Below are 144,179 nucleotides of genomic sequence, written 5' to 3'. Positions count from 1 at the left end.
AAGCAAGGTTCATTAAGAAATCGTTGAGATTGGTGTGGAAGAACTTGACTGGCCTGCACAAAGCCCTGACCTCAACCCCATTAAACCTTTTTGGGAGGAATTGGAACGCAGACTGCGAACCAGGCCTAATCGCCCAACATCAGTACCCGACCTCACTAACGCTCTTGTGGCTGAATGGAACCAAGTCCCTGCATCAGTGTTCCAACATCTAGTGGAAAGCCTTCCCAGAAGAGTGGAGGCTGTTATAGCAGCAAATAATGCCCATGATTTTGGAATGAGATTTTCGACTAGCATTTGTCTACATACATTTGTAGTGTGTGACTACAGAGGAAGTTCAACCAGACACTCAGGGAGGGATGCAGTGATCATTTGTAAGCCCTGTAAAGAGCATCTGTTTCCACCAGCTCTCTGAAACAGAGATCTAACATACTGTCCTCTATTTTTATCATGCTGATTGCTCATGGTGATTTTCAGGCGGAGCTCTATGAGGGCATGGGTAATACAATAACACCATGTTTTAACTACAGTCAGTAAAGCATTTCAAATTGGATGAGGGTGTCTGCTTGGAATCAGGAATACATTGGGAAGAAACATCTGCATAAATTGCATGAATATGAATTTTAATGACAATGAAGTCACACAAAAGAAAGGGAAGGAAAAACTAAATCCATTGAAGAGTTAATATGGTAATGAAAACAGTGATAGGTGGAGAATCTGGTGGGGGAACAGCAGGCACTCTGAGACAGCGCTGGAAGTCATCAAAAAACACGTTTTATAAACTCTATGTAAACTCCTTAAGTCCCTTCATCCCCCAGCCCAGCCTGCACCACATTGCTGGAGTTGGAGGTTAAGGAAGTAAAATGCTACTTCTCTGAAAATTGTACAAACAAACATGCATAACGCAACCTTACGGGTTTACTCCACCACCATTGGAAATCCTGTATATTCAAACAGAACTGGCCCATACTGTTTATACAGTGGCAGGTTCACAATTTTATTGGTCACGTACACATATTTAGCAGATGTTATTGCGGGTGTGGCGAAATGCTTGTCTGTGCCATTATAGCATCTGTGACTGTGTTGGTAACACCATTGAGGCTATCTCCATTTTAAAGTAGTCAATTTTCTTCTTATTCATTGGCTGATTGCTCCCAACTCATAGGACCCCCACCTAGTTGACTATTGTAAAATGATGGAAGCCCTCAATGGCAATGTCCATGCTAAAACAAGTTATATCCATGATGAGTCCTCTATCTCTCTCTATGACAATAGGCACAACTCCGATATCAAGTCGTTTTTTTTTCAGTTGCCGAAATGCCACATGCATCCACTTATAGCAGTGCATTGGTAACAACCTAACCATTACGAAACGTATATTAGATCGAATTAGCCTCATGTAGCAAATTAGCAATTACATTTTATGTTGACCAAATTCAACACTCTCATTGACCTCCATACAAACATTCCTCACTTCGTGGGCTTATTAAAGTGAACAGCTTTTGGCCTGTAAAACCTCTCGCTTCACCTCTTGCTCTCTGGCTGAGAGTTGGGACTTTCTTCCCCAGCAGGGAGGAACTTGTTGGTGTTTTTAATGAATTTTGAGCCTTTTCATTGTACTGTGCTTTGGTGATAGCCCGCAGTGCTCCTAATGAATTCATGAACAAATTGAGTGGTGGGGCTGGATGGTAACAGGTCAGGAAAGTCAAGTAGTGAAGAAAGCATTATAGATTAGATCCCTCTCACTCACTTCTCAGAACGGGAGAGAAAGCAAAAAAGAGAGAGAAAGAAATTGACAAAATAAAAAAATTATTGGCAGGGAGAAAGAAAGTGAAACTATGTCCAGCAGGTGTCACTACTTGACTACTACTGTAACCGTTTGCCCCCTAAACCATGCTCAGTTGTAGTCCTGCCCTGCTAAGGACCCGTTGCTGTCTATTGGGCTGCCCTGTGAAGTGCCAGATGTTAATTAATCGTTCTTTATTTATAATAAAGATGGTGCTGCTGCTGCTTCACTAACTCAGTCTGGCTGTATAACCAAGGTACTGTACAATTATATCACCTCTCCTTTCTGCAGGTGTTCCTCTCTGTTGGACCCTGACCCCTGCTTCTACCCCCGTCTCTACGTCCCTGGTGTTCAAAACAGCTGACTCTCACAGCCCCCAATAGACACACCCCTCTGGGGCACTGCTAGGAGGCGGGTCACTCAACATTTATTTTCTTGGTATCACTGACACATTAATCATCCATTCATGATATATTGTATATACGGGACACTGGCATGGCACTGAACATCTATTCATCCAGAAAATCATTTTTGCTTGTTCATTTTCTCTTTATTCCCTAAACTGTCGTTTTGTGTTGCCTGATAGCTTGGAAGAGATAGATTTGAATTTGTCCTCGTAGTACAGGTTTCGGTTCCTGCCAGGCAGCCAAGGACAACTAGTAGTGGCATTAATGGATTCAACGTGGCATTTCTGTGGCCTGGGGGGCTCTTGTCTTACTAGTGATAACCCACTCATAAGACTCCTGAACTGCTGCTGCTACTCTCTGTTTATTATCTATGCATAGTCACTTTATCTCTATCTACATGTACATATTTCCTCAATTACCTCAACTAACCTGTACCTCCGCACATTGACTCTGTACCGGTACCCCCTGTATACAGCCTCGTTATTGTTATTATATTATTACTCTTTTCTTTTTTTTTTACTTTAGAATATTCAGTAAATATTTTCTTAACTCTTATTGTTCTTAAAACTGCATTGTTGGTTAAGGGCTTATAAGTAAACATTTCACAGTTAGGTTGTATTCAGTGCATGTGACAAATAAAATGTGATTTGACACAAACATACACACACACTGCAATGGGGAATGCCTGAATAACATATTGTACATTATAACTATTGCAGTGTCATGTTTACCAACAGTCAAAGTACATATTGTAAAAATGTAGAGCTCAGTACCAGTTCGGCTTCCTTTGGACTTTGCTATACAGTATGAGCCTATTGAGACAATGTTGCAGCTCCAGCTTTTCTACATGGGAGAGTTGATTGCTTTATGGAGAAATGAGGCCCATATATCCAGCCAAAGAGAGCAGATAGAAACAAAATAATTCCATGTCCATTCCGTTGATGCCAATGTAGTCATACCTAAGGGGGAAGGAGGGAGCCCCAGAGGCATGTGGGGTGCTGGGAGGTGACAAAAGGACAGACTGTCCGCCCACTGGGGGCTCATTGGAACCCTGGACACGCTTGTTACCAGTGGAGCCTTGGATGGGCCAGCAGGGGGACGAGGAGGGAGAGGAGCGTTGATGTCCCCTCGCTGGCCCCCTTTCAGGAGTCTGAGCAAAACACACACATGCAAATACAAACACACAAAAATGCATATGTATACACAATCACACTAGCAAACAGAGACACACACACTCACACAAACAAACACAGCTCACAAGAGGGAGGAGGTGTTAGACAACAGCTGTCTCCTTTGAGAGAGGCTACAATAGGAGAACCCTGCAGGAGGGGGGCAGCACCTGCCTCTCACTCCCTCTTTCCCTCCTTCACCACTGACATATTCCCTGTCAACAGGACAAGGTGGGGGTGTAAAGTGTGGATGGAGGTGCGCCCAGCTCCTTCCGAGTATAATATGACCCTCTGATCTGCATGTGTATAATGTTTGACTAACTCATTCTAATTTCAGAGCCTGTCCCTTTAAAGACGGATGGATGTAAACAATGTCTCCTTTAATTTTAAGGAGGATTAGAAGATGGTGGATATTAGGTCATTAACCCCCAGAAGGGCTACTTCAACAAAGAATACCACAATGGTCCTCTCAAACGTATAACAACTACAACCACAATCACCCTCGAACACATAACAACCACAACCACTCTGTACTCTGTGCACAGAGCAGGTACAGAAATATCGTAGCCACATTGCCAAACGCTCCCTGTTCTCCTGCTGTAGTGTAGTCAGTGTATATGAGGATATATGCCCTCACAACAAGGTGAGCAGTTAGCACATCTGCCTCACACATCACCGTCTATGCTGTAGTCCATGCGTATTCCCCGTGGCAGTGTGTGTGCACTTTGTGTGTGTGTGTGTGTGTGTGTTGTGGCTACGCGAGTCTACACAGGTGAGACATCCGCCTGTCATGAAGATTACAATACCAATAGCCATCAGCAGTTCTGTGTGCATGGAAGATGACAGTAGAAAATAAATAGTCACATGGAGAAAATAAACAGTGCAAGAGAGAGGCTGCAGGTACAGTACATATAGGGTACAACACATCACTAGTACTAAGACTAGAATATTAGGTCAAGCAGAACAGAACAGAAATAATCATCATAATCCCACCAAAATGAAAAAGCCAGAGCTAAACCGTAAAAGCAGCCGCTTGCTCACAGAATAATCCCTACAAAACCTGAAAGGAAATGTGCATAAAGCATTCCTTGCTTTATGGGGTGGCAGTTTTGTGTGCCTGTCAGTGGGGTGAGGAGGTTATGGCTAGCTAAGTGTGTGTTTGTGGGATGTGTGTATGTGAGGGGGGGGGGGGGGGGGTGTATTGGGGGCCTCATCCCAGATTGCTCTTTCAAAGTCAGGATCCTCCTCCAGATATCTGCAGCCTGGTCCCCTCTCCCGTCATCTGGTGGGCCCCCTGCACAAAGTGTGTGTGGGTGCATGCGTGCGTGTGTGTGCAGTGTGTTAACAGATGCAAGAGGGATAGGGGGGCTTTGGGTCCTGAATTTATAGCTCAGTGTGAGAGGAACAGGGTGCTCTTACACCCCTTTCCCACACACACCCACACAGAAGTCTATCAGACCCTGCTGTTTCCATGTTCCCCTTCACTGAGTATGTGCAGAAGGCTGATAGAGCAGGGCTATGCAGTGATGGCAGTGGCAGGCAAGCTGGTCCAGACTAGAGCCACACCCTGTGGAGAGGTAGCTATAGTCCCTGTGACTTACGCCTGCCTGCCTGTCTGGCTCCCATAGAGAAGCCCCACTCACACAGGCCTCACACTGGTCCCAAACACACTAACAATTTTCTCAGGAGCAGTCAACCTCCCAGCATTTATACCCCTGTAAATCTCTATATTCTACCATCGAGGTCAACTATAGAGTGAAACTGTAGTTCTTTAGATCAATTTTGAAGCTGCCTTCAGAGTTTCTAATCTGTCCCAGAATAAAGGGAGTGATGTGATTGTGTCGTCTGCTCAGCCGTTACTGTGTGTCAGCATGAATTTCTCCATTGTCATACTCAGTTCTTCGGATAAGGAGATGGAAGAGAAGAAAGCAAGTACTACCAATTCATTCCACCCTCTGCGTAGATCTGGATAGGAGACTAAACGAACATTGGCCAAATAATTGTTGGATTTTTTTTAACATAAATTATTCAGTGCCCCCCATCTCTGCAGGTATGGTGCCAGCACTGGGCTGATTAATATGTTTTAGACAATAAGATGTGAGGAATGTATCAGAGAAGGACTCAGCAGAATCCCTGTTCAGAGTTCGTCACTAGTTACCACAGGCACAAAGTCAATTATGGATAAACCCTGCCTATTTCTACAATTTATCCTTTTAGAATCTGATTTTAAACATAAACTTAAGCCTAACCTTAACCACACTTCTAACCGTATGCCTAACCTTAAATTAAAATCCCCAAAAAACTCCCCAAAATTTTTTACGTTTACAATATAGCCAATTTTGAATTTGTGGATGTGGTAACTAGTGACTAGTGTTCAGAGCTACTGCTGCCTGCAACTATGTTTCACACTCTACTCAAAATTTCAAGGGCTCCTGCATTTCAATGCTCAGCACGTAATTCCCCTGCTACAGCAGCTAATGTACTCACAGTCAAAAAAAGGCTATGTCGTTACATTTACTCACAGTCACTCACTCACACAAACATGCTGGCATAAAACTTGCACTCAAAACCACACACGTAAAAGCCACAGTGTGTGTGTGAGTGTGTGTGTGCAGGAATGCTACGGGAAGTGTGTGTGGACACAATGGTTAGGCGTGTCCCTGGGGCCTAGCTGTGCAAGGTGCCTTTTGTTAGTCTTTGATAATGCCTGCAGAAGGGGGAGGGGGGCACAGTCGAGAGGCAGGGGGCATTTTCTGGGGGGGAACAGACTGAATCGGTTTAATTGCTTTATTTGGCTGGCGAGGAAGGGACTGATTGACTTATGGAGGTATGAAAGGGAGCGGCCTGCTGCCATGGGAGTGTGAGGATGTGTGTCTGTTGGGGGGCGACAGGACTCTACAGGAGCATCTGTTGAGGCACGAGTCAGATTGAGGGTGGGTGGAGGCACGAGCTCCAATCCCTCTCTCTTTATCTCCCTCGTTCTCTCAATCATACCTTCTGCTCCAATAGAGAGGCTCCAAAGCCCTGACCCTATGTGTCACCACAACACTGAACCCCGTGGAGGGAACAAAGGAGGAGAGATTATTCAGTCCAACTGACCAGGCCTGCTCAACCCCTGACCAAACACAACCCAGTCAGACCTACAGGTAACTGCCAAAATAAAATAAACATTTGGGTAAATGACGGATACAAAGTATATTGAAAGCAGGCGCTTCCATACAGGTGTGGTTCCTGAGTTAATTAAGCAATTATTATCCTATCATGCTTAGGGTCATGTATAAAAATGCCCAGTTGCCCATTATTTTGGTTACCATGGCTAGAAGAAGAGATCTCAGTCTTTGAAAGAGGGGTCTCAAAGGAGCACGGGTGGTGTGTGTGTGTGTGTGTGTGTGTGTGTGTGTGTGTGTGTGTGTGTGTGTGTGTGTGTGTGTGTGTGTGTGTGTGTGTGTGTGTGTGTGTGTGTGTGTGTGTGTGTGTGTGTGTGTGTGTGTGACTCAGTCACCAGATCTCATCCCAACTGAACACTTATGGGAGATTCTGGAGTAGTGCCTAAGATAGCGTTTTCCACCACTATTAACAAAACAACAAATTATCACATTTCTTGTGGAAGAATCTTGTCATATCCCTCCAATAGAGTTCCAGACACTTGTAGAATCTATGACATGGTGTATTGAAGCTGTTCTGACAGCTCGTAGTGCTAAGAGACTTTATGTTGGTGTTTCCTTTATTTTGGGAGTTACCTGTACATAGAGTCCGGATGACATATACTAACACCCCCTCCTAGAGCCCCACTGACACTGTTTTGCCCTACAATGACATTGTAATGGAGGCTGGTTGGTGTAGATTAGGCTAACTGATAACATGAAATTACGTCAGGTTGGTTTTGTACTCATGATCTCTCCCTCCGACTCACCCTCTAGAGCACATCTGTGTGTAGGTGGAAGAGAGCCTGTACGCATCACATGGTGTGTGCAGTGTAACTTCTGTTTACCAAAACACTGGAGACAGACGCACTGGGCTCTCTCTGTGTTGTGGGCGGTGCGTGAGTTTCAAGTTTAGAGAAGCAAATTTTCCCCATAAACATACCCCTTTATAATAAAGCATTCCATGCATCATCGCATTTGCAGATTTATGTAAGAGCCTATATTCAGTATGTGATGAGTAGATTGGATAGTCATAATTTAGGCTAATAATATAACTCAATCACTGTTCGAAAAAAAGAGCGTTCAATGCATGGCTGATCATGTATAGCGTAGAGTAGGCAAAAGCTATAGGGTTGCTGGTATGAATCCCTGAGCTGGCTAGGTGAAAAATCTGTCAATGTGCCCTTGAGCAAGGCACTTAACCCGTAATTGCCCCTGGAAATTGCTCTGGATAATAGCGTGGGCTAAAATGCAAAGTCTATATCAGATAAACTCTTCTTTCTTTGCACAGATTTTATGGGGTATTTTATAAACACATTTCATGCAATTCTACTTCACTTTATATGACTGGAGACATTAGCCGAAACAGTAACACTTCCTTTGAAGGGGTCCTGTAATTACATGTGTAATGACAAAAACAACAACAAAAAAATCTGGCTTTTACAAAGGGTAACAGAAACACACCTCTCTTGAAAGAGAATCAATAATTAATAATAGAAAACACCCGAGTGTCATAATAGTCTCTAAGGCAGGCTTTGCCGCCATCTGGTGACAGGTGGAACCATGGCCGGTCTCTTCCTCCCTCTGGTGACAGGTGGAACCAACCTTGTTAACATTACAACATGAAATCCATGTCTTAAAAATTGCTATATTTCGGAAATGGCAAAGAAAAGGTGTAATCTGCTTGACACATTAAAGTTAACTAATTTCCACTCCGTTCATATGCAAATCCATTTGATTCATACACTGGCTTTTCGGGCTGCCATGTTTTTATTTCCACCTGCCCTTCCCTTGTCTACACTGGAAGAAGACAAATTCAGTAGTCCTCTATTAAGATTATTTACTTCTATCTCGCATAGCTCATTAGTACACCCTTGTGGTTGAATATACACTACCGTTCAAATGTTTGGGATCACTTCGAAATATCCTTGTCTTTGAAAGAAAGGCACATTTTTTTTAAATAACATAAAATTGATCAGAAATACAGTGTAGACCTTGTTAATGTTGTAAATGACTATTGTAGCTGGAAACAGCAGATTTTTTTATGGAATATCTACATGTGTTCCAATCGCACGTTGTGTTAGCTAATCCTAGTTTATCATTTTAAAAGGCTAAACGCTTTTGAAATTATGTTAGCACATCTGAAAACTGTTGTTCTGATTAAATAAGTAATACAACTGGCCTTCTTTAGTCTAGTTGTGTATCTGGAGCATCAGCATTTGTGGGTTTGATTACAGGCTCAAAATGGCCAGAAACTAGGTACTTTCTTCTCAAACTCGTCAGTCTATTCTTGTCCTGAGAAATTAAGGCTATTCCATGCGAGAAATTGCCAAGAAACTGAAGATCTCGGACAATGCTGTGTACTACTCCTTTCACAGAACAATGTAAACTGGCCCTAACCAGAGTAGAAAGAGGAGTGGGACGTTCGGGTAAAACCAAATGCATGCTTTTCAACCGTTCGCTGCCTGCACCCGCACGCCCGACTAGCATCACCACCCTGGATGGTTCCGACCTAGAATATGTGGACATCTATAAGTACCTAGGTGTCTGGCTAGACTGTAAACTCTCCTTCCAGACTCATATCAAACATCTCCAATCCAAAATCAAATCTAGAATCGGCTTTCTATTTCGCAACAAAGCCTCCTTCACTCAAACTTACCCTAGTAAAACTGACTATCCTACCGATCCTCAACTTCGGCGATGTCATCTACAAAATGGCTTCCAATACTCTAATCAGCAAACTGGATGCAGTTTATCACAGTGCCATCCGCTTTGTTACTAAAGCACCTTATACCACCCACCACTGCGACCTGTATGCTCTAGTCGGCTGGCCCTCGCTACATATTCATTGCCAGACCCACTGGCTCCAGGTCATCTACAAGTACATGCTAGGTAAAGCTCTGCCTTATCTCAGTTCACTGGTCACGATGGCAACACCCACCTGTAGCACGCGCTCCAGCAGGTGTATCTCACTGATCATCCCTAAAGCCAACACCTCATTTGGCTGCCTTTCCTTCCAGTTCTCTGCTGCCTGTGACTGGAACGAATTGCAAAAATCGTTGAAGTTGGAGACTTTTATCTCCCTCACCAACTTCAAACATCTGCTATCTGAGCAGCTAACCGATCGCTGCAGCTGTACATAGTCCATCGGTAAATAGCCCACCCAATTTACCTACCTCATCCCATACTGTTTTTATTTATTTACTTTTTCTGCTCTTTTGCACACCAGTATTTCTACCTGCACATGACCATCTGATCCTTTATCACTCCAGTGTTAATCTGCTAAATTGTAATTATTCTCCTACCTCCTCATGCCTTTTGCACACAATGTATATAGACTCTTTTTTTCTTTTTCTACTGTGTTATTGACTTGTTTATTGTTTACTCCATGTGTAACTCTGTGTTGCTGTCTGTTCACACTGCTATGCTTTATCTTGGCAGTTGTAAATGAGAACTTGTTCTCAACTAGCCTACCTGGTTAAATAAAGGTGAAATAAAAAATACAAATAAAACAACAGTGAAGAGGCGACTCCAGGATGCTGGCCTTCTAAGCAGAGTTGCAAAGAAAAAGCCATATCTCAGACTGGCCAATAAAAAGAAAAGATTAAGATGGGCAAAAGAACACTGGACAGAGGAAGATTGGAAAAAAGTGTTATGGACAGACGAATCTAAGTTTGAGGTGTTTGGATCACAAAGAAGAACATTAAGAACAAATCAAATTGTACTGGTACATACACATGGTTAGCAGATGTTAATGCGAGTGTAGCGAAATGCTTGTGCTTCTAGCTCCGACAGTGCAGTAATATATAACAAGTATTCTAACAATTCCCCAACAACTACCTAATACACACAAATCTAAAGGGGTGAATGAGAATATGTACATAAGTATATGGATGAGTGATGGCCGAGCGGCATAGGCAAGGTGCAATAGATGGTATAAAATACAGTATATACATGTGATGTGAGTAATATAAGATATGTAAACATTATTAAAGTGGCATTGTTTAAAGTGACTAGTGATCCATTTGTTAAAGCGTCCAGTGATTGGGTCTCAATGTAGGAGCAGCCCCTCTGAGTTAGTGATTGATGTTTAGCAGCCAGATGACCTTGAGATAGAGCTGTTTTTCAATCTCTCGGTCCCAGCTTTGACGCACCTGTACTGACCCCGCCTTTTGGATGATAGCGATGTGAACAGGCAGTGGCTCGGGTGGTTGTTGTCCTTGATGATCTTTTTGGCCTTCCTGTGACATCGGGTGCTGTAGGTGTCATGGAAGGCAGGTAGTTTGCCCATGGTGATGCGTTGTGCAGACCACACTACCCTCTGGAGAGCCTTGCGATTGAGGGCGGTGCAATTTCCGTACCAGGCTGTGATACAATACGACAGGATGCTCTCGATTTTCTATCTGTAAAAGTTTGTCAGGGTTTTGGGTGACAAGCCAAATTTCTTCAGCCTCCTGCCCTCGTCATTGTTGGTGATCAAGCCCACTACTATTGTGTCGTCTGCAAACTTGATGATTGAGTTGGAGACATGCATGGCCACGCAGTCGTGGGTAAACAAGGAGTACAGGAGAGGGCTGAGAACACACCCTTGTGAGACACCAAGGTTGAGGGTCAGTGAAGTGGTGATGTTGTTTTCTACTTTCACCACTTGGGGCGGCCCGTCAGAAAGTCCAGGACCCAGTTGCACAGGGCGGGGTTGAGACCCAAGGCCTCCAGCTTGATGATGAGCTTGGAGGTTACTATGGTGTTGAATGCTGAGCTGTAGTCAATGAACAGCATTCTTACATATGTATTATTTTTGTCCAGATGGGATACAGCTGTATGCAGTGTGATGTTAATTGCATCATCTGTGGACCTGTTGGGGCGGTATGCAAACTGAAGTGGGTCTAGGATGGCCGGTAAGGTGGCGGTGATATGATCCTTGACTAGCCTCTCAAAGCACTTCATGATGACAGAAGTGAGTGCTACGGGGCGATAGTCATTTAGTTCAGTTATCTTTGCTTTCTTGGGTACAGGAACAATGGTAGCCATCTTGAAGCATGTGAGGACAACAGACTGGGATAGGGGGCGATTGAATATGTCCGTAAACACAGCAGCCAGCCGCTCTGCACATGCTCTGAGGACGTGGCTAGGGATACCGTCTGTGCCAGCAGCCTTGCGAGGGTTAACAAGTTTAAATGTTTAACTCATGTCAGCCACGGAAAAGGAGAGTGTGGCGCTGTCTTTGTTAGCGAGCCGCGATGGTGGCACTGTATTATCCTCAAAGCAGGCAAAGAAGGTGTTTAGTTTGTCTGGAAGCGTGACATCGGTTTCCATGACGTGGCTGTTTTTGTTTTTGTAGACGGTGATCTCCTGTAGACCCTGCCACATACGTCTCGTGTCTGAGCCATTGAATTGCGACTCCACCTTATCACTGTACCGGCATTCCGATTGTTTGATTGCCTTGTGGAGGGAATAACTACACTGTCGATATTCAGCCATATTTCCAGACCTCTTTTCATGGTTAAATGTGGTGGATCGCACTTTCAGTTTTGCGCGAATGCCGCCATCCATCCGCGGTTTCTGGTTAGGGTAGGTTTTAATAGTCACAGTGGGTACAACATCTCCAATGCACTTCTTTATAACGCACTCACCAAGTCAGTGTATAGGTCAATGTTGTTCTCTGAGGCTGACCTGAACATATTCCAGTCCGCGTGATCATAACAATCTTGAGTTATGATTGGTGGTTGAAGATATCCCTCTAGTGGTGTGGGGGCTGTGCTTTGGCAAAGTGGGTGGGGTTATATCCTTCCTGTTTGGCACTGTCCGGGGGTGTCCTCGGATGGGTCCAGTGTCTCCTGACCACTCCTGTCTCAGCCTCCAGTATTTATGCTGCAGTAGTTAATGTGTCGGGGGGCTAGGGTCAGTTTGTTATATCTGGAGTACTTCTCCTGTCCTATTCGGTGTCCTGTGTGAATCTAAGTGTGCGTTCTCTAATTCTCTCCTTCTCTCTTTCTTTCTCTCTCTCGGAGGACCTGAGCCCTAGGACCATGCCCCAGGATTACCTGACATGATGACTCCTTGCTGTCCCCAGTCCACCTGACCGTGCTGCTGCTCCAGTTTCAACTGTTCTGCCTTCTTATTATTCAAACATGCTGGTCATTTATGAACATTTGAACATCTTGGCCATGTTCTGTTATAATCTCCACCCGGCACAGCCAGAAGAGGACTGGCCACCCCACATATGCTCTCTCAAATTCTATTTTTTCTCTCTCTCGGAGGACCTGAGCCCTAGGACCATGCCCCAGGATTACCTGACATGATGACTCCTTGCTGTCCCCAGTCCATCTGACCGTGCTGCTGCTCCAGTTTCAACTGTTCTGCCTTATTATTATACGACCATGCTGGTCATTTATGAACATTTGAACATCTTGGCCATGTTCTGTTATAATCTCCACCCGGCACAGCCAGAAGAGGACTGGCCACCCCACATAGCCTGGTTCCTCTCTAGGTTTCTTCCTAGGTTTTGGCCTTTCTAGGGAGTTTTTCCTAGCCACCGTGCTTCTACACCTGCATTGCTTGCTGTTTGGGGTTTTAGGCTGGGTTTCTGTACAGCACTTTGAGATATCAGCTGATGTACGAAGGGCTATATAAATACATTTGATTTGATTTGATTTGCTTTGAGTGGCTTCCGATTGGTCAGACCAGCGTTGAATGGTTCTCGTCACTGGTACATCCTGTTTGAGTTTCTGCCTATAAGATGGAATGAGCAAGATGGCGGCGTGGTTGGATTTGCCAAAGGGAGGGCGGGGGAGGGCTTTATATGCATCGCAGAAGTTAGAGTAGCAGTGGTCGAGAATATTAGCCCTGCGTGTTGTGCAATCAATATGCTGATAGAATTTAGGTAGCCTTGTTCTCAAATTTGCTTTGTTAAAATCCCCAGCTACAATAAATGCAGCCTCTGGATATATAGTTTCCAGTTTACATAGAGTCCAGTGAAATGTACACAGCTGTGACTATAACTGCTGAGAATTCTCTTGGTAGGTAAAATGGCCGGCATTTGATTGTAAGGAATTCTACGTCTGGTGAGTAGAAGGACTTCAGTTCCTGTATGTCAAATCAAATTGTATTGGTCACATACACATGGTTAGCAGATGTTAATGCTAGCGTAGCAAAATGTTTGTGCTTCTAGTTCCGACTATGCAGTAAAATCTAACAAATAATCTAACAAATTCACAACAACTACCTTATACACACACAAATACACACAAATGGAAAGGGATGAATAAGAATATGTACATATAAATATATGGATGAGCGATGGCATGCGACATAGGCAAGATGCAGTAGATGGTGTAGAATACAGTATATACATATGAGATGAGTAATGTAGGATATGTAAACATTATTAAAGAGGCGTTATTTAAAGTGACCAGTGATTCCTTTATTAAGTCTGTTTATTTAAGTGGCCAGAGATTTTAGTCTGTATGTTGGACTCTCTATGTTAGTGATGGCTGTTTAACAGTCTGATGGCCTTGAGATAGAAGGTGTTTTTCAGTCTCACGGTCCCAGCTTTGACCTCACCTTCTGGATGATAGCGGGGTAAACAGGCAGTGACTCGGGTGGTTGTTGTCCTTGATGTTTTTGGCCTACGTTGTGCAGACCGCACTACCCTCTGGAGAGCCTTGCAGTTGAGGGCAGTGAAATTACCGTACCAGGCGGTGATACATCCGACAGGATGCTCTCGATTGTGCATCTGTAAAAGTTTGAGTGTTTTAGATGACAAGCCACATTTCTTCAGCCTCCTGAGGTTGAAGAGGCGTTGTTGCGCCTTCTTCACCACACTGTCTGTGTGGATGGACTATTTCAGTTAGTCCGTGATGTGTACGCTGAGTAACTTAAAACTTTCCACTTTCTCCGCTACTGTCCCGTCGATGTGGATGGGGGAGTGCTCCCTCTGCTGTTTCCTGAAGTCTATCATCATCTCCTTTGTCTTGTTGACGTTCAGTGAGAGGTGATTTTCCTGACACCACACTCCGAGGGCCCTCACCTCCTCCCTGTAGGCCATCTCGTCATTGTTGGTAATCAGGCCACTGTAGTGTCGTCTGCAAACTTGATGATTGAGTTGGAAGCGTGCATGGCCACGCAGTCTTTGGTGAATAGGGAGTACAGGAGGGGGCTGAGAACGCACCCTTGTGGGGCCCCAGTGTTGAGGATCAGCGGGGTGGAGATGTTGTTTCCTACCTTCACTACCTGGGGGCGGCCCGTCAGAAAGTCCAGGACCCAGTTGCGCAGGGCAGGGTCGAGACCCAGGGTCTCGTGCTTAATGACGAGTTTGGAGGGCACTATGGTGTTAAACGCTGCGCTGTAGTCAATGAACAGCACCCCCACATAGGTATTCCTCCCGTCCAGATGGGATAGGGCAGTGTGCAGTGCGACTGCATCGTCAGTGGACCTATTGAGGCGGTAAGCAAGCTGGAGTGGGTCTAAGGCATCAGGAAGGGTGGAGGTGATATGGTCCTTGACCAGTCTCTCAAAGCACCTCATGATGACAGAAGTGAATGCAATGGGGCGATAGTCATTTAGTTCAGTTACCTTAGCATTCTTGTGAACAGGAACAATGGTGGGGACAACAGGACTCACTGATCTTGAAGCATGTGGATACAACAGACTGGCCCCTCCTGTCTCAGCCTCCAGTATTTATGCTGCAGTAGTTTGTGTCGGGGGGGCTAGGGTCAGTTTGTTATATCTGGAGTACTTCTCCTGTCCTATTCGGTGTCCTGTGTGAATCTAAGTGTGCGTTCTCTAATTCTCTCCCTCTCTCTTTCTTTCTCTGTCTCGGAGGACCTGAGCCCTAGGACCGTGCCCCAGGACTACCTGACATGATGACTCCTTGCTGTCCCCAGTCCACCTGGCCGTGCTGCTGCTCCAGTTTCAACTGACCACCGCTCTTCCTCTTCCCAGAGAGGTGTTTATCTCTGTCGGCATGATGCACGGAGAAACCCGGTGGCTGAACCGATTCTGACAACATATCCCGAGACAGCCATGTTTCCGTGAAACAGAGAATGTTACAATCTCTGATGTCTGTCTGGAAGGCAACCCCTGCTCGAATTTCATCTACCTTGTTGTCAAGAGACTGGACATTGGCGAGTTGTATACTCGGGAGCGGTGAGTGATGTGCACGTCTATGGAGCTTGACCAGGAGGCCTCTCCAACTACCGCTTCTGCGGCACCGTTGTTTTGGGTCAGCTACTGGGATTAGATCCATTGTCCTGGGTGGTGGTCCGAACAGAGGATCCACTTCGGGAAAGTCATATTCCTGGTCATAATGTTGGTAAGTTGACGTTGCTCTTATATCCAATAGTTCTTCCTGACTGTATGTAATTAGACTTAAGATTTCCTGGAGTAACAATGTAAGAAATAACACTGAAAAAATACAAAATACTGCATAGTTTCCTAAGAACTCGAAGCGAGGCGACCATTTCTGTCGGCGCCATTTTGAGCTAGAAAAAATGACCGCATCTGTCAAGTATGGTGGAGGCAATGTGATGGTCTGGAGGTTATTTGGTGGTGGTAAAGTGGGAGATTTGTACAGGGTAAAAGGGATCTTCAAGAAGGAAGGCTATCACTCCATTTCGCAATGCCATGCCATTCCCTGTGGACAGCGCTTAACTGGAGCCAATTTCCTCCTACAAAAGGACAATGACCCGGTATTCTGTTTATAATGGAGTGGCCAGCACAGTCACTGGATCTCAACCCTATTGAGCTGTAGTGGGAGCAGCTTGACTGTATGGTATGTTAGAAGTGCCCATCAAGCCAATCCAACTTGTGGGAGGTGCTTCAGGAAGAATGGGTGAAATCTCTTCAGATTACCTCAACAAATTGACTAAAACTAAAATGCCAAAGGTCTGCAAGGCTGTAATTGCTGCAAATGGAGGATTTTGTGACGAAAGCAAAGTTTGAAGGACACAATTATTATTTCAATAAAAAAATCATTATGTATAACCTTGTCAACGTCTTGACTATATTTCCTATTTATTTTGCAACTCATTTCATGTATGTTTTCATGGAAAACAAGGACATTTCTAACTGACGCCAAACTTTTGAACGGTAGTGTACATAAGTACAGTAGCTAGAAAAACAGTTTCAATGATTTATTCCTATTCAACAATATGTACTATATTTAACAAAAGACAAGTACATGGTAAAGAAAGTGTTCTCTTTACAGTCTTTTCGGTCCTCTGAAGCAGCAGGTAGTCAGCAGGTTGTCACCGTCAAAAATACAGTTCTTGGAGAGCAATTCTGAGGTAATAATTTTGTGCGGACTGAGTGAGCGTTTATACTGTGAAATAGAACTAGAGCAGAACAAGTTCACAAATAAAAAACATCTTTATGATACCTTGTGTAGGGATTTCAAAGACACAAAAATGGGGACAGATGCGGTAAAGTGGTTAATGGAATGCAGACCGTGGAGGATAGGTATTTGGTATTTGGTATTTTATTAGGATCCCCATTAGCTGTGCAAATGGGGGCAGCTGCTCTTCCTGGGTCCACACAAAACATGAAACATAATACAGAATGATATAATACAGAACATCAATAGACAAGAACAGCTTTAGGACAGAACTACATAATTTCACGTAGCCTACATATCAATGCATACACACAATCTATCTAGGTCAAATAAGGAAGAGGCGTTGTGCTGCGAGGTGTTGCTTTATCTGTTTTTTTGAAACCAGGTTTGGTGTTTATTTGAGCAATATGAGATGGAAGGACGTTCCATGCAATAAGGGCTCTATATAATACTGTACATTTTCTTGAATTTGTTCTGGATTTGGGGACTGCGAAAAGACCCCTGGTGGCATGTCTGGTGGGATAAGTGTGTGTGTCAGAGCTGTGTGTAAATTGTCTATGCAAACAATTTGGGATTTTCAACACATTAATGTTTCTTATGAAAAGAAGTGATGCAGTCAGTCTCTCCTCAACTCTTAGCCAATAGAGACGGGCATGCATAGTATTTATATCAGCCCTCTGACTACAATGAGGAGCAAAACATGCTGCTCTGTTCTGGGCCAGCTGCAGCTTAACTAGGACTTTCCTTGCAGCACTGGACCGCACGACTGGACAATAATCAAGATTAGACTAAACTAGAGCCTGCAAAACTTGCTTTTTGGAGTGTGGTGTCAAAAAGCAGAGCATCTCTTTATTACGGCCAGACCTCTCCCCATCTTTACAACCAATGTGTTTTGACCATGACAGTATCTAAGGTAACGCCAGGTAAGTTAGTCTCCTCAACTTGTTCAACAGCCACACCATTCATTACTGTCGCGATCGTTGGAAGCATACTCGGACCAACGTGCAGCGTGATCTGGGTTCCACATCTTTTATTAGAAATAAGTGAACCACACAACAAAACAATAAAGACAAAACATGACGAAAATGGAGTGCTAACATGCAACTACACATAAACAATATCCCACAAAACACAGGTGGAAAAATGCTAATTAAATATGATCCCCAATTAGAGACAACGATAGTCAGCTGCTTCTAATTGGGAATCATACCAAACACCCACATAGAAAACAAAACTAGAACCCCACATAGAAAATATAAACTAGACTAACCCCCCAGTCACGCCCTGACCTACTCCACCATAGAAAATAAGGACTCTCTATGGTCAGGACATGACAGTACCACCCCCAAAAGTGTGGACTCTGGCCGCAAAACCTGAAATCAAAAAGGAGGGTTAGGGGGGGTGTCTAGTGTCGGTGGCGGCTCTGGTGCAGGACGAAGAACCCTCTCATCCCGCGGATCTGCCAGCATCGGACGTGGCTCTGGTGCGGGACGAAGAACCTGCTCATCCGCCAGCATCGGGGGCGTCTCTGGTGCGGGATGAAGAACCCGCTCAGCTCGCGGATCCACTTGGTGGTGGCTCTGGTGCGGTCCGAAGAACTCTCTCATCCTGAAGATCCAGCCATGGACCCAGGCTGAACACTGTGTCTGGACTGGACCTTGATGCCGAGGTAGGCTCCTGCCATGGAGCGGGACTGGACACCGGCCCTGGCCTGGACATCGGTGCAAAGGAAGACTCCTGCCATGGAGCGGGACTGGATGCCGTGTCTGGACTGGGCATCGGCGCAAAGGAAGGCTCCTGCCTTGGAGCTGGACTGGACGTCATGCTCGGACTGGGCATTGGCGCAGAGGAAGGCTCCTGCCCTGGAGCTGGAGGTTCTGGACCGTGGACCGTCACAGGAGGTTCCGGACAGTGGACCGTCGCATGAGATTCCGGATCGTGGACCGTCTCAGGAGGTTCTGGACCGTGGACTGTCTCAGGAGGTTCTGGACCGTGGACTGTCTCAGGAGGTTCCGGACTGTGAAACGTCGCAGGAAGCTCTGGACTGGGAACCGTCGCCGGAAGCTCTGGACTGGGAACCGTCGCCGGAAGCTCTGGACTGGGAACCGTCGCCGGAAGCTCTGGACTGGGAACCGTCGCCGGAAGCACTGGACTGGGAACCGTCGCTGGAAGCTCTGGACTGGGAACCGTCGCCGGAAGCTCTGGACTGGGGAGACGCACTGGAGGCCTGATGCGTGGGGCTGGCACAGGTGGCGCCGGACTGGTGACACACACCTCAGGGCGAGTGCGGGGAGCAGGCACAGGACGCACCTGACTGGGAAGACACACTGGAGACCTAGTGCGTGGAGCCGGTACAGATGGCGCCAGACTGGTGACACACACCTCAGGGCGAGTGCAGGGAGCAGGCACAGGATGTACCGGACAGGGGAGGCGCACTGGAGGCCTGGTGCGTGGAGCTGGCACAGGACGTACTGGGCTGTGGAGGCGTACTGGAGACCTGGTGCATATAGCCGGCATCAATGGTACCGGTTCGATGACACACCTCACACACCTCGCACGGTGAGTACGAGGAGTTGGCACAGGAGGTACTGGGCTGTGAAGGCGTACTGGAGACTTGGTGCGTAGAGCTGGCACAGATGGTGCCAGACTGAGAAGGCGCTTTTCAACGTGCCTGCGCTGCAGCATACTCCTTTCCACAACCTCTCTCCGGTATCTCTCATTACCTTCTTCTATCGACTCCCACACAGGCTCTGGCTCACTCCCCGGTTCCGCCGACCACCCCATGTGCCCCCCTTCAAAAATAAATTTGGGCTGTTTTTTGGGCTTTCTATGTGGCCGCGAACCCCGGCGTTGCCGCTGCCCTCCATCATAACCTTCCGTGTGCCGCTCCTGCCAAGGAAGGCGATCCTCCTGACCTGCCAGGATTTCCTCCCAAGTCTAGGATCCCTTCCCATCCAGGATCTCCTCCCAAGTCCAGGATACACTCTCCTCCTGGGCACGCTGCTTGGTCCTGTTGAGGTGGATATTCTGTCACGATAATTGGAAGCATACTCAGACCAACGTGCAGCGTGATCTGGGTTCACATAAACAATATCCCATAAAACATAGGTGTAAAAATGCTACTTAGATATGATCCCCAATTAGAGACAACGATAGCCAGCTTCCTCTAATTGGGAATCATACCAAACACCAACATAGAAAACAAAACTAGAACCCCACATAGAAAATATAAACTAGACTAACCCCCCAGTCACTCCCTGACCTACTCCACCATAGAAAATAAGGACTCTCTATGGTCAGGACATGACAATTACCAGTTTCAGCTGACGTCTAGAACTTAAGGAATGATTTGTACCAAATACAATGCTCTTAGTTTTAGAGATGTTCTGGACCAGTTTTTTACTGGCTACCCTTTCCAAAACAATCTGCAACTCTTCGTTAAGGGTTTCAGTGACGCTGGATTGGCACACATTCAACAATTATTATTATTATTATTTTATTTTTTACTCAACACAGTGTGAAATATACTTTAAAACAATAGCCTCAATGTAGGGAAATTTAGCTGGGGGACAATAGGGAGATTTGGGATGGAGATGCATTTGGGAAAATGGTGCAGCCTTTTTACTTCATGCTATCTTGGCTAAGCTCCCATGTCAAGCACCAGGAAATGGACTCCAACATCTCAGAAGAGGTATGGTCTTGTCTTTTCATTTAGGCAGTTGCTTGTAATCAGCTGGATGGCTATAGCAATTAGCCTTGAATCACTACAAGTGGTGTGGTGCAGACCAATTTATTGGATGCATATGACAGCTCCCCAAAGCACAAGAAGTATGATTGCTCTGACTTCTGAGGAGGCCGAATCACAGTAAATGCAGTACGGCCCATTGCAGATGTCGGATTAACCACGCAGAGGCTTTTACTCAATGCAGATGTCAGTGGGTGAAGGGCATGGAGGAGCAGGCAGGGTTTGGGGGTTATGGAGTTTTCGGGGTTAATGGGGTAGAGGGAGGCCCAGCAGCTAACAGCAGCTCCACTTAACCAGAGCACTGTGTATTTTATGAGGCATGGCCTTATCATTATCAGGCAGGTTTCCATTGCATATACTTGATGTTGGGGGCTCCACTCCAGAGGGAAGCTTTCATGGTTAAGTAGCAGTCCCTCCCTCCAGCTCAGTTTGCATGTTGAGGCAGGCCTCGCCCCTGGAGGAGAAATTAAAGGCACTGGTTTTTACTGTTTTTATAAGGTGAGTGATTGGTTTTCATCTAGAGAGGATTACATGCTCTCACCAAACTGGCCTCATAAGTATTTCAGTAGCTGTAAGAATAGTACTGCTAATACAGTATTTATTCAGTTGACATTGAGCTTCAACCACATCATACATCCCAATAACAGAGTTATGGTGAATGGTTTTATCCCATTAGTCATTTCACTAGATGTCTCTAGTTAGTCTGTCTCTCGTTGGAGATTTCAGGCGTAGTTGAAACTCTTCAGTGCATTACTTTGACTAACAAAACTATTATTTCTGAACATTCCTGGGTATAGGACCATCCACAAAATGTATGTCAGACTACCTTCTCTCCTTAAAGCAATTATATCACAGTTTGATTATGATGTGAGAATAAAATGGGACAGGGGAATCTACAGCACACACCCTTTCACTGCTCACACAGCTCATTTTGGTTCCAGAACTGTCTGAACAGAGCAAGGGCACAGGATGTTACATGCATCCCTCGCCTGTTAACCGTGAATCTCATCGGGGCCTATAGAGACGTAGTGGAGATTTACCGTCTCAGACAGTGGAGTGGGTGGAGGAGAAGGCAGCCGTGTGCCAGGTCTCTGTGTGCTGTCACGAGCCATCCATGTCAGGACATGCCCTCTCGCCTCCCTCACACACCCTCCACACACACAAAACTCCTCTCCAAGCACAGTGCCAGGCGAGTCACACACCTCAAACACAGCCCAAAAACAGGACAGGACAGGAGACTTCTCAGTCACGCTCAAATAGTCTTAGTCCAGGACAGACTACATTCACCACAATATAACATCTCTACTGCTTTGCCTAGGCCCTAGAGGAACAAAGTGTTATTGAATTTAAATTGAATCTGTCTCTTTTCCCTCTTCACTGATGAAGCACTGTTTATCAAATCAGGATGTCCTCATCCTCAACTTGTAAATCAAATCAGGATATACACTCCTCAGGAAAACTGAAACAGCGAAGATGGAACAGCATCTAGTCTAATGGTGAACACTTGTGTGTGATGTAGAATGTGGAGTAATGTAGAAACTATGGTAGAGTATGTTCATGAACGATGGATCACTACTTCGGAGAGAGAGTACTCATAGGGCAGAGCCATGTCATTCGAGATCCAAGACGATATTCAACGTTTGTCCAGGTCGAAAAGGCGTTGGGAGATGACTTCAAAAACACCACACTATAAATACAAAGGTATGTGGACAATCCTTCAAATTAGTGGATTCGGCTATTTCAGCCACACCCGTTGCTGACAGGTGTATAAAATTGAGCACACAGCCATGCAATCTCCATAGACAAACATTGACAGTAGAATGGCCTTACTAAACAGCTCAGTGACTTTCAACGTGTCACCTTCATGGGATGCCACCTTTCCAACAAGCCAGTTAATCAAATGTCTGCCCCGGTCAACTGTAAGTGATGTTACAGCTCAGCCTCGAAGTGGTAGGCTACACAAGCTCACAGAGTAGGACTGCCGAGTGCTGAAGCGCATAGCACGTAAAAATCATCTGTCCTCGGTTGTAACACTCACCACAGAGTTCCATACTGCCTCTGGAAGCAAAAGCAACGTCAGCACAATAACTGTTTGTCGGGAGCTTCATGGAATGGGTTTCCATGGCCAAGCAGCCACACACAAGCCTAAGATCACCATGCGCAATGCCAAGCATCGGCTGGAGTGGTGTAAAGCTTGCCGCCATCTGGAGTGATTAATTACATCTGGCAGTCCATCTGGTAGTCCAACGGACTAATCTGGGTTTGACAGATGCCAGGATAGTGCTACCTGCCCCAATGCGTAGTGCCAACTGTAAAGTTTGGTGGAGGAAGAATAATGGTCTGCGGCGGATTTTCATGGTTCGAGCTAGGCCCTTCAGTTCCATTGAAGCGAAAACGACATTCTAGACGATTCTGTGCTTCCAACAGTTTGGGGTCCCTTTCCTGTTTTAGCATGACAATGCCCCCGTGCACAAAGTGAGATCTGTACAGAAATGGTTTGTCAAGATCAGTGTGGAAAAAATTAACTGGCCTGAACTTCAACCCCATCGAACACCTTTGGGATGAATTGGAACGCCGACTGTGAGCCAGGCCAACATAAAAAAAAGTAGGATCAGAAAACCAGTCAATATCTGGTGTGACCACCATTTGCCTCATACAGTTCGACACATGCAGCTCCCACTCCTCTTAATTGGTTGTGTGAAGTTGATGGATATTGGCGGGAACTGGAACACGCTGTTGTACACGTTGATCCACTGCATCCCAAACATGCTCAATTGGTCTGGTGTGTATGCAGGCCATGGAAGAACTGGGACATTTTCAGCTTCAAGGAATTGTGTACAGATCCTTGCGACATGGGGCAGTGCATTATCATGCTGAAACATGAGGTGATGGTGGCGGATGAATAGAACAACAATGGGCAGTAGGATCTTGTCACGGTATCTCTGTGTACTCAAATTGCCATCGATAAAATGCAATTGTGTTCATTGTCCGTAGCTTATGCCTGCCCATACCATAACCCCACCGCCATCATGTGGCACTCTGTTCACAACGTTGAACAGTTGCTGACAGGTGTATAAAATTGAGCACACAGCCATGCAATCTCCATAGACAAACATTGCCAGTAGAATGGCCTTACTAAACAGCTCAGTGACTTTCAACGTGTCACCTTCATGGGATGCCACCTTTCCAACAAGCCAGTTAATCAAATGTCTGCCCCGGTCAACTGTAAGTGATGTTACAGCTCAGCCTCGAAGTGGTAGGCTACACAAGCTCACAGAGTAGGACTGCCGAGTGCTGAAGCGCATAGCACGTAAAAATCATCTGTCCTCGGTTGTAACACTCACCACAGAGTTCCATACTGCCTCTGGAAGCAAAAGCAACGTCAGCACAATAACTGTTTGTCGGGAGCTTCATGGAATGGGTTTCCATGGCCAAGCAGCCACACACAAGCCTAAGATCACCATGCGCAATGCCAAGCATCGGCTGGAGTGGTGTAAAGCTTGCCGCCATCTGGAGTGATTAATTACATCTGGCAGTCCATCTGGTAGTCCAACGGACTAATCTGGGTTTGACAGATGCCAGGATAGTGCTACCTGCCCCAATGCGTAGTGCCAACTGTAAAGTTTGGTGGAGGAAGAATAATGGTCTGCGGCGGATTTTCATGGTTCGAGCTAGGCCCTTCAGTTCCATTGAAGCGAAAACGACATTCTAGACGATTCTGTGCTTCCAACAGTTTGGGGTCCCTTTCCTGTTTTAGCATGACAATGCCCCCGTGCACAAAGTGAGATCTGTACAGAAATGGTTTGTCAAGATCAGTGTGGAAAAAATTAACTGGCCTGAACTTCAACCCCATCGAACACCTTTGGGATGAATTGGAACGCCGACTGTGAGCCAGGCCACCATAAAAAAAAGTAGGATCAGAAAACCAGTCAATATCTGGTGTGACCACCATTTGCCTCATACAGTTCGACACATGCAGCTCCCACTCCTCTTAATTGGTTGTGTGAAGTTGATGGATATTGGCAGGAACTGGAACACGCTGTTGTACACGTTGATCCACTGCATCCCAAACATGCTCAATTGGTCTGGTGTGTATGCAGGCCATGGAAGAACTGGGACATTTTCAGCTTCAAGGAATTGTGTACAGATCCTTGCGACATGGGGCAGTGCATTATCATGCTGAAACATGAGGTGATGGTGGCGGATGAATAGAACAACAATGGGCAGTAGGATCTTGTCACGGTATCTCTGTGTACTCAAATTGCCATCGATAAAATGCAATTGTGTTCATTGTCCGTAGCTTATGCCTGCCCATACCATAACCCCACCGCCATCATGTGGCACTCTGTTCACAACGTTGACATCAGAAAACCGCTCACCCACACAACGCCATACACATGGTCTACAGTTGAGGCCGGTTGGATGTACTGCCATATTCTCTAAAACAAAGTTGGAGTCGGCTTATGGTAGAGAAATGAACATTAAATGCTCTGACAATAGCTCATGGACATTCCTGCAGGCAGCATGCCAATTGCACGCTCCCTCAAAACTTCAGACATATGTGGCATTGTATTGTGTGACAAAACGGCACATTTTAGAATGGCCTTTTATTGTCTCCAGCACAAGGTACACCTGTGTAATGAGCATACCGTTTAATCAGCTTCTTGATATGCCACACCTGTCAGGTGGATTGATTATCTTGGCAAAGGAGAAACACTAACAATCAGGGATGTAAACACATTTGGGCAAACATTTGGGAGAAATAAGCTTTTGTGCATATTGAACATTTCTGAGATTTTTTATTTCACCCCATGAAACATGGGACCAACACTTCACATGTTGCATTTATATTTTTGTTCAGGATATAAGAATAACATTGCTAATGCCTTCAACAATCACTTAATTGCAGCAGGCAATCTTTTTGAGAAAATGTTGACCACAAATGAAGGAAGAAAATATATATATGAAGGGATTATGCATGAGAATGCTGATGGTCAGGGTTTCTCACTAAGCCTCTTCACAGAGGAGAAAGTTATAGATGCCTTGCTCGCGATAGACACTAAGAAAGCAACAGGGGCTGACAAACTTGACCCAGGGTTGCTGGCTAGAGCTGTACCACTTATCACTCTGACTACTATTTTTCTTTACCTCACGTTGACCTCTGAGGTCATACCTAAGATTTGGATAACTGCCTATGTGCTGCCTCTGCACAAAGGTGGGGATACTGGTGACCTTGATAATTATCGACCAATCTCTGAGATGTCCTGTCTTGCAAAAAAAGAGTAATTGGTAAATGTACAGCTGCGCTCTTTCTTGTCTGACAGCTGCAAACTGAACACATTTCAGTCCAGTTTTAGACCAGAGCACAGTACTATCACAGCCACCACACTCGTTGTAAATGATATTGTAAGAGCCTTGGATAAGAAGTTGAACTGTGTTGCTTTGTTTGTTAACCTGTCGAAGGCTTTCGATGCAGTTGATCATTCTCTTCTACTGAAGAGACCTCATTGGGGTTGGCCTCAGATACATGTTTGTGGTTTCAGAATTATCTCAGTGATAGATCTCAGGCTATTATTGCAGATGGGGTACAATCTGATTTTGTCACTGTTCACAAAGGAGTCCCACAAGGTTCGATTTTAGATCCTTTATTATTCACTATATACATAAATTATATCTGTAACTCAGTGAAAAAATGCAACCTTCATTTTAATGCTGATGACAAGGTACTATATGCAACAGCCCCATCACTCGCTCAAGCATTTACGTTCCTGCAGTTTGACTTTCAATTGCTTCAAGATGCACTTGTAGATCTAAGGCTGGTGCTTAATTCAAGTAAAACTAAGTATATGGTATTTTCACAATCCAAAAGTATACCATTTGAAAATCTGAACATTGCTACCCATGATGGCTCTCTTTTGGAACGTGTTCCCACCAATAAATACCTTGGAATTTGGTTAGATGATAATCTCTCCTTTAAAACTCATAAACTCAACAAACAAAAAAATAAACATCCTCTCACTGTCAACTGAGTTTATTTTCAGAAAACCTAACGTGTAAATATTTACACATGTCAACAACTGGGACATAAACTGAACAAGTTCCACAGACATGTGACTAACGCAAATGGAATAATGTGTCCCTGAAAAAAGGGGGGGGGGGGTCAAAATCAAAAGTAACAGTCAGTATCTGGGATGTAAACACATTTGGGCAAACAAATGCATTAAGCTGCATTAAGTACTGCAGTGCATCTCCTCCTCATGGACTGCACCAGATTTGCCAGTTCTTGCTGTGAGGTGTTACCCCACTCTTCCACCAATGCACCTGCAAGTTCCCGGACATTTCTGGGGGAATTGCCCTAGCCCTTACCCTCCGATCCAACAGGTCCCAGACGTGCTCAATGGGATTGAGATCCGGGCTCTTCGCTGGCCATGGCAGAATACTGACATTTCTGTTTTGCAGGAAATCACGCACAGAATGAGCAGTATGGCTGGTGGCATTGTCATGCTGGAGGGTCATGTCAGGATGAGCCTGCAGGAAGGGTACCACATGAGAGAGGAGGATGTCTTCCCTGTAACGCACAGGTTTGAGATTGCCTGCAATGACAACAAGCTCAGTCCGATGATGCTGTGATATATAGCCCCAGACCATGATGGACCCTCCACCTCCAAATCGATACCGCTCCAGAGTACAGGCCTCGGTCTAACGCTCATTCCTTCGACGATAAACACAAATCCGACCATCACCCCTGGTGAGACAAAACCGCGACTCATCAGCGAAGAGCACTTTTTGCCAGTCCTGTCTGGTCAAGCAACGGTGGGTTTGTGCCCATAGGCAACGTTGTTGCCAGTGATGTCTGGTGAGGATCTGCCTTACAACAGGCCTACAAGCCCTCAGTCCAGCCTCTCTCAGCCTATTGTGGACAGTCTTGTTACTGATGGAGGAATTGTGCATTCCTGGTGTAACTCGGGCAGTTGTTGTTGACATCCTGTACCTGTCCCACAGGTGTGATGTTCGGATGTACAGATCCTGTGCAGGTGTTGTTACACGTGGTCTGCCACTGCGAGGACGATCAGCTGTCCGTGCTATCTCCCTGTAGCGCTGTCTTAGGCACCTCACAGTACAGACATTGCAATTTATTGCCCTGGCCACATCTGCAGTCCTCCTTGCAGCATGCCTAAGGCACATTCACGCAGATGAGCAGGGACCCTGGGCATCTTTTTTTGGAGTCAGTAGAAAGGCCTCTTTAGTGTCCTAAGTTTTCATAACTGTGACCTTAATTGCCTACCGTCTGTAAGCTGTTAGTGTCTTAATGACCGTTCCACAGGTGCATGTTCATTAATTGTTTATGGTTCATTGAACAAGCATGGAAAACAGTGAAAAAGGGACGTTTCTTTTTTGCTGAGTTTATAACTAAGCTGGTAAAGAAGCTGAAATTGAAAACTTTAGAAATAAATCTAGTCTATCACAGCACAGAAAGGACATTGTTTTGGCCACTTTTATGTCAGTGCTTGATTATGGTGATGTTTTATATATGCATGGATCAGCATTAGTACTGAAGAAATTGGAAGCAGTGTATCATGCAGCGTTGCGCATTGTTACTGGTGCAAACTTTTGCACACATCATTGACTTAAATGTATCCAAGATGGCGTAGCAGTCAGACATCTTTGTCCTTCATCTTGTTGTGTCCCATGTATATATCTTTTTATATATTTTTCTTCGCATGTCTTTTTTATATTTTTTTAAACCTCAACTTCAAAATACTCTCCTGCAGCCCGCGTCACCCAATGTGGTGTGGATCTGTTTTTTTATTTACCTCAGAACCGGAATCCCCCATCAGAAGCTAGTCAGCTCACTAGCTACTAGCTAGTAGCTAACCTTTAAGCTCTCACCAGTTTGTACAACGCAATTCAAACCAGAGCATACCGGACCTATTTTCTCTCCATATCCCCGGCTTCCTACCGCAAGCTCTGAACCTTTTCAAATGGATCATCGCAGCTAGCTAGCTGCAATCCGAGTGACTACTCCTGGCTAACGTCTGTCCCGAAGAAAGCACCAATTAGCCTGGAGCTAGCCCATGCTAGGCCCATCTCCCAGCTAGCTGAAGAGGCCCATCAGCCACTCCTGGGCTACAATACCCGGACCCCTTCTACTGCCGGTACGGGGCACGGAACCCCGCCGATCCTTCACGACTGGACTACCGACGTAATGTGCTCGAGGGGGTAATCAACAGGCCCCTACGTCGCAACATCCCCTGAATGCCCATCTGCTAGCCTGCTAGCCGCGGCCCACTAGCTGTCTAGAGAATATCGGACTTTTAGCCAATTTCTCGGGCCACTATACCTATTTTGACAATTGGCCTGGGCCCCTTTTACTCAACGAAGCCCTGCTTATCCATCCCGACTGGAATACTGACGTAATCTGCCCAAGGGTTTTTTCCAACAGAACCCTCTGTCGCAACTTCCCCTGAATGCCCATCTGCTTGCCTGCTAGCCGCTACTAGGTGACTTAAACTGGGACATGCTTAACACCCCGGCCATCCTACAATCTAAGCTTGATGCCCTCAATCTCACACAAATTATCAGTGAACCCACCAGGTACAACCCCAAAACCACCCTCATAGATATCATCTTAACCAACTTGCCCTCCAAATAATGTTTTCAACCAAGATCTCAGCTATCACTGCCTCATTGCCTGCATCCGTAATGGGTCTGCGGTCAAACGACCACCCCTCATCACTGTCAAACGCTCCCTAAAACACTTCAGCGAGTAGGCCTTTCTAATCGACCTGGCCCGGGTATCCTGGAAGGATATTGCCCTCATCCCGTCAGTAGAGGATGCCTTAAAAGTGCCTTCCTCACCATCTTAAATAAGCATGCCCCGTTCCAAAAATTTAGATCCAGGTTCTCTCCAGACCTGACTGCCCTTGACCAGCACAAAAACATCCTGTGGCATTCTGCATTAGCATCGAATATCACCCGTGATATGCAGCTTTTCAGGGAAGTTAGGAAACAATATATACATGCAGTTATGAAAGCTAAGGCCAGCTTTATCAAGCTGAAATATGCATCCTGTAGCACAAACTCAAAAAAGTTCTGGGACACTGTAAAGGCCATGAAGAATAAGTGCACCTCCTCCCAGCTGCCCACTGCACTGAGGCTAGGAAACATTGTCACCACCGATAAATCCACCATAATTGAGAATTTCAATAAACATTTTTCTACGGCTGGCCATGCTTTCCACCTGGCTACCCCTACCCCGGTCAACAGCCCTGCACCCCCACAGCAACTTGCCCAATCCTCACCCATTTCTCCTTCACCCAAATCCAGATAGCTGATGTTCTGAAAGAGCTGCAAAATTTGAACCCCTACAAATCAGCCTGGCTAGACAATCTCAACCTTTTCTTTCTAAAATGATCTGCCAAAATTGTTGCAACCCCTATTACTAGCCTGTTCAACCTCTCTTTCGTATCGTCTGAGATTCACAAAGTTTGGAAAGCTGCCGCTGTCATCCCCCTCTTCAAAGGGGGAGACACTCTAGACCCAAACTCCTACAGACCTATATCTATCCTACCCTGCCTTTCTAAGGTCTTCGAAAGCCAAGTTAACAAACAGATTACCGACCATTTCGAATCCCACCGTACCTTCTCCGCTATGCAATCTGGTTTCAGAGCTGGTCATGGGTGCACCGCAGCTACGCTCAAGGTCCTAAACAATATCATAACCGCCATCGATAAGAGACAATATTGTGCAGCCGTATTCATCGACCCGGCCAAGGCTTTCAACTCTGTCAATCACCACATTCTTATCGGCAGACTCAACAGCCTTGGTTTCTCAAATGATTGCCTTGCCTGGTAAACCAACTACTTCTCTGATAGAGTTCAGTGTGTCAAATCAGAGGGCCTGTTGTCCGGACCTCTGGCAGTCTCTATCGGGGTGCCACAGGGTTAAATTCTCGGGCCGTCACTCTTGCTGCTTGTGATTCTCTGATCCACTTCTACACAGACACCATTCTGTATACCTCTGGCCCTTCTTTGGACACTGTGCTAACTAACCTCCAGATGAGCTTCAATGCCATACAACTCTCCTTCTGTGGCCTCCAACTGCTCTTAAATGCAAGTAAAACTAAATGCATGCTCTTCGACCGATCACTGCCCGCACCTGCCTGTAAACTCTCCTTCCAGACTCAAATTAAGCATCTCCAATCCAAAATTAAATCTAGAATCGGCTTACTATTTCGCAACAAAGCATCCTACACTCATGCTGCCAAACATACCCTCGTAAAACTGACCATCCTACCAATGCTCGACTTCGGCACATAATTTATGTAACGAATCTCGTCCTCGTCTGATGAGGAATATGACAGATCGGACCAAAATGCAGCGTGGTACGTGTCCATGTTAACTTTATTAATCTGAACACAAAATAACAAAGGTGAAACAACAAAAAAACAAAACAGTGCTATCAGGTGACAAAACACAAAACAGGAAACAACTACCCACAAACACAGGTGGGAACAGGCTACCTCTGATTGGGAACCATACCAGGCCAAACACAGAAATACAAAACATAGAACAAAAACATAGAATGCCCACCCCAACTCACGCCCTGACCAAACCAAAAATAGAGACATAAAAAAAGGAACTAAGGTCAGAACGTGACAATTTACAAAATAGCCTCCAACACTCTACTCAACAAATTGGATGCAATCTATCACAGTGCCATCCGTTTTGTCACCAAAGCCCCATATACTACCCACCACTGCGACCTGTACGTTCTCGTTGGCTGGCCCTCGCTTCATACTCGTTGCCACTGGCTCCAGGTCATCTACAAGTCTCTGCTAGGTAAAGCCCCGCCTTATCTCAGCTCACTGGTCACCATAGCAGCACCCACCCGTAGCACGCACTCCAGCAGGTATATCTCACTGGTCACCCCCAAAGCCAATTCTTCCTTGGGCCGCCTTTCCTTCCAGTTCAATATTGTAATTACTTTTGCCACCATGGCCTATTTATTGCCTTACCTCCCTTATCCTACCACATTTGCACACACTGTATATAGACTTTTCTACTGTATTATTGACTGTATGTTTACTTATTCCGTGTGTAACTCTTGTTCTCAACTTTACTTATTCCATGTGTAACTCTTGTTCTCAACTAGCCTACCTGGTTAAATGAAGGTGAAATAAATTAAATAAATACAATTTAGGGGCCTTCCGGGTGGCGCAGTGGTAGGGATATACTTGTCTCATCGCACACTAGCGATTTTGTTTTGTTTGGTTTTAAATTCGTATTAATTGCTGTGTTGTTTTTATTGTTGTATCACAGGGCACAACTGTAAAAGAGACTCTGTCTCAGCTTGTTTCCCCTGTTTAAATAAAGGTTAACAAATAAATAAACACTACCGTTCAAAAGTTTGGGGTCACTTAGAAATTTTATTTTTTATTTTTTATTTTACCTTTATTTTACTAGGCAAGTCAGTTAAGAACAAATTCTTATTTTCAATGATGGCCTAGGAACAGTGGGTTAACGGTCTGTTCAGGGGCAGAACGACAGATTTGTACCTTGTCAGCTCGGGGATTCGAACTTAACCTTTCGGTTACTAGTCCAACGCTCTAACCACTAGGCTACCCTGCCGTCATTTTATGTTTTATAGAAAAGCACTTTTTTTGTCCATTAAAATAATATCAAATTGATCAGAAATACAGTGTAAACATTGTTAATCTTGTAAATGACTATTGTAGCTGGAAAAGGCTGATTCTTATTTAAATAGCTTTTTTTTTTCAAATACAAGGACATTTCTAAGTGGCCCCAAACTTTTGAACGGTAGTTTATATACAGACAACTTCCTAATAATGACTTGCTTTAACCCATAAACGTATTAATGAATGCCTAAACTTAACCGTTGAAATTTGACGTTTATCCCCCATATTAAAAGGAGGTGTGTGCAGAGCTGTTGGGAATGTGTTTGAGAAGACTTAAAAATGGTTGGGGAGTAGATTCATATCGGTACGGTTTGGGGGATACTAACTTGTCTAGTAATGCAACATAAAAATGTTTATATATTTTAAGAAACATTTAGATAAATGAGGTTCAGGCTGATATGTCAAATCATGGGGGTAAAGAAAAGTTATGTATGGGTTTTAGGGACTTTAATAGAGTTTATTATTAGCTTTCTTGGTTTAGCCACAGAGTTTCTAATCACAGATGTGCAACATCGCGAGACTTCCAGGAACGCTTGCGAAGCAGACCAAGCAGACCAGGCCGGGGTTTGGGGTTGGAGAAGTCAATGAGAGAAGAGAAAAATTATTTTGTAGTTGTTAATTTTCTCGAAATCTAAAGGCACAGCCTAGATTCAAGCAAATGTCTAAAGTAGTTAAAGATATTATTACTCCAACCTTGTGAAAGTGACAAACTGACACATTTTGATTTTCGTCAAAAACTGATTCATATTGAAGGAGTACATTTGACTTGACAACCTACACATGTGCAGTTCGGCGTGAGACGGCCGTTAAACCCGATGACTTGTTTCTGCGGATGAGGTTAGCTAGCCAACATCGCCATTGATATCGCCTACAAGTGTGATCAGGGATTTCTATTGGAGAAGCAGTTTCTGTCTATCTTCATACTGTACTGCCTTTGGTTTAACGTTGTCTGTGTGTGTGACGAGATTGAAGCCCAGGCGATTCTGATGCACAATTTCCCACAAAGCACCTGTTTTTCCTCAGAAAATTCAATTTTCCGCTTCCTCAGTAGACCATGATGTTCTCAAATGTGCCCGCTGTTCCGTTTGTGACAAAGCTGTGCCATTTTCACAGTTCCCATGGCAAGACTGAGGCCCAGGGTGTATTGCAGGCTCAGCGAAACAGACAGAGAGATAAAGAGGAAGAGAAACAAATTATGAGGGAGGATTCAATTAGACAGAGGTGGCTTTCCTCCAGAGGCAGGAGTGAATCATGCTGCCAGACCACTGGCCTCTGTGGGCCAGCTCAGAGTCTCAGACACCAAGGATCTATTTGTTTGGGGTATTATATGGTTATAAACTGGTTGACCTTATTTCATCAAATCACACTTGGTCAAGTCAACTCTGATACAAAAGTGAACTTGTCCAGCAGGACCCTGACTTCAAATTGCCCATCATGCATGTTGCCCAGCTTTTTGCCTGTTCCCTGCACTGCACTATACATTTCACATTATACACATTGAGATAACAGCACGGTAGCTTAGCCTACGTAGAACTTGCAACATTTATTAGGCACGTGATATTGCGCAGAAATGGAATCTTCTAAGTGTTTATGCAAAAATAAATCAAAAACAGACGGGAAAACACGTGCATTATCATAATTATGATTATGATTATTCTAAGTGTAAATAGTGTGACTGAGACAGATAACTCTCTAATCTCAACCACTCAATTACCCTCTTACCCCTTAACGGGGCTTTTATACACTCTAACAACCACTTCTATTATCCCTTTTAGTATTAGCACAGAGAGAGAGAAATAGAGAGATAATTAGAGAGAGAACGCACAGGAGGTTTGTTTTAATGTTGGCCATTAAACCAAATGAGTCCTGTGAAAAGGGATCAGAAAACAAACAGGATGCTCTAGAGTGGTCCCAACATCAACACAGGGAATTACTATTATCATTATTATCATCATTATGTTTATCAGACCTCTCGCTCTCACTTATTGCCTCAGTATGAGACTGCACATTTCTCTGTCAAGTTGCCATTTGGAAATTCATTTAAAAAGCCACATTTTAGATTGAGGGCAACTCGCTGCAACTCCCCAATGGGCTCGGGAGAGGTGAAGGTGGAGTCATGCGTCCTCCGAAACATGACCCCCCTAACCACTTCCTCCTTAACACCCACCAGCTTAACCTGGAAGCCAGACGCACCAATGTGTCAGATGAAACTTCGTTCAACAGGGGGAAAAGGGTTGCTAGAGGGCAATGAACCAAGTAAAGTCCCCCCCAGCCAAACCCTCCCCTAACCAGGACGACGCTGGGCCAATGGACTCCTGGCCACGGCCAGTTGTGGCACAGCCCAGGAATGAACCCGGGTCTGTAGTAACGCCTTAGACCGCTGCGGCAATCGGAAGGCCCACAGCTTTGACCTTTCTGAAGCTGAAAATATTTTAATAAATGTAATTAACTAATTAAGGACAATTAACGACCTCAAGACCCCCTCAATTCCCTCTGTGTGTAAGATGGATCTACTTTCATGTGTTGCTCTGATGTTACAAATAAGGTTCTTTACCCGCTGCCCCTAACAGACTACCTGCATTGTCCCTTTATAAATACATACATTGAGCTGATTGTATTTAGATTATGTATGAGCAGGCTGAAATACATTGTGCTGTCAGTTTGTTCAGTCTTAATTACTTAATTAACCTTTCTCAACAGACCAATTAGTACAATTCTGGGACCCACCTTAGCCACCCCCTCCCCTCCTCTTCACCCTCCTCCTTTTCCAGAGAGGTCTGTACAGTTGAGTTGCTGGTAATCACTCACAGTCTGTTTCTACATAACTAATAGGCTCATTACTGGTGGAGAACAGGCATATGGTACCAGAGCAGCCAGTCATGGTTTCCAATGTTTGCTCTTTGTCAGGGACTGAGGGCGGAAGGGGGCTGTCTGGTAACCCCTTTCATTTCTAGCATCTCTCAATTCCAATAAGAGATTGTAATTGCTGTCCTACTCCTACAAGTGTAAGACACCCCCCACAAATATGTATGTGCGTGTGTTGGTGCCCATACATGCATGTGTGTATGTATGCATGTTTGTTTTAACACAAGCTGCCTCTCCTCAGCCTCAGAGGGGGCTAGGCTGAGCAGCATGGTGGTCTAAACACTTCCGCATGCATCACATCACTGACTGCACAAACAGGTTACATAACATTCACTCTAGGGAACAGCCCTCTCCTCCCCCTCCACACCTCTCGCGTCATCCTGATTCAGTGCACGGAAGCAGGCAGGGTGATGACCAGGCTCTGCCACAGGGGTTAAAGCTCTCATCCCACTCCCCACTAGGGGAGAAACCTCTGCTTAGAGGCTAACCCCAGCTCAGCTATCACTGTCAGTACTGATCACAGCTATGGTGGGGTGAGAGGGGGAGAGGGAGAGAGGATACTGCCCTAAAAAAGGGGAGAAAGAGAGGGGAAGAGAGAGAAGCTCAGTCATATTTATGTCAGTGTTTTCTGTTGCAGTGCACAGAGGGATAGATATGGAGAGCCAGAGGGGGAATGGAGAGCTCAATGAGGCCAAGCTGAGGCCAAGCTGAGGCCAAGCGTCGCCAATATTTTTTCCATATGTATCTGTTTTACATTTGTACATCCCCTTTGCAGCAATGCTGTCCATGGAGGACCGCAGTCTTTTCCAAATGCATGTAGTCTCTAGTCTACAGAGAAGGTGGCCAGGTTTGTTTCCCAGCACAGTGTCCCACATAAACCCAGCAAATAAACCTCAATTACTGAATAATTTATTCAGCCTTTAAAAGCAGACTGTTATCAATGGGAACCGTAGATAAAGAGGATGGGCTGGATAGAGGCAGATCAGAGTAGAGCAGATGGGAGGATTTCAACATAGCTGTGTGTGATGCAAACTCACAAGTCACTAATGATCTGGGACATGAAATGTTACCTGCAGCGATGTTGTTGTCTGTGTTGTTGTTGTAGTAGACGTTGTTCTCACTCTCTGTGTGTGTGTGTGTTTCTGCACACGTGTGTTTACGCATCTGTGTTTGTGTCTGTATGTATCTGTGTCTGTGGGAGACATTAGTAAGTTTTGACAGAGTGTGGGCTAGAGGTTGACATGGGAACAGAACTCCTGTCAGAGTGATTTTTATTGGGCTAGGACAGGAAAGTTGTCGGGGTTATAGAACTGTTGCGGGATTGGGACAGTACACAACAACAATTAACAGGACAGGACAATAATTAATTCATTTTTACTCACGTGTCAACCTCTTGTGTGGGCTGTGGACATGGACCAGGACAATACAGAATGCTGTTACAGTTACCACTCTTCCATCTAATCCCACAACACAACACCTCTCCCCATCCTAACCCAAACATAGACAACAACATGACCAAGCCCTCACCTCTGGATGCAGAATGCTAATTTAGAGGAGAAGAGGAGTTGCCCGGAGCAGATAAGAGAAGGGTTACATGGGGAGGAAGCATCCTTCTTCTCCAGGCTGAGATAGCCACTCTGGGATGGGATGTTGGGGTGGGGGGTTCCAGTATGGTTCTGTAGATAACAACAGTCTGGTCATTACTGAAGGTGTCAGGTGAAGAGTGGGCGAGGAGGAACATGGTGTGTCAGACACATTTCCCTGTGTGGATCTGCTCATTAATCTTCACACGACCTTCATGGATGGGAGAATGAGAGAGAGAGAAAAAGAAAGAGGTGTAATATCAGGATGTGCTGATGAGTGTTTTTGTGGACAGGTTTGAAGGATGAGGGTGTTGTATGGAGATTACATTTCCTCCCTGTTGACAGTGATGGGAGACAGCTGTTTCATAGCGCCAGCAGCATACCACACTGCATCCCACTGCTGCCTTGCTTCTGATGCTGAACAGGGTCGGTCCTGGTCAGTCCCTGGATGGGAAACCAGATTCTGCTGGAAGTGCTGCTAGAGGGCCAGAAGAGGGCATTCTTCCCTCTGGTCTAAGGAGATCCCAATGCCCCAGGGCAGTGAATGGGACATTGCCCTGTGTAGGGTGCTGTCTTGCGGATGGACGTTAAACGGTTGGCCTGACTCTCTGTGATCATTAAAAAACCCATGGCACTTCTTGTAAGAGTAGGGGTGTTAACCCCGGTGTCATGGCTAAATACACCACCTGGCCCCATTCCATCATGGCCACCTAATCATCCCCCTAATTTTTGTGTTATGGCACAAAATCTGTTGTTCTGCCCCTGAACAAGGCAGTTAACCCACTATTCCCTGGTAGGCCGTCATTGTAAATAAGAATTTGTTCTTAATTAACTGACTTGCCTAGTTAAATAAAGGTTCGATAAAAAAAATGAAAATAAAAAACAACCTGGTGGGTGCTACACATTGGTGGTGGATGAGGTGAGTTTCCCCTTACTATGTAAAGTGCTTTGAGTACGTCAGTAGGTAGAAAAGCGCTACATATACTGAACAAAAATATAAAACACAACAAGTTACAGTTCATATAAGGAAATCAGTCAATTGAAATAAATGAATTAGGCCCTAATCTATGGATTTCACATGACTGGGAATACAGATATGCATCCGTTAGTCACAGATACCTTTACCAGTACGTATCTGGTGTGACCACCATTATCCTCATGGAGAGCAAAACATCTCCTTTGCATAGAGTTGATCAGGCTGTTGATTGTGACCTGTGGAATGTTGTCCCACTCCTCTTCAATGGCTGTGCGAAGTTTCTGGATATTGGCAGGAACTGGAATACGCCGTCACACACATTGATCCTGAGCATCCCAAATGGTCTGGTGAGTATGCAGGCCATGGAAGAACTGGGACCATTTCAGCTTGGGGCCATGTATTATCATGCTGAAACATGAGGTGATGGCAGTGAATGAATGGCACGACAATGGGCCTCAGGATCTCGTCACAGTATCTTTTTGCATTCAAATTGCCATCGATAAAATGCAATTGTGTTCGTTGTCCCTTTTATTAAAAAAAAAAAAAAATCATAGCTTTTGCCTGCCGATACCATAAATCTACTGCCACCATGGGGCATTCTGTTCACAACGTTGACATCAGATAATTGCTCGCCCACACAACGCCATACGCCATCGAAGGTGAGCATTTGCCCACTGAAGTCAGTTACGACCTTGAACTGCAGTCAGGGCAAGACCCTGGTGAGGACGACAAGCATACATATGGGCTTCCCCGAGACGATTTCTGACAGTTTGTGCAGAAATGTTTCTGCTGTGCAAACCCACAGTTTCATCAGCTGTCCGGGTGGCTGGTCTCAGACGAAAAGAAGCCGGAGGCGGAGGTTCTGGGCTGGCATGGTTACACGTGGTCCGCGGTTTTGAGGCCGGTAAGACGTACTGCAAAATTCCCTAAAACGACGTTGGAGGCGGCTTATGGTAGAGAATTGATTGTTAATTTCTCTACCATAAGCCTCGAATTTGGTAACAGCTCTGGTGGACATTCCTACAATTACACGTTCCCTCAACTTGAGACATCTGTGGCAATGTGTTGTGTGACAAAACTGCACATTTTAGAGTGCCCTTTTATTGTCCCCAGCACAAGGTGCACCTGTGTACTGATCATGCTTTTTAATCAGATTCTTGATATGCCACACCTTTCAGGTGTATGGATTATCTTGGGAAAGGAGAAATTCTCACTAACAGGGATGTAACATTTCTGGGATCTATTATTTCAGCTCATGAAACATGGGACCAACACTTTTACATGTTCCATTTATATTTTTGTTCATTTAGTATGATATGTTACGAATTACAATTCGTAAGACATTACGACCAGGCTGGGTATTTTGGTTTGGGGGTTAGGGATTAGTATGGGGGCTGTTGGAAGGGGGGTCGAATATTTATGATATCGGCATGTGCAATCAAAGGAAGGGTGAAATTCCCACTAAACTTCTGACCTGGGATGTGGGATGTTCCACTGTCAAAATTAGATTTCAACCTTCCATATCCTAAACCCACACTAGTCCAGACACTCACTTTGGGATTTAGTCATCCGATTAGAGTTAATTGTCTGAAGCAACATCATAATGCTCTTACATGCATATTTGCAATGCTCAACACCTACTCATTTATACCAGACATACCAGACATGTCTGATCATCCGACATTTGGCCCACCAGTTCTGTGGTGTGTGTCCTAAAACACAGGATTGTGTATGAGTGGGCTATAGACAGTGTCTCTGTGTTTTATCTAACCTATATTTAGCCAGGTAGATCATCGAGAACACAGTTTACAATGACAATAATGTGTAATATACAGTAGGCCTACACTCATCCAGCCTAATCACCTGTACTCTCCACAACCATTGAATTATTTATCCAGCCTGGTGAAGTAACACACATTAATAATTAATTCCGGCTCTCTTGCATGATATCACCGCCCTGTAGCACATCTAGTGTAGAACCTGACAGAGGTATTCTGCACACAGAATAAGAATGAAAACATTTTCAGAGTTCTCAATTTCCCCAGTGCCAATGTCTTAATTAGTTGGGGCAAATATTGTTTGTTTCTGAAAGGGGAGACTGTAATTGAGAGAGCATATGCTGTATCACAACCGGCCATGATTGGGTGTCCCATAGGGCGGCGCACAATTGGCTCAGCGTCGTCTGGGTTTGGCCGGTGTAGGCCATCATTGTAAATAATAATTTGTTCTTAATTGACATGCCTAGTTAAATAAAGGTTCAATAAACAAAAATATTTTTTTAAAGGATTACAAATAAAAAACAATTGTTAGCTAGTAGGCAGTAGTGTCACTTCTCTGATCTACAGGATCATACTGCACTGATCCAAGGCAAGTACAGGGAGGATGCCCGGCTCCCACTCCAGCTCTCATCGGCCGGAAGCACTGCGCTGAAAGACTTCAACACACACATTCCGTAACATGGGTTATTTTATCAATTTTCAATCTGTTATTCAGCAGCAAAATCACATCTCAGAATAATGCTGCAACCCCCATGAGAGCAGAGAACGTCAGATCACATTAACATTAGAATAGCTGCTATGACAGCTATGGGACAGAAACAGGTTGTGTTGTTATAGAGGAATCAATCAAACACAATGACTGTGTCCCAGGTGGCTGTGAAATATGATGACCTACATCCCCCCTGTTTTCACCATGGTTCTCCTGGAGACTTCCTCACTTCCTGTAACTGGGATGAGGGGGAAACGAGCAGGATGATGGAGAAGACATCAACGCAGTGTTGGCACAACATCAGATAGTCCCAATGTGCCGTCCCCTGGGAGAGCGAGACAATGCAGATATATGTGCAGCAGTTTACCTAGTGTCTCCAGAGACAACACTCCCTCTCACAGAGACACTGGACCCACAGGAAGTCGCTCAATGTGTTTTTCAGCATGGTTGTTGTTGTTTGTGTGAGTCATGACATCCACAGGAAGTTTTGTATGCAACTTCCTGTAGTCAACCAGCATGAGGGCACCTCCAATTTAGTAGAAAGGTTACAATGCGGAAAGAGGGAGAAATTAACATCCGCCATCCTTAATTGTTCATGCATTCTGAGTGTGAACTTTTGGATCGTTGTGCACTGTCTGCAGACATGCTGCAGCTGCATTGTTCACACAGAGACTCAGAACCTCTGGGCACTACTGCACACAGGGAATGGGGCGTACTGAGTCCGCCTCGGGTGTGAGAGTGAGCGGGCCGAGACAAATGAACATGTCAGAAACATCATCCTGAAACTGTTTGCAGCATAACGCAGACTTTGCTACATTGAAACATGAGCCAGGATTGGTAGTTTGTCACCCATAACAGACAGGAAAAAGACAAGATGGATATTGAATCCCATCAAGGTATTCATGAAAACAGCACACAGGGGAGAGCCTGCTTGGCGATTGGCAAAATTCAGCAGGAACCTTTACGGAATATATTCTTTGTCTTATGTGAATCGGGGGGTTGATGTGTTTTGTTTTGCCATAATGGGGGATATTCAAAAGCTTTCTCTACACACGTTTACATTAAAATAAGCCTGGTATGAATATTTCATATCAACGACGGGGGGTTGGAGAACTTTAGAGTTAAGCAGTCTGGTTTGGGTGGTTAAATTTGCTTTTTGCCAGCGATCTTTCCAAACAGACAATGTTCTCACTCTCCTGCTGTGGGATAGATTTTGGAATTTTATTAAGATCCCCACTAGCTGTTGATTTGATTTGATTTATCATGACACTAGGCGAGACCCAAATGCAGACACAGGTTGCAGATGGTTGGAGTTTAAGATGTTTGGAGTTTAAGATGTTTAATAAATCCAAAGGGAATAGGCAAGAGAATGGTTGTGGACAGGCAAAAGGTCATAACCAGATCAGAGTCCAGGAGGTACAGAGTGGCAGGCAGGCTCGAGGTCAGGGCAGGCAGAATGGTCAGGCAGGCGGGTACAGAGTCCAGAACAGGCAAGGGTCAAAACTGGGAGGACTAGAAAAAGGAGAAAAGGCAAAGCAGGAAAAATGGGAAAAACCGCTGGTAGGCTTGGACATACAAGACAAACTGGCACAGAGAGACAGGAAACACAGGGATAAATACACTGGGGAAAACAAGCGACACCGGGAGGGTGTGGAGACAATAACGAGGACAGGTGAAAGAGATCAGGGTGTGACACTTCTGCTCTTCCTGGGGTCTACAAAAACATGACATAATACAGAACATTAATAGACAAGAACAGCTCAATGACAGAACAACATACATTTAAAAAAGGCACACGTAGCCTACATATCAATACATACACACAAACTATCTAGGTCAAATACGGGAGAAGCATTGTGCTATAAGGTGTTGCTTTATCTGTTTTTTGAACCCAGCTTTGCTGTTCATTTCAGCATATCAGATGGAAAGGAGCTCCATGCAATGATGGCTCTATTTAATACTGTACGCTTTCTTAAATGTGTTCTGGATTTGGGGACTGTGAAAATACCCCTAGTGAAATGTCTGGTGGGATAAGTATGTGTGTCAGAGCTGTGTGTAAGTTGACTATGTAAACAATTTGGAATTTTCAACACAATGTTTCTTATAAAAAGAACAAGTGATACAGTCTGTCTCTCCTCAAGTAGTATTTTTTACCAGCCCTCTAATGACAATGAAAAGCAAGATGTGCCACTCTGTTCTGGGCCAGCTGCAGCTTAACCAGGTCTTTATTTACAACACTTGACCACATGACTGGACAATAATTAAGATAAGACAAAACTAGAGCCTCCAGGACTTGCATTTTAGAGCGTGGTGTCAAAAAAGTAGAGCACCTCTTTATTACGGACAGACCTCTCCTCATCTTTACAACCATTGAATCTATATGTTTTGACCATAACAGTTAACAATCTAAGGTAACACCAAGTCATTTTTATCTCCTCAACTTGTTCAACAGCCACACCATTCATTACCAGATTCAGCTGAGATCTAGAACTTAGGGAATGATTTGTACCAAAAACAATGCTCTTACTTTTAGAGATGTTCAAGACCAGTGTATTATTGGCCACCCATTCCAAAACAGACCGCAACTCTTTGTTAAGGGTTTCAGTGACTTCATTAGCTATAGTTGCTGATGCGTGTATTGTTGAATCATCAGCATACATGGACACACATGCTTTATTTAATGCCAAGGGTAGGTCAATGATTAAAATAGAAAAGATTAGAGGGCCTAGAGAGCTGCCCTGCAGTACACCACACTTTGCGTTTGACATTAGAGAAGCTTCTATTAAAGCAAACCCTCCGAGTTCTATTAGATAGATAGCTCTGAATCCACGTTATGGCATAGGTTGAAAAGCCCTAACACATACAGTAAGTTCTTAACAACAGGTCATGGTCAATAATATCAAAGGTTGCACTGGGATAAGTTTTTTCCTCTTCTGGTGCATATCTTCAGGATAGTCTTCATTAAAGAAGATATACGTTCCCCTCAAGTTCTTGGCTCGTTCCAGAACAGCTACCTTGTCCTTGAACCTCAGGAACTTGACCACTATTGGCCTGGGCCTGTCACCTGGGCCGGTGGTGCGTTTTCCAGTTCTGTGGGTGCACTCAACCTCAATCTTCCTGTGGTCCATCTTCAGTTTCTCTGAGAATATTTCCCTCACTTTGTCTCTGCAATTCCGTCCACAACCATCTTGTTCTGCCTTGTCTGCCTTCCGTATCTCAGAGGGAAGTTGGCCGAGCTACAGCGGTGTTTGTCAGACCATGAGACATCCTGAAAATCAGTCTTCTCACAAAAACTTCTGTAGCGTCCGAACAGTTTGGCCTACAAACTAATATGACCACTCTATGGAAAGTTTTGCTCGCCCCAACAGCTTAGACTTTTAGAGGTTATGTAACCTCGGTCTTATGTAACCATAGCAAACATATACAAATTTGAGTGGGCGGATTTATGTTAACTATGTTACGTCTAGTCTATGAGACCAGGCTTCTGTGGTGTTTTGTATTTGTATATATTATGGATCCCCATTAGCTGCTGCCAAAACAGCACCTACTCTTCCTGGGGTCCAGCAAAATTAAGGCAGTTTCAACAATTTAAAAAACATTACAATACATTCACAGATTTCACAACACACTGTGTGTCCTCAGGCCCCTACTCCACCACTACCACATATATACAGTACTAAATCCATGTGTATGTATAGTGCTTTGTTATCGTGCGTGTGTGTGTGTGTGAATGTGTCTGTGCCAGTGTTTGTGTTGCTTCACAGACCCCGATGTTCCATAAGGTGTTTTTTAATCTGTTTTTTAAAATCTAATTGTACTACTTGCGCCAGTTACTTGATATGGAATAGAGTTCCATGTAGTCATGGCTCTATGTAGTACTGTGTGCCTCCCATAGTCTGTTCCGGACTTGGGGACTGTGAAGAGGCCTTTTGTGGCATGTCTTGTGGGGTATGCATGGGTGTCCGAGCTGTGTGCCAGTAGTTTAGACAGACAGCTCGGTGCATTCAACATTTCAATACCTCTCACAAATAAAAGTAGTAATGAAGTCAATCTCTCTTCCACTTTCAGCCAGGAGAGATTGACATGCATATTTTAATATTAGCACTCTGTGTACATCCAAGGGCCACCCAAGCATCTTAAATTGAAGATGTGGCAAATAGGAGTGGCAATATCGTCTGCTATTATCCGCAGTTATTTTCCATCCAGGTTTCCCTGTTCTGAGCCAATTGCAATTTTCTTAAGTCCTTGTTTTGTGGCACCTGACCACACGACTGAACAGTAGTCAAGGTGCAACAAAACTAGGGCCTGTAGGACCTGCCTTGTTGATAGTGTTGTTAAGAAGGCAGAGCATCACTTTATTATATACAGACTTCTCCCCATCTTAGCTACTACTGCATCAATATATCTTGACCATGACAGTTTACAATCTAGGGTTACTCCAAGCAATTTAGTCATCTCAACTTGCTCAATTACCACATTATTTATTACAAGATCTAGTTCAGGTTTAGGGTTTAGTGTTTTGTGTTTTGTTCCAAATACAATGCTTTTAGTTTTAGAAATATTTAGGGCTAACTTATTCCTTGCCACCCACTCTGAAACTAACTGCAGCTCTTTGTTGAGTGTTGCAGTCATTTCAGTCACTGTAGTAGCTGACATGTATAGTGTTGAGTCATCCGCATACATAGACTCTCTGGCTTTACTCAAAGTCAGTGGCATGTCTTTAGTAAAAATTGAAAAAAGCAAGGGGCAAGGGGCCTAAACAGCTACCCTGGGGAATTCCTGATCCTAACTGGATTATATTTGAGAGGCTTCCATTAAAGAACACCCTCTGTGTTCTGTTGTCCACATTATAGCAGGGGGTGTAAAGCCATAACACATACGCGTTTCCAGCAGCAAACTATGATCGATAATGTCAAAAGTTGCACTGAAGTCTAACAAGACAGCCACACAATCATTTTATCATCAATTTCTCTCAGCCAATCATCAGTCATTAGTGTAAATGCTGTGCTTGTTGAGTGTCCTTCCCTATAAGGATGCTGAAATTCTGTTGTCAATTTGTTTACTGTGAAATAGCATTGTATCTGGTCAAACACAAATTTTTCCAGAAGTTTACTAAGGGTTGGTAACAGGCTCATTGGTCGGCTCTTTGAGCCAGTAAAGGGGGCTTTACTATTCTTGGGTAGCGGAATGACTTTAGCTTCCCTCCAAGCCTGAGGGCACACGCTCTCTAGTAGGCTTAAATTGAAGATGTGGCAAAAGGAGTGGCAATATCGTCTGCTATTATCCTCAGTAATTTTCCATGCAGATTGTCAGACCCCGGTGGCTTGTCATTGTTGATCGACAACAATAATGTTTTCACCTCTTCCACAATGACTTTACGGAATTCAAAAGTAAAATTCTTGTCTTTCATAATTCGGTCCGATATACTTGGATGTGTAGTGTCAGCGTTTGTTGCTGGCATGTCTTCCCTAAGTTTGCTTATCTTACCAATGAAAAAGTAATTAAAGTAGTTTGCAATACCAGTGGGTTTTGTGATGACTGAGCCATCTGATTCAATGAATGAAGGAGCCGAGTGGCTTTTTTTTTCCAAAATGTAATTTAAGGTGCCCCAAAGCTTTTTACTATCATTCTTTATGTAATTTATCTTTGTTTCATAGAGTAGTTTATTTTTATTTAGTTTAGTCACATGATTTCTTAATTTGCAGTATGTTTGCCAATCAGTTGGGCTGCCAGACTTAAATGCCATACCTTTTGCCTCATCCCCCTCAACCATACAATTTTTCAATTCCTTATCAATCCAAGGGGATTTAACAGTTCTTACAGTCATTTTCTTAATGGGTGCGTGCTTATTAGTAACTGGAATAAGTAGTTTCATAAATACATCAAATGCAGCGTCATTACACACCACAGACCAGGAAATGGTCATTGATCCAAGATGGCGTAGCAGTCAAACGTCTTTGTCCTTCGTCTTGTCGTGTCAATGTATATATCTTTTTAAATATTTTTCTTCGCATATCTTTATTTATATTGTTCTAAACCTCAACTTCAAAATACTCTCCTGCAACCCGCCTCACCCAATGTGGTGTGGATCTGTTTTTTCTAAAGTATTTTTATTTACCTCGGAACCGGAATCCCCCAACAGAAGCTGGCCAGCTCACTAGCTACTAGCTAGTAGTCAGCTAACATCTGCTAGCAGTCATCAGCTAACCTTTAGCTCAGAAAGCTCTCGCCAGTTTGTACAACGCGACTCAAACCGGACCTATTTTCTCTCCATATCCCCGGATTCCTACCGCAAGCTCCGAACCTTTTCACCAGATCATCGCAGCTAGCTAGCTGCAACTCGAGTAACTACTCCTGGCAAACGTCTGTCCCGAAGCAAGCACCCATTAGCCAGAAGCTAGCCCATGCTAGGACCATTGTCCCGGCTAGCTGAAGAGGCCCATCAGCCACTACTGGGCTACAACACCCGGACCCCTTCTACTGCCGGTACAGGGAACGGAACCCCGCCGATCCTTCACGACTGGACTACCGACGTAACCTGCTCGAGGGGGTACCCAACGGGCCTTTGCGCCGTGGCCGGCTAGCTGCTAGCCGCGGCCCGCTAGCTGTCTAGAGCATATTGGACTGTTAGCTGAATAGATCCATTGGCCAATTTCTTGGGCCACTATACCTATTTTGCCAATTGGACTTGGACCCCTCTGCTACTCGGAACCCTACAAATCCATCAGGACTGGTCTATCGACGTCACCGCACAAGGAGGCTAAAACAGACTTTCCTCCATCGCGACGCCCCTCTAAGTCCCTTCTGCTAGCTTGCTTGCCCCGGCCTGCTAGCTGTCTGAATCGCCGTGTCTCCAGCCAGCCCAACCACTCACTGATCCCTCGGCTACGCATGCCTCTCCCTAATATCAATATGCCTTGTCCATTACTGTCCTGGTTAGTGATTATTGTCTTATTTCACTGTAGAGCCTCTAGCCCTGCTCAATATGCCTTAAACAACCATTTAGTTCCTCCTCCCACATATGCGGTGACATCACCTGGTTTAAGCATCTCTAGAGACAATATCTCTCTCATCATTACTCAATGCCTACTCACATCCTACCATACCCTTGTCTGTACATTTTGCCTTGAACCTATTCTATCGAGCCCAGAAACCTGCTCCTTTTACTCTCTGTTCCGAACGTACTAGACGACCAGTTCTGACAGTCTTTAGCCGTACCCTTATCCTAATCCTCCTCTGGTGATGTAGAGGTTAATCCAGGCCCTGCAGTGCCTAGCACCACTCCTACTCCCTGGGTGCTCTCATTTGTTGACTTCTGTAACTGTAAAAGCCTTGGTTTCATGCATGTTAACATTAGAAGCCTCCTCCCTAAGTTTGTTTTATTCACTGCTTTAGCGCACTCTGCCAAACCGGATGTCCCATCCGTGTCTGAATCCTGAAATTTCCATCTCTATCTACAACATCTTCCAACAAGATAGAACTGCCAAAGGGCGGCGGTGTTGCAATCTACTGCAGAGATAGCCTGCAGAGTTCTGTCTTACTATCCAGGTCTGTACCCAAACAATTCGAGCATCTACTTTTAAAAATCCACCTTTCCAGAAACAAGTCTCTCACCGTTGCCGCTTGCAAAAGACAATCCTCTGCCCCCAGCTGTGCCCTGGACACCATTTGTGAATTGATTTCCCCCCCCATCTATCTTCAGAGCTCGTGCTGCTAGGTGACCTAAACTGGGACATGCTTAACACCCCGGCCATCCTACAATCTAAGCTTGATGCCCTCAATCTCACACAAATTATCAATGAACCCACCAGGTACAACCCCAAATCCATAAACACGGGCACCCTCATAGATATCATCCGAACCAACTTGCCCTCCAAATACACCTCTGCTGTTTTCAACCAAGATGTCAGCGACCACTGCCTCATTGCCTGCATCCGTAATGGGTCTGCGGTCAAACGACCACCCCTCATCACTGTCAAACACTCCCTAAAACATTTCAGCGAACAGGCCTTTCTAATCGACCTGGCCCGGGTATCCTGGAAGGATATTGACCTCATCCTGCCAGTAGAGGATGCCTGGTTATTCTTTAAAAGTGCCTTCCTCACCATCTTAAATAAGCATGCCCCGTTCGAAAAATGTAGAACCAGGAACAGACATAGCCCTTGGTTCTCTCCAGACCTGACTGCCCTTGACCAGCACAAAAACATCCTGTGGCATTCTGCATTAGCATTGAAAAGCCCCCGTGATATTCAACCTTTCAGGGAAGTTAGGAACCAATATACACAGGCAGTTAGGAAAGCTAAGGCTAGCTTTTTCAAGCAGAAATGTGCATCCTGTAGCACAAACTCAAAAAAGTTCTGGGACACTGTAAAGTCCATGGAGAAAAATAGCACCTCCTCCCAGCTGCCCACTGCACTGAGGATAGGAAACACTGTCACCACCGATAAATCCACAATAATTGAGAATTTCAATAAACATTTTTCTACGGCTGGCCATGCTTTCCACCTGGCTACCGATCAACAGCCCAAATACAGATAGCAGATGTTCTGAAAGAGCTGCAAAATCGGGACCCCTACAAATCAGCCAGGCTAGACAATCTCTACCCTCTCTTTCTAAAATGATCTGCCGAAATTGTTGCAACCCCTATTACCAGCCTGTTCAACCTCTCTTTCGTATCGTCTGAGATTCCCAAAGGTTGGAAAGGTGCCAGGGTCATCCCCCTCTTCAAAGGGGGAGACACCCTAGACCCAAACTGCTACAGACCTATATCTATCCTACCCTGCCTTTCTACGGTCTTCGAAAGCCAAGTTAACAAACAGATGACCATTTCGAATCCCACCGTACCTTCTCCGCTATGCAATTTGGTTTCAGTGCTGGTCATGGGTGCACCTCAGCCACGCTCAAGGTCCCAAACGATACCATAACTGCCATCGATAAGAGACATTACTGTGCAGCCGTATTCATCGACCTGGCCAAGGTTTTCGACTCTGTCAATCACCACATTCTTATCGGTAGACTCAACAGCCTTGGTATCTCAAATGATTGCCTCGCCTGGTTCACCAACTACTTTTCTGATAGAGTTCAGTGTGTCAAATCAGAGGGCCTGCTGTCCGGACCTCTGACAGTCTCTACCGGGGTGCCAGAGGGTTCAATTCTCGTGCCGTCTCTCTTCTCTGTATACATCAATGATGTCGCTCTTGCTTCTGGTGATTCTCTGATCCACCTCTACGCATACGACACCATTCTGTATACTTCTGGCCCTTCTTTGGACACTGTGTTAACTAACCTCCAGACGAGCTTCAATGCCATACAACTCTCCTTCCATGGCCTCCAACTGCTCTTAAATGCAAGTAAAACTAAATGCATGCTATTCAACCGATCACTGCCCGCATCTGCCCGCCCGTCCAGCATCACTACTCTGGAAGGTTCTGACTTAGAATATGTGGACAACTACAAATACCTAGGTGTCTGGTTAGACTTTAAACTCTCCTTCCAGACTCAGATTAAGCATCTCCAATCCAAAATCAAACCTAGAATCAGCTTCCTATTCTTCCTATTTTTCTTTCTTTACATCATCAAAATATGAATCCCTACAAAACGTATTGTATGACCTCTTATACACTATATTAGGCCCAGCCTTTAGAACTTTGGTTTTCCTAGATACGGATATTATATTATGGTTACTACATGGTAGATTGTCATCTAGTTGAAAGAGCTGTCCTAAATGTCGACATTAAGTAAAATCCTCACATAAATCGCCTACAGAGTCTTAAAACGTGTATGCGTACGCACAGCAGTGTTCTAGAATATCAGACAGTTGGCTTTCATACTCAAGCAATTTCTCCTCTGTCAACACAGTCAAATGAAAAGAGGTCGAGTACCAGGAGACGCATTGGTTGAGAATTTTGGCAAAGTACACATTCAGGCTGTGCTTCCCCCTCAGATAGTGGTCTCAGAGCAGCGTAGCTTAGTCACAATGGGACACCGGACTATTGTGTCACTGCATCTGTGGACTGAATTACGCTTAACACACTGAATTCACTTTTTGTCACTTATTATATTTCACTCTCTGTTCTATAAGAGATCAGAGGTCATGGGCATTAGAGGTGGGTGGATTTAACATTTGCGTCTTGTGTTCATGGGAAAGTTTGTGAGCCTATGCATGCAGCCCCAGGCTGGTATGGCATGCCAACACTGATCGTGGTACTGGAGGGTGAGAGGAGGAAAGGGTGACTGTGACACAGATGCTTTTGAGAGTGCCATTTAACAGCTGACAACACTGACAGCCTGCACCAGTTAATACCAAGTGATTACTTTCCCACACATCCACACAGGCTGACACATTGATCCACCTGTTGAAAGTAACAAGCTTCATTTAACAGCGCTGTAACTGGCAATTTGGCCACCAGAGAATACCTCCACATGCTATTAACATGGATAACAATGGCATTCTATTGTAGGTAGCTGAGTAGCACCACAAAAGCATCCCTCTCACCGAAGCCTGGCTGTGTGTATTCACAGTCAACCTGCTCCTGTCTGCTCTGATAGCAGCTTAGACTACAGAGCTAGAACACTGTAGGAATCATGGCTAATTAGTACAAAGGTAAATCCCCCGCAGAAACAGCTAAAATCAATTAGCCCACACTCTGGATGGGTGAGCTCAAGCCACGCCACCTTTCTCACGATCCCTGGGAGCTCTGGGAAGCTGGGCTGATCGGTATGGAGCGCAGCCCCACTCCCAGATGTCCCCCTGAGGCTGGATCACTCCCCCTTATACCCCTCCCTTACATCCCTCTCTCCAACCTGTACCAGACAGACTGGCCATCACATTACTGTTACAGAGGCAACTTCCATCATTCTCCCTGCCTGTGAGTACAAACCATTCATCCAACCAAACATAACTGAAGAGAATACCACCTATCCTACATTATACAGTTAAATCTGACAGGGTAGGAACCAGTGGAGGCTCCTCCGAGGAGGAAGAGGAGGACCATACTCAGTGAAATTTCATAAAATTTAAAAGTGAAACATGAAAAAAGTTATCCTTTTTAGATAAAACTGTATTAAATATATTCATTTGTCACCAAATAATTGATTAAAATACACTGTTTTGCAATGAAGGTCTACAGTAACTTCAAAAGCACTGTCTGGGGTAGCACCATGGTGTAGCCGGAGAACAGCTACCTTCCGTCCTCCTCTGGACACATTGACTTCAATAAAAACCTAGGAGGCTCGTAGGCCTCACCCCCCCCACTCCCCATCCCTTCCATTTATTATGACCACTTCCAGAGGACGTCCTCCGACCAAACAAAACTTTTGCAGTATGAACTGACATGTTGTCCATCCAATCGTAGAATTAGGATCAGAGAATGAACCTAGTGATTTGTATTGTGATTGTGCCACAGAACATTGTGAGCGTTCTGTGTTGAGAAGCTTGGTGACATTGTTGGATAGAGATTAAGAGTGAAAAGTGATAGTTGAGCATTCATTGTTTTTATAATATTCAATTCAAATGATTTCAATTAACAGGAGACAGAGGAAGTATATTATAAATAGTTTTCTTGCTTGTAGAACTTTATTTTTGTGTCCAGTTAGTGCAATTTATTGATATTTGCCTTGCTAACTTCAGTAGCTATAGCTACCAGCGCGAGTGTGCAGATTTCTCCACCAGAATGGTAGAATGGCCGACGCTGCCGAAAATGTTGTGGATTTTTTGTTGAAGAACCCCTTTCATTCTCTGGAGTACACGGTGTGAATTAAAAGCGAGGGTCGACCTCTGCCTGAGATCAGTTTCATGAAGAAGGATGAAAAGGTGAGGGCGTTCAATACCAACTGGTATCAAAAGTATAGCTGGTTAACAGGAGCATTTCATCAAGCCTCCTCTATTGCTGGCCTTGCCTGCTTTTTGGAAAGTCTGAGCCTTGGTCGAAAGGTGGGTAGTGACCCGAAGAACATCGATCGCTCAGCAGGCAGCATATAATCTAGTCTAAATATAATTAAAATGAACAATAAGTGTGAGGTAACTGCAGTTTGACAGGGTTTTCATCCCCCCCCCCATGGTCAGGAGTTTCTTTCCCATTTTTAAAACCATGTGACCTGATTAGGGAAAACTGGTCCCATCATAGCCCCTATATAACCTTTTACAACTGATTAATCACTGTCATATCTTATAGGATCCAGAGTTTTCCTGGTTAGGTCAACAGATAAGGAAAAACTCTGGGCCATAGGGGGTAAAAATCACCCCCCGCTCTGGGACCTATGGTGTCACCAGTCTGCTTGCAGTTGCATTTCTGTTCAAAATTGTGTATCAAGACTGTCCAAATGTGCCCAATTTGTTTATTAACAACTTTTCATGTTAAAAAATGTGCACTCTCCTCAAACAATAGAATGGTATTTTTCCACTGTAATAGCTACTGTAAATTGGACAGTGCAGTTAGATTAACAAGAATTTAACCTTTCTGCCAATATCAGATGTCTACGTCCTGGGAAATATTCTTGTTACTTACATCCTCATGCTATTCGCATTAGCCTACGTTAGCTCAACCGTCCCGAAAGGGACCCACCGATCCTGAAGAAGTTTTTAAGAGGTGATGACCAGTCCACTCTACTACCATTGTCAACTCTGTCCTGACATGAACTGAAGCCACGTCTCATGTGTCCGCTCATCCACTGGCACATTGAATGTTTCCTCTCCAAGCACAATGAGTACCCCTATCAATTTTATCTCATTACTCTATGTAGAGTCAATCACATACACAAACACAATTACATTATTACACATCGATGATTTTACTCCTTACTCCTCCTCCTTGGACTAACTCATTCTTAGCTCTTTGGTCTACCTGTGTAGTGTGTTGTGTTATGTTTTTTGTCTTCCCAGACAAATCCTGTCCTGCATTGAAGTCAAGCCTCTGAACACCTCAACTCATGCCCTCATTCAATCACTGCTGTGATCCCTTCCAAACACTGTAAGTAATCCTCTCATTCCCTGTAATATTGTACTATAAATGTCCTTATTAAATGCTTTAAGTTCAAATAATGACTTTTGAAACACATCTCCCATTCTCCAGAATTTTTAAAGGCACCAGTCTCCACTGGTAGGAACCAATGTTACAACCAGCAATAAATATAGTCAAATTTGAATAAACAAACCTTGATACAGTGAAACAAACATACCTTCTGAACAGATTTGACCACACCCCAAACAATTGCTCAAGACAGCTTGTTCCCTATCTGACACACGAGTGCACAGAAACAACGCTACAAAATCTCTACATGTACAAAGCTCTCACCTGAAGAGAATTGAGGGGTGCTTAGCTTCTTATGGCTGCAGGGGCAGTATTGAGTAGTTTGGATGAAAGGTGCCCAGAGGTGCCCAGAGTAAACGGCCTGCTCCTCAGTCTCAGTTGCTAATGTATGCATATTATTATTAGTATTGGATAGAAAACACTCTGAAGTTTCTAAAACTGTTTGAAGGATGTCTGTGAGTATAACAGAACTCATATGGCAGGCAAAAACCTGAGAAGAAATCCAAACAGGAAGTGAGAAATCTGAGGTTGGTCGATTTTCAACCCAGGCCCTATTGAATTCACAGTGGGATATGGATGAAGTTGCACTTCCTATGGCTTCCACTAGATGTCACCCGTCTTTAGAAACTTGAATGAGGCTTCTACTGTGTTGTGGGCCTGAATAAGAGCTGAATGAGTCAGGTTACTGGCAGAGAGCCTTTTCCTGGTCACCCGCATTTCACCTGATATCGACCTGCAATCCATGGCTTCTCTAGACACAAAGGAATTCTCCGGTTGGAACTTTATTGAAGATTTATGATAACAACACCCTAAAGATTGATTCTATACTTAGTTTTAAAATGTTTCTTCGACCTGTAATATGACTTTTTGAAGTTTTATTTATTTTCTGAGCGTCGTCAAAGATTATTGCATGGTTTGCTTTTTCCGTAAAGTTTTTTACAAATCTGACACAGCGGTTACATTAATAACCTCTTGAAGCTAGGGGGCACTATTTTTAGATTTGGAAAAATAACGTTTCCAAAGTAAACGGCCTATTTCTCAGGACCAGATGCTAGAATATGCATATAATTGACAGATTATGATAGAAAACACTCTAAAGTTTCCAAAACTGTCAAAATATTGTCTGTGAGTATAACAGAACCGATATTGCAGGCGAAACCCTGAGAAAAATCCAACCAGGAAGTGGCTTCTATTTTGAAAACTCCATGTTCCATAGCCACCCATTGCTCCATTTAAAGGGATATCAACCAGATTCCTTTTCCTATTGCTTCCTCAAGGTGTCAACAGTCTTCAGACATAATTTCAGGCTTTTATTTAGAAAAATGAGCCTAAACAATAACATCACGTCAAGTGTTCACATGCGTTTTGCTCACGCAACAGAATTTGGACAGCTATTGTTTTTCCCTCTCCTACTCTGAAAGACATTTGCGGTTGATATATTATCGATTATATATTTTAAAAACAACTTGAGGATTGATTATAAAAAACGTTTGACATGTTTCTGTGGACATTATGGATACTATTTGGAATTTTCGTTTGCGTTGTCGTGACTGCTCTTCATTGTGGATTTCTGAACACAACGCGACAAACAAACGGAGGTATTTGGATATAAAAATAATCTTTATGGAACAAAAGGAACATTTTTGTGTAACTGGGAGTCTCGTGAGTGAAACCATCCGAAGATCAAAGGTAAACGATTAATTTGATTGCTTTTCTGATTTTCGTGACCTAGCTACTTAATGCTTAGTGTACATAATGTTTTGTTATGCTATCGATAAATTTACACAAACGCTTGGATTGCTTTCGCTGTAAAGCATAATTTCAAAATCCGAGACGACAGGTAGATTAACAAAAGGCTAAGCTGTGTTTTGCAATATTGCACTTGTGATTTCATGAATATAAATATTTTTTTGTAATATTATTTGACTGTGGCGCTATGCTATTCAGCGGTTGCTGATGACAATTATCTTGCTTAAGGGATGGGTAGCGTCAAGAAGTTAAGGAGAGGTATATCTATAATTCCATGTGTATAACTTGTATTATCATCTACATTTATGATGAATATTTCTGTTGAATCGATGTGGCTATGCAAAATCACTGGATGTTTTTGGAACTAGTGAAAGTAACGCGCCAATGTAAACTCAGATTTTTTTATATAAATATGAACTTTATCAAACAAAACATACATGTATTGTGTAACATGAAGTCCTATGAGTGTCATCTGATGAAGATCATCAAAGGTTAGTGATTAATTTTATCTCTATTTGTGCTTTTTGTGACTCCTCTCTTTGGCTGGAAAAATGGCTGTGTTTTTCTGTGGCTTGGTGGTGACCTAACAATCGTTTGTGGTGCTTTCACTGTAAAGTCTATTTGAAATCGGACACTGTGGTGGGATTAACAAGATTAACTTTAAAACGGTATAAAATACATGTATGTTTGAGGAATTTTAATTATGCACTTTCACTGGCTGTTGTCATATCATCCCGTTAACGGGATTGCAGCCCTAATATGTTTTTAATACCAGAAATACTCTATGGTATGGTATGGTATGGTATTGTGTCCGCACTAACAATGGGAGTCATTGTCATAAAGGCAGGCGGGAGGAAACAAGATCAGTTGGGAACATTCTAGCCAATGAGAGGGCAGATACGCACGTGAACGACAGACAATTCCGATTTGAAGTGGCAACTTTGAGAAAAACTAAGATGCAACGAGCGTCCACTTATATCAATATATTCATAACAACCTAATCATTAAAGAACTTATTTTAGATCAAATAAGCCTATATTAGAAAATTAGCAATAAAATAAACGTGTTGACCAAATTCAACACTCTCTCATAAAGGTCCATACAAAAAATACCCACCTGGTCTGCTTGGAGAGATTTTGACAGGAGTGGAGCCTCTCGCTTTGCCTCTTTCTCTCTGTTTATACTTTCTACATGTCCAACACTATTTAGGGTTCCCTGGGAAACTGTTACGAATCCCTTTTGGCCCGACAGTCTAGGGGGGATGGTAATGAGACCCGTAACATAACTCATGCAAATTATTATTGTGACAAAGTAAAAGTGTGAACGAAATAACCACGACAAAAGAAATCTACCGTCAAACTCCAGGTTTATTTATAAACACACGGTCATGGGGGGGGAGCAGGAAAAGGGGCTGAGCTGGACCCAAGGAAAGAAACAATAAATATACAAAAACACCCCTAAGCTAGACTAGCCTACTTTAACAACAGCTAACTAACTAACCAAAAATACAGTGGGTGGTCCGCCCAGTTCTAACTAGTGTATTTAACAAAGTTCACCTACGGGTAGTGTATGCCCATGGGCGACTTGTCTTGGTTTCCCCCTTTTCCCACCAGCAACAAACAAACACCATAACCAAAACAATACTCACAGGTGATGACAAAGTGCTATGGAGGTGCTCAAACAAAAGAGAGGTTTAAGACAAAGAGAGAGTGAAACACAGAGATCTACATACATGGCATTTACAGAGAGATTGAGCTAGCTCTAGAGCAAACAAATGATGGGGTTTTTAAACCATGGGGAAGGAACTGTGATAGGGTAGGAAACAGGAGGAGGTGTGTCTTCTGATTGATGATTGATTGTTGACTGATTGGGGAGTGATGATTTTCACCTGTGAGGGGAGAAGGAGAGAAAAGAAACACAGGATACACACACACACAGACACAGGATACCTGTATCCGTAACAGAAACACTGATCAAAACATTGGTTCCTACCTTATCACATAAACATAACTCAAGAGAATACATCCTACCTGCCTAATAACTGTGCAATACAACGAGATAATGACCAGTAAAGTACAGTAAGATACTGTGCCCAGGGCATAACTGATTGTTGACCCTAATGGAGCTGTACCGTTAGTTAGCTGGGAAAACACTTAGTAGAGGGAATGTTGATGAAAGTAGCTTCCAGTTGAATTTAATCCACATTAAGGAAACAAACATATTTCCAGCCATCCCCAGCTCCCAGGATGCTGTGTGTGAGGATGAAGGATGAAGTATGTTGAGATTCCCTGAACAGTAATAGAAACTGACTATAAGGAGTAGTTGGAGGGGAGGATTTCACTTGGAAATAGAACAAGACAACGAACAGCAAAGCAGAGATACTGTATCACATTTGGTGAGGCTTGTGTAAGGTTTTCATTCCGCTGTGACATACATAACAGGGGTTGTGAGGTGTTGGGTTTACTGGTACTGAAGATGTGAGCCTGACAGAGACCCGACCAAGCAGACAGATTCAGAAATCAGACGTTCCATCTCAGAGGAGTAGCGTGTGCAGACACACACCCTCCCGGTTCCAGCAGCTGTGCACACAGAGAATAACATTTACCCAGCCAAATCCAGCGTGTTCTAATTAATTACTGCCTCTTCCAAAGAAGAGAAAAAAAAGAGTACCTGAGTATTGACAAGAGGAGACTCTTAGAGCAGATGTTTGTGCATGCCCCTCCCGTGGTAAAACATGGTGCTGCAGGCTACTGTGGATTCACTGAGGAGAACTGCAGCTGGGGCTGGGACGACTGAGTTTGATCCAACCACAGAGAGACCATGATTCAGCTCAGACTCACATCCTCACATGCCAGCGCATGGCTAGACCGAACGAATAAACAATCACATAAGCAAGTATGCAGACAGACAGACAGACAGATTATATAAACAGACAAGGCAATATACAGCCCTGGCAGACATTGTGTTGGACAGGCTCTGTGTGTCTCGCCCAGTTCACATTATTCTCTCCCGTCTCAGTCTTTCCTCTTTTTGTTTATCTTTCCCTCTGCTTTCTGTCCTCCCCTTTCTCTCTTACTTTCTCTCTGCAATGTTATGTATGCCAGCTCCCATGCAGATCTGGCCTTAGACAGATGGTCACAAGCAAATGTGTTCACTTCCACACGGTTCCCAACAAAATTAACAGATGCCTGCATGTGTCTCCAGAATAATGGTGTTAATAATGAAACAGAGCTGAGCTGATGGGAGAACAGCAGAAAGTGGATGGCAGTGAAATTAAGACAGTATTGACCCTTACCTAGTCCCTCACTGCAGAGATTGAACAGGCATTCCCACAAGCATACCCACACACCATGCACACACCCTTCCCACAGGCCTACAGTGCCTTCAGAAAGTACTCACACCCCTTGAATTTTCCACATTTTGTTGTGTTACCAAGTGGGATTAAAATGGATTTGTCTTTTATTTTTATTTGATCTACACAAAATACTCTGCAATGTCATAGCTTTCATTTATAAAACTGTCTTTCTAAAAGCCTCTCTAAAAGTCTCTAAAAGCTATGCACACCTGGATTGTATAGTGTTATTCTTTAAAAAATTATTCAAGCTCTGTGAAGTTGGTTGTTGATCATTGCTGGACTGACATTTAAGTCTTGCCATATATTTTCAAACCAGTTTAAGTCAAAACTATAACTAGGCCACTCCGGAACATTGAATGTTGTCTTGGTGTGCAACTCCAGTGTATATTTGGCCTTGTGTAATTGTCCTGCTGAATGGTGAATTTATCTCCCAGTGTCTGTTGGAACGCAGACTGAACCAAGTTTTCCTCTAGGATTTTGACTGTGCACCGTGCACCTTTATTCCGTTTTATTTTATCCCCCCAAAAAACTCCCTAGTCCTTTTATTTATTAATATACACTGCTCACAAAAATAAAGGGAACACTAAAATAACACATCCTAGATCTGAATGAATTAAATTAAATACTTTTTTCTTCACATAGTTGAATGTGCTGACAACAAAATCACACAAAAATTATCAATGGAAATCAAATTGATCAACCCATGGAGGTCTGGATTTGGAGTCACACTCAAAATTAAAGTGGAAAACCACACTACAGGCTGATCCAACTTTGATGTAATGTCCTTAAAAAAGTTAAAATGAGGCTCAGTAGTGAGTGTGGCCTCCACGTGTCTGTATGACCTCCCTACAACGCCTGGGCATGCTCCTGATGAGGTGGCGGATGGTCTCCTGAGGGATCTCCTCCCAGACCTGTCCACCAACTCCTGGACAGTCTGTGGTGCAATGTGGCGTTGGTGGATGGAGCGAGACATGATGTCCCAGATGTGCTCAATTGTGGGATTCGGGTCTGGGGAACGGGCGGGCCAGTCCATAGCATCAATGCCTTCCTCTTGCAGCCACATGAGGTCTAGCATTGTCTTGCATTAGGAGGAACCCAGGGCCAACCGCACCAGCATATGGTCTCACAAGGGGTCTGAGGATCTCATCTTGGTACCTAATGGCAGTCAGGCTACCTCTGGCGAGCACATGGAGGGCTGTGCGGCCCCCCAAAGAAATGCCACCCCACACCATGACTGACCCACCGCCAAACCGGTCATGCTGGAGGATGTTGCAGGCAGCAGAATGTTCTCCACGGCGTCTCCAGACTCTGTCACGTCTGTCACATGTGGTCAGTGTGAACTTGCTTTCATCTGTGAAGAGCACTGGGTTGTTGCCCTCCTACAGCCTCCTCCACATCTCCTGATGGACTGGCCTGTCTCCTGGTATTGCCTCCATGCTCTGGACACTACGCTGACAGACACAGCAAATCTTCTTGCCACAGCTCGCATTGATGTCCCATCCTGGATGAGCTGCACTACCTGAGCCACTTGTGTGGGTTGTAGACTCCATCTCATGCTACCACTAGAGTGAAAGCACCACCAGCATTCAAAAGTGACCAAAACATCAGCCAAAACATCAGCCAGGAAGCACAGGAACTGAGGTCACCACCTGCAGAACCACTCCTTTATTGGGGGTGTTTTGCTAATTGCCTATAATTTCCACCTGTTGTCTATTCCATTTGCACAACAGCATGTGAAATTTGTCAATCAGTGTTGCTTCTTACGTGGACAGTTTGATTTCACAGAAGTGTGATTGACTTGGAGTTACATTGTGTTGTTTCGTGGTATCCAATTGTTAGTAGTTACTATCTTGTCTCATCGCTACAACTCCCATATGGGCTCGGGAGAGACGAAGTTCGAAAGCCATGCGTCCTCCGAAATACAACCTGGAAGCCAATGTGTTGGCCCGCCACAGGAGTCGCTACTGCGCGATGAGACAAGGATATCCCTACCGGCCAAGCCCTCCCTAACCCGGACAACGCTAGGCCAATTGTGCGTCGCCTCATGGACCTCCCGGTCGCTGCCGGCTGCAGCAGAGCCTGGGCTCAAACCCAGAGTCTCAGGTGGCACAGCTAGCACTGCGATGCAGTGCACTAGACCACTGTGCCACCCGGGAGGCCCCACTCCCTAGTCCTTACCGAGAATACCCATAACATGATGCAGCCACCACCATGCTTGAAAATATGAAGGGGATACCTAGTCAGTTGTACAACTGAATGCATTTAAAAGTGAAATGTGTCTTTCCGCATTTAACCCAACCCTTCTGAATCAGAGAGGTGCGGAGGGTTGCCTTAATCGACATCCACGTCGTCAGCGCCCAGGGAACAAAAACTGCAGATTTTTACCTTGTCAGCTCAGGGACTCGATCCAGCAACCTTTCGGTTACTGGCCCAACGTTCCTACCCTACTTTGCGAGGCACCTGCCACCTAAGAGTGGTACTTAGTTATGTGGTGTGCTTGATTTGGCCCAAAACATAACGTTTGTATTCAGGACAAAAAGTAAATTTCCGTGTCACATTTTGCATTATTACTTTAGTGCCTTATTGCAAACAGGAATATGTCATATTTTTTATTTTGTACAGGCTTCCTTCTTTTCACTGTGTCATTTATGTTAGTGTGGTGGAGTAACTCCAATGTTGTTGATCCATCCTCAGTCATCTCTTATCACAGCCATTAAACTCTAACTGTTTTAAAAATCACTGTTGGTTTCGTGTTTTTTACCCATCTACCAACAGTTGCCCTTCTTCGCGAGGCATTTGAAAACCTCCCTTGTCTTTGTTGTTGAATCTGTGCTTGAAATTCACTGCTCAACTGAGGGACCTTACAGATAATTGTAAACTCAGCAAAAAAATAAAAAATAAACGTCCCATTTTCAGGACCGTCTTTCAAAGATAATTCGTAAAAATCCAAATAACTTCACAGATCTTCATTGTAAAGGGTTTAAATAATGTTTTCCATGCTTGTTCAATGAACCATAAACAATTAATGAACATGCTCCTGTGGAACAATTGTTAAGACACTAACAGCTTAAAGACAGTAGGGAATTAAGGTCACAGCTTAGGACACTAAAGAGGCCTTTCTACTGACTCTGAAAAACACCAAAAGAAAGATGCCCAAGGTCCCTACTCATCTGCGTGAACATGCCTTAGGCTTGCTGCAAGGAGGCATGAGGACTGCAGATGTGGCCAGGGCAAAAAATTGCAATGTCTGTACTCTGAGACGCCTAAGACAGCGCTACAGGGAGACAGGACGCACAGCTGATCATCCTCGCAGTGGCAGACCACATGAAACAACAGACCGCGTGAAACAACACCTGCAACATGATCGGTACATTCGAACATCACACCTGCGGGACAGGTACAGGATGGCAACAACAACTGCCCGAGTTACACCAGGAATGCACAATCCCTCCATCAGTGCTCAGACTGTCCGCAATAGGCTGAGAGAGGCTGGACTGAGGGCTTGTAAAGTCTGCTGTAAAGGCAGGTCCTCACCAGACATCACCGGCAACAATGTTGCCTATGGGCACAATCCCACCGTCACTGGACCAGACAGGACTGGCAAAATTGCTATTCTCTGATGAGTCGCGGTTGTCTCACCAGGGGTGATGGTCGGATTCGCGTGTATCGTTGAAGGAATGAGCGTTACACCGAAGCCTGTACTCTGGAGCGGTATCAATTTGGAGATGGAGGGTCCGTCATGGTGTGTCACAGCATCATCGGACTGAGCTTGTTGTCATTGCAAGCAAACTCAAGGCTGTGCGCTACAGGGAAGACATCCTCCTCCCTCATGTGGTACCCTTCCTGCAGGCTCATCCTGACATGACCCTCCAGCATGACAATGCCACCAGCCATACTGCTCGTTCTGTGCGTGATTTCCTGCAAAACAGGAATGTCAGTGTTCTGCCATGGCCAGCAAAGAGCCTGGATCTAAATCCCATTGAGTACGTCTGGGACCTTTTGGATCGGAGGGTGGGGGTAGGGCCTTGGTGGAAGAGTGGGGTAACTGGCAAATCTGGTGCAGTCCATGAGGAGATGCACTGCAGTACTTAATGCAGCTGGTGGCCACACCAGATACTGACTGTTACTTTTGATTTTGACCTCCACTTTGTTTAGGGACACATTATTCCATTTCTGTTAGTCACCTTGTCTGTGGAACTTGTCCAGTTTATGTCTCAGTTGTTGAATCTTCTGTTCATACAAATATATACACGTTAAGTTTGCTGAAAATAAACGCAGTTGACAGTGAGATGACATTTCATGTTTTGCTGAGTTTATGTGTGGGATACAGAGATGAGGTAGTCATTAAAAAATCATGTTAATTACTATTATTGCACACAGAGTGAGTCCATGCAACTCATGTGCCATTTTTAATCCTGAACTTATTTAGCTTTGCCACAAAAAAAGGGTTGAATACTTAGACTCAAGATATTTCAGCTTTTCATTTTTTAATATATTTTTTTTATTTCTAAAAACATAATTACACTTTGACATTATGGGGTACTGTGTGTAGATCAGTGAGACAAAACACAAAATGTAGAAAAAGTCAAGTGGTGTGAATACTTTCTGAAGGCACTGTAAACATATCCACGCTTTGATGATTTGAACCCATTTGATTGGCCCCTACTGATGAGCTTGATTAATGGTATGAAATGCAATAAGCAACATGGTGACTGCGTATACAGTATGCAAACATTCAAATCAAATAGGGCGTGTGGGATTATCCCCAATAAGTGTTATTTAAATATTACCATCATTCAAGCAGTGTGTGGGACCAACTTGGGATACCTGCTAATTAGATGCTATAAATAGAGATCATTATTTATTATGGCTGATATGGATTAATGTGATGTTGAGCTTAGTGTGGGTTTATGAGCACTTCCTTGAGGAAAAGCCATCCTACAAGAAGATGAAAATGATTACTGTAGCCTATTAAACTAACTGTATTCCAGTAGACACCAATAGCAGAGGAATGATTGGTTTATCTGATTTTAATTGAACCTTTATTTAACTAGGCAAGTCAGTTAAGAACAAATTCTTATTTTACAATGACGACCTACCCTGGTGAAACCCTCCCCTAACCCGGACGACGCTGGGCCAATTGTACGCCGCCCTATGGAACTTCCGATCACGGCTGGTTGTGATACAGCCCAGGATCGAACCAGGGTGTGTACTGACGCCTATAGCACTGAGATGCAGTGCCTTAGACCACGGAGACACTCAGGTTCCTCTGCTACAGTATTTCCAGGCTGTCAATATTGAAATATTCAGAATCTGGATCACTGACTAGAAAAAATGCATTTAGGCAGTTTTGCAACCAGAGAGAACAGGATGATTGGGAATAACAATAGAGAATAGTATATCATTATATTAGTCCTTTAGAATCAGCATAGAGTGTTGATTTGGCCGATATTCAGTCTGCCTGAGAAACACGTCATGGTGTTCTGATTACGTTGCATTCTTTACATTTCAAAGCAGAACATGGAGGATTTAGAAGATTGTCTTACATGCTACATTCCTCTGAAGGAGGTTTCTATTGTTATCTTGGCTGGTCTTGTTGTGAGTGTCTAGATGAGTGTTCGAGTAGGTCATATCTGTGCAGGGAATGGGAATTCATTTAGAGTGTCTTGCTGTGGTGTTTTTTCACTGAAAGGTGCCATAATCAACAAAGTGCTTACAGCATGTCTGTAGGTGGGAGATATAAAAACACCAGTGCAATGCTATATCGTTCTCAATGGCTAATCAGTACGCTCCCTGGATGGATATCATTATCATGTCAACTGGAGCATGGGCGTTCTTCTGGTTCATTCTGGGCCCTTAGTGTATCCAGTGAGAGTCCTTTTCTCATTGTTTCACAGATGACTCATCTTCCCTGATTGCCACTTAGAGGTGTTTTGGGGGGTTTGAGGTTTTGTGGAAGGCTAATCGTTACTCTCTCTGACTCCTCTCTTCTTCTGTACTGGCTATTACAGCATAAGTCCATCCCAGTGCCTGCCCGTCTGTAGGAAAACACTTAATAAACATACACCCAAATAGGCAATTAGAGTAAAGTCCACAGGCACAAGCGTCCTCCTACAACCATCTCATCTCCTCTTCCTCCCTCCTCTCAGGGACATGTCGTGACAAGGCAGGGGCTTATGGAGCAGAGAATCAGGGGGCTGAATAAGCACCTGATCTCCACTGCAGTGTCGCAAAACAACAGAGAGCTACACTAAACACACCACTATAGACCCATAGATACATTACATATAGTAAGTCCACAGTAGCACTGAGGAATGTGAGGACCAATCCAGTGAGCGAGATTTAGAACAAAGAAGATGAAATGGTGTGTCGAGTTATGGAGTTAGGGCATCTACTCTTACACACCCCCACCCAGCGAGCCTGCTGAGAGATGACACCCCAGCATGGAGCCATGGACACCCCAGGGTTTTCACAGTGGTTCCTCAGCTTGGGTCACTGGAGCAGGGTAACAGTGTGCTTGGAAAAGCTCTGTTGCTCTCCCAGTCAGGCAGTCAAAGCTCATATAGCAGCCAGCCTGTTCATCATCTCTAGTTCAGCTCCCATCTTGGAATAGCCAGGCTGTGGAGCCATCACCATGCCACTCCAGGATGGAGCACAGTGGTGGGTGATCCTAGGAGAGGACTGGAGACTGGTGGGAGAGGTGGATGGAGATGAGGCTGGTTAGACACAGACACAGGGCAGGAGGTACACTGGCCAGAGAGACCAGCCAAGGCAGAGCAGGGCTGGCTGAGAGACAAGACCACAGCTGGTTGGCTAATGTCCACTTTCTCACTGTGCGCATGTAGGCACCATGCCAGAGGACAAATCCCAGTACTTCACATAACAGGTGGCCCAGATGACAAGAAATTATCCAGGGAACTGAGATACTCGCTGGATGTCAAAGTAACAGAACATCAGGTATCATCATATCCGTGTAGCCATTCAGACTGAAAAAAACTAAATGCTCCACAAAAGACAGGAAAAATAAGGTAATATGGATACATTCGTACATAGTCAGTGAATATGTATGTAATATAATGCTGTGTGTGAACAGTCATACAAATTATAGATTGTTGTTGTTCACTGCCTGGTCTGGGATAAATTATGAATCTGCTGTGGATGTCGGGGATGGGCGGGCACGTGTCTGATGCAGCTGTGATGAGGAGAACCTGGGGTCTGGCAGGGACCAGGGCTCTCAGCTCCTATCCTCTTCCGAGGTCTCAGGGCCTGTCTGTCTGGGTGGCTCTCAGCCCAGATCCACCAGACAATGTGTGTGTGCGCGTTTGTATTAGAGTGTGTGGACACGCAGCTGTGTGAGGCTGGATGTTTCCTGGCTTGGTTCCCAAGGGCACCCTGATGAAGCCTGGTCTGGCCTGGATGGAGGGAGGAGGAGAGGGCGGGCTGGAGTCTGGCAGCTGTACAGAGGTTGGTCTATCTCTAGCCCTCACACTGCAGTCTCATGAGCCAAACCCTGCTGAATGATCCACAGTCAACACCTGCCCATGTACCAGTGTCCGGGACACTGCACACAAATAAACGAGGATGCTCTGTAGACAAGAGGCGACACTACCTCTGGAAATAACTGCCCACGAGCGGGCGAGAGATTGATGAAACTCCTACTGAGAGAGGACAGAGCCCACATGGTCTGTTTAATCAGAATCATCCCTCTCGCTCTCCCTCCCTCTGCTCCAGCCCTCTAATCAAGAGCCAGGTGTTCAACATGCGCTACAGTCAGTTCCCTCGCCATCTCTCTGTCTCTTTCAATCTGTCTCAGCATCTTTTTTTCTCTCCTCCTCCCATTGCTCCCTCTCACAGGTGGGTTTGTGCATGGCTCTAACCCTGTAATTAAACAGTATCATCCACCTGCGCCATCGAATCAGATCTGACTTGAGATCATTATAAGGCTGCTAGGGTAGCTGCAACACAACAGAACAGAGGAGCACAGGGGAGTCAAGGCCAAGGGCACCAGGCTCTGACCCCACAGTGAGACACTGTTGTGTGGGTGCACTCAAGGGGAGGTGGAGAGGGCAGAGGAGGCATTAGTGGGCTCACAGATCAGAGGGAGCTGTATGTTGGAACAGACAGGTACACACTCATACAGTATATGCACGTACACACACAGCTGGAGGTATGGGGAGAGAGTTAGATCTAATTTCTCTCTCTGTTTCTGACAGAGGGAGTTTGGTGTGTGTGTGTGTGTGTGTGTGATAGCGAGGGTCTGCCATGGGAGTGGTCTCCACAGATGGGGTTCAGTAATCCCTTAATGAATTCAATTACAGAGATGGGACCATAAATCAACTGAGCCCAGAGCTGAAGGCAAACTCATCTGTTGCCACAGAGAAACAATTTAGCCCTCCTCCTCCAGCTCCACATGTTTACAGAGATGAAGAGGCCAAAGGATTTATGTTTGTGTATTAGAAGCGCTTGTTGTAGCTGATGCTTGGACTCTGCTATACCGCCCAAAACTAAGTTAGGCTGAATGCCTCGAGAGCCAAGCAGCAGTTCTCTACTCCCTTAACTATGCCACTGGTATTACAGAAGTGAAACAAGACATGTAACTGTAAATATAAAAACATAACTTGGTGTTAAACTCATAGCATAATATAAGACTACTCTTAACACTTTCCTGTGCTTCAAAGGTCACTCCCATCCAATGTCAGTCATACCTGTATGAAGATGTCAGCAAAAATCTGACAAAAGATGACAGCCTCCGTCTATGACAATCTTTATCTTCTCAGATGATAATGCCTATAATAGGTATTCAGAGCAACAGAATACACCCACATCTATATTCCACAGTGGACAGCATAGCCTACAGCAGGGAGGTTGGTGTACAATGAGATTACAAAGAGAGAGGGTAAAGGAATCCCTTTAAGCTAAGGTCCTAGGAAATAATTGGGGTGAGGGAGCCAGGAGGGAGAATCAAAGTGCTGATGCAGAGAAAGGCAGAGTGAAGTGGAGGGAGTTCAAGGCAGGTGGGATTATTAGGGAAATTATTCTGGCAGAGCAGCAGCAGAGTCTGAGCAGGCAGGCAGTGGAGGGCCGAGCCTAGCAAGATGCCTTTGAGCTGGCTGCTATTGGGTAAAGTTAGCGCCGCCGCTAAACTGCAGCTGTCAGAGAGAGAACCAACCAGGAAGGAGGAGAGGGGGTCATGCATCGGCTGCCTTCATGTACTGTATGTTCATCTGCCTGGGCCGAGAGTATGGAGAGCAGGAAACAAGGGGGAATAGGGGGAGGAAAGGAGGAGTGGGCTTTCTCTCTTCACCTCGCTGAATCTACCTCACATCAATGCCAGAGGTCCTCTCCAAAAGTCTCATCGGCATTAGGAAAATTGCAGTTTAGTCAACTAGAATAAAAACATGCTGAAGAATGAATCCACACAGCCTTCTTGTCTGTTAGCACTGTGAAAGCGCATTAAGGTCGCATAATACCACAAAACTACACAACCAACACATTTTTCCTTCCACAGACATTAAAGGTGACTGGAGTAACCAGACAAAGAATGAACTTCTCTACAGTAACATACAGGAAAATACTAATGTCAAACTTTTGTGTAGAAGATGAAGATTTAGATGATATGGGAAAAGGTACGGTGGCCCTAGGGTGCAAATTAGCTTGGTAATTTGGTAAAAACCATAAAAATATTTAAAAGGCCATCAAAATACTTCAAAGGCCTGCAGATATTTCAGGATGCAAATGTAGTTAAAAAGCGGATAAATATTTTAGCCTTTGAAGTTTGGTAAAATGCTATGTCGTTAGTAACCTAAGCTAGCAAAGTCATTAGCAGTGATAACATGTTAGCTACGATGTTACCATTGCTAGCTACATCATTATCAGCGCCATCTAGTTAGCAACGGTAACAAGTTAGCTTTGATGTTATCAACAATAGCTAGTTAGCTACATCATTAACAATGCTAGCTAACAACACTAGCTAGTTAGCTTCATCGTTAGCAGTGCTAACAAGTTAGTTACGACATTAGCAGACCTATCTAGTTAGCTAGGTCATTAGCAACGCTAGCTAGTTAGTTACAGCGTTAGCGAGTTTGCTACAGCATAACTAACTGCTAACAAAATTGGGGGGCAATTTTGTTAATGTCATATACATTATGAAGCAGGCATAATTGCAAACTTGAATTTAGTGGGGAAGTAAACCCCACCTGAGCCCATGTTGAAGCTATGCGGATAGCGCTTGAATAAAAAGCACACTGGTCCGTAAAATGTATTTGTAATAAATGCTGTAACCATAAGGCGATCAAAGTTTACTTTAAAATGTACCGCATTTCAGGGAGATATCCAGGATTTTTTTATTATCACGATATATGGAGTCCATTTTGTTGAGTAATGATAGTGTAACGACCCTGGGTTTATACGCGTGTATATCGACTCTGCCGCTTGAGCATGCTTGTGGAGCACAGTCGATAGCACGCTGGACTTCGGGCTAGAAGGCCGAGGGTTCGAGACCTGCTCCCTTCCCTGCCTGTTTCATTACACTGGTGTCAGAAGTGATTGGACCTTGCTTGGCCGGTGAGTGCGTTCCTATACGATGTTGAGTCGTAAGCTAGCGCTCTTTAAAAGGAGGGAGTTGTGTAACAACCCTGGTTCTATAACGAGGAGCTCCCTAGGCAGCTAACAGCCTGAGAGTGAATTATGCACACACCTGCAGCCAATAGGAGTACACAATCAGCCTCCCATTATCTTCAGCAACAAGACTGGACTGAAGAAGTGAAGAGAGAAGACTCAGGATTGAACCTGCTGTCGATATCCTGGTCTCGACATTGTCCTTCATGAGCACTCCACCTCCAAGAGCTCTGTGTTGCTGCTCCACAATGGTGGCTGCCTCTTCGGCACACAACTTATGTTTCATGTGTTTGGGTTAACAGCATGCTAGGGGCAGCCTCACAGATCCCCCGGAATTTCATAGCTGCACCCTCCTTTCTTTAAAGGAGAGGAAACAGAGGTGGTGGTTTTTCAGGGTAGATCTCCCTCTGGAAGATACCATGTCTGTGCTAGCCTCAGGTTCTGAGGCGTCATATGACGACGGCGCCTCCGGAGATGGCGAGGATGTTGGTAAGTGTCTGGGTTTTTTTCTGGAGAAAAACCCAGTCAACTAACCGAAGTGGAAATGACCCCCCTCCCTAAGGAGAGTGAGAGGAACTTCACATCCTTGGGTCAGGAATCAAATCAAATCAAATTTTATTTGTCACATACACATGGTTAGCAGATGTTAATGCGAGTGTAGCGAAATGCTTGTGCTTCTAGTTCTGACAATGCAGTAATAACGAACAAGTAATCTAACTAACAATTCCAAAAAAACGACTGTCTTATACACAGTGTAAGGGGATAAAGAATATGTACATAAGGATATATGAATGAGTGATGGTACAGAGCAGCATAGGCAAGATACAGTAGATGATATCGAGTACAGTATAACATATGAGATGAGTATGTAAACAAAGTGGCATAGTTAAAGTGGCTATTGATACATGTATTACATAAGGATGCAGTCGATGATATAGAGTACAGTATATACGTATGCATATGAGATGAATAATGTAGGGTAAGTAACATTATATAAGGTAGCATTGTTTAAAGTGGCTAGTGATATATTTACATCATTTCCCATCAATTCCCATTATTAAAGTGGCTGGAGTTGAGCCAGTGTCATTGTCAGTGTGTTGGCAGCAGCCACTCAATGTTAGTGGTGGCTGTTTAACAGTCTGATGGCCTTGAGATAGAAGCTGTTTTTCAGTCTCTCGGTCCCAGCTTTGATGCACCTGTACTGACCTCGCCTTCTGGATGACAGCGGGGTGAACAGGCAGTGGCTCGGGTGGTTGATGTCCTTGATAATCTTTATGGCCTTCCTGTAGCATCGGGTGGTGTAGGTGTCCTGGAGGGCAGGTAGTTTGCCCCCGGTGATGCGTTGTGCAGACCTCACTACCCTCTGGAGAGCCTTACGGTTGAGGGCGGTGCAGTTGCCATACCAGGCGGTGATACAGCCCGCCAGGATGCTCTCGATTGTGCATCTGTAGAAGTTTGAGTGCTTTTGGTGACAAGCCGAATTTCTTCAGCCTCCTGAGGTTGAAGAGGCGCTGCTGCGCCTTCTTCACGATGCTGTCTGTGTGAGTGGACCAATTCAGTTTGTCTGTGATGTGTATGCCGAGGAACTTAAAACTTGCTACCCTCTCCACTACTGTTCCATCGATGTGGATAGGGGGGTGTTCCCTCTGCTGTTTCCTGAAGTCCACAATCATCTCCTTAGTTTTGTTGACGTTGAGTGTGAGGTTATTTTCCTGACACCACACTCCGAGGGCCCTCACCTCCTCCCTGTAGGCCGTCTCGTCGTTGTTGGTAATCAAGCCTACCACTGTTGTGTCGTCCGCAAACTTGATGATTGAGTTGGAGGCGTGCGTGGCCAAGCAGTCGTGGGTGAACAGGGAGTACAGGAGAGGGCTCAGAACGCACCCTTGTGGGGCCCCAGTGTTGAGGATCAGCGGGGAGGAGATGTTGTTGCCTACCCTCACCACCTGGGGGCGGCCCGTCAGGAAGTCCAGTACCCAGTTGCACAGGGCGGGGTCGAGACCCAGGGTCTCGAGCTTGATGACGAGCTTGGAGGGTACTATGGTGTTGAATGCCGAGCTGTAGTCGATGAACAGCATTCTCACATAGGTATTCCTCTTGTCCAGATGGGTTAGGGCAGTGTGCAGTGTGGTTGAGATTGCATCGTCTGTGGACCTATTTGGGCGGTAAGCAAATTGGAGTGGGTCTAGGGTGTCAGGTAGGGTGGAGGTGATATGGTCCTTGACTAGTCTCTCAAAGCACTTCATGATTACGGATGTGAGTGCTACGGGGCGGTAGTCGTTTAGCTCAGTTACCTTAGCTTTCTTGGGAACAGGAACAATGGTGGCCCTCTTGAAGCATGTGGGAACAGCAGACTGGTATAGGGATTGATTGAATATGTCCGTAAACACACCGGCCAGCTGGTCTGCGCATGCTCTGAGGGCGCGGCTGGGGATGCCGTCTGGGCCTGCAGCCTTGCGAGGGTTAACACGTTTAAATGTCTTACTCACCTCGGCTGCAGTGAAGGAGAGACCGCATGTTTTCGTTGCAGGCCGTGTCAGTGGCACTGTATTGTCCTCAAAGCGGGCCAAAAAGTTATTTAGTCTGCCTGGGAGCAAGACATCCTGGTCCGTGACTGGGCTGGATTTTTTCCTGTAGTCCGTGATTGACAGGCTCTGAGTTCTCAGCAGCCCCCTCCTCCAGCAGCTTCTCTGCGCTCTGACTTTACAGGACTCATTGAGCAGGCCACCTAGAGATTACACTGCCCCCTATTCCCCCCAACCCGGAGGTGGATATGATGGTGGGCGGCCCTTAATCTAGACCGAGACCGGAGGCTGTGCCTTTGGCACCTGCCATGCCCTCACTGGCGAAATACGTGGAGGGTGCAGTGTGGACGGAAAACAGCCTCAGGAGATCCTTAGGCTCGAGGACACTGCGTACCTCATCCCAGGTTTGAGCTCCTGGCCGTCGTTCCGGAAACCCACATTACCTACGGCAGACTCACAGCCCAGCTGGTAGGGAAGTCCTTCGCTCTAGGTGTACAAGCTGTAGCAGCAGCTAATAATATTGCGTTCCTGGCAGCCTCCCTCTCCCGTCTCACCATGGGTAAGACTGAGCTGTCGGGAGAGAAGAAAGAGGAAGCATCGAGGATTTCCGGTGCCATCCTCTGGCTGTATGAGCAGGGAGGATGTAGTTAAGGGTTTAAAGAGCAGCGTACACACACAGTCCCATGTTGACCCGATGACGCAATCGCTGTTGGGGGCCGGTGCACTAACTCAGGCAGGCACCTCAGTTAGTGCAGCTCAGGCCCATGCTGTGTTCACGGAGGGCTGGAACCACAAGGTTACACATATAACTTCTTGCGACTAGGGGGCGATATTTAAATTTTTGGATGAAAAACGTTCCTGTTTTAAACAAGATATTTTGTCACGAAAAGATGCTCGACTATGCATATAATTGATAGCTTTGGAAAGAAAACACTGACATTTCCAAAACTGCAAAGATATTGTCTGTGAGTGCCACAGAACTGATGTTACAAGCGAAACCCAGATAAAAATCCAACCAGGAAGTGCCGCATTTTTTTAAACCGCCTCATGCCAATTACTTCTTATATGGCTGTGAATGAGCTACGAATGAGCTTACGTTTTCCACGTATTCCCCAATGTGTCTACAGCATTGTGGCGTCTTTTTACAGATTTCCATTGATGAATAGCCGTAAGGGACCATATATAGCAAGTGGTCACATGGTGTCTCCCGCAGAAAATCTTGCGTAAAATACTGAGGTAGCCACCTTGAGGATGGATCCTAAACAACGTTTGCCGTGTTTCTGTCGATATTATGGAGTTCATTTTGAAAAAAGTTTGGCGTTGTAATGGTAGCATTTTCCGGTCGATTTCTCAGCCAAGCATGATGAACAAACGGGAGCTATTTCCCCTACAAAAATAATATTTTTGGAAAAAAGGAACATTTGCTATCTAACTGGGAGTCTCCTGAGTGAAAGCATCCGAAGTTCTTCAAAGGAAAATTATTTAATTTGGTTGCTGTTCTTATTTTCTTGAAAATGTTGCCTGCTGCCAGCAGAGCCTAGCATAGCATTATGCCATGATAAACTTACACAAATGCTTGTCTAGCGTTGGCTGTAACGCATATTTAGAAAATCTGAGATGACAGTGTTGTTAACAAAAGGCTAAGCTTGTGTTTGAATATATTTATTTTATTTAATTTGCGATTTTCATGAATAGGAAAAGTTACTAGGGGTATTTGTGTCCGCTGCGTTATGCTACTTCGTTTGAGGCTATGATTACGCTCCCGGATACGGGATTGCTAGTCGCAAAAGGATAACCAAAGTGTCGGCACCCCCGTTTCTCACAGAACGCTCCAATATTTCCTCCCCCTTTCGAGGGGGGCCCACCCTGGGCTATCCACCACTTCAGTGTCGAGGGACAGCGGTGGCTTGGGCCATAGAGGAATACAGATCCTTCCTACTGTCTGTACCACAGCTTCACGCTCTCAGAGCATTACTCGGAGTGGCAGCGAAGCTGCACCCTCTCCCCCTGGCTAAGTCGGACCCTGCAGAAGGGTTATGCCATCCAATTCCACCAAACTTCTCCCCCGTTTTTGGGCGTGGTGGAGCTGGTGATGAAGACGCCAGAGAAAGTAGCCGCTCTTGTAAAAGAGTTTACGGAACTTTTGGTGAAGGAGGCAGTCACAGTAGTTCCCCAAGAGCAAAGGAACAGCGGGCTATTATTCACCCTACTTCCTAGTGCCAAAAAAGACTGGGGGAGAACGAGGCCAAACGGCCCTTTCTAATGTTTAATTTAATGAGGGAAATAAGTATTTGACCCCTCTGCAAAACATGACTTAGTACTTGGTGGCAAAACCCTTGTTGGCAATCACAGAGGTCAAATACTTTTTTCCCCTCACTGTACATTCCAGTGTTTACAGAAGCTTGTCTGACTGGATGGGGAGGGACATGTCATGCTCGGGATGCCACAACCTCCTGGAGTTGGAGACCGTTTTACTGGTTCTGACCCACTTCGTGTCTACCCTATGGGGTCAGGACGTGCTGGTCTGGTCAGACAACCGAACCACAGTATCCTACATAAATCGCTGAGGAGGTGTCAGGTCTCCTGCACTAAACCCGCTGGCGGAGAAATTGTGGCTGTGGGTTCACGAGCACCTTCGTGACAGCAGCACACATTTAGAACGTCGGAGCCCGAGACGGCGATTGGCAGCTGCACCCCGACATTGTTTTCTAAATATGGGAACGGCTCGGGAGAGTCGAGGTGAACCTGTTCACGTCACGTGTGAAAACGCAGTGTCCCCTATGGTTTTCCCTACGAGCCCAGGACGAACCACCACTAAGGATTTTTTTTGCGCACCAACCATGGCCAGATGTTCTCCTGTACGCATTTCCACCGCTGTCCTGCATTCTCCCACTGCTAGCCCGCATGAGAACAGCAGGGCTGTCAATCATATTGATAGCTCTCAATCGCCCAGGTGCTCCGTGGTACGCGGAGATGACTCAAATGTTGATTGCGCCGTCATGGCCAATTCCACAGAAAGGACACGCTGTCTCAGGCAGAGGCCATGATAAAAATCGGCCAACCACTGAGGCTCTGGCCCCTGAGAGGGACAGGTTAGAGCGCCATGGGGTATCAGATTCAGTAATTAGAACCATACAGGGTTCAGGTGCCAGTTCCACATCCATGATGTATGCCAGCAGATGGAACGTATTTTCACAATGGTGTGCCACAGAGAATGTAGATCCCGTGTGCGGTCAGGTCGAGAGCGTGCTCTCTTTCCTACGGTTCATGTTTGACAAGCAGCGCTCACCCGCCACCATTAAGGTGTTCATGGCAGTGATTTCAGCTTGTCATGAGGGGTTTGGCAGAGACAGTCTTCAGCCACCCTCTAGTGAAACGGTTTCTATTGGGAACGCGGCGGCTTAGGCCAGCAGCTAGAGCCACGCTGCTCCAGTGGGATTTAACTTTGGTACTCGAGGCGCTCCGCGAGATGCCGTTCGAGCCATTGAATCAAATCCCCCTCATGATGTTGTCTCTGAAGACGGCACTGTTGCTTGCCTTGACTACAGCCAAGGGTGTCAGTGATTTGTGTGCTCTTTTGACGAGACATGACTGCCTTGCCATCAATGGCGACTTGAGCAGAACGGTGTCACATCCTAACCCGGGATTTATGCTGAAGATTATTAAGAGCCCATATAGGTCACAGTCCGTTGAGTTATGGGCCTTCTCCCCCCCCCCCCCCCCCCCCCCCCATGCGGAGCAGAGAGGAGAGGCTTCATCGCCTGTGCCCGGTGTGCGCCTTCGCGTGCTAAGTGCAGCACACGGCGATAATTAGGTCATCGCCTCAGCTGTTTGTGTCACGGTGCTAGTATACTTGGTAGACCACTTTTTGTCTCATTGGCTTTGCGAAGGCATTGAGATGGCTTATGAGGCGACAGGGTGGGCACTGCCTCAGGGTGTCAGAGCCCACTCCACTCATGGAGTAACGGAGTCTACGGCCCTTTTCAGAGGAACCGCGGTAGAGGATATTTGAGCAGCGGCATCGGGGTCGTCACCGTCTCCTTTTATCCAACTCTACCGGTTAGACATGTCGTCTAGCTATCTAGCTCGTTCTGTGCTCAGCATGGCTGAAGGGAGAACTTCAGTTAAGAAAAGATGCAGGACGATTGGGCAGGGTTCCCATTAGGTCCACTCTTTTTTTGTCAGGGAGTGAGACACGTGCGACATGACCTTTGTCTGACACTGTCAGTACAGCAGGGACTGTTTAGACTGCCCACCAGTGTATCACTGTGTAGGGACGGAGTGATGAGGGAAATAGTGCTGTAACTACTATTACTTCACTATTAAACTGGTCACTGAAATTTATGGAATATCGAGGTATCATCTATCTGCTTAGGCAGAGTAGTTGGCCCATATTCTATTATCTGCCCACAAATCATTGGCTTTGCCTATGGATTGAGTGTGGCGGGTTACACTGAGGAATCAGTGAGTAGGTCTTCTAAATTGGTTCAGCCTGTATTCATCTTTTCTGATGGGAAGGCTAGAACTAAGGCGGGAAACGTAGGATCAATGGACAGGGTTTCCATCAGGTCCGCTTTCTCTTATTAGAATGACTGCATGACATGACTCCTGGCTGGGGGTTCATGTGTTGTATCTTACCCACAAGTCTATGACTGTGTTTGGGCAGAAGGATTAGGGATATAGTTTCTGTAACTGGTGTTACAGTACTATTAGACCAATCTTTAATACTTAGAGTTTGAGTTCATCGATCTGCTTGTACAGATTAGTATAGCTCATTCTGTTTTATCTGCCCACTAGTCATTGGCGGTGTCTCTGGACTGAGTAGGGTGGATTAGACCTATTAGTTCTATGAGTGGAGCGGAGCCCCATAGGACTTAAGGCCCTGCCAACCCCCATTCTCGCTGAAGATCATTTTTCAGGAGGCTGTTTGTGGGGAAGCATCCCCTTATATTGGGACACCTGTACTCCTATTAGCTGCAGGTATGTGCATCATTTCTCAGTCTGTTCGCTGCCTAGGCAGCGGGGTAATCCACTAGGAGCAGAGCTCCCCTATGGGGCTCCGCTTCACTCATAGAACTGGAGTTATAAACCGATAGTTACCGGAGTTGTAAATGCTGATATCTACTCTGCTGCTTGAGCATGCTGTTGGGGCAGTCGATAGCGCTCTGAACTTCGGGCTAGAAGGCAGAGGGTTCGAGACCTGCTCCCTGCCTGTTTCCAGCAAAGTGGTTATGTGAAACTTTACCAAATAGGGGAAGAAAAAAAAACATGAATTTAAAAAACAATGACCTGAACTTGGGCTAATTCAGGCCAAACTTCAGAACCGGACATATTTCGAAGCCTTTTACCAAACTTCGCAGCCTATTATTTTGAAAGATGGTTTGCCCCTTAGGACAACTGTAAGAAGGGGAGTGGGTGATATTAATCCTAAACCTGTTTCAAAGATTACTTGACAGGGCGGCCATTTTACATATCATAAAACAGTATATCAGACGAGGTCGTAAAATTATACTGAAAAAAGCTGAAAAATAGCCTACGCTCCAGGCTTTGATGGCTCTGGAGGAGTTAAATGTGATATCTACACACAATGGTGCTGTAAAGCCCCCATCTGAGTGAGAGGTTGGGTTCAGCTGGCAATGAAGAGAGAAGAGGATGACGTGCCTCTGAGGTGAGGTGTGGTAATGTTCTAACATGTCAGCCCAGCCAGACCAGCCCCTCTCAGTGACAGGGTTTGATGGGCGGGGGCGAGGAGACCCAGACCTCTCCATAAAGTTAACTGTACACCTCTGCCAAGGGTGATATCTGATAGCCTTGAAAACCAACACCACTATAAAAAGAACAGGAAAAAAATGGAATAAGACACCTTACCTTCTCTAAACCTTGCTTTATCCATTTGGAGATGCTAGGATGAGGATGCCTTTTAGCCAGCAGCTAAGTTAATGTACCATTTAACTCGGTTGATGTCACAATTAGAGGAGAATGGTCACTAAACCCTGTTGTTTCATGTATTCATGTCAAAAGCAGTTCTAACACATATCAATACACGACGAAAAGATGATAGTAGACAAATTAGAAAAGAGAATAAGAACAAAAGTTTCCTGTTGGTAGGAGCTTTACTGAGACAGTCAATGCAAAACAAGTAACCTTCAACACAGACGGGTTAGTTGACGTCACGAAAAGGACGTGCACACTTCAAAATGGGGCAGAAGTCTGTTGTGATTCTGGATGGCCAGAAAGCTAGCAACAATGACAAGAAACTGCCATGTGGGGAACTGTCAGTGGCTTGTTCAGCTAGTTATATTTCACTCTTGATACCATGTCTTGTTTTTAGGTTTTCACTGATGTCACATCTATGCTAATATGGCCAAAAAATGTGCTAGCTAGCTAACCAACGACGTAGTGATCATTGTGCAAATGTATTTGTTTTCAATAACACTGTAGACAAAATATAGTTTGTCAACAATCTAAGCCAACCTTGTTTTTCCCCATAGTTTTGCACGCGTCTGTTTTGTTGCTAATCAACCAACCCGTCTATATACAGTAGCAGCAGTGGAAGGAGAGGCTGTGAACATTAGCCACATCCTAACTTCTCCTTAAATACAGTTGTGTCAGCACAGTGAACAAACCACCAGTGATCCTCCCAGTCAACATTTTCCAAATAAAATTCTAAAAGCGCATTTACAAAATAAATCCATAACGCAATGTCATTTGGAATGGATAACATTGCATAGTTGATCATCAACAATGAATATATTTGGCAGCTTTTTGTACAATTAATTAAAGCTGAGATGTGCGGTAGGCGCAACAAGCAATCCTGCATCATGGTAGAAAAAAGAAAAAAAATCGTAGTAAATGCTGTTCTATCGCACGTGCAATGATTTACGAGAAGAAAAAAAAGTGTTGTTTGACGTAATGTCTTTGTTGTTGTAATACCCCAAACAGACGTGGCAGTATCACCGCTATGGATTCCAGCTTTAACACTTTAGTGATTATCCAGTCCAAAATAGTTTGCAGAATTCTTCTCCATAAAACAAATAGAGAAATCATACCACATTAAATAAATAGCAGCTGTTGAAAAAGAAATCCAAAAAGAAATCAAAATGCTACCAATTCAAATTGACCTAATCCTATAATACAGGTTTCAAGACTTCATTGGCTGAATGCAACTTCATCACCTCGATTAACATGAGCATTTAAACTGAAACATACTCCATATGATTTTACATATTCAAGGCATGATTATAGCAATACTTTGGCTTCAGACGCAAGCTTGCATACAGCTTCTTTCATACATGATTTTTGAAATACTGATTGGACTAATACCTATCTGTTATGACTGTTCCCAACACATTAGGTAGTGTACTTCCCTTTCATGTAATTACAGACATACTTATCCATGACCATGATAGAGCGGGGGGGGGGGGGGTCAACAAGCTAAGGCAAAGTCAACATACACTACCGTTCAAACGTTTGGGGCCACTATCTACAATAGTCATTTACAACAATAATGCCTACATTGTATTTCTGATCAATTTGATGTTATTTTAATGGGGAAAAAAGGTGCTTTTCTTTCAAAAACAAGGACATTTCGAAGTGACCAAACTTTTGAATGGTAGTGTATACTTGAGTGACGTGAAATGTAGGATGAGACATTGCCATACCCATAATCTCTTTCCTAGATAAAGGAGATATCCTGAGAAGAAATGGATCCTGTCATCATCTCCATCCTCTTCACCATTCTGCGAGCATGAAAGCTGTCTCCGCCGTCTCAATCAATGAGTCACTCTCTCCAAATGGGACAGGGGGTTGGAGTAGCACAACGGTCCAGACAAACAGGCCAAACCCAGTAGTGCTAGAAACCATCATCATCATCACATCCATACTCTGGAGTAAAAGAAGACCAAATGATTACTCAACTGCTCTCAAAATACATGTTTTCAAACATATGTAGACACCCTGGTAGCCAGACAACATGGCAACCCAACCAATGCAAGATGAGTTGGATAATGCCGATCAAGAGATCTGGCTAACAGGCTAGTTTGATGTATCTTACTGACCGTTGCCTCCCAGCAGCTCCATGGCGCTGACGCAGGGCTCCTCCTCATCCTCCTCTTCCTCATCTGCCACATCGTCATAGACCACAGGCCCACTCTCGACCAGCACAGAGTGGGGCGACACCTCAGAGGCCACTGGCAGGGGGATGGCTATCTAAGGAAACAAGGAAAAATCCACTAAATCAGTCCAACTAGTAATATGATTCTGCACACTGAGCCTGAAAGCCTGAATAGATGTTCAATACGGAGGTTATAGCTAGCCTGACCCCCCCCCCCCATCCGAGTCCTACTGCGTGTGGGCGAGGCAGGTGGGGGATCCACAGTGTGACGGAGACCTATTTCAGCTCCCTCTGCAGCTCCTGCTGGGCTCTCTTCCCTCCCTCTCTCCATGGTCACCCTGCTGGGCCTAGCCTCCCAGTGCGGAAAATGTCTCCTCATAATAGGAGCTGGAAGTCTAATTATCATCAAAAGGAGGAAGAAAAAATTATATAAATTATTCTCCAGACTAATTAGTGGGTGGGTGGCCACTGGGTGGTGAGGAAGGGTCTGAGTCCTGGGAAGGAGCTATAGGAGAGGCAGGGAGTGTTGAAAGACCCTTTCAGAGGGAATGAGAAGACATACTGATTCAACAATCTTGACCCCGGACAGTTTTAAAGGTGAGAGAACTGGGTGACCTTGGTGGAATCAGGTCAGTCATAACAGTGTGATGAGTCAGTGGTTCTCTGCCATAGCTTACACTGGGGGAAGGGCTTGATGAACTTGACTAGCCTCTCAGCTTTAAAGCCAGGAACAGTGAAATTAGGCTAGTCTCTATTCTATTGCAGAGGTTTATCACAGGAGCCTGCCAGTTTCTCTGAGCTTGACATTGAAACAGACATTTATTGCCAAGACTGTTAGGCAGAAGCACTGCACTGGGTAACTCAAAGTGCCATTTACTCCTAGGACATTTGTTTTGGAAATACAAAGAGAACCAGAAAAACTGCCAGGCAACAGCAAAGCACACATCTCCTTTCTCTCTTCTGTGCTCCTTTTCCTTTCCTTACATAACATGAATTCCAAGCAAACCCGGCCCCAACCAATCAGAGAAGCCATTTGATGCCAGTTCCCAGGGGGTGGTGAGGGGTTGCTTAGTAACAAGCTTTGTTGACCCAGCCCCTCGTGGCAAATGTTTTCTTCCTGGTTGCTGTAGCCTGCACTGGGAGATTCCATTCATGGCTGCCAACACCACATGAGTGAGAGAGAGCGAGCAAAAGAAGGGAATGGAGCGAGACACAGCAGCAGACGGATGAAGAGTGGGTGCAGGAGAAAGTGAGGCTCCCTCCTGTACTTTCCAGCACACACCGCTTGAATGCATGTGAACAACTCAGCGGGACATGGCCGCAGTCCTCTCCCATTAGTGAGCCTGCTGCTGAAGAAAGTCTCTTCCCCCCCGGTCCATAGGAGACTAAAGGGTTGGTTAAAGAAAAAAGACTCACCCAATTTGAATATTATATCGTATTTGTGCATCTCTGAGCAATGTTCTATCGATTCCCAGGGTCATTTCATGTGTATCTGAGCCATCATCGTGCAAGCAGGCAGAAATACAGCCCGTAAGATGAGTTTTGCATCCTATGAAGATATAACATTCAAAATGGGTGAAAACCATAGGTCATGATTCCTTTCCCCCCTTTTTTTCTCAAGATATAGTGTTAGCGATAGTAGGCTTGGGCGGTATACCGTATATAGCCTTTCGAAAAAGCCACGGAATGGTTTTTCAATACAGGCAAAACTATTTTTATACAGCTTCTTTCTTTAAAATTTACCCCGTTTTTTTCTCCAATTTCATGGTATCCAATTGTTAGTAATTACTATCTTGTCTCATCGCTACAACTCCTATACGGGCTCGGGAGAGACAAAGGTCTAAAGCCATGCGTCCTCCGAAACACAACTTAACACAGTGCGCATCCAACCCGGAAGCCAGCCGCACCAATGTGTCGGAGGAAACAGTGCACCTGGCTACCTTGGTTAGCGTGCACTGCACCCGGCCCGCCACAGGAGTCGCTGGTGCGCGGTGAGACAAGGATATCCCTACCAGCCAAACCTTCCCTAGGCCAATTGTGCGTCGCCCCACGGACCTCCCGGTCGCGGCCGCCTGCGACAGAGCCTGTCAGCTATATCACTTATAAATTAACTAAGATGTGCCAAATAAATTCTCTCTAACTGGGTTTTGCTAACGTTGCTAACTTGCAAGATCAAGCTTCTTGGTAACAGCAGCAGAGGCAATCCCCTCCTGGATTAAGATTCCTGCTGCCTAATATGTTTTGTGTGTGCTGCAAACTGCGTTTTGAGATACTTGCATAACTTTATGAGCTGGGTTGTCTGTCCTAGTAGTAAATGTTTGCAAGTGATCGTTACCATTTACCTGGCATCTGCTATGAGAACTTCTTAGTACTTCTTAGTATGGTAAGTGACTGGTAAGTGACTTTTTTACGTTTATATATTTTTCAATAGCACCCCTTGTGTGCACTACCGGTAATACCGTATATCCCGGGATGGCACAGACACGGTATGGAAATCTGGATACCCTTAGCGATAGTAAAAGTGTGTGTGTGTGTGTAAGAGACAAAAGCATGTGTAACATCTTACCTGGTCTAGAGCCAGCTTCTTAGGGGGGTGTCCTGATATGAAGGGCCGTAACCTGAGAGAAACAAAAACTTTGAAGAACAGACGTGGCTGCAATGAATGGCAGAGATGACCGTTCAGAAAAAGGACAAAGGCTGGAGCGACAGACCGACACAGAGGGAGAGAGAGAGATATTCTAACAGACAGAACACAGAGAGAGATGCAGTTGAAGTCGGAAGTTTACATACACTTAGGTTGGCGTCAATAAAACTTGTTTTTCAACCACTCCACAAATTTCTTGTTAAACTATAGTTTTGGCAAGTCGGTTAGGACATCTACTTTGTGCATGACAAGTAATTTTTTCCAACAATTGTTTACGGAGAGATTATTTCACTGTATCAAAATTCCAGTGGGTCAGAAGTTTACATACACTAAGTTGACTGCCTTTAAGCAGCTTGGAAAATTCCAGAAAAAGATGTCATGGCTTTAGAAGCTTCTGATAGGCTAATTGACATCATTTGAGTCAATTGGAGGTGTATCTGTGGATGTATTTCAAGGCCTACCTTCAAACTCAGTGCCTCTTTGCTTGACATCATGAGAAAAATCTAAAGAAATCAGCCAAGACTTCAGAAAAAAAAAATGGTGGACCTACACAAGTCTGGTTCATCCTTGGGAGTTATTTCCAAACGCCTGAAGGTACCACATTCATCTGTACAAACAATCGTATGCAAGTATAAACACCATGGGACCACACAGAAATACGAGCCTTAGGTCATTAATATGGTCGAATCCGGAAACTCTCTCGAAAACAAGACGTTTATTCTTTCAGTGAAATACGGAACCGTTCCGTATTTTATCTCACGGGTGGCATCCATAAATCTAAATATTCCTGTTACATTGCACAACCTTCAATGTTATGTCATAATTACGTAAAATTATGGCAAATTAGGCAGCCTACACTGTTGCATATACCCTGACTCTGCGTGCAATGAACGCAAGAGAAGTGACAATTTAACCTGGTTAATATTGCCTACTAACGTGATTTCTTTTAGCTAAATATGCAGGTTTAAAAATATATACTTCTGTGTATTGATTTTAAGAAATGCATTGATGTTTATGGTTAGGTACACATTGGGGCAACGATATGTCCCACATCAATTATATGCAACGCAGGACACGCTAGATAAACTAGTAATAACATCAACCATGTGTAGTTAACTAGTGATTATGATTGATTGATAGTTTTTTATAAGATAAGTTTAATGCTAGCTAGCAACTTACCTTGGCTTACTGCATTCGCGTAACAGGCAGTCTCCTCGTGGAGTGCAATGTAATCAGGTGGTTAGAGCGTTGGACTAGTTAACTGTAAGGTTGAATCCCCCGAGCTGACAGGGTAAAAATCTGTCGTTCTGCCCCTGAACAAGGCAGTTAACCCACCGTTCCTAGGCAGTCATTGAAAATAAGAATGTGTTTTTAACTGACTTGCCTAGTTAAATAAAAGGTGTAAAAAAAATTACATCGGCCAAATCGGTGTCCAAAAATACCGATTTCCGATTGTTATGAAAACCCGAAATCGGCCCTAATTAAATCGGCGATTCCGATTAAATCGGCAGACCTCTAATATCAACAGTAAAATGAGTCCTAAATCGACACAACCTGAAGGAAGAAGCCACTGCTCCAAAACCACCATAAAAAGCCAGACTACGGTTTGCAACTGAACATGGGGACAAAGATCGTACATTGGAGAAAAGTCCCCTGGTCTGATGAAACAAAAATAGAACTGTTTGGCAATAATTACCATCATTATGTATGGAGGAAAAAGGGGGAGGCTTGCAAGCTGACGAACACCATCCCAACCGTGAAGCATGGGGGCGGCAGCATCATGTTGAGGGAGTGCTTTGCTGCAGGGGGCACTGGTGCACATCACAAAATAGATGGCATCATGATGCAGGAAAATTATGTGGATATATTGAAGCAACATCAAGACATCAGTCAGGAAGTTAAAGCTTGATCGCAAATGGACAATGACCCCAAGCATACTTCCAAAGTTGTGGCAAAATGGCTTAAGGACAACAAAGTCAAGATATTGTAGTGGCCATCACAAATCCCTGACCTCAATCCTATAGAACATTTGTGGGCAGAACTGAAAAAGCGTGTGCGAGCAAGGAAGCCTACAAACCTGACTCAGTCACACCCGCTCTGTCAGGAGGAATGGGCCAAAATTCACCCAACTTAGTGGGAAACTTGTGGAAGGCTACCCAAAACGTTTGACCCAAGTTAAACAATTTAAAGGCAATGCTACCAAATACTAATTGAGTGTATATGTAAACTTCTGACCCACTGGGAATGTGATGAAAGAAATAAAAGCTGAAATGAAGCAATCATTCTCTGTTATTATTCTGATATTTTACATTCTTAAAATAAAGTGGTGTTCCTAACTGACCTAAAACAGGGAATTTTTACTAGGATTAAAATGTCAGGAATTGTGAAAAACAGAGTTTAAATGTATTTGGCTAAGGTGTATTTAAACTTCCCAACTTCAACTGTATATCCTAACAGACAGGCAGACACACAAGCAGAAAATATATATAATTACTTAACACATTGGAAAGAATTAACAAAAACAGAGAAGATTAGAATGCTATTTGGCCCTAAACCGAGAGTACACAGAGGCAGAATACCTGACCACCATGACAAACCCATAATTAAGATAAGCTTTGACTATGTACAGACTCCGTGACCATAGCCTTGCTATTGAGAGAGGCCGCCGTAGGCAGACCTGGCTCTCAAGACAGGCTGTGCACACCACCCACAAAATTAGGTGGAAACTGAGCTGCATTTCGTACACATTTCCCATTCCAATAAAGCCCTATGAATTGACTTCCATTCTAAGAGGGCAAGAGACTAACAGGCAGAAGGGTGCCAACAGCAGCAGTAATTCCTGGGGAAGAATATCTCCAGTGGATGAAATTAGAATCTCTTGGAGGCTCTCTGCCCCCCCTGCCTGCCCACCCTCTGCCCCCCCTGGTGAGACCCACTCCCCTGGGGGCTTACTGTAAGTGCCTTACTCACACTGATAAGAGTGGAGAGAGAGCACTTTTAATTAATCTGCTTTACAAGGAGGGTGGAGGAGAGGGTGTGTGTGTTCACTGTTCAGCAAGCATGGCATCTTCACCCCCTTTGTCAGAGCTTATTAGAAAAGCATCCAGCAGCACCAGCCTATTCTGGGCTTAGTGGTGCTAGCCTACAGACCTTGTACTAGACAGGACTGGGTGAGCAGGGTTCCCCAATAGGTCCCTTCCACAAACACAGGATCTTAGAGGCACCAGCACATAGAGTTATACACATAAGGTAATCTATTCACTGTTGTGAGATGGAAAATGCATTAGTTAAATTAGTAGCATGAGGAAGCTATGGTATAAATATACAAAAATTTAATAAAAAAAAAATCAGGGCTTCAAATTACATTTTCCAGGCTGGGCCTGAAGTCTGAGGCAAAGTTCCTCCCTCCTCACCATCAAACTATGCATAAAGATAAACTACCCACAAAAAGACTGGTGCCCACTCGCCCGTTTCCAGTATACACACACTTATTCTCCCAGTTTCTACTTTGGCAGGGCAGGCTGAGCACAGTCCATTCACCCTAAAGTGGATTCTGGGACAGACAGAGCAGAGTTTGGCAGCATGAGACACTGATGGGGCCAAAAGAAGCTCCACATGGCACTGACACCATTCATACTCTACTCTAGCATCTCACTACAACACACTCAAACAGAAACATCTCCCACACACCAAAATACCTGCTTGAGTAAGAACAAACTCATACAGTGTATGAGGGTCCAATGTTTATGATTGTTTAGGCTAGAAGACCAGCCTTGTTTGTTACAAAACAGACATGGCATTTATGAAAGGGAGATCATGGGCTTTATGAAAGGGAGATCATTCTGGGTGGCCCTGGGGAATTCTGACCTCTAAAGAGGATGTTGGAGACATATTGGGTCATATGTGGCCTTTTTTTTAAGTCATGTGTGGCCTGGAGATTGGCCCTGCGTTCCCATGTGCCTCTGGGTCTGGGCTAGATACACACACACACACACACACACACACACACGAGGGATGTGGTCTGGGCTCAGGATGGTGGCATTAGCCAGTAGAGTGACAACATCTGTCTGACCATGCCCACCAGGGGGAGGATCACAGGCTGATCACACAGACAGGATCAAAATGCTACTACTGTACTACAGGTTCACTACTACCATCCTGGCTTGGAGTATCACAGGCTCAGTATGATCACAGACAGCCTGGGAGGATCAGACACACACTACTACTGCATTAATATCATACTAATAACACACTACAACCACGCTGACAAGGAGGATCACACAAAACACAGACAATGCGGTCAAAAAAGATGAGCAGACTGTCTCACACCAAAAGGCAGGCAGAGACAATGTCAGAAATACCAAACAGTCCATGTACTCATTATTAGTGACGAAGGGTATACCAAAACATCGCTACTTTTTAAATACTACAACATAAAAAAACAATTTGATATTAGAATTTTTGTTGCTTTCGGTACCCCAAATGTGTCCCACGGATCAAAAGCCTGTATCAGTGAAGGTGATGTCCCCCGAATAATGCCAGCCCACACTGCCTATTCCACTTAGCCCAGCACTGGGAGTCTGGGCTGCATCATGTTAGCTCCCCACTCATGCTGCACACTTGAATAATGTGACACGGCATTTAGAAATGTTGAAACCATTACTGTTGCAAAACAATGTCAATACAGGCTAGAACACTTTACAACGCAAGAAGATACCGGTAGCTTCCAGCTTTATAGGCAAACTTTCCTTGCTAGATTACAGCTAAAGCTGACATCAGTTCACCTCCCTAGTACTTTGTGATAATATGCCAACCATAACATAATATGCTGATTTTAAAGATAATTGCCACCAAAAAACTTTATTAATTCACTTTATTGGCCGCTCACATTTCTCCCAAAGATAATTTATTGTCTCAAACAAGTAGGGTCTCTCTGCAGACCGTGTTAACTACATGCCTCAGCACTACACTACAATTCAATTGATTGGACATGATATATTAGGTCTCACAGTTGGCGGTGGATGTCAGAGCGAAAAACAAGCAATGAGGTCAAAGAAATTGTCCGTAGAGCTCCAAAACAGAATTGTGTCGAGGAACAGATCTTGGGAAGGCTACCACACAATTTCTGAAGCATTGAATGTCCCTCAAGAACACAGTGGCCTCCATTATTCTTCAATGGAAGAAGTTTGGAAGCACCATGACTCTTCCTAGAGCTGGCCACCTGGCCAAACTGAGCAATCGGAGGAGAAGGGCCTTGGTCAGGGAGGTGACCAAGAGCCTGATGGTCACTAACAGAGCTCCAGAGTTCCTGTGGAGATAGTTGTTCTTCTGGAAGTTTCTCCTACTTCTGCAGCACTCCACCAATCAGGCATTTATGGCAGAGAGGCCAGACGGAAGCCACTCCTCAGTGAATTGCACAACAGCCCACTTGGGAGTTAGACAAAAGGAACCTAAAGGAATCTCAGGCCATGAGAAACAAGATTCTCTGGTCTGATGAAACCATGATTGGACTCTTTGGCATGAATGCCAAGCGTCAGGTCAGGAAGAAACCTGGCACCATCCCTACGGTGAAGCATGGTGGTGGCAGCATGCTGTGGGGTGTTTTTCAGCGGCAGGGACTGGGAGACTAGTCAGGGTCGAGGGAAAGATGAACGGAGCAAAGTACAAAGAGATCTTTGATGAAAATCTGCTCCAGAGCACACAGGACCTTAGACTGGGGCAAAGGTTTACCTTCCAACAGGACAATTTAACATTTTATTTAACTAGGCAAGTCAGTTAAGAACAAATTCTTATTTACAATGACGGCCTAGGAACAACGGGTTAACTACCTTGTTCAGGGGCAGAACAACAGATTCTTACCTTGTCAGCTCGGGGATTCGATCTGGTTACTAGTCCAATGCTCTAACCAACAGGCTACCTGCCCAATTACCCTAAGCACACAGCCAAGACAACGCAGGAGTGGCTTTGGGACAAGTCGCTGAATGTCCTCGACGAGCCCGGACTTGAACTCGACCTAACATTTCTGGAGAGACCTGAAAATAGCTGTGCAGCAACGCTCCCCATCAAACCTGACAGAGCTTGAGAGGATCTGCAGAGAAGAACATGAGAAACACCCCAAATACAGGTGTGCCAAGCTTGTAGCATCATACCCAAGAAGAATCAAGGCTGTAATCACTGCCAAAAGGTGCTTCAACAAAGTACTGAGTAAAGGGTCTGAATACTTACAGTACCAGTCAAAAGTTCAGACCCACCAACTCATTCCAAGGTTCTTTATTTTTTACAATTTTATACATTGTAGAATACAGTGGAGACATCAAACTATTAAATAACATACGGAATCATGTAGTAACCAACAACAAAAAGGGTTAAACAAACCTAAATATATTTTGACAGCTTTGCACACTCTTGGCATTCTCTCAACCAGCTTCATGAGGTAGTCACCTGGAATGCATTTCAATTAAGAGGTGAGCCTTGTTTAAAGTTAATTTGTGGAATTTCCTTCCTTCTTAATGCATTTGAGCCAATCAGTTGTGTTGTGACAAGGTAGGGGTGGTATACAGAAGATGCCCTTTTACCAAATAGGGCTAAGTCCATACTATTGCAAGAACAGCTCAAATAAGTGAAGAGAAATGACAGTCCATCATTACTTTAAGACATTAAGGTCAGTCAATCCGGAAAATATCAAGAACTTTGAAAGTTTCTTAAAATGCAGTCGCAAACAACATCAAGAGCTATGATGAAACTGGCTCTCATAAAAGGACCACCACAGGAAAGGAAAACCCAGCGTTACCTCTGCTGCAGAGGATAAGTTCATTAGAGTTACCCGCCTCAGAAATTGGAGCCCAAATAAATGCTTCACAGACTTCAAGTAACAGACACATCTCAACATCAGCTGTTCAGAGGAGACTGCATGAATCAGGCCTTCATGGTTGAATTGCTGCAAAGAAACCACTACTAAAGGACACCAATAAGAAGAAGACTTGCTTGGGCCAAGAAACACAAGCAAAAGTCATTAGACAGGTGGAAATTTGTCCTTTGGTCTGGAGTCCAAATTGGAGATTTTTTGTTCCAACCGCCTTGTTTTTGTGAGACAGAGTAGACGAACGGATGATCTCCGCATGTGTGGTTCCCACCGTAAAGCATGGAGGATGAGGTGTGATGGTGTTTTGCTGGTGACACTGTCAGTGATTTATTTAGAATTCAAGGCACACTTAACCAGCATGGCTACCACAGCATTCTGCAGCAATACGCCATCCCATCTGGTAGGAGCTTAGTGGGACTATCATTTGTTTTTCAACAGGATAATGACCCAAAACACTTCCAGGCTGTGTAAGGGCTATTTGAGCAAGAAGGCGGGCGATGGAGTGCTGCATCAGATGACCTGGCCACCAATCACCTGACCTCAACCCAATTGAAATGGTTTGGGATGATTTGGACCGCAGAGTGAAGGAAAAGCAGCCAACAAGTGCTCAGCATATGTGGGAACTCCTTCAACACTTTTGGAAAGCATTCCAGGTGAAGCTGTGGTTGAGAGAATTCCAAGAATGTGCAAAGCTGTCATCGAAGCAAAGGTTGGCTTCTTTGAAGAACCTAAAATATATTTTGATTTGTTTAACACTTTTTTGGGTGACTACATGATTCCATATGTGTTAGTTCATATTTTTATGTCTTCAATATTATTCTACAATGTAGAAAATACAAAAAATAAAGAAAAATCTTTGAATGAGTAGGTGTCCAAACTTTTGACTGGTACTGTAAGTGATATTTCAGTTAAAAAAAAATTATAAATTTGCAAAAATCTGTCATTATGGGCTATTGTGTGTAGATCGATGAGGAAAAATAAATGTAATCAATTTTAGAATAAGGCTGTAACATAACAAAATGTGGAAAAATCAAGGGGTCTGAATACTTTCCGAATGCACTGCAAGTACAAATATAAGGGAAACAAATTGTCATATGTAGCCCCATCCCATGAAATCAGCCAAACAAGCTCAATAACTCAATGCATGCACACTGTTGAATATACATCAACCTGTATTGTGAATAGGCCTTGGCTACATCTAGATTTACCCAGTTTATCAATAGAGATTACCATTCAGATGTAGATAGATTGTTTTTACCAAAGTCAAATTGATTGTATATTTGATTAATTAATGCATACATGATTGTCTCTGAAAATGTTTGAGGTAAAACAATTATAATGTAATAATAATGAACTCAAAAGATGCCCAACGATTGAACAGAGCAGTAGCTGAGTCTCACTGTCAGGATCAAGAGCCATTCTGTGACTTTGGCTAATATGTGGGTTTTTTTTGCCGTGGGATTGTTTTGTTATTGAGTATCATGATACACAACCTGGTATCTAAGTCAAAATTATGGTATCGTGACAACACTACTCATTATTGCGACACCACCTCAGCTAGAACAGTGAACATGTTCTAAAAATCTACTTCCCCCTCACAGAAGAAAACATGTCTGACGTCTCCTCTCTAATGAGGGCAGGGGTGGTGTAGGTGTGACAGGAGTGACAGAGATGCCTGCACAGACCAGACCCGCTCCATCCTTCCTCCCATGGCATGTCCCCTCTCACACCTCATCCCCCATGAGCTCACACCTTGGACTGGAGTAAGCATGGACACAGCTCAGCTCATTTTGGGGAGACACACAGTAACACTGCTCTTTCATTAGGGAGCTGTACCACACCACCACCACACACCTCCATACTGTCAGATGTCACAGTAACAAACTATACATAGCCTTTGAGAAAGCCCAGAGGACATCAACATTAGCTGTGGCTTCTAAACCTCCCAGAAAAATACATCTGTCTGGCTAAAATCTAAGGCTACAGATGTTTCATAAAAGCTTACATCCAAAGACAAACTACTTATCGACTTGTTGGTCCCCAGTGTGTCAATATTTCCATAGTAACCGTCTGTAGTTATTCTACATCCCAAATAGAACAGCTTCATTCTGATTAAGCAGTGATCACTTTAAGCCTCACTAACCCAAAATATGCAGGCACTATCCTAGATCCTAGCTCCTCCTACTGCAAGGGGACAGATCTTGTCTTAAAGTTCAGAGGTCAAACTGGTGTTCGAAATTGAGCCGGCTGCCAATGACGACAGCCTCCTAGGGAGCCCTTTCCCTCTGAACATTGATATCAGCAGTGGGGAGTGGCTCCTTGGACAGAGGAGATGTGACATGTATAAATCACCTCTCCAAAGACAATGGGACATATAAGCACTCCTCTATTGGCGTGACGCCCCCCTCCACCTCTCTAAAAAGGTCAGACAGGAGACACTTGGGGAGACTCCAACACTCCCCCACTTTCACTCCCTCTCTTTCTTACTGCCTCAGTCTTTCCCCCACCACTGCTGTCCATCTCCGACTCCCTCTCTGTTAGACTATTAGTCTCTGCTGGGCTTAACACATTTCTAATCAGCTTACTGCCAATGAGACTAAGCCGGAGCTGAAAAGGCGATTGACGGAGAGCGTCTAGCCAGTGGCTGGCAACTGGTTAGAGCTGGGGGATGGCAACTATATAATTAGAAGAAAATCGTTAAAGCCAAGAGTGAGAGGAGCGAGACTAAAAGAGATGGAACCCTTGAGGATAATGTTAAGGTTACATCAGTAATATAACAAATTAAATGGGGAGATGATTACAGTGAATGAGAAACAAAGAAAGCATTTACCCTACATATGAATGTATAATCTGAGATGTTTGTGTACGGCCCAGTACATCACTGTGGCCAAGCTTCCTGCCATCCAGGACCTCTATACCAGGTGGTGTCAAAGTTATTTTCAACTTTCCCTTACTGTACTTGTCGACTATCGGTCTTGTGCCGGTATTTAGCCTTAGATGGAGTTTACCACACGCTTTGGGCTGCATTCCCAAACAAAGACTCCAGCCACCCTAGTCAAAGACTGTTCTCTCAGCTACCGCACAGCAAGTGGTAGCGGAGTGCCAAGTCTAGGTCCAAAAGGCTTCTGAACAGCTTCTACCCCCCCACCTTTAAAAAAATATATACTGCTGCTACTCGCAGTTTATCTATGCATAGTCAATTTACCCCTACCTACATGTACATATTTCCTCAATTACCTTGACTAACCTGTACCCCCGCACATTGACTACTTTATTGTTGTCCTTTTTTTTCTTCTTAACACTCCATTGTTGGTTAAGGGTTTGTAAGTAAGCATTTCACGGTAAGGTCTACACCGGTTGTATTCGGCACATGTGACAAATAACATTTGATTCTGTCACTATGTGATGATGAGCACTTCACACTGGCAGAGGGTGAGAAACCAGCAGTAGTGAGAAAAGGATTTGGCTGGTGCCAACAGTCAGTCCTTCTCCTCTGGGATCTCCAGACAGACCACTCTGGTTCAGACACTTTCACTGTTTAGTATGCCCCTGGGCTCACAGAACTGAAAGAATAATTGTCTGAGTGCTTTGATACAAGATGGCTCCCTTTGTCACCAAGGCAGGTGCTAATACATGAGTGGTGAGTATAAAACAATGTATAGTAAGAAAGGCACTCAGTGCATCCGTCAGTCCATGCGTTACTACTCAAGAGAGACTATTTGACTGGTTCAGGCTGTGGAACAATGAACTACAACTAATATAAACTCTGCCCATCTCAACGGTTCCCGTGGTGCTTCTTGGGCTGTCCAGCCCAACGTATGCCACACGTAGGATGGGATGCCCTCTGGTCTGTAGTATTGTAACGGGTGGAGACTGCCAGGCAGTGGCACCCAAAGAGTTGGTTCCTGTGAGAAGCAAATCAAGAGAAATCCCATGGAAATACTTAGTGGTCACAGTCAGTCAGGGGTTGCAGGGCAGTGGGGGAGATCAGAGAGAGGCCAGGGAAGGGCTAGAAACCAGAGGGAGATTATACTCTCCCAATAGAGCTGCTACTATTAGTAGAAAAACAATTCTTTAGAGTGGACTGAAAATAAAGTGTGAAACATATTGGTCCATGTGGGGATGATCTGATGTCACACTACTCTGCTGATGACACCTGCTCTGAGAGGCTGAATAGAAATGCAGAGAAAGTTGTTAATTCTTCACAGGCAGCAGAGAGAAAATCGATGGTCAAAAACTCTTGTCACAACCCTCTCAGACTGTGGAACAGAGCTTCAACTAGAACTTTAGGGTTAGATTTACACTTCTGAAACCCAACACAGACCGAAACCCTACAACCCCCCTCCCCTTGTTGAAATATGGAGTCAAGTATTCCTCCCCAAAAAGTTGAATGGGGAAAAGGGCTTTAAAAAGAGAAGAAAGAAAAACAGCTTTGAATGGGAACAGATTAAGGAGGGAGAAGAGGGAAGAAAAAAAATCACTGGAGGGCAATTATCTGGGCTATTTCTGGAAGAGTGCTTTTCCAGCCTCCAGTCAGAATGAAGGGAACAGAGAGGCCCTGTTTGGCAGCTGGCTGGAGAGGCGTGGAGGAATATGGAGGGAGAGGGATGGAGGGATTGAAGGACTGGCGGGTGGGAGTCCTGTAAAGTACAGGCCTGTGACCGGGTGAAGGGCTGGGGAAAGGGGGAGCTCAGAGGCCTTCCCTGGAGGCCAGGCTGGCCATGACCGAGGATGGGAGACCCTGTATAAAGCAGGCTTGAGACTGTGCAGGGCCAGGGGCCGGTTCCTACAGGGAAGAACCTTTAAGTGGAGTGGAGTATGGGGGAGCAGAGCAGTGGTTGGAGGAAGGTGAGAAGGAGCACAATGCTTCAGTGTAGCAGTCAGTAAGGTCTGGAAGCAGGCAGCACAATGGACTTACTGTCAGCCACCGCTCTCCTCCACTTTTCTAGTTCTCCCTGACTCGCCTTTTAAATAACCATACAGCAACCTTTTCAGAGCCCCAGTAATGGTGTACTCGTCAAACAACCAGTGAAAGGACTCTTTCTGCAGTCAATGGGCAAGTCATATTTTCAGTTGAATGTCACCATTTCTGAGGTACAGCAAAGATGCCAAATTATCAACATAGTGATATAGAAAAAGTAACTGTTTGGATAAACCATGGTGTGATCCCATCCTGTGGTTAAAACTATTTTTGTTGAGCAAGCAGAACTAAAGTGCAAAGTTCCGATTTTTCTCAGCAAGTGGATGTAAGTCTTAAAAGCTACCTGCTAGCAAAAGCACTGTTCCATTCAGGAAAAACAAGTGTTGAAAGTGTACAATGAATGATTCAATAACCATAATGTACATGAATCATTTACTGACATGAATGCATTTTATTTTTTTTTATGTACGGGTGGACAGTTGGAGGGAAAATTGTAATTCTTAAAGGGGGGAAAGGTTCATCCATGAAGCCCTCTTCAACAGCAGAAAAAAAACACGTAACTGGAGATGTCTTGAGTGTGTAAGCTACAGTAAACGTCAGCTTTCTAAAGAAGTGCTAGGCTACTCTGACTGGTGCAACTATACTGAACAAAAATATAAAACGCAACATACTATATTTCAACACTTCTACTGAGTTACAGTTCATAAAGTCCCACCCACTGAGGAGCCAGGCCCAGCCAATCAGAATGAGTTTTCCCCCACAAAAGGGATTTATTACAGACAGAAATACAAATCAGGTTGCTGGTCTCAGATGATCCCGCAGGTGAAGTAGCAAGATGTTGAGGTCCTGGGCTGGTGTGGTTACATGTGATCTGCGGTTGAGGCCGGTTGGACGTACTGACAAATTCTCAAAAATGACAATGGAGGTGGCTTATGGTAGAGAAATAAAGATAAAATTATCTGGAAACAGCCCTTGACAACGGAAAAATGCTCACTAACAGGGATGTAAACAAATTTGTGCACAACTTTGAGAAATAAGCTTTTTGTGTGTATGGAATATTTCTGCAATCTTTTATTTCAGCTCATGAAAATGGGTTGAGAGGGTAGGATGAAGGGAGGAGCTGCAACCAGATGACTCCAGTAACACTTACTGCACTAAGAAGAGGGAGGGGCTCTCCTGGATGTCACTAAAAGGCTGGCTCTAGGCTGAGCTGGGTCTAGGCTGAGCTGGGTCTAAGACTTGTACACCTGCAAGACGGTTCCACACAAATTTGATTTATTGAGTGTTTTAGAGTTTTTTGGGGGAAACCAATTTCAGTAATACCAAGCAAACAGAAAAGTCAAAACTCAAAACTGAAGAAACCTGATTAACTTCAGAAGAAAGCCTCACAACATACTGAATGTGTGTGTTGAGAAAGCGGGAAAGAAAGAGAGAATGAGATCAAGCAAATCCTGGCAGAAAGAAAAGGTCAATCTCAGGGAAGCACATTGGAGTGAGTGGCGGTCTGAGTGAGTCCACAGCCTTCCAGAAAAACAAAAAAAAGGAACGCAAGCATCTGTCTGGTTGTCGCTGGTGATTATTCCAGGCTAGAGGAAAAGTGCAGCCTCATCATTATTGAGAAGAGCAGCAACATCGCTTCAACAGGCTGGGAAGTGGGCATGTTGCCCCTAGTGACAGACAGGAGGCTCAGAGAAGGACAAAAAATACTGTTGCATCACTCACATTTCCATTCATCTCCCATTTATTCAACACTGCTGCCATCAGTCAGTCTTGAAGCTTAATCAGCCAATACTGAATATATTGAACAATATATGACAGTGAACAGCAGTGGTATTATTAGATAGACTGAGTCACCCTGTGGTTCTGATTCACCCACCTCTTGCCCAGGCTGCTGAGTGGTGTGCCCAGGCTCAGAGGGACATTGGTGGATTTGCGGTATCGTCCAGTCAGCCTCTGGGCTCCAGGGGTGGCTCCTTTCGGAGACTCTGCTGTCTGGCGGGCTGGACTGGCGCATGGCTTGACATTCAGCTCCTTCAGGATATCGTAGTTGATCTTAGTGGAGATCTTCTTCTGCTCCAGCATCTTCTCTATGGCCTCGTCGGCTGTGCTGGCATGGATCGGAGCCCGCTTCTTGGAGGTCTTGGGCTGCAGGGCACATAGTGGGGTTTCAAATCACTCAGTATCCAGTCAAATGCAATGACTTATGCAAATTAGTGCTTTAGCTTAATGTACATTTGTAACTATACTTTGCACAACAAAGGGATGCTCTAGCTATGCGGTAGTATTATGGGAGGGGGCTGATTGTGAATTTGGACAACATGGCATAAGGTGGTTGAATCAGTGCTGTCAAAGACTCCACACCTCATTAGGTATCTATTGCGCTGCAGTTAATCCAGCTAGTGAAAACCAGAGAGCAGATGTTGGACCTAACAAGGAGGCTGGGCCTTGCCAAATACTGACGTGAAATGATAAACCCACTAGAGTGGAAAACATGCACACACATTGACACAGCACATATATACCTTCTTGTCCTTGTAAATCCCCAGCTCCTTCTCTTTCGCTATCCGCTCTTCCTTTTCTGAAAGTATAAATGGATTGGGGGAATTCAATTGGAAATAGTTATTTGTAAAGAGTCAATACAAAACAGTTTATTACAATATGTGCCTGGTGTGTTGTGGCCACAGGGGCTCTCTAAATAAATGCTAATTTAACCATTCTTCTAGTTGTTTAAAATGCAGTCATAAATATGAAAATAAAAGCTTCCAATGAAATTAACATCCCCACCTGTCATGATTTATTTCTATGTGGTGGCACTGTCCACTCAGTTGTGCTGAATTTTGACCTCAGCTGAGCTCCTTCATGCATTGATTTTTCTTTGCACTTCCTCATTTTCACCATGCGTTTGTGATTAAAATAGCCTTTATTCCAACGCATTCAATTTATCATCGTTTGCTTTGTTTTTCAGGTGCGTACAGATACTGATGTTCTCCGTACCATCCGGGGCCAGAAGTAGGCCATTTATTTTGCTTTATTATTGTCTGTCAATATTTGTTTTCTTTCCTGGATCAGCTGACGGTCGACAATATCACTAGCCTAGAGCTAGACACCAATGTGCATCCAATAAGTATACGTTAATGATACTATGCCGATAGTTTCAGTTAGAAGCATTTGATTATGCAATGACATAAGATTACATTGTCTGGGATTTGTGTGCCCATGGGAACTGTTTCCACGGCGAAACAAATCCAATCTTATTGGTCACATACACGTGTTTAGCAGATGTTATTGCGTGCTTCTAGTTCCGACAGTGCAGCGATATCTAACAAGTAATATATAAAACAATTTCACAACAAATACCTAATACACATAAGTAAATTAATGAAATCAAGAAAATATAAATATATGGATGAGCAATGTCAGAGCGGCATATACTAAGATACAGTAGATAGTATAGAATACAGTATATACAGTTGCGGAAGTTTACAAGTCGGAAGTTTACATACACATTAGCCAAATACATTTAAACTCAGTTTCACAATTCCTGACATTTAATCCTAGTAAAAATTCCCTGTCTTAGGTCAGTTAGGTTCACCACTTTATTTTAAGAATGTGAAATGTCAGAATAATATTAGAATTATTTATTTAAGCTTTTATTTCTTTCATCACATTCCCAGTTGGTCAGGAGCTTACATACACTCAATTAGTATTTGGTAGCATTGCCTTTAAATTGTTTAACTTGGGTCAAACACGTCGGGTAGCCTTCCACATTCTTCCCACAATAAGTTGGGTGAATTTTGGCCCATTCCTCCTGACAGAGCTAGTGTAACCGAGTCAGGTTTGTAGGCCTCCTTGCTCGCACACGCCTTTTCAGTTCTGCCCACCAATGATGTGGGCAGATGTTGCTTCAATATATCCATGTAATTTTCACCACATAAAGTGCACCAGTCCCTCCTGCAGCAAAGGACCCCCACAATATGATAATGCCAAACCCATGCTTCACAGTTGGGGTGTGTTCTTGGGCTTGCAAGGCTCCCCCTTTTTCCTCCAAACATAACGATGGTCATTACGGCCAAACAGTTCTATTCTTGTTTCATCAGACATTTCTCCAAAAAGTACGATCTTTGTCCCCATGTGCAGTTTCAAACTGTAGTCTGGCTTTTTTATGGTGGTTTTGGAGCAGTGGCTTCTTCCTTGCTGAGTGGTCTTTCAGGTTATGTTGATATAGGACTCGTTTTACTGTGGATATAGACAATTTTGTTCCCTTGTTTCCTCCAGCATCTTCACAAGGTACTTTGCTGTTGTTCTCGGATTGATTTGCACTTTTCGCAAAGTACATTCATCTCTAGGAGACAGAACACGTATCCTTCCTGAGCAGTATGACGGCTGCGTGGTCCCATGGTGTTTATACTTGCGAACAATTGTTTGTACAGATGAATGTGGTACCTTCAGGCGTTTGGAAATTGCAACCAAGGGTGAACCAGACTTGTGTAGGTCTACAATTCTTTTCTGAGGTCTTGGCTGACTTCTTTTGATTTTCCCATGATGTCAAGCAAAGAGGCACTGAGTTTAAAGGTAGGCCTTGAAATACATCCACAGGTACACCTCAAATTGACTCAAATGATGTCAATTAGCCTATCAGAAGCATCTAAAGCCATGACATCTTTTTCTGGAATGTTACAAGCTGTTTAAAAGGCACAGTCAACTTAGTGTATGTAAACTTCTGACCCACTGGAATTGTGATACAGTGAATTATAAGTGAAATAATCTGTCTGTAAACAATTGTTGGAAAAATTACTTGTGTCATTCAAAGTAGATGTCCTAACCGACTTGCCAAAACTATAGTTTGTTAATAAGAAATGTGTGGAGTGGTTGAAAAACACGTTTTTTTTTCTTCTTTTTTTTCCACCTTTATTTAACCAGGTAGGCTGGTTGAGAACACCTTTATTTAACCAGGTAGGCTAGTTGAGAACACCTTTATTTAACCAGGTAGGCTAGTTGAGAACAAGTTCTCATTTACAACTGCGACCTGGCCAAGATAAAGCATAGCAGTGTGAGCAGACAACAAAGAGTTACACATGGAGTAAACAATTAACAAGTCAATAACACAGTAGAAACCAAAGGGGGAGTCTATATACAATGTGTGCAAAAGGCATGAGGAGGTAGGCAAATAATTACAATTTTGCAGATTAACACTGGAGTGATGAATGATCAGATGGTCATGTACAGGTAGAGATATTGGTGTGCAAAAGAGCAGAAAAGTAAATAAATAAAAACAGTATGGGGATGAGGTAGGTGAAAAAGGGTGGGCTATTTACCAATAGACTATGTACAGCTGCAGCGATCGGTTAGCTGCTCAGATAGCTGATGTTTGAAGTTGGTGAGGGAGATAAAAGTCTCCAACTTCAGTGATTTTTGCAATTCGTTCCAGTCACAGGCAGCAGAGTACTGGAACGAAAGGCGGCCAAATGAGGTGTTGGCTTTAGGGATGATCAGTGAGATACACCTGCTGGAGCGCGTGCTACGGATGGGTGTTGCCATCGTGACCAGTGAGCTGAGATAAGGCGGAGCTTTACCTAGCATGGACTTGTAGATGACCTGGAGCCAGTGGGTCTGGCGACGAATATGTAGCGAGGGCCAGCCGACTAGAGCATACAAGTCGCAGTGGTGGGTTGTATAAGGTGCTTTAGTGACGAAACGGATGGCACTGTGATAGACTGCATCCAGTTTGCTGAGTAGAGTGTTGGAAGCCATTTTGTAGATGACATCGCCGAAGTCGAGGATCGGTAGGATAGTCAGTTTTACTAGGGTAAGCTTGGCGGCGTGAGTGAAGGAGGCTTTGTTGCGGAATAGAAAGCAGACTCTTGATTTGATTTTCGATTGGAGATGTTTGATATGAGTCTGGAAGGAGAGTTTGCAGTCTAGCCAGACACCTAGGTACTTATAGACGTCCACATATTCTAGGTCGGAACCATCCAGGGTGGTGATGCTAGTCGGCATGCGGGTGCAGGCAGCGACCGGTTGAAAAGCATGCATTTGGTTTTACTAGCGTTTAAGAGCAGTTGGAGGCCACGGAAGGAGTGTTGTATGGCATTGAAGTTAATGACTCTGTAAAGTCTATGTAAATTTCCAACTTCAACTGTACATGTGAGATGAGTAATTCAAGATATGTAAACATTAAAGTGACGAGTGTTCCATTTATTAAAGTGGCCAATGATTTCAAGTCTGTGTGTAGGCAGCAGCCTCTCTGTGCTAGTGATGGCCATTTAACAGTCTGATGGCCCTGAGATAGAAGCTGTTTTTCAGTCTCTCGGTCCCAGCTTTGATGCACCTGTACTGACCTCTCCTTCTGGATGATAGCAGGGTGAACAGGCAGTGGCTCGGGTAGTTGTTGTCCTTGATGATCTTTTTGGCCTTCCTGTGATATTGGGTGCTGTAGGTGTCCTGGAGGGCAAGTAGTTTGCCCCCAGTGACGCGTTGCGTAGACCGCATCACCCTCGGGAGAGCCGTGCGGTTGTAGGCGGTGCAGTTGCCGTACCAGGCGGTGATACAGACCGTCAGGATACTCTCAATTATGCATCTGTAAAAGTTTGAGGGTTTTAGGTGACAAGACAAAATTCTTCAGCCTGCTGAGGTTGAAGAGGCGTTGTTGTGCCTTCACCACACTGTGTGGCTGGACCATTTCAGGTTGTCAATGATATGTACGCAGAGAAACTTTAAAAAACGTTCCACCTTCTCCACTGCTGTCCTATTGATGTGGATAGGGGGTGCTCCCTCTGCTGTTTCCTGAAGACCACGATCATGTCCTTTGTTTTGTTGGCGTTGATTGAGGTTATTTTCCTGACACCACACTCCCAGAGCCCTCACCTCCTCATGTAGGCGGTCTCGTCGTTGTTGGTAATCAAGCCTACTACTGTCTCATGTGTAAACTTGATAAGTGAGTTGGAGGCGTGAATGGCCATGCAGTCATGGGTGAACAGGAAGTACAGGAGGGGGCTGAGCACGCACCTTTGTGGGGCCCCAGTGATGAGGATCAGCAAAGTGGAGATGTTGTTTCCTACCTTCACCACCTGGGGGCGGCCCTTCAGGAAGTCCACGACTCCGTTGCAGAGCGGAGTTCAGAACCAGGGCCCAGAGCTTAATGATGAGCTTGGAGGGTACTATGGTGTTGAATGCTAAGCTATAGTCAATTAACAGCATTCTTGCATAGGTATTCCTCTTGTCCAGATGGGATAGGGCAGTGTGCAGCGTGATGGCGATTGCATCGTATGTGGACCTATTGGGGTGGTAAGCAAATTGAAGTGGGTCTAGGGTGACAGGTAAGTTGGAGGTAATATGACCCTTGACTAGTCTCTCAAAGCACTTCATGATGACAGAAGTGAATGCTATGGGGAAATAGTAATTTAGTTCAGTTACCTTTGCATTCTTGGGTACAGGAACAATGGTGGCCATCAATTTCACATAATGAAAAGTTACGTTGACAGTTACACTTACAGCGCATTTTCTAAGATCTCCAAGATCCATGATTTGTACAGGGTTTAAGTTCATGGTTCTAATTCAGTTGTTAAATGCTTAATAATGACAAATAACTGTCATTGTCAAAAATATTCAACTCATGTATTATATTGAATGCTTCCTATTCAGCGTGTGTTCATGAGTTTAAAATTGCCTTGACAGAGAGTAGGCTACTGGCAGTAGTGTAGGCCTAGCGAGGGTAAACTCAAGTAAATGCCGTTTACCCACCTTTTTTCAGAAAAATGCATTGAAATGACCGGGAGCATGACTTTTTTCACCGTTTACGACCTATATATTTTTTTACTACTACACACTGGCTACCGGTAAGGCCTATTTGAAGTTTATGGTAATACACATTGTAGCCTAGTCTAGAAAGTTGACCGTGTGTTAAGGTGACGGTCCCGTTTTTCCCGGGACAGTTTCAGCCCCATTTCAACTGTCCTGAAATTTCAGGCTACAAAAAAGGCTACATTTGTCAGCAAGACACATCAATTCATTTAGGCCTAATCAATGGCAATCGCCTGAATGTCATTAGGCACACATTTTGGTGTTTTGTAACAGATGTTTATTTCCATTAATCAAATAGTGTGAGTAGGCTGTAGTTTGGATGCTGGAATTATTTGAGTGGGCGAACAAGCACAGGTAGCCTACTTTGACGTGTTTTATTTGACAGATAAAAATATCATGACTAGTTGTATTCCTGCCACATTAAAAGGTAATGTACAGTTCAAATGACGTCTATTACTAGGCACATGAATTTTGCAATACAGAGACTCCCTGGGTGTGGCTGTACCTTTCTGCTCTTTCAAGTAGTCTTCATTCTGTTTCAGCCAAAGCTCAGTCTTGATTTTCACCTCTTTGTCATTCAGGAGATACTGCAGAGAAGGGTACATAAATGACCTTAGTTATGCATTTCCAGGCTTTATTTGCTGGCAATCCTGTAAAGTCAGAATGAATAGATGGTTCAATATTAGGTGCAACGTAAATTAAAATACAGTACATACCAGCTCAATCTCATCATCATCAATACCACTCAAGTCCAGCTCTCCATTTTCAGCATCCTCATCTGAAAAATAAATTCAATATTATTATTATAAATGTTAAGTATTGTAGGTTCTCAGGTACGCCAACCCACTCTGGGAGAAAGATATCAATATAAACATCGATATATCAATGTTATCGATATAAACACGTTTATCGATATAAACACGTTACAAAATTCATCCAGTATGTTTCTGCAAAAACAATTGTGCCTGGAGTTGCAGTAAATAATAAGCACCACAAATAAAAAAATAAAAACAATAAGTAATAGGTTTAAGCCTGATTTAAGCAGATCTGCCTGTACAGATTGTCTTTTCAATTACAATACACTTTCAAGATTGTGGTACGCTTTATTTTCATGGAGTTGCTGAAACGTCAATTTGCATTTTGATGCGAGACAATGGATTCCTAAGCCTCATTTCCATTTTTCCATGTTCAGGTTGTCTGAGAAGAAACAGCCACCTTTATGCCGAGACAAGACAGGAGTGTTCTCAAATCCCAGGGAACTCAACACTTCAATGATGGACTGGAAAAAAAACATTCCTCACAAAGGGAAAGTCTGATTACCTTTGATAACAGAGACAAAATGATTGAGGGTTTGACTTCGGCAAGAAACAAATACAACAGCTTTCACACACAGATGAATCTCCTTGATTAGCCATTTTCTAATAAAGTGAGACTCCTTCGCCTGCCTACACACAGACAGTCTCAGTCAAAGGGAAGAGAATCGCGTCTTAAGAGGCAACATGTGACAGGTTTATGGGAGCCGTTTAACTTCTGTCACCTCTCTGTTTGACGTGTTCAGAGAGCCATGCTTCCCTAGGTTAACACACTCACCACAGAAGCACACTTCAAAGCCGCGCCACACACATCCAGACAGGCTTCCCAGATAATTAAGGAGAGACAGGTACACAGGACACGCCACACACACACACCTGCAATATTACAGAAGTTGCAATCCAGTCAGTCGTGTTCAGTAGGTCCCAATAGGTCTGGCCCAGCCCTCTCAAAAGTTCCCTTCAGTGAAGTGTGAGGGGAATTTTTTCAATTTAACTCGGTGTGTCAGTTAAGAACAAATTCTTATTTACAATGACGGCCTACACCGGCCAAACCCGGGCGATGCTTGGCCAATTATGAGCCACCCTATGGGACTTCCAAACACGGCCGGTTGTAATATAGCCTGGATTCTAACCATGGGGTCTGTAGTGACGCCTCAAGCACTGAGATGCAGTGCCTTAGACAGCTGCGCCACAGACAGGAGACGGACAGAGAACACGCTATTCATCCAGAGGAGCATGAGAACAGGGCTGGTGACAAGTTCAATTCATTTCCTTAAACTATGTGAATTACATTGCTTTTATCAAAACAAATTATTCAAGTAAATAATGATACTCTATGTGATGTGGAAAAAAACGAAGAAAATAATAATGTACAGAGTATAAAAAAATTCAAATAGGCAGTAAATCGAGACTAGCTGCAAATTAATTAAAGTGTTGTTTGCAGCAGGATAAAAGGCAGTGCAATTTACATTATATTCTCCTTTAATAAAACCCTCTTAAAAATGACATGGTGGGAGATGGGCTTCTACAGTTTTTGTTCACACTCTTGCACAGCACACCCTGCGTATCAATGCCACGAGCCCCAGGATTCCTTAGGCCTTTCCTTTGACAATGAACACTTCTTCACCAGTAGATCCCCCTCCCCCTGGAGCACTCTAGAACGCACTCCAAATCCACCACGGAGGGGAGGAATGAAGGGTAGACCACTGTCAGATCATCAACTGTGGGGGCTGTCCACAAGCTAAAAACACCCAATTCTGATGTGATGTCAGAGATTAGATGCTACACCGCAGAGCTTCACTTTTGTGTGTGAGTGAGAGAGATAGAGATGGAGAGTCGCTGAGCTCCTTGAGCCCATATTTCAGAGAGAGAAAAAGGGGGACGGGGGAGAAAGAAAAAAAGTATGGTCCAGCAAATTAGAAGGGAGCATCGGTGCTTCGAACCTGCGTCCTCCTCCCTTCTCCACGCTCTGCCCAGAAAACACTCTCCAGAGTTTGTGATCGTCAGGATGAATCAGCTTGTGGCATGGTGCTGCTCACGGTGGATCACTATTACCTAAACATCAAGACTCCCTTGAGGTCCCCAACAACACCGCTGCTCCAAACACAAGGCTTTCACTTAACCTGAGAACATGACAAGTCTCATCATCATGTAAAACCAGCCCAGTGGTAAAGTCAAACAGACTACATGGCAGCTCTGTGGTGAAGACAAATAACAGAGCAGAGGAAATAAATAAAGTGTAATATTCTCCGACTGACATGGGCAGGCCAAGCTGAGGCAAGAAGAGCCCATTAAAATATGACCTCCCTAACCTTGACTGAGCCCAGACAGACCCTACTCCCACTCAGCCACCTGCCTGGGCCCCTGCCCTGAGCCAGAGGGAAGGCGAGATGGATAGAACGAGAGTGAGCGAGCGAGAGATTGGTGATAGATTTCATAGTGCTGCTGGGGGCAGAGCTGTGTGCTGGTTCACCATGTTGAGCACATCTCTAGCACTAACCTTGGGATAGGGTCCCACCAAGCATTACAGCCCACTTCATTATCTGTTCCAACCCTACCACATACATGAAACAGCATTCAGTTATGTTATCATGGCGCCTTGACAGTCCTTATGACATAATCCTGTGTTTGTGCTCCCTGGTTTCCACCATGCTAAATCAATAAACAGGTTTTAGCCCTGATGCACGCACAGCGAGTTAAAACCCTGTGTGTGTGTGTGTGTGTGTGTGTGTGTGTGTGTGTGAGTGAGAGAATGTAACAGCCTGAGGCACAGGACTTCCTGCTCCTCCGTGGTAAACGGCAGCTGTCATCTCCACTCAGGCTGGGAGCTACAGACAGAGCATCTCCTTTTCCTCCCCAGTCCACGGAGACGGATCATGTCCAGTCACGAATCGCTCATATGACATGTGTCACAGACTATGATGCAGCATCTCACCAAGCCTAGGAGACACTACTGCAGCTCTTGAGAAACACATAATCAGCCTGGTTTTACATTTGAAATCACAAAGGGGCTTTGTGAGACTTCCTGACAAAGTGTAATAGCCCTGCAGAGATTAAAATACATACTAGAATGTTTTTATCCTAATCTTCCCGCTTTCGACATATGCATATCTCTATGATGTCATCAGTAGTCACCTTACCCCACCTTCCTCCGAGGGGCTGGCTATCCGGCCATCTGTCATGCTGGCCCTGGCCCTACAGACTGTACTGCCCCTAGGCATTGTAAAACACCCCACATCTCCGCCTCCTCACTGTGGAATTGAGGCATCTCCAGATGTCAGGTAGAGAATGTAAATGACAGAGCGGAGGACCTCTATGATTGCCTTTTTGTTAAATGGGAAGGAAGATAAACACCACAGTTTAAAGGCTAGCCCAGGTAGGTAGGTCGGATGGGTAGAGTGGTGCTGCTGCTGACTCAGTGAACATTTGATTCTATTCCACCTTGAATAGCTTCTAAATAGACCTTTAAACAGTCCAAAATTAGCAACTAGAGATCACTGTTCACTTGGATCTGCCTTAAGACATTCACACACCAGAGGTCGTTATGCTCTCTGAATTATATTATGTTTAGCTGTAAGTTTACACAGAGTAGTAACTGTAGTCTTAGAATTGGAGAGTCAGGAGCCATGCTTAGGTAAGCAGGAGCCTACTTATTTACCAAGGACTTTAAGCACTGGACAACTCCAGTCCTTGAGCGCTTGGTTGTCCAATGATTGATTGACTTTCAAAAACCTGGTATGTGGGGGAAAATAAGGCACAAGTTTGTTTTCTGCGCAAACATCTGAAATGGTTCAGGGAAGTGCCAAGATTTACCTAAATCCAGAGGCCCAACACCTTTAAAATGGCCCTTGCTGAGTGCTGACATTCTCAGCCCATAAAAGCAGAGCCGTTTAAAAAGTGCCAGAGGCTGACTGTGCTCAGTGATGCTGTTAAGGTCAGGCCCAAAGTCATTGATTGGACTAAGTGCCTGGATGAAAACACAGGCCTTCAATCAATGCCTGCTCTAATGGTAAAGGACAGTGCTCCCTGAAGACAAAACTATATAGACGTTTGCGACAGAGTTATCATGTGGTTGCCGAGACGCAAAGCTTTGCCAAGACTGGCTGCTCTCTCCCTGACTCAAGTGTAAATTAATATGCCATTACTCAGAGACTAGAGCATCTAAACTACAGCACACCTATTGTAACAATCTCTAGTCATGCCTCTGGTTTCCAGCCTTCAATTAGAAGTCATCTGTACCAGAGACCGGATCTGGGAGCAGAGAGGGTTCCAATCGAGATTTCTAAATAAAACCACGGGTCTGGGTCGGATCCGATATGATTGTCACGGGTCTCAGGCCAATTGTGCGTCACCCCACGGACACGACAGAGCCTGGGCGCGAACCCAGATTCTCTGGTGGCACAGCTGGCGCTGCAGTACAGCGCTCTTAACCACTGCGCCACCCGGGAGGCACCTAGTTAACTAAAGTTAATTAGAAAAATAGTTCACTACTTCCAAACTACATTGTGGAAAAAATATCCAAATCTGAAATGTCAGACTTCAAAAGAACCATCGCTCTGTAGTCAGATGTTAACAGAATGTGTGATTTAGCCAATTAAAACACAAAGCGAGCATTAGGTTTCAAGTGTGAATTGGGCAGGTCTGATGCCAAAAAAGGAAATTCTTGCCTACGTCGCACATTTTTAGCAAAAGAAAGTGATTGTAGTTTTATTTCATTTAACCTTTATTTAACTAGGCAAGTCAGTTAATAAGAACAAATTCTTGTTTACAATGACGGCCTACCCACGCCAAACCCGGACGACGCTGGGCCAATTGTGCGCCGCCGTACTCCCAATCACGGCTGGATGTGTTTGCAGCCTGGATTCGAACCAGGGACTGCAGTGAGCTGCAGTGCCTTAGACCTCCGCGCCACTCGGCAGACCTAATTCCAGCAGTTAGCTACACCAATGTGGCATTAAATAAATTATTAACTACTGAAAAAAACTACCAAGATTTGAATTCATTTCAACTACCACCAAGATAATGCAATATGTAATTCAAATATTAGTTTATAGATTGTGGAGGACAATTAGCCAGGCCTGAGACACAACCATTGCAGACACACAGCTCCATGAAAGCAGCCTCAAGAGGTACACACACCAACACTGACTTGCTTTAAATTATCATCTCACTAGATCAGCCACATATTAAAAAGTATTCTATTAGAATGAGTCAAAAGGTCAGCCAATGTACAGTACCAGTCAAAGTCAATTCAAGGGTTCACTATTATTTCTATGTTGTAGAATAATTGAAAACACAAAAACACACACATGTAATCATGTAGTAACCAAAAGGGTTATACAAATATCATTTGAGATTTACAAAATAGCCACCCTTCACCTTTGTGACAACTTTACACACTATAGGCATTCTCTCAACCAGCTTCACCTGGAATGCTTTTCCAACAGTCTTGAAGGAGTTCCCAGATATGCTGAACACTTGTTGGCTGCTTTTCTGTTACTCCGTGGTCCAACTCATCCCAAACCATCTCAGTTGGGTTGAGGTCGGGTGATTGTGGAGGACAGGTCATATGATGCAGCACTCCATCACTCTCCTTCTTGGTCAAATAGCCATTACACAGCAATGACAGTGTTGGGTCATTGTCATGTTGAAAAATAAATTTCAGTGGGTCTAAGCGCAACCCAGATAGGATGGCGTATCGCTGCAGAATGCTGTGGTAGCCATGCTGGTTAAGTGTGCTTTGAATTCTAAATAAATCACCTAGTGTCATCAGCAAAGCACCATCACACCTCCTCCTCCAAGCTTCACGGTGAGAACCACACATGCGGAGATCATCCGTTCACCAACTCTGCATCTCACAAAGACAAGAAGGTTGGAACAAAAAAATCTCAAATTCAGACTCATCAGATCAAAGGACAGATTTCCATCGGTCTAATGTCCATTGCTCGTGTTTCTTGGCCCAAGCAAGTCTCTTCTCTTATTGGTGGTTTATTTGCTTATTTGAGCTGTTCTTGCCATAATATGGACTTGGTCTTTTACCAAATAGGGCTATCTTCTATATACCACCTCTACTTTGTCACAACACAACTGATTGTCTCAAACGCATAAAGGAAAGAAATTCCAAGGCACACATGTTAATTGAAATGCATTCCAGGTGACTACCTCATGACACTGGTTGAGAGAATGCCAAGAGTGTGCAAAGTTGTCAAAGGCAAAGGGTGGCTACTTTGAAGAATCAAAAATGTATATTAATTCAACACTTTTTTGGTTACTAGATGATTCTATATGTGTTATTTCATAGTTTGTCTTCACTAATATTCTACAATGTAGAAAATAGCAAAAATAAAGAAAAACCCTTGAAGGAGTAGGCGTGTCCAAACTTTTGACTGGTACTGTATATCTTTCCCTTTCACCGACATGGAGGATGAGATCCACCTCTATTTAACCAGGTAGTCTAGTTGAGAACAAGTTCACGTTTGCAACTGCGACCTGGCTAAGATAAAGCAAAGCAGTTCGACACAGTTACACATGGAATAAACAAACAATCAATAATACAGTAGAAAAATCTATATACAGCATGTGCAAATGAGGTAGGATAAGAGAGGTAAGGCAATAAATAGGTCATGGTGAAGTAATTACAATATAGCAATTAAAATATGGAATGGTAGGATGTGCAGAAGATGAATGTGCAAGTAGAGATACTGGGGTGCAAAGGAGCAAGGTAAATAAATAAATACAGAATGGGGATGAGGTAGTTGGATGGGCTATTTACAGATGAGCTATGTACAGGTGCAGTGATCTGTAAGCTGCTCTGACAGCTGGTGCTTAAAGTTAGTGAGGGAGGTAAGAGTCTCCAGCTTCAGAGATTTTTGCAGCTCGTTCCAGTCATTGGCAGCAGAGAACTGGAAGAGGAGGCCAAAGCAAGAATTGGCTTTGGGGTTGACCAGTGAAATATACCTTCTGGAGCGCGTGCTACGGGTGGGTCCTGCTATGGTGACCAGTGAGCTCCAATAAGGTGGGGTTTTACCTAACAGAGACGTGTAGATGACCAGGAGCCAGTGGGTTTGACACCGAGTATGAAGCGAGGGCCAGCCAACGAAAGCATACAGGTCGCAGTGGTGGGTAGTATATGGGGCTTTGGTGATTGCACTGTGATAGACTACATAGGAATGAGCATTACACCGAGGCCTGTACTCTGGAGCGGGATCGATTTGGAGGTGGAGGGTCCGTCATGGTCTGGGGCGGTGTGTCACAGCATCATCGGACTGAGCTTGTCGTCATTGCAGGCAATCTCAACGATGTGCGTTACAGGGAAGACATCCTCCTCCCTCATGTGGTACCCTTCCTGCAGGATCATCCTTACATGACCCTCCAGCATGACAATGCCACCAGCCATATGCTCGTTCTGTGCATGATTTCCTGCAAGACAGGAATGTCAGTGTTCTGCCATGGCCAGCGGAGAGCCCAGATCTCAATCCTATTGAGCACGTCTGGGACCTGTTGGATCAGAGGATGAGGGCTAGGGCCATTACAGCCAGAAATGTCCGGAAACTTGCAGGTGCCTTGGTGGAAGGGTGGGGTAACATATCACAGCAAGAACTGGCAAATCTGGTGCAGTCCATGAGGAGATGCACTGCAGTACTTAACACTGCTGGTGGCCACACCAGATACTGACCGACTTGATTTTGACCCCCTGCCTTTGTTCAGGGACACATTATTCAATTTATGTTAGTCACATGTCTGTGGAACCTGTTCAGTTTATGTCTCAGTTGTTGAATCTTATGTTCATACAAATATTTACACGTTAAGTTTGCTGAAAATAAATGCAATTGACAGTGAGAGGACCTTTCTTTTTTTGCTGAGTTTATGATTCAAGCCGACGACTCATTTTAAAATCACATAATGGTGAGTCTTAAAACCAACCCCATCTAATAATCTATTCTTCTGACAATAGATGATGTTTTGTCCTTAGTGGCTACACTGATCCTTCCATAGAGATTGACTCGGTTTGTTTTGAAACTCATTCCCGTCTATGACTAGATTTTCTTCACCTTCTCTCTACACTCCCCAGAAGCCCACTACCATGAAAACCAATCTGCTTCACCACATCAGGACAGAAAGTCAACATCCCATCTCTTACACCTTTGAAATCCCCCACACCTTGACATTTCTAGATATGGAGTAGAGGGAGAAGTGAGAGACAGTGGAATATCAAAATTAGGAAGGAGCAGTAAGGAATATTTCCGATGCAAACTAACAGCAGGACAAAAAGCATCTAGACAAGCAACAGGTTTGCTAACCGTTCTCCTTCTCCTCTCCGATGCACTTGCTGATAGACTCTGGGAGGCCGAGGCTGGCTGCGGTGGGCATGGGCCCCAGGAGGGAGGCCAGTGATGGGCCTCTGCGTGGAGGTCTCTCCTCCTGCCCCTCTCCATCCTCCTCTCCAGAGATCACCTGGTCACACAGCTCCTTATTGAGGTGCTGGGCCACAGCCTTTAGCTCCTCGTCCTCCCTCTCCTCCCCATCAGGAAGAGATATTTCATCATCCTCTTCCTCCTGGGGGCCTAGGAGAGGTGGAGAGAAAGAACAAGACATCCAAATAAAATCCTACAAATCCTACATGCAATGACATTTCTTAATTAAACTGATAAAAACTAAATGATACAGAGAACAAGTAGAGACTGACATTGCATTTCAAGGCAGATTGATTTAGTCACTGTTGTGGCTGATTATGAGAATAATTCAAACTGTATGACATCTGTGTTTTCAATTAAGTCAAGAGTCCTTCATGTAGTTATGGTTGAATCTATCAACCCGGCTAATGAGACAAGGCACCTTATAAAAGAAGCACCTGGTTTAATTCTACGGTACCATCAAACTGTCAAAGTATCATCATGACGACAGCCCTCTTAGTGTTGATAAAAGCCCAGTGTGTGTGTGTTATGATTGTGCTTCCCAGGCCAGGCAGAAGAGCAACAGGCCTACATCACGCTGACAGACAGCCAGCCAGCGGCCCCTCTACAGAGGGCGTGCAGAGATTAAGAATGAAATGCAACACAATCAGCTAGGGGGGCACAGATGGTTGGAGGGGGTTTAGCGCATCACAGTTAGATGGCAAATGTGCGTCATCATAACATTCTCATTTGCACTGAGTGAACAATTGTTTCGTTTTTTTCTGAGTATTTAGATAAATGGAAGTTTCAGGCTCTAGCGACAGACTGGCAGCATAGTGAGATACACCACCTCCCCCCTCCCAGGGGGTCCTAACTAGAGAACTTGCATGGCTGCTGAGCATGACCCCTGTGTCGTACCGGGTTTTGCACAGGAGGCGTACATCCCTCTCAACTTGGGCCGGCTCTGCTCCAGCTCCATCTCAATCTCATCTTGATACTCATGGATTTCACCTGTTGAGATAAAATCCAGACAACTCTGTAAAGTCAGAGTGGAGTCGGCAATCTTTGTACATTTATTTTTTTTAAAGAGTTTTTTGGTTGGCACTTGACTAGACATTTTTCATAACCGTACCTTGAACATCATCAATCTTCTTCTCCAATTCTTCCTCAAGCTAGAAGGAAAAAAACAAAATATCAGGGTGTGAATGTAAAAAACAGCAGTGCCATATTGAGACAAAGCACCAGTTAAAACAGGACAAGATAAATAAGGTGGTACGGTTGTATCCTTCCTACAGTTCCTCACCAGCTTCATTCTTTTCTTCCTCTGGCCAGCGATGAAAGAGGGCGGGTCACACTCCTGGTCAAGATCCACTTTCATAAATTCCTCAATGGTCAGCTGGCTGGTGGGCGTGTCCTCAAACTCATTCAATCTGAACCACGAGAAGGAAAAGATTCAGCATACTCTTCATATAGATGACGGAGAACATGCCAGGCTAATCCTATTTCATTTGGAATATGCTGTGATGTGCTTTTCAAGCAGCGCTCACCTCTTTCGTAGTGTGGCCTCACACACCTTCACTACACTAATGATTTCTTTGATGGTACGGCGGAACTCGTGCATGCGAGCAGCGACCAACAGGGCTGAGAACAAAAACACACACAGGTGAAATACTCCGTCACAGAAACAAACCATGCCGACAAGTTTAATATCTACATATATTTTCCAATTTACCTACCAATTGTTGTAATATTCACGTTATAATAATCTATTAATGTTGGTAGAACATGTAGCGCTTGCAATGCCAGGTTTTGTCGTTTCAATTCCCACGAGGGAACAGTGTGAAAATGAATGCACTCACTCTGGATACGAGCGTCTTCTAAATGACTAAAATGTAAATAATCTAAGCCATTAGATAAATCATCAATTCAGTAGTACTGTAACCCATGTTTTATGTAACTGACAGTAGCAAGGTCTGTTTGAAGATGGATGTAAGGTTCTGTTCTTACGCAAGTAGTTTGAATGGTCTTTGTTGTTCTAGTAGCTTTTAGAAATCCCATGGTCTCTCTCACACATTCACTTAATATTGAGTAACAAGTTCTAAACTTCTCTTTCCTCTATGTAAGTGAATCCTCTACATGATTAATGATAAGCAATTCATTCATCTGATATTGCAGCTGAGGAAAAGCAAGAAAGGCAGAAAAGTGGAACCAGGAACATAAATGTCCACATGCCTGGGGAAGTTGGTTCTTCAGTTTCAGGATGTCTTGCCAGTAATACATCTAAGCAGGGAGTGTTCTGTTCAGGTCAAGTAAGTAGGGAACAGACTGTAGTACATTGTCACTAATTGGAGCCTCTGTGGCTACTTATGAGTGTTACCTGTGATTAGGGGGTCACCTATGATCGAAGTTCGCATGATCTGAGCTATGATTACAGATCCCTGTTGTGAGCGATACCAGTAGACATGGTTACCTGTAGTTTCTGTTATTCATGATAAGGACTAGCCTACCTGCGATTGTGGTGGTAACCTGTGGTGTGGTTTACCTGAGCTCATTGTTACCTGCGCCACACAGTCCTGAGGGTCTCCGTCCCGTGTGCATCCAGTCCCTTTTCATCCTCTGCAGCAGTCGCAGTGCTGTCATGGACACCTCATGGTTCTTCTCTCCAAACTCCAGCATGTGGGCAAAGCGAGGGATGTACAGGCAGGGGTCTGGAATGGGAGATTGAGAAACTGAGATCCAACCCAGACAAGCAACATTATTATGCTAATATATGAATTGCAGATGTCTAAATGGTGTACAGCAGGGTACTGTTTACAACTCTGTAGACATTGATCAGAAAGTGATGTGTCTTCTTTAATGAAAAAGTCAATATTATTGGATATACTCATATTATTCCCAGTGGAACACATTGTGACCAATAAGGATGAATACTTCTACATTGCATTTGCAATCCAAACTACCTTAACTCCTGCCTTTCCATCATCCGAAGCAAACTAGTGACATTCAATCTCCATGTCAATTTAAATGTGTCGTTTCTCCTTTTTATGCACTGATTATTTTCTGTAATGAAAAGCACTATACAAGTTAAGATTAATACTGTAGAATCAAATGACCCATTTGGCAGTGGCAGAGCCTTCTGTTGGAAAGCTGGAATACATTCAGTTGCCAAACGTTGCATATAAAAATGCCATGAATAGAGCTGACATGATTCCTTATTCTACTTGTTAGGGAGGGATATTTTTCTCTACAAAGAAATAGGCTATATCTGAACGTTCCAAAACGTTGCATCCTGCTGAATGCACTCCGGGTAGAGCAGGCTGCTGGTAATAGGATATGGTAGGAGCCCAACCCCCATCTCCAAATCTAACATGTCTCCTGGGCTGGCTCTAGTCAAGTCTCTACAAAGCAAACTTCAGGAACGGTCCCCTCTAATCTAACGCGCCAACATTCAGCCAAGGTAAACATAAGTGCGGTCTTCTGCTGTCAAAGCTTTTGCTCGTGGCTTGCATCCAGTGGAAATAAAGTGGTGCGGCTGATGTTATTTAAACAATGCAAAACAGGATCAAACAAAGCTCAACTAATTCTGCATCAAACTTTCTCATTTCTGACGAGTGGAGATATTACAAAAGTAAACCAATTGGACATTAAATTACGAATGGTTTAAATCCAAATTAAGCAGTGATTACGCATAGGCTATAATCGGTCATTTAAATACATGTATCATTTACATCAGAAACAAGGACGTGGATATATATTTTTTTGAGTTGGAAATAAACAACATCTCAGATCTCAGTCCGATGCTTAATGTCCATATTTGGACTGCGCATTGAATTAATGCTGCATTCGTAACCAAGTGGGAATTGACCATATAGGACAGGAAAATTTCAATAGAAAAATCCTCCAACTGGTAATTACTAGTTGAGAACTCGTCTATCATCCTGAGCTCCTACTTCTCCTACATGCTAACATCACCTACTAAGGAAATTAGCTTGCACGCCTCCAACTCAATCATCAAGTTTGCGGACGACACCACAGTGGTAGGCTTGATTACCAACAACGACGAGACGGCCTACAGGGAGGAGGTGAGGGCCCTCGGAGTGTGGTGTCAGGAAAATAACCTCACACTCAACGTCAACAAAACAAAGGAGATGATTGTGGACTTCAGGCAACAGCAGAGGGAGCACCCCCCTATCCACATCGACGGGACAGTAGTGGAGAGGGTAGTAAGTTTTAAGTTCCTCGGCGTACACATCACGGACAAACTGAATTGGTCCACCCACACAGACAGCGTTGTGAAGAAGGCGCAGCAGCGCCTCTTCAACCTCAGGAGGCTGAAGAAGTTCGGTTTGTCACCAAAAGCACTCAAACTTCTACAGATGCACAATCGAGAGCATCCTGTCGGGCTATATCACCGCCTGGTACGGCAACTGCTCCGCCCACGACCGTAAGGCTCTCCAGAGGATAGTGAGGTCTGCACAACGCATCACCGGGGGCAAACTACCTGCCCTCCAGTACACCGACACCACCCGATGTCACAGGAAGGCCATAAAGATCATCAAGGACAACAACCACCCGAGCCACTGCCTGTTCACTCCGCTATCATCCAGAAGGCGAGGTCAGTACAGGTGCATCAAAGCAGGGACCGAGAGACTGAAAAACAGCTTCTATCTCAAGGCCATCAGACTGTTAAACAGCCACCAATAACATTGAGTGGCTGCTGCCAACATACTGACTCAACTCCAGCCACTTTAATAATGGAAATTGATGTAAAAAATGTATCCCTAGCCACTTTAAACAATTCCACTTAATATAATGTTTACATACCCTATATTACTCATCTCATATGTATATGTATATACTGTACTCTATATCATCTACTGCATCTTTATGTAATACATGTATCACTAGCCACTTTAAACTATGCCACTTTGTTTACATACCCTACATTACTCATCTCATATACTGTACTCGATACCATCTACTACATCTTGCCTATGCCGTTCTGTACCATCACTCATTCATATATCTTTATGTACATATTCTTTATCCCTTTAAACTTGTGTGTATAAGGTAGTAGCTGTGGAATTGTTAGGTTAGATTACTCGTTGGTTATTACTGCATTGTCGGAACTAGAAGCACAAGCATTTCGCTACACTCGCATTAACATCTGCTGTGACAAATAAAATTTGAGCTTGATAACAGCATTTTCGGCAGTTAAATACAACAAAACATTTATACAAACCAATCTATTAATATGGTATTTTAACTCTAATTTGTTTACAAACATGATAGGTGTACTTTTAGTTCATGGTTTATATTGCTTGTTGGCCATTAGCCAATTGGCGTTTCTCAATTACTTCAAAGCACGTGAATGCATCCAACTGGTATTTACGACTTCACAACTGGTAAATTACCACCTCCCACTTAGTTACAAACGCAGCATTAGCGAGAGCTGGTCAGAGGCTTGGAGGAGGCGCTTCTGACGTTGACGGTATGCGTAAATCTGATTTGTTGTTGGCAGCGAGCTGGGCGTCCGAGATGATTATATCAAATAAAATAAAAAAATTCACTGCAACTAAAACGCCAGACCCGACAAATTACAATTCACATCGTATCCACACATCAGCTAAAGAGGAACCCGCGCCTTTTCCTCGTTGATAAGTAGCTTTGAGAAAAACATCTGCCAGGATTTGCGCAGGAAAACAGCGAACTCCAAGCGAGCAACGATGATCTGTATTTACCATCAGCTCAAAAAAGGGAAACAATACGTTTCGGGGAGAGCTCAGTGGCAATAGAGGATGAAATGAGAAAGGAGTATACTGCTTGAACTTGTTATACAACCTCAATCACTGGACGGATATTTTGTATGTTTCTCTTACAATTGATTCGGGGTTCGTAGACTTCTTAATCGCTGAATTTATGCAACATTTGCATCTAAAGGTCACGATTTGTGTATCAATTGTCAACGCAGATTAATAGTAGATCCTGGAGTTCGTGGTTTATTTTTAGGGAAAGGGCCAACGCTTTGTGTGCCGATGCCAACGGCAGATTGCAGGTTGCTCCATCATGGTCGGATCATGAAGTGTCTGACTTTTTTACTCTTACTTCCAGAAACACTGAAAAAGTCTAAAACGACTGGGAAACACACAAGCAGGTTACCAGTATGCTATGAGATTCTAACCCTGTCCCTGAAGAAGAAGATGGCTGCAGAACTGTACCCTGCGACCAACAACGGTACTACGGTGACCGGCACTGACAAGAAAAGCAATGTGCAGGTCACCCAGTCAACAACCACTGCAACAACACCGACCACCCAGCAAAACATAAACAACAACAACGTCGAACCTCCGAGCTGGCAGTCCTCGCACCCCACGCTACGGGAGAGGTACTCAGCTTCTTACTTATATCAAATTATTTCGATTTAGTTCAAATATGGCTATTGTAAACCAAGTCAATGTCCATAATTGGAATCACACTTTATAATGCTCCATTGTGTAGGGCAGGTTATATTGTCTTGCAAAAGCCTTTTATGGAATAGCCCAAGTTGTCATATCTTATTGACAAATTTCCTCCCTTCTAGGAACGCCTTGATGTTCAACAATGAACTCATGGCCGATATCCATTTCATTGTTGGTCCCTTCGGTGAATCTAAGAAAGTGCCAGCGCACAAGGTAAGCTCCCTCTCTATTTGGAGAAATAAGTTGACTTTTCTGAACCATCACGCCTATGATGAGTGACTAATCATGTGTCCGTTTTCTTTCCCTCCAGTATGTGCTGGCAGTGGGTAGCTCAGTCTTCTGTGCCATGTTTTACGGGGATCTTGCAGAGGAATCGTCCGAAATCCATATCCCAGATGTAGAACCTGCTGCTTTTCTAATTCTGCTGAAGTAAGCCACTCACTACTCATATTAAACATGACCAGCACAATGTCACTTCAAAATAAATTCAAAGCAAGACAAGTGTCAAAATGCTAGATCAAAGGGCACAGGGAGCACTGTAGAGAACTGGAATTGCTTGTTTCTTTGCTCTTTGTTCATCTTGAAACATTTCTCTTTCAAAGCCAATGATTTACCCAGAAGGAATAAGCAGTCTAGAGGATAATTACTTTTTGTTCATACTATAACAATTCGTCATCCACGCCAATGCAATGAAACGTTGCTGCTTTTTATCCACTTGGGAGAATAGTGGAAGCTGTGCCAAGTCCACATCCTATTTTCCTAGAAGGAATAGCCGTCATGAATTCTCCACGTGGCGATTTGCCTTCTTTACTAAACTAGAATCTCATTCTATTCCTCCATTTTGTCCCCTTCAGGTACATGTACAGTGATGCAATAGACCTGGAGGCTGACACCGTGCTGGCCACCCTGTACGCTGCCAAGAAGTACATTGTACCCGCCCTGGCCAAGGCCTGCGTCAGCTTCCTGGAGACTAGCCTGGAGGCCAAGAACGCCTGTGTGCTGCTGTCCCAGAGCCGTCTGTTTGAGGAGCCTGAGCTGACACGGCGCTGCTGGGAGGTGATTGATGCGCAGGCAGAGCTGGCCCTGGGCGCAGAGGGCTTCTGTGAGATTGACCTGCAGACCCTGGAGATCATCCTGCAGAGAGAGACCCTCAACACCAAGGAGGTGGTGGTCTTTGATGCTGTCATGAGTTGGGCCACAGCAGAGTGTAAGAGGCAAGGACTGGGAGAAACCACCCGCAACAAGAGATCTGTCCTGGGCAAGGCACTCTACCTGGTGCGCATCCCCACTATGACCCTGGAAGAGTTCGCTGATGGGGCAGCCCAGTCAGACATCCTGACACTGGAGGAGACGCATGACGTCTTCCTGTGGTACACAGCGGCCACCAAGCCCAAATTGGACTTCCCACTGGCACAGAGGCAGGGCCTGGCACCCCAGAAGTGCCACCGCTTCCAGTCGTCAGCCTACCGGAGCAACCAGTGGCGCTACAGGGGCCGCTGTGACAGCATCCAGTTCGCAGTGGACAAGCGGATCTTTATTGCTGGACTGGGCCTGTACGGGTCAAGTGGTGGGAAGGCAGAGTACAGTGTCAAGATTGAACTGAAGCGTCAACGGGTGACCCTAGCACAGAACCTGACCAAGTTTGTATCGGACGGATCAAGCAGTACATTTTCTGTATGGTTTGAAAACCCGGTTCAGGTGGAGCAGGATGTCTTCTATACGGTGAGTGCCGTGCTGGACGGGAATGAGCTGAGCTATTTCGGCCAGGAGGGCATGACAGAGGTACAGTGTGGAAAAGTGACATTTCAGTTCCAGTGCTCCTCAGACAGTACCAACGGGACTGGGGTGCAGGGGGGACAGATCCCAGAGCTGGTATTCTATGCATAAACTGAACTGGTCATAACGGACAAGTAGAGGACATATGGACTGTACATCCATGTGTTTAAGCCTTCTAAATAATGTAGCATTAAGACACTACGGTATGTCACTAAACAAAATACTATTTTTAAGTGAAGGAATGCTGTTATTTATTTTAAACGTATTTTAATTATTAACTGCAAAGAGCAGTCCCTTGTAAAAAGTCGTATTGCACATGTGGACAGCCTCTGCAATGTTTTTTTTTGTACATAAAGTACGGTTATATGGTTTGCAGCTTGATGCTGATCAATCCTGATGTTCTGTGCGAGAGCTTATGAACCTGCAGAAAATCATAAAAGTTATGCGAGATAAGCCACAGATGTTGCTGCTCATCATTATATAACTCGCTTGCATGTGTGAAATTTGTTTGAGGGGTTATTTTGTTGTTAGAGCACCCTCTAGGTACACAGATGAGTGCTACAGGCAGGTTGGTAAAAGTGATGTGGTCAACCCTTCATGACGCCTTTGTTGGGGCAAAGTCTCTAATTTGACCACTTTTAATAAGTGGTAAATAGGTTTGGTTCTTAGTAGCAAGACAACACTTAAAACAGCATTCCTCCAAAAAAGACATTCAACAGTATGGTTCTTTGTTTACAATAACACAGGGAGTATTGCAGGGAGATGGTAGGTACCTATGGCGGGGGCATTGATGCAGAGCTCTCTGGCCAGGACCAGGAAGGTTCTACCCAGGACGTAAACATTTACCTGAGGGAGGGAAAAGAGAATTAAGAGCAGAAATACAGGAGGGTAGTGCAACTTTCACTGAAACCCACCCTGTCAAGTCCACAATGTCCTCATAACATGATCCAGAGTTACTTAACAATTGAGTAGCTCGTGATCAAATCTGGTCTAGTAAGTGTAACTCAATGCTAAACTGGCGTACTATCTAGAAAGCCCACCGATTCTCCAGAACAGGGGCAGACTAAAGCTCTAGTTTGATCTCCGACCATCTCATTCTTTCCGGCTAACGCTCCAGACCTTAGGGCAGCGTTTCCCAAACAAGTCCTGGGGCCCACCCTGGGTGCATGCTTTGGTTCTTAACCCTAGCACTACACAGCAGATTCATAGCTTGATGAGTTGATGGCAGGTGAATCACAATGCCTTCCCGTGGGAGAGGAGGGCAGTGATCACTGGCCTGGGTGGGGCACCACAAACTGTGGATTTGTGGAATATCTACCCATAGCACACTGATCCTTGACCGGATAGCACACTCCTACCCTTCAAATACCAGGGGGTAGGGTCAGCTCTTCCAAGGACAGCTGAGAGCATAAAAATACAACTGACCAGCTGTGTCTGAGAAATGTCCCTCCACCTTAACACTGACTTTATACACAGAAAAAATGTGGGCCTATATTTATACAGTCCTTGGCTTTAGTTAAAAAGCTCAACATAATGCATAAGCCAACTTCCATCTTGTTGGATGTTATATCATGGTCAGTGTGGGATTGTGTATACTTAAAAAATAAACATCCTTGATGTATCGGACTGTTCAATTATATTTCAGAAGGGGTTTTTATTAATAAAACATATTTAAAAAAGGGCTAAATGTCAACGTCGTGGTGCAAACACTCAGCGAGTTGAAAAAAAGGAGAAAAATTAGTGTAGGCCTACTCATTGGAAACTCACCTGCAGGAGGTCACTGAGGTCAAGCAGCATGTCTGTAAAGGGGGGGGGGGGTTAAATCAAAACCACAGGATAGTACACAATTACATAATTTGGGTTTCCATTCTCTGCAAATGGTACAGCCAAGTGTGTTTATTATTTTCAATAAAAAGTATTTCAAACTTCCTAACCAGCATTCATTAATACAATATTAGACGTTAGAATATGAAATACATTTTCAGGATAACTTCTGGTGCAGCCAACAGTGTACATTAATTTAACGTGTCACCTCAGGCCAGCAGCATTTCTACATATACTGAGCAACAGCTTCTGGAGAATCAGCCACCCCCTTTAACCTCTGAACCACCCCCTTTAACCTCTGAACCCCCCCCCCCCCCCCCCCCCCCCGCACCACCAATCAGCCTCTGGAGACACTTGTCTCCTGGTGACCAACAGCCCCTGTATCAGTCTCTGTGGCGACAGGTGCACGTGTCCAGGGGCGGGTAAAGTGGATTAGCGACAACCCTTTTTAAAAAGCCTCACAATGGGATTATGGTCACCACTGAAATGGAAAAGATAATCATACAGTCTCGATATGAGATTACAGACAAGTCATCATAATAATGAAAACAAGCCCCTCTGTGCAGTTGATTTTCTCAGAGATAACAGTTGCCACAAGAATCCTGTTTTACCATTTCAGTAGTATGGGGAAGGAGGGAGGTTACTTCCTAGCCCTGCATGTAAAACGTGTGGAGTTTTCATTTTGACGTGAATACTTGGCTGTAATTCATCAAGGTCATGAATGTGACCATAACCTGGCCCTTCCCAACAACAGCACCTGTGGGAATGATCCCATTAAATGTATTAACAAGCATTTAATTGAGGGCCCCCTGAGCAATCATTGCAAATATCCAGATGTCCCTTCACTGAGCGCCATGCCATTTCAGCTGCTAGACACTGAACAATGTTTGCCTCTTGATTCCTTTTTCTCTACTCCTCATTCCAGTCCTCTGTGAAAGTTCTACAGATCGTTTTCCCCAACTGTGGAAAAGGAAGTGGAGTGGAGCCATGGTTACTTTATCCAACCCTCACCCACGACCCACGTAAACATTGTAATGGGAAAGGCTTTGCTCTGCTCCCTCCATCCTCTTGTTCAAGCAGATAAAACTGTCCCCTGCCCTTCCTGTGAAACCACCGGCTGTTACATAACCACATCATACTCAGTCAATGACAGGAAACGATAAACCAACAGCCGTACAAATGGGATATAAAAAGCTGATCTGCTTAACATTAGGACAGTACAGAAATGGGTATTGAGTGAAACACATGGCCACAAGTCATGTCGAAAACGACTACAACTCCTGGAGATTGATGCTACAGCTGCATATATACACTACATACAGTGCATTCTAGGGCTGTCCCCGACTAAAAAAGAAATCTTAGTCGACCAAGAGTCGTCTGTTCTTTCAACCAATTGATTGGTTGATATTTTTAAATGTGTATTTTTCCATATATTGACACATCCTATGTGTTTTAACTTCTTGGTGACATGGGGGCAGTATTGAGTAGCTTGGATGAATAAGGTGCCCAGAGTAAACTGCTTGCTACTCTGTCCCAGATGCTAACATATGAATATTATTAGTAGTATTGGATAGAAAACACTGAAGTTTCTAAAACTGTTTGAATGAGGTCTGTGAGTATAACAGAAGTCATATGACAGGTGAAAACCTGAGACAAATCCAACCAGGAAGTGGGAAATCTGAGGCTTGTAGTTTTTTTTTAAACTGAGCCCCTATTGCAGATACAGCGTTATGTTGCACTTCCTAAGGCTTCCACTAGATGTCAACCGTCTTTAGAAACTTGAATGAGGATTCTACTATAAAGGAGGGGCTCATAAAAGCAGTTTGAGTAAGTGGTCTGGCAGAGAGCCTCGGTCTCATGACGCGCGGTCACGAGAGAGCTCTCGTTCCATTGCATTTCAACAGACAAAAGGAATTCTCCGGTTGGAACATCAATTTTATGTTAAAAACATCCTAAAAATGGATTCCATACTTAGTTTGGCATGTTTCTACGGGTTGTAACGGAACTTTTTGAACTTTTCATCCGACGTTCGGCGCGACCTGAACCCGCTTTTGGATTTGTGTACCAAACACCCTAACAAAAGAATCTATTTGGACATAAATGGACATTATCGAACAAATCAAACATTTATGGTGGAACTGGGATTCCTGGGAGTGCATTCTGATGAAGGTCAGAAAAGGTAAGTGAATATTTAAAATGCTATTTCTGAGTAATGTTGACTACCCAATATGGCAGATATCTTTTTGGCTACTTTGTTATCTAAAGGCTGTACTCAGATTATTGCATGGTTTGCTTTCTCCGTAAAGTTTAAAAAAAATCTGACACAGCAGTTGCATTAAAGAGAAGTTTATCTAAAGTTCCATGTATAACAGTTGTATCTTTATCAATATTTATTATGAGTATTTCTCTAATTTGACGTGGCTCTCTGCACAATCACTGCATGTTTTAGAACTACTGAAAGTAACGCGCCAATGTAAACTCAGATTTTTTTATATAAATATGAACTTTATGTATTGTGTAACATGAAGTCCTATGAGTGTCATCTGATGAAGATCATCAAAAGGTTAGTGATTCATTTTTATCTCTATTTCTGCTTTTTGGGACTCCTCTCTTTGGCTAGAAAAAATGGCTGTTTTTCTGTGGCTTGGTGGTGACCTAACAATCATTTGTGTTGCTTTCGCTGTAAAGCCTTTTTGAAATCAGACACTGTGGCTGGATTAACGAGAATTTTATCTTTAAAATTGTGTAAAATACTTGTATGCTTGAGGAATTTTAATTGAGATTTTTGTTGTTTTGAATTTGGCGCCCTGCACTTTCACTGGCTGTTGGCGAGGGGTTCCGCTAGACAGGTTAATCAAATCAACTATATTCACATTCACTATATTGTCTGATGCTTTAAGCATACAGTTTGATTAATTGATTTGATTGTGCTGGGCCGGGCTCAGACTTGCTGCGTTGTTACAAAAAAGAGAAAAAAAAGAAGACTGACTGGCACCCGTTGTCTCGCTCCCCTCCCTACTGCAGCGACCACCAAAGACCAAAGTGTTTATCGCGCTGTCCTTGTTGCTGAAGATGCAATATAATTATGGCCATTTGACTAAAAAGTTCTGTTACCGAAATTCATAATTTGTTTAGGAAAAACTCTATTCTCTCAACCCTTGCTCTTTATGTGACACGTATGCATTGCATGCATGTGTCCAAAGACCTATTCACACAGGACTAGAACATTGGATATGGAATTATTACTAAGAAATGTCAGTTATTCCAGAGGATGATTCGTATGGGATTCTTTTTTTTCTTCCCAATGAATTGACAGTTATGACGCAAGCCTGGAGGTTTTTATTCTAAGCGTGAAGATACAGTATTTCAACATGTCAAGGTGATAGGGCCCCACTGCTAACTCAAGCTTGGTTCCCAAGTTTCTAAATCATACCAAACCATCTCCTCACCCTGCAGCTGCCTCCGGCATTGTTCTCAACACCAATATGCTGGTTAACTTTGCTATTATGCACAAAGCAACATGGTCTAGGCACCAATTCAACAGCGCACTGATGTGTTTCAGAACTGTGGACATCGAACTCTATCCAACAAAAGCGCATGTTATAAAATAATCTTCATTTTATTAGTGTTGCACCATTGTTCTTTTGTAATATAACCATATACAATTTCAGTAGCCCATCTTAGACTGGACTGTTCCATTCCCACGACCTCCACAATGGATCAGTCAACAGCGCGAATCAGACATATCTTGTACACCATGAGAGAATATATATTTATTTTTGCTCCTGCTCGACTAAATACGTTTGAATGCACTGGGGTCAGCCCTAGTACATTCGGAAAGTATTCAGACTCCTTCCCCTTTTCCACATTTTGTTACGTTACAGCCCGATTCTAAAATGGATTCAATTGTTTTCCCCCCCTCAATCTACACACAACACCCCATAATGACAAAGCAAAAACAGTTTAATTTTTAAAAAAAATTAAAAATCAATTTTAGAGTAAGGCTGTAACGTAACAAAAATGGGCAAAAAGGGAAGGAGTCTGAATAGTTTTCAAATGCACAAGAAGTATGTTGACAAGAAGAATGTGGACACCCCTTCAAATAAGTGGATTTGGCTATTTCAGCCACACCATTTGCGGACAGGTGTATAAAATTGAGCAAACAGCCATGCCATCTCCAAAGACAAACATAGGCAGTAGAATGGCCTTACTGAAGAGCTCAGTGACTTTCGACGTGGCACGGTCATAGGATGCCACCTTTCCAACAAGTCAGCTCGTCAAATTTCTGTCCCAGTCAACTGTATGTGCTGTTATTGTGAAACATCTAGGAGCATCAACGGCACAGCCGATAAGTGGTAGACCACACAAGCTCACAAAACTGGACCGCTGAGTGCTGAAACACGTAGCGCGTAAAAATGGTCTGTCCTCACTACAGAGTTCCAAACTGCCTCTGGAAGCAACGTCAGCAAAATACCTGTTCATCGGGAGCTTAATGAAATGGGTTTCCATGACTGAGCAGAAGCACACAAGCCTAAGATCACCATGTGCAATGCCAAGCGTTGGCTGGAGTAGTGTAAAGCTTGATGACATTGGAACAGTGGAAACTCGTTCTCTGGAGTGATGAATCACACTTAATCATCTGGCAGGCCGACAGATGATTCTGGGTTTGGCGGATGCCAGGAGAATGCTACCTGTTCGAATGCATAGTGACAACTGTAAAGTTTGGTGGAGGAGGAATAGTAGTCTGGGGCTGTTTTTCATGGTTCGGGCTAAGCCCCTTAGTTCCAGTGAAGGGAAATCTTAATGCTACAGCATACAATTACATTCTAGACAACGCTATGCTTCCAACTGTGTGGCAACAGTTTGGGAACGGCCCTTTCCTGTATCAGCATGACAATACCCCGCCCCATGCACAAAGCAAGGTGCATACAGAAATGGTTTGTCGAGATTGGTGTGGAAGAACTTGACTGGCCTGCACAGAGCCCTGACCTCAACCACATTGGGATGAATTGGAATGCCAACTAATCAACAAACATCAGTGCCCGACCTCACTAATTGTCTTGTGGCTGAATGGAAGCAAGTCTCCACAGCAAATGTTCCAACATCTAGTGGAAAGCCTTCCCAGAAGAGTGGAGGCTGTTATACCAGCAAAGGGGGGGACCAACTCCATATTAATGCCCATGAGTTTGGAATGAGATGTTTGACGAGCAGGTGTCCACATACTTTTGGTCGTATAGTGTATAATGGTAACAACTATTTGGTTGTAGAATAAACATTTTGCATTCCCCTTTTTTCAAATCAACCCCTTCCCTCCTTCCTGTTACTCCACCACCCCTCTCTGCAGTGTATAAGGATACGAGGTGTTCCTTCCGTCCTGCAGACCAGGTAGAGGCATGCGGCCACCACGTGGGCCACCCTTCGACCCCGTGTCAGGCGTTTACACACGGCCATCTTGTAGAAGTTGAAGGCTGTGTCCAGGCAGTGCTGGTTCAGCTGCAGCTGGTGGCCCAGTGTGTTGATCTGACGTCTCCCTGGAGACAAACACAGACATGTTATTACACACAGTTCGAAGTCGTACACACTCAGACGCACAATCATATGCACTTAAGACATATAATAAACAGAGTAGACAAAGATCCACACACGACAGGGATTGCAATTACCCTGACGTTCAGTTCAGGTGTTTCAAAATCAGTGTGTCCTTTGCTCTCCTGATTAACTTTGCATGAAAACACTCAGACATTATACACAATCAGATGTCCCAGTGAATACACACAGGTACTCGTAAGATGTGTGTGGCAAACTACTGCTGCTGAGGTAATGCAACATCTTAGTGATTAAATATTCCCCCTGCTTTGCTGAACAGATTGCTTCAGATTATAGGGCAGCCGCACATCACCAGCATTACTCATACCTAGGGTTGCACATATGAATATACCTAGGGTTGCACATAGGAATATATGCAAATTAATATTACTACCATTTAAAATGTAGATATTTTTTTGCATTGGATATATTTACCATATAACATGGAGACAGAAACATAAACCGTTTACCTAATAAGTAGACAATTTCAAATGATTAAATCCTGCCAATAGAAATTAAAAAAAGTTTAGTTACAAATTGAACTTAAATGAGTTGACTTCACATGGGAGGATTTCACTGAACAACAAAAGGGAATATTGAATGATCCCAAATGACCCATCGCATCTCCCAAAAACGTTTTCAACATACTTCTGTAAAATGATAGTCTAGAAACTAAAGCTTTGGTTGTCTTCCTCTCAGGCTTCCATGTCTTCTCCCTGGACCTCCTCAATGTCCACCTCTTGAACATCAGACTCTGAGGCCTCATCCTCACTGTCACTTTCCAACCTTGAGGATGGCTCGTTGTCAGGCTCAAAAAGCCTACAATTTGCCCATATGGCCACCAATTTTTCAACCCTTGTATTGGTCAGCCTGTTGCGTGCTTTGGTGTGTGTGTTCCCAAACAAGGACCAGTTGCGCTCTGAGGGCAGAAGTCAGGCAGAAGTCTTCACGCTTTTTGATACATTCCAGAACTGCAGTTTCCTCTGCTTGGAGCGACAGTGAAGTGGGCAGGGCAGTACGGATGTCTTCTCTTACATCTGCAAGCAGAGTCTGAACATCAGACAGGATGGCATTGTATCCCTCAATCCGTGCAATGGCTACTGCTATAGGTTTCAGGAGTTTCAGGCTGCTTACCACTCCCTCCCGAAATGCATCATCCAGGAGGATCCTCTTGATAGGCCTGTCCATATCGGCAGACTGTGATATGGCCATTTCTTGGAGAGACTCCTTCCCCTCCAGGAGACTGTCAAACATGATGACAACACCACCCCAATGGGTGTTGCTGGGCAGCTTCAATGTGGTGCTCTTATTCTTCTCACTTTGCTTGGTGAGGTAGATTGCTGCTATAACTTGATGACCCTTCACATACCTAACCATTTCCAAGGCTCTCTTGTAGAGTGTGTCCATTGTTTTCAATGCCATGATGTCCTTGAACAACAGATTCAATGCATGAGCAGCACAGCCAATGGGTGTGATGTGAGGGTAGGACTCCACTTTAGACCAAGCAGCCTTCATGTTCACAGCATTGTCTGTTACCAGTGCTAATACCTTCTGTGGTCCAACGTCATTGATGACTGCATTCAGCTCATCTGCAATGTAGAGAACCGTGTGTCGGTTGTCCCTTGTAGAATACTGGTTGAAGGGTGGAGATGTAGTTAATTTTCTCTTCCCCACGAACAATTGACCACCCATCAGAGATGACTGCAATCCTGTCTGTTTTCTCTATGATTTGCTTGACCTTCACTTGAACTCTGCATTCAGCAAATGAGTAGGTCAAGCATGTCTGGTTGGAGGGGTGTATGCTGGGTGAAGAACATTCAGAAATCTCTTCCAATACACATTGCCTGTGAGCATCAGAGGTGAACCAGTTGCATACACAGCTCGAGCAAGACATTCATCAGCATTTCTCTGACTACATTGCGCCATTGAGTAAAAAAAAAAACTCGTTTCCAGGAGGATCATGAGTTGTTGCTATGGATAAGGTGTCTGAATCATCTTTTTCACCTTGAATAGAAGTAGGGGGACTTTTGTCAGAGGTTGCTTGTTGTGAGTACTGAGGGAACTTTATGCATTTGGCCAGATGATTCTGCATCTTTGTTGCATTCTTCACATATGATTTGGCACAGTATTTTCAAATGTACACAGCTTTTCCTCCTACATTAGCTGCAGTGAAATGTATCCACACATCAGATAGGGCCTGTGGCATTTTCCTGTAAAGATTAGAAAAAATATAAATAGTTAAGTAGATTAAACAACTCCTTTGTAAGATAACTGTTTTAAAATGAAACATGTATGGAAACAGGTGAATTAACACTCAGTTAGCAGGCTCAAGCAAGCTAAAAACCCACATGGTAGCAAAAACTAACTAGCAGAAATTGTTAACAAGTTAGATATGATTTAAACACACTTTGCTGTAGGCTACTATTTACTAGTTAACAAAAAATCATGCATGTCATAAAATATATTAACCCCACCCAGTATTGTAAACAAAACTTACCAGAAACGAAAGCATGTAGTCCTTGGCTCAGACAGTGTAGTAGTGTGGGCATAATAGCATCTCATTGGTGTGCAAGATCTTGAGAATCAGCTGTGATCGAAGAATGCACTGTGCATGTAGAGGGTTGCAATTCCATTGAATTAGGGATAGTTTGACCAAAATATGCCACAAGACCTAGAATTCCCTTGTGTATCCAACAAAGGTTCACTGTTATCAGCTAACTTTGATGAATTTAAGCAAAATTCCCTTAACTTCCCATGGCAAATTTCCGGAAAATGTCCAGAAATTTACCAGAAAGTTTCCGACCCTTTGCAACCCTACTCATACCACTCCCTCCTCATTCCCCTCTCCTCCTCAAGTTGTGACAAACTAAATATCCTGATTTCTATACAGCTTTGTCTATGCATCTTCCAAACCCCAACCAGCATCATCCGGTACATTTATTGTGACAGCTGGATACAATTGGAAAGCCCCACACTAGCGATATATTGAGGCAGTTTGGGTCAAATGCAGGACATATCTCCAGTAATGGGAAAAGGAACCTGTGTTGGTCATTGTGAGGAGACGTGATGAGTTAGAGTGGGGGTAGGGACGGGGGAGGCGGGAGCCGTGCTGGTGGGGAAGGATGATTGCATTAATCAGAGTGTGGGTGGGTGGGTGGGAGAGCAGAGGGTGGTCTGGCCAGACAATTGGGATGTTTATGGAGGAGAGCATTCCCTCACAGCACCACTCTTGTTCTCTCAGAGCTCCATAGACACTATATATCTCCCCGCAGCATGACAGACCTATTACCCCATACAAACTCACACCCGGCTGTATCTATATACGTCTGTTCTTCTCACACACATATATTAGTCATCGTCCACAAAGTCTGACTAACCCCTACAGACACACTCTGACAGTGCTATGTTTGCAAGCCACACACACACACCTGCTTAGCAGTTAGCCAGCACTATATTGATCATCAGTACCATGGGAGTAGCAGGAGCCACAGACGACTACTCACATTAGGTTACTGGGAGATAACTGACATTTTACGGCCGAGTAAAAGTAACTTCCAAATAAACGTGACTAAACAAACAGGAAATCATCAAAAAAAGGCAACACAGACTGAATGTGTCCGACCAGACAAAGGAAACGTATGACATCAGCCCTTTCCTGAGCATTCAAGCATGCGATGGATGTTTGCTTGTGCCAACCAAGCAATGCTGTAGACACACCCTGTTAATCTCTCATTGGACATTAAAGGAAATGGGTTGTCCCTACCAAGTTTGTTGTGCTTCTGAAATAAGGTCCCGATACAGGTGACACTTTACGAGGGGATGAGGACCATGTAAAGCAGATGGCATCAGTTTAATCTGTCTAGTATAAGACTAAATGCTTTACTTTCAAGACATCATGAAACACAGCATTAAAAACAAAGGTTAATATCCTAGCGCACCCACATTTGAGGATTAGGCCTGCTGTAAGTGTAATGAGCTCTTATGATGCATGCACGCCAATGCTTTAGGAATGCAAGTGGTGACCCCTAATGTTAACTCACCGTTCTGCAGGGTCTGGGCCCGGGACTCCCTTCCAACGCCCGTATAGAGCCCTTCCCCAAAAGTGGGGTTCCTTCCAGAGGCTATAAATACAGGAGAAAGAGAGAAGCGTTACATCACGACACCAGGAGTGCAATCTTTAACATTTACAAAACAGTAGGGCTGTGACGATACTTCCTTTAAAATCCGGCTGTATGTAAGATAGTGTGCTATAGCTTGGAAAATAAATACATATGAGACTGGATGACATAATGACATTAGGGCTGTTTTCCTAAATAAGTTAAATCTGCTTCATGTTTTGTTTCTTTTCCACGGTACTAGCGAGTTTCACGATACTGGTATCACACAATTTAGCAGATCTTATAGCAGGTCCAGCAAAATGCTTACAGTGCCTTCAAAGTATTCACTACCCTTTACCTTTTCCACATTTTGTTGTGATTAAAATTGATTTAATTGTCTTTTTTTTGTCAACGATTTATAGAAAATAAATTCAAAAATGTGTTAAAAAGGTATGAAAAATTAAACACTAATATCTTGATTAGATAACTATTCAACCCTCTAAGTCAATACATGTTAGAATCACCTTTGGCAGCGATTACAGCTGTGAGTTTTTCTGGGTAAATCTCGAAGAGTTCTTCACTCCTGGATTGTGCAACATTTGCCCATTATTCCATTTAACATTTTTCAAGCTCTGTCAAATTGGTTGTTGATCCTTGCTAAACAACCACTTTCAGGTCTTGCCATAGATTTTCAACCAGATTTAAGTCAAAATTGTCACTCGGCCACTCAGGAACATTCACTGTCTTCTTGGTAAGCTACTCCAGTGTAGATTTGGCCTTGTATTTTAGGTTATTGTCCTGCTGAAAGCTGAATTTCCTCTCCCAATGACTGGTGGAAAGCAGACAACCAGTCATTCCTCTAGGATTTTTCCCGTGCTTAGCTCCATTCGGTTTCTTTCTTATCCTGAAAAACTCCCCAATAGTTAACAATTACAAGCACACCCATAACATGATGCAGCCACCACAATGCTTGAAATGGAGAATGGTACTCAGTAATGTGTTGTATTTGCCCCAAACTTAACACGTTGTATTCAGGGCAAAAGGTTAATTGCTTTGCCACATTTTTTGCTGTATTACTCGTGTGCCTTGTTGCAAACAAGATGCAGGTTTTCAAATATTTTTGTTATATACAGGCTTCCTTCTGTTAATTGGGTTAGTATTGTGGAGTAACTATAATGCTGTTGACCCATACTCAATTCCCTATTGCAGCCATTAAAATGCTGTTTTAAAGTCACCATTGGCCTCATGGTGAAATTTCAGTTTCCTTCCTCTCTGGCAACTGAGTAAGGAAGGACGCCTGCATCTATGTAGTGACTGGCTGTACTGATACACCATCCAAAGTGTAATTAATAACTTCATTATTTATATTTATTTAACTAGACAAGTCAGTTAACTAATTCTTATTTACAATGACGGCCTAAAATACTCAGATATTCAATGACTGCTTTTTATTATCCCCCCAATCTAGCAATAGGTGCCTTCTTCACGAAACATTTGAAAACATCACTGGTCTTTGTGGTTGAATCTGTGCTTGAAATTCACTGCTCGACTGAGGGACCTTACAGATAATTGTATGTGTGATGTACGGTGGTCATTAAAGAAATCACGTTAAACACTATTATTGCACACAGAGCAAGTCCATGGAACTTGTGACTCAAGCACATATTTACTCCTGAACTTATTTAGGTTTACCATAACAAAAGGGGTTGAATACTTGACTAAAGAAGAAAAAAATGCAAACCATAATTCCACTTTGACATTATAGGGTATTCTGTGTAGTAAGTAGACTTCGAGCATTGGCTTGAGAGAGCCAGAACAGCTCATAGGGCAGGATGCCTGTTTCTGTAGTGCGAGGCAGCTTGATGTACAAGTACACCACCTGGAGAGAACGCTAGTCTATCGCAGGGCCTTGCCACCAATCCATTTTAAATTCAGGCTGTAACAACAAAATGTGGAAAAAGTCAAGTCATGGATTGAGATTGGACTTCTGGTTTTTACTTAATTCTCTGTACAGGCCAATGATTATGACAACGATTCTGATCTAACCATAAATTAATATATTGTGGCACTGGCCTGAGAAGATTGAAGTTCAATATCTAGCCTAGAATTAGTCTAGTAGGCTCACGTTAACTATACTGAACAAAAATATAAACCCAACGCGCAACAATTTCAAAGATTTTTCTGAGTTACAGTTCATGGAAGGAAATCAGTCAATTGAAATAAATTGGCCCTAATTTATGGATTTCACATGACTGGGCAGGGGCACTGCCATGGGTAGGTCTGGGAGGGCAGGCCCACCCACTGGGGAGGCAGGCCCAGCCAATCAGAATTAGTTTTTATGCACAAAATGGCTTTATTACAGACAGAAATAAACCTCCTTCCCCCTCAGACAATCCCACAGGTGAAGAATGCCGGATGTGCAGGTCCCGAGCTGGCGTGGGTACACGTGGTCTGGGGTTGTGAGGCCGGTTGGACGTACTGCCAAATTCTCTAAAAAGACATTGGAGGCAGCTTATGGGAGAGAAATTAACATTCAATTCTCTGGCAAAAGCTCTGTTGGACATTCCTGCAGTCAGCATGCCAATTGCACACTCCTTCAAAACTTGAGACATCTACGGCATTGTTTTGTGTGACAAAACTGCACAATTTAGAGTGGCTTTATATTGTTCCAGCACAAGATGCACCTGTAATATCAGCTTCTTGATATGCTACACCTGTCAGGTGGATGGATTATCTTGGCAAAGAAGAATTGCTCACTAACAGGGATGTAGACAAATGTGTACACTAAATTTGAGATAAATAATCTATCCGTATAGAACATTTCTGGGATCTGTTATTTCAGCTCATGAGACCAACATTACATGTTTTGTTTATATTTTTGTTCAGTATAACTAGCTAACTCAGCTGGTCCATTGTTGCCCATGCGAGGAAGTTAGGCTAGCAAGCATTTTAGCTAGGTAGCCTATGACAAAAAAATGTAAGTGTACCGTATGAGCCATAGACCGTTTTGCCAACATGAAAGAGGATGGCATTGGCGTAGGGTGAGTCCAAAAACATTTTGCGCATGCACACAGAAATAAGTACCATGGACAACCACATGATATTTAGCCTAATTGATTGGAATAAATTGCTTTTGGTAATTGGCATCTTTTAGTTTGTTTTCAGTGTATTAAACTTAGTATATATAGCCTTGTTTTCATGATGTTTAAATGTTTAAGTTGAAATAGTGGTGGAATAGCGGATGCAGTGCTCCTGTTGTCTTTGTGCTGACTTGCCAACTCAGTGCTGCAGGTCATAACTGTTTGGAACATGCAATATTTGCTTTGTTGACTTCACATGACAGATGTCGCTATTCGGTTTGGTGATGAAACAAATATGTAGTTGAATTTACCACGGTGGCGTATGAACGAATGGGTTAGAGCAAACAATGCAAATATGACAACAACGGTTGTAATATGGCTTTCTTACTGGCTTAGCTTCCTCAGAGATATCACCCACGCACAGCTACTGGAAAGACTAGCCAGGGCCATGTACTCTGCAAAAATACCATTCTGCAATCCAAGTGACTAACTTAATGTCATGAAAAACTGCAGGAATAAAGTGATATAAAAGTTTTTTATACTTCTTATAAGCAATGTCTCTTAGCTCTCGAAAACCCTTCTCTCCATAAGGTTCCACGGCTGGCTCTGTGTGAACTACAATTCCAACGCTGTGTTTTAACGTTTAGAAACTTCAATCATTGCTTGCTAAACGCTTTTGAAACATAACCCTTCTTTCATATCAGCAAGAAATATTATTTAAAATAAAAAAATACATGCTAACTGTATCTGATTTGCACAGATCCATACGCTGTGTGTGCCTCCAGTTGACAAACTACACTTCCTCCAGAGTTAAGTTAACACACAGGTGTTCAGAGCATTAGCACAGGTGGTCACTGGCTGTTTTTCGTAAACAAGTGCTGTAACATGGAGATCTGGCCATGTGGGAACACTAACCCTATAAAAGGTGTGTAGTAATTATTTTGTGCTGATTTGAAAGACATGTTCCTTATGCTTCCAAAAGGGACCGAGGAGTGATGTGTGTTAACGTCTAGAGCAAGCATCAGGGCTCTTAAAAAAAGAAGATACCGTCATCAATAGGCACTAAAAGGTAGTTATCTATGAATGGGCTACCTCTCAGAATAATGTAGCTCTTGTCATTATAACCAACCTACAATCCATCTGCACATACCATCTCCAGCTACAAACTGTCCCACAGCAGAGGAGCCGCCCCCTCCTGTCTCCATGAACTGGACCTCGGACACGATAATGTTGTCCTCCAGGACCGAGCCACAGCCCACGCACACCGCATCGCCTCTGGCCTGGTCCACATCGATGTCTGTGCCCCCACAGTTCTTACACACTCTTGAACTCATGGTGAAGTCTGCTCACACTGCTCAGCCTGGGGAACAGAGAAGAAACTGGGCCACATTTTTGTGGAAGTCCCATTTTGTAAGAGTTGCATTTATTGGCTACATAAAAATCTACACATGTCATGTATTCTTCCAGCCAAAAGGTGGTGGCCTACAAGCATAACCTACTGCCAACAACAATTAAATCAACTGAAACTGCATGAGTGACTGCATATCACGTTTGGAAATAATTACCATCACAATAATATGATAGCCTAACTAACACTTTCATAAATCCTCTGTAACCTGACCCTGGACGCTTGGGGTATAAATGCGCCACTACACCCCTAGCTAACGTTACGTGGCAAAGCTTGGTGATCATTTATCTAACTAGTTTGCTGTACATTTAAGTGTCATTTCTGTCAAATGCGCTTGTACTAGTCTAATGTGCTTGACATTTCCGTCAATGATTGTTCCGCATGTTTAATCTCGTACCTAGATGAATGAAATAACGACCCCGTCCTAAATCTTCAATAGCAGTGAGGGTTGGAATCACTGACCGCAAACTTTCTACAATCTACTAGGTTAGGTTTTGGTATTAAAAATAATTCTGTGTAGCCTAATGGGTAACATGGTTTCCAAAAGGTGGTGATGAATTGTTGAGAAAATACTGGATAATGAATACGCACCAGCCAATTCAAAGGCGATGCTGCTGACAGCGATGTGGCTAGCAAACTTTAGCTGATAGCAAGTCTCCCGAGTAGATTTCCAAGCCAGTGCGTCAGCTAAATCTATTTAAATGTTTTGTAGTGACTAGACAATGTATATAGCCTAAATGTACTGTTATTTGGATTCTAAACCACACATTATTTACTGCAATGAGGTAACAAGATAGACAGACTACCATGCATTGCAATCCTTCTTGTAACCTCATTGCCAAGCCCACATGTGCGTTTTCATGCTTGGGAAATGGATTGGTCCAAACTGATTTTCGAGGGTGATATGCCCAGTAGTGATAATTCTCTATCCCTTTCTTATAGAAATGTGCCACCAGAGAATGTTCCTGCCTCGTACGTGATTGGTAATGATATTTGTTGATCCAGTATATGAAGAAAAAAATACTCAAAATCTTAAAAAAATATCAAACTGCTACTACAAACACCCCCTTTTAGCTCCACATGATAGCGACCCATGTACACAGTTATATCACTGAATGCAATGGACTGACATTTTTAAAGAGACACGACCCTAAATCCTTTTCTTGTGACTTGACATCTTTCTTTTCAGTGTCATCATAACCTCATTCTAAACATAAGATATACTTTTTTGACACCACACTCCACAAATCAAGTCTTGCAGGCTCCAGTTTTATATATTTTTTATTGATTATTATCCAGTCATAGGGACAAGTGCTGAAAAGAATGATCTTATATTTACATTTATTTAAATGTAATTTAATTAGGCAAGTCAGTAAAGAACAAATTCTTATTTAGAATTCCGCCCACCCTGGTCAAACCCGGACGACGCTGGGCCAATTGTACGCCGCCCTATGGGACTCCCAATAACAGCCGGTTGTGATACAGCCTGGATTCGAAACAGGTTGTCTGTAGTGACGTCTGTAGTTGTCTCTAGCACTGAAATGCAGTGCCTTAGACCGCTGCGCCACTCGGGAGCTCAGAACTGCAGCTGGCCCATAACAGAGCCACAAGTCTATGTATTTACTTGTTCAAAGTGTGGTTTACATTTCTGTATTGGTCTGACTTCATTGTAATCAGAGGGCTAATTTTAATACTATGCATGCAAGTCTCTCTTTGCTAATAGCTGAGGAAAGACTGACTGCGTCACTTCTTGTTTTAATGAGAAACATTCATGTGTTGGAAATTCAAAATTGTTTGCATAGTCAACTTGCACACAGCACTGACACACACACTTACCCCACCAGACATGCCACCTGGGGTCTTTTCACAGTCCCCAGGATAAGAACAATTTCAAGGAAACATACAGTAGTATACAGAGCCATGAGTGCATGGAACTACCATCTTATAACAAGTGAACAGCAAACCTAGTTTCAAAAAACAAATAAAGGAACACCTCATGACACAACGCCTCTCCTACATGTGGCCTACTTGTTGTGTGTATGTATTGTAACTGATAGAGGCACACACACTACATGTTCATATTTTTAAATGTATGTCAATTGTAGTCTTTTGTCTGTAGTCTTTTCATTATGTGTCGACCCCAGTACAACTTGCTGTCGGCATCGGCTAACGGGATCCCCCAAAAAATCCAATATGTATTTATTTGTTCAAAGTGTGGTTTACTTTTCTGTATTGCTCTGACCTTTCAAACTGTAGTCCAAATTACCTGTGGGCTGTTTAAATTGGTGTTTTAACCCTAGGATGCATATGCTGTATTGGTTCCCCCCCCAAAAAAAACATATCAGCATCTAATATTCCAGGAATTCCTTAAATAACGTGTTTTTAAAGTTAACATCCTAGTTTTTTTTTTTTACATTACCCCAAGTTTTCATATGTGGGCCAAATATGACCCGTATGTATTTCCTATGGAATTCACTGCATTGCAATCGTCAAACTGACCTTTAAATTTGCAAGTAGTCTAGGTAGCCATTTGATTAGATGTTCAGCAGTCTTATGGCTTGGGGGTAGAAGCTGTTTAGAAGCCTCTTGGACCTAGACTTAGCACTCCGGTACCGCTTGCCGTGCAGTAGCAGAGAGAACAATCTATGACTAGGGTGACTGGAGCCTTTGACAATTTTTAGGGCCTTCCTCTGACACCACCTGGTATAGAGGTCCTGGATGGCAGGAAGCTTGGCCCCAGTGATGTACGCACTACCCTCTGTAGTGCCTTGCGGTCAGAAGCCAAGCAGATGCCATACCAGGCACTGATGTAACCAGTCAGGATGCTCTCGATGGTGCAGCTGTAAAACCTTTTGAGGATCTGAAGACCCATGTCAATTTTTTCAGTCTCCTGAGGGGGAATAGGTTTTGCCGTGCCCTCTTCACGACTGTTTGGTGTGCTTGGACCATGTTAGTTTGTTGGTGATGTGGACACCAAGAAACTTGAAGCTCTCAATCTGCTCCACTACAGCCCCGTCGATGAGAATGGGGGTGTGCTCAGTCCTCCTTTTCCTATAGTCCACAATCATCTCCTTTGTCTTGATCATGTTGAGGGAGAGGTTGTTGTCCTAACATCACCCGGCCAAGGTGTCTGACCACCTCCCTATATGCAGTCTCATCATTGTTGGTGATCAGGCCTACCACTGTTGTGTCATCGGCAAACTTAGTGATGGTGTTGGAGTCGTGCCTTGCCGTGCAGTCATGAGTGAACAGGGAGTACAGGAGGGGACTGAGCACGCATCCCTGAGGGGCCACCGTGTTGAGGATCAGAGTGGCAGAGGTGTTGTTACCTACCCTTACCAACTGGGGGCGGCCCGTCAGGAAGTCCAGGATCCAGTTGCAGAGGGAGGTGTTTAGTAACAGGGTACATAGCTTAGTGATGAACTTTGAGGGCACTATGTTGTTGAATGCTGAGCTGTAGTCAATGAATAGCATTCTCACATAGGTGTTCCTTTTGTCTCTGTGATAATGGTGTTGATGTGAGCCATGACCAGCCTTTCAAAGCACTTCATTTTTTATATTTTTATTTTATTTAACCAGTTCTCATTTACAACTGTGACCTGGCCAAGTGTTAGAATTATTATGAATAAATGAATAAACAATATACCCATTTTAAATAGAACTGTAACTAAGTAAACTTATACTCTGTTTTATTATATCTATCTGATTAACAATATGAGTTCATAAGGTGGGATTGTGAGACACGGACAAGGAGTAATTAAAGTTAATGAACACCATTCCAACTAGGAAGAAACAAATGGGTTGTGGACTGTGTAAACACATAAGGTCGTTAACCTATGGTTGAACCTACAGAAACTTAACTCTGGGGTTTTTAGATAACCTAGGAATGCACTCACTGTTTTTTCTGTTAATTAGAACTGTCAGCTCAGTGGTGATCAATAATGTTGAGGGGTCAAAAGTTACCTGGGAGTGTGTTAGTAAGTTAGAATGAACTTTTCACCTCAATTTGTCCCGGTCGAGAGGGGATTCTGTAAAACAATGAAATGAAGTCATGATTTGTATATAAACTGTTGCTCGTGGTAAAGTGGCAGCGCGATCCGAGAATGAATTATGTTACCAATTATTAAAAAGACTGGTCTCCGTCTATTTTATGCAAACAAGAATCTTACAAATTCTCATAAAATAGATTAAGGGTTTTCAATTAATGAAAGCACATTGGCATAATTAAATTACAGTAACACCAAGATAAAGCATAGCAGTGTGAACAGACAACAACACAGAGTTACACATGGAGTAAACAATAAACAAGTCAATAACACAGTAGAAAAAAAAAAAAAGAGTCTATATACATTGTGTGCAAAAGGCATGAGGAGGTTGGCGAATAATTACAATTTTGCAGATTAACACTGGAGTGATAAATGATCAGATGGTCATGTGCAGGTAGAGATACTGGTGTGCAAAAGAGCAGAAAAGTAAATAAATAAAAACAGTATGGGATGAGGTAGGTAAATTGGGTGGGCTATTTACCGATGGACTATGTACAGCTGCAGCGATCGGTTAGCTGCTCAGATAGCAGATGTTTGAAGTTGGTGAGGGAGATAAAAGTCTCCAACTTCAACGATTTTTGCAAATCGTTCCAGTCACAGGCAGCAGAGAACTGGAAGGAAAAGCGGCCAAATGAGGTGTTGACTTTAGGGATGATCAGTGAGATACACCTGCTGGAGCGCGTGCTACGGGTGGGTGTTGCCATCGTGACCAGTGAACTGAGATAAGGCGGAGCTTTACCTAGCATGGACTTGTAGATGACCTGGAGCCAGTGGGTCTGGCGACGAATATGTAGCGAGGACCAGCCGACTAGAGCATACAGGTCGCAGTGGTGGGTGGTATAAGGTGCTTTAGTAACAAAACGGATGGCACTGTGATAAACTGCATCCAGTTTGCTGAGTAGAGTATTGGAAGCTATTTTGTAGATGACATCGCCGAAGTCGAGGATCGGTAGGATAGTCAGTTTTACAAGGGTAAGTTTGGCGGTGTGAGTGAAGGAGGCTTTGTTGCGGAATAGAAAGCCGACTCTTGATTTGATTTTAGATTGGAGATGTTTGATATGAGTCTGGAAGGAGAGTTTACAGTCTAGCCAGACACCTAGGTACTTATAGATGTCCACATATTCTAGGTCGGAACCATCCAGGGTGGTGATGCTAGTCGGGCGTGCAGGCAGCGAACGGTTGAAAGGCATGCATTTGGTTTTACTAGCGTTTAAGAGCAGTTGGAGGCCACGGAAGGAGTGTTGTATGGCATTGAAGCTCGTTTGGAGGTTAGATAGCACAGTGTCCAAGGACAGGCCGGAAGTATATAGAATGGTGTCGTCTGCGTAGAGGTGGATCAGGGAATCGCCCGCAGCAAGAGCAACATCATTGATATATACAGAGAGTCGGCCCGAGAATTGAACCCTGTGGCACCCCCATAGAGACTGCCAGAGGACCGGACAACATGCCCTCCGATTTGACACACTGAACTCTGTCTGCAAAGTAGTTGGTGGACCAGGCAAGGCAGTCATTAGAAAAACCGAGGCTACTGAGTCTGCCGATAAGAATATGGTGATTGACAGAGTCGAAAGCCTTGGCCAGGTCGATGAAGACGGCTGCACAGTACTGTCTTTTATCGATGGTGGTTATGATATCGTTTAGTACCTTGAGCGTGGCTGAGGTGCACCCGTGACCGGCTCGGAAACCAGATTGCACAGCGGAGAAGGTACGGTGGGATTCGAGATGGTCAGTGATCTGTTTGTTGACTAGGCTTTCGAAGACCTTAGATAGGCAGGGCAGGATGGATATAGGTCTGTAACAGTTTGGGTCCAGGGTGTCTCCCCCTTTGAAGAGGGGGATGACTGCGGCAGCTTTCCAATACTTGGGGATCTCAGACGATATGAAAGAGAGGTTGAACAGGCTGGCAATAGGGGTTGCGACAATGGTGGCAGATAGTTTCAGAAATAGAGTGTCCAGATTGTCAAGACCAGCTGATTTGTACGGGTCCAGGTTTTGCAGCTCTTTCAGAACATCTGCTATCTGGATTTGGGTAAAGGAGAAGCTGGGGAGGCTTGGGCAAGTAGCTGCGGGGGGGGGGGGGGGGGTGCTCTTGTTCTCCATGGACTTTACAGTGTCCCAGAACTTTTGGGAGTTAGAGCTACAGGATGCAAATTTCTGCTTGAAAAAGCTGGCCTTTGCTTTCCTGACTGACTGAGTGTATTGGTTCCTGACTTCCCTGAACAGTTGCATATCGCGGGGACTATTCAATGCTATTGCAGTCCGCCACAGGAGGTTTTTGTGCTGGTCGAGGGCAGTCAGGTCTGGAGTGAACCAAGGGCTATATCTGTTCTTAGTTCTGCATTTTTTGAACGGAGCATGCTTATCTAAGATGGTGAGGAAGTTACTTTTAAAGAATGACCAGGCATCCTCAACTGACGGGATGAGGTCAATATCCTTCCAGGATACCCGGGCCAGGTCGATTAGAAAGGCCTGCTTGCAGAAGTGTTTTAGGGAGCATTTGACAGTGATGAGGGGTGGTCGTTTGACTGCGGGCCCGTAGCGGATACAGGCAATGAGGCAGTGATCGTTGAGATCCTGATTGAAGACAGTGGAGGTGTATTTGGAGGGCCAGTTGGTCAGGATAACATCTATGAAGGTGCCATTGTTTACAGATTTAGGGTTGTAACTGGTGGGTTCCTTGATGATTTGTGTGAGATTGAGGGCATCTAGCTTAGATTGTAGGACTGCCGGGGTGTTAAGCATATCCCAGTTTAGGTCACCTAACAGAACAAACTCAGAAGCTATATGGGGGGCGATCAATTCGCAAATGGTGTCCAGGGCACAGCTGGGAGCAGAGGGGGGTCGGTAGCAGGCGGCAACAGTGAGAGACTTATTTCTGGAGAGAGTAATTTTTAAAATTAGTAGTTCGAACTGTTTGGGTATGGACCTGGAAAGTAAGCTTGCAAAGTAATGTCATTCTCTGCAGTAGACTGCAACTCCGCCCCCTTTGACGGAAAATGTTATAGTTGGGTATGGAAATCTCAGAATTTTTGGTGGCCTTCCTAAGCCAGGATTTAGACACGGCAAGGACATCAGGGTTGTCATGGCTACAGACATGAGTGCTACAGGTCAGTAGTCATTTAGGCAGGTTACCTTAGTGTTCTTGATCACAGGGACAATGGTGGTCTGCTTGAAACATGATGGTATTACAGACTCTGACAGGGAGTTTGAAAATGTCAGTGAAGACACTTGCCAGTTGGTCAGCACAAGCTCAGAGAGTACACTTCCTGGTAATCCGTCTGGCCCTGCGGCCTTGTGAATGTTGGCCTGTTTAAAAGGTCTTACTCGCATCAGCTGTGGAGAGCGTGAATACACAGTCACCCGGAACAGCTGGTGCTCTCATGCATGTTTCAGTGTTACTTGCCTCGAAGCGAGCATAGAAGTAATTTAGCTAGTCTGGTAGGATCATGTCAGTGGGCAGCTCTCGGCTGTGCTTCCCTTTGCAGTCTATAATAGTTTGCAAGCCCTGCCACATCCGACGAGCGTCGGCGCCGGTGTTGTACGATTTGATCTTAGTTCTATATAGATGCTTTGCCTGTTTGATGGTTCGTTGGAGGGCATAGCGGGATTTCTTATAAGCTTCCGGGTTAGAGTCCCACTCCTTGAAAGCGGCAGCTCTACCCTTTAGCTCAGTGCGGATGTTCAAAGAAAATCAAAGCACTTATTGATGAAGCCAGTGACTGATGTGGTGTACTCCTCAATGCCATCGCAAGAATCGCAGAACATGTTCCAGTCTGTGCTAGCAAAACAGTCCTGTAGCTTAGCATCTGCTTCATCTTACCACTTTGTTATTGACCGAGTCACTGGTGCTTCCGGCTAGAAGGATAAAATGAGGGTCAGATTTGCCAAATGAGGGGGAAGGGAGAGCTTTGTATGCATATGTGTGTGGAGTAAAGGTGGTCCCGAGTTTTTTATCCCTCTGGTTGCACATTTAAAATACTGATAGAAATTCTGTAAAACAGATAAGTTTCCCTGCATTAAATTCCCGGCCACTAGGAGAGCCGTCTCTGAATGAGCGTTTTCCCATTTGCTTATGGTGGTATACAGCTCATTGGATGCAGTCGTAGTGCCAGCATCGGTCTGTGGTGATATGTAGACAGCTATGAAAAATACAGATGAAAACTCTCTAGATAGAGTATCTCATGATAAGCTGTAGACCACACTCTGACGAGCAAAACCTTGAGACTTCCTAAGATATCGTTCACTAGCTGTTATTTACAAATATACATAGACTGCCACCCCTTGTCTTACCAGAGGCTGCTGTTCCATCCTGGTGATACAGTGTATAACCCGCCAGCTGTGTTATTCATGCCGTCGTTCAGCCACGACTCAGTGCAACATAAGATATTACAATTTATGTCCCGTTGGAAGGATATACGTGCTTTTAGTTCGTCCAATTTATTATCCAGCGATTGTACATTGGCCAGTAGTATGGATGGCAAGGGCAGATTAGCCACTCCTCACAAAGGCACCCCGATCTGTTTCCGCAATACCCCTTGCGTCTTTTTCTCCTGCAAATGATAGGGATGAGGGCCTGTTCAGGTGTCTGGAGTAAATCCCCCTCTTTCGACTCATTAAAGAGAAATTCTTCATCCAGTTCAAGGTGAGTAATCGCTGTTATGATTTCCAGCTCTTTTCGGTGATAAGAGATGGTAAGCAGCAACATTATGTACAAACATTTTAAAATTTAAAACAACTAAATAGCATGGTTGGTTAAGAGCCCATGAAATGGCAGCCATCCTTGCCGGTGCCATCTTACAGTCCATCCAATATATAAGGACACCATGTCGGTCGGAAGATATCCATCGCTACCTGAGGCTTGATGACAAGAGGACCAGTGTTCAGAAAGGCAACAGA

The 144,179-nt window shown here is 44.2% G+C and overlaps 2 protein-coding genes across 6 annotated transcripts; one reads left to right on the top strand and one right to left on the bottom strand.

Annotated features, from left to right (window-relative positions):
• Positions 1 to 77,557: 77,557 nt before the first annotated feature.
• Positions 77,558 to 136,104, bottom strand: brf1a (BRF1 general transcription factor IIIB subunit a). Of its 2 annotated transcripts, none has more exons than XM_020501266.2 (19): positions 135,829 to 136,104; positions 134,980 to 135,208; positions 130,693 to 130,773; positions 126,424 to 126,597; positions 121,010 to 121,041; positions 120,016 to 120,088; positions 113,567 to 113,716; positions 112,556 to 112,649; positions 112,312 to 112,438; positions 112,141 to 112,180; positions 111,927 to 112,019; positions 110,916 to 111,179; positions 102,520 to 102,581; positions 102,309 to 102,390; positions 96,526 to 96,581; positions 95,880 to 96,148; positions 82,143 to 82,194; positions 79,521 to 79,671; positions 77,558 to 79,347 (listed from the first exon to the last, which is right to left on the bottom strand). In XM_020501266.2, exons 2-19 carry the CDS (start codon positions 135,161 to 135,163, stop codon positions 79,316 to 79,318), a joined length of 2,016 nt encoding a protein of 671 aa, XP_020356855.2. In that variant the 5' UTR covers positions 135,164 to 135,208; positions 135,829 to 136,104; the 3' UTR covers positions 77,558 to 79,315. The 2 variants fall into 2 exon arrangements, with proteins under 2 accessions (XP_020356855.2, XP_031643959.1); XM_031788099.1 differs by having other exon boundaries at positions 134,980 to 135,189.
• On the top strand, positions 114,374 to 121,171 carry LOC109904121 (BTB/POZ domain-containing protein 6-B-like). Of its 4 annotated transcripts, none has more exons than XM_020501269.2 (5): positions 114,374 to 114,465; positions 117,120 to 117,393; positions 117,589 to 117,679; positions 117,777 to 117,895; positions 118,321 to 121,171. In XM_020501269.2, exons 2-5 carry the CDS (start codon positions 117,209 to 117,211, stop codon positions 119,351 to 119,353), a joined length of 1,428 nt encoding a protein of 475 aa, XP_020356858.1. In that variant the 5' UTR covers positions 114,374 to 114,465; positions 117,120 to 117,208; the 3' UTR covers positions 119,354 to 121,171. The 4 variants fall into 4 exon arrangements, with proteins under 4 accessions (XP_020356858.1, XP_020356856.1, XP_020356859.1 ...); XM_020501270.2 differs by lacking the exon at positions 114,374 to 114,465 and adding an exon at positions 116,516 to 116,872; XM_020501268.2 differs by lacking the exon at positions 114,374 to 114,465 and adding an exon at positions 116,516 to 116,899.
• Positions 136,105 to 144,179: the final 8,075 nt, after the last annotated feature.

This window comes from Oncorhynchus kisutch, linkage group LG14 (genome assembly GCF_002021735.2).
Source record: "Oncorhynchus kisutch isolate 150728-3 linkage group LG14, Okis_V2, whole genome shotgun sequence".
NCBI classification, from domain to species: domain Eukaryota; kingdom Metazoa; phylum Chordata; class Actinopteri; order Salmoniformes; family Salmonidae; genus Oncorhynchus; species Oncorhynchus kisutch.
Note: the sequence above shows the minus strand (reverse complement) of the source record. Positions and strands in the feature narration are given on the sequence as shown.

What these genes read in the sequence shown, in the direction of transcription:
- LOC109904121 (XM_020501267.2), top strand. Translation starts at nt 117,044, where the DNA reads ATGCCAACGGCAGATTGCAGGTTGCTCCATCATGGTCGGATCATGAAG. An exon ending in CACCCCACGCTACGGGAGAG is followed by an intron (nt 117,394 to 117,588) that starts GTACTCAGCTTC and finishes CCTCCCTTCTAG; the next exon opens with GAACGCCTTGATGTTCAACA. An exon ending in AGAAAGTGCCAGCGCACAAG is followed by an intron (nt 117,680 to 117,776) that starts GTAAGCTCCCTC and finishes CTTTCCCTCCAG; the next exon opens with TATGTGCTGGCAGTGGGTAG.
- brf1a (XM_020501266.2), bottom strand. Translation starts at nt 135,163, where the DNA reads ATGAGTTCAAGAGTGTGTAAGAACTGTGGGGGCACAGACATCGATGTG. An exon ending in CTCAGGACTGTGTGGCGCAG is followed by an intron (nt 112,650 to 113,566) that starts GTAACAATGAGC and finishes TTTTGTTCTCAG; the next exon opens with CCCTGTTGGTCGCTGCTCGC. An exon ending in CGCCTCCTGTGCAAAACCCG is followed by an intron (nt 111,180 to 111,926) that starts GTACGACACAGG and finishes CACCTCTCCTAG; the next exon opens with GCCCCCAGGAGGAAGAGGAT.